This window comes from Peromyscus leucopus, chromosome 12 (assembly GCF_004664715.2).
Source record: "Peromyscus leucopus breed LL Stock chromosome 12, UCI_PerLeu_2.1, whole genome shotgun sequence".
In the NCBI taxonomy this organism is placed as follows: Eukaryota; Metazoa; Chordata; class Mammalia; order Rodentia; family Cricetidae; genus Peromyscus; species Peromyscus leucopus.
Window position 1 is genome coordinate 2,418,486 of NC_051073.1, and position 143,009 is coordinate 2,561,494.

Genomic DNA, 143,009 nt, shown 5'->3' on the forward strand with positions numbered 1-143,009 from the left:
GCCTATCTAGGCATTCTCTCCGTACACACAGCCTAGCTAGCCTATGTCATGAGCACTAAATTATACCTGTGTGCGGACGGATCAGCAGTGTCCAGGACATAAACATTGTTAATTTATTGTTGCTGGCCTCATTCTAAGATCGTTAAACAGGGATGATCAGCTGGTCAAGACTTTCGCTGCCAAGCCTGATGACTTGAGTTTGCTCCCTGGGATCCATGTGGTGGAAGGAGAGAACTGACTCTGAAAATTTACATGCCAGGATTCCACAGATGGATGCAGATAATGTTAAACAACTAGTCAAAAGCAGGATCCTCCGTCGATGTGGTTGCAGCTCAGTGGTAGGGTGGTTCTTTGGCACATTTGAGGCCCTGGGTTTGGTCTCTGGCACCATCCAAAAGCACCCAAGCCCACAGAGGTTGTTATTCAGCTCTGACATGCAAACGCAGACCCATTCTGGACCCAGCTCCCCAATTCCCAAGGTCTTATCCCACCACACTGTGTTTGTTCTGATGCTGTGAGGAACATTTCAAAGACTTGGGAAGAGACATGGGCCGATGCCTGCTGGTGGGAACAAATGGGGACAGAAGCCAGTGACTAGGGAGAGGCGGGAGTTGGAGAGGGAGATTAAATGTGGAAACAATTTGGTGAAGGAGGCAGCAACAAGGAGCTCGAAGGGACAGCTGGTTGGTTAGATTTGACAGGAAAGATGTCGCCACAGTGGGTGGGTGAGGGGCTTCAGGGACAGAGCAGGAGCAGCTGGGGGCCTAACAACTGATCAGGAAGGTTGCAGTGGTGCATCTCTTTAACAAGGCAGATCTTTATGAGTTCAAGGTCAGCCTGAGCCACACTGAGAATTCCAGGCCCATCTAGGGCTATGTAAGTCAGACTGTTTCAAAAACTGTCAGATACTTCCATTGTTTCAAATTCTTCTGCACATCTGTTAAGACATTAACTCCCATTCCCAGGGGATTTATTTATAGAAAAATAGAAATCCGGAGCCTGCATTGACCACAGGGTGCCTGCCTTGGAGAAGGCCTTCGAGGTAGTAGTTGTAGAATGAATAATGATCCAGGTTTTTGGGTACTTGATTTCACCTCCAGGTGCTGATTTGGTTCTGTTTATGGTGTGTCCCACTTCATGGCCCTCAGAACTCGACTGACCTTGTGGGCTCATTGCCAACACCTGCCACGTGAACCTAAATTCAGTTAATAGAGCCAGGCACATTGGTGCATGCCTTTAATCTCAGTACTCTGTGAGTTTGAGGACATCCTGGTCCACATAGCAAGTTCGGGGACAACTAGAGCTACATAGACCAAACAACCAATTAATTTCCATTAGCCTATTACTAGGCCTGGAATTTTTTTTCTTTCTTTCTTTCTCTCTTTCTTTCTCTCTTTCTTTCTTTCTTTCTTTCTTTCTTTCTTTCTTTCTTTCTTTCTTTCTTTCTTTCTTTCTTTCTTTCTTTCTTTCTTCCTTCCTTCCTTCCTTCCTTCCTTCCTTCCTTCCTTCCTTCCTTCCTTCTTTCCTTCCTTCCTTCCTTTCTTTCTTTTTTTTTTTGTTTCTTGAGACAAGGTTTCTCTGTGTAGTCTTGGCTGGACTGGAACTCACTATGTAGACCAGGCTGTCCTTGAACTTGCAGCGATCCACCTGCCTCTGCCTCCCAAGTGCTGGGATTAAAGGCGTGTGCCACTGTTGCCTGGTATCATCTCTATTGCTTACAGACTTCCCTATTTCATTTCTCAGTGTTTCAAAATGTGACTTCTCCTTTGTGGTTTTGAGACAGCCTTGTGAGGGAGTCCAGGCTAGTTAGAAATCAGAAACTCTGTTTTAAAAATTAAATTATTGGTGGTTGGAGAGATGGCTTAGTGGTTAAGAGCACTGGCTGCTCTTCTAGAGGTCCTGAGATCAATTCCCAGCAACCACATGGTGGCTCACAACCATCTGTAATGGGATCAGATTCCTTATTCTGGTGTATATATAAAATACATGAGTAAATAAATCTTAAAAAGAAAATTATCATTGAGTATACACACATTTAGGTGTGCTTATGACATTGTCCATTTACAGAGGTCAGAGGACAACTTTTAGGAGTTGATTCTCTTTCACTGTTGGGTGTGGATCCAGGGCTTGAACTCAGATTGTCACGCTTGCATGGTAAACACTTCTGCCTGCTGAGAATGACTTTGAACTTCTGATCCTCCTGCCTCCATTTCAGGAGTTTGAGTGAGCGTTACCATATCTGGTTTATGCCAGTCCCAGGAACTGAATTCCTGGCCTTGTGCATGCTATGAAGGTACGATACTGACTGAGCCAAGTCCCTGTTTTGGAACTTTTGACTGTCACATGTTAAGTGTTTTGTGTGAGGGATTACAACCTGTAGCAGCATGTCCAGACCTTAACCTACTGTTTTTGTCTTTTGGCGGGGAGGTGGTGGCGGGGTTAGGGAGTTTTAGGGTTGAATTCACACATGCTAGGCAAGTGCTCTGCTACGGAACCTTCATTTCCTGAACACCTCTCACGTGTGGTTGCTGTGGTCAGACGGATTTGCCTTCGCTGGTTTTTTTTTTTTTTTTTTTTTAAGACAGGGTTTCTCTGTGTAGCCTTAGGTGCCCTGAAACCAGGCTGACCTTAAACTCAGCGATCCTCCTGCTTTTTCCTCCCAAGTGCTGGGATGGAAGGCCTGTGCCACCTCCACCTGACAACCTTCGCTGTTTTTTAATTGGGACAAGGGCTCATTTATCCTGTGCTATGTAATCAAGGATGCCCTTGAATTTCTGGTTTTCTGTAGCTACCTTCCGGTTGCTGGGATTATAGGCATATACCACCATATCTGGTTTTATGTATCCCCCTGGATCCTTTGGAGCTAGAATGTCTGGCTTGTCACGTGGGTGCTGGAATCTGAACTCTAGAGGGGCCTCATGATTGCACAGCGAATATTCTTAACTACTGAGCTCTCTCTCTAGCCATAGGGAAATAAAAAATGTGTGTGTGTAATGGAGTGCAGGTCCGAGGACAACTTTCAGGAGCTAGTTTTCTCTTTCCATCTTTATGTGAATCCTGAGGATTGAACTCGGCTGTCAGACTTGGTAGCAATCGCCATTACCCCCTGAGCCATCTCACTGACCCCTTTGGGGAATTATTAAACTCCCTAGGCCTCAGTTTCCTCATTCTTAATATGGGATAACTGACAACATGCTTGCATTTATCACTCGGTCTTGCAAATTTCCCGATCTCATGCTCTGGCTGAGCCACTCCGTGTAGCCTACTCTTCAGACCTGTTTCCCTGTGTGGTAGAGGGAGATTCTGTGGTGCTTGACTCAGTCAGGCTGGTGCTGGCTCCCCTGGGTTTGCATCCCTCGGATGACTGCCCTTGGGTTGTTCTCTAGTTCTCTGGCTCCTGCTGTCTCTATGAAGTTGGCGGATTGGTGCAGCTGATGCAGCTGTTTGGACTCAGGGTGTTGGCCTAGGAAAGGAACGGGCTCCACGCTGTATCTCAAAGTGGAGATGGGTGACAGCACCCCCTTCACGTTACCTGCTGTTGGGATTTTCCAGTTGCTAACCCAGTACCTCTGGATAATTCAGTTCTTCATGTAATCTGTTTGGGGTAATTCCAGTATGGCTTGTAGTCACTTGTGTTAGAAACACACAGTTTTAGTCTTGTTTAGAGATTTCTGTCTGGCAGGTAGAACCACTGTATTACTGCATGATAGTGCATTCCTTCTTCTTCCTTGCAGGCATACTATGAATCATCAGAGTCTCAATATGAGTTGAATGGGGATGATATTCTGCGAAAATTTGTCTGTGTGTGTGTGTGAGGTATGTATGGCTCAGTGGGTGAAGTGGCTTGCTGACAATCTGATTCGCTCTCCAGGACCCAAGGGGAGGACTAACTCCTGTAAACTGTCTTTCTGACAGCTGTCTAATCTGTAATCCCACCAGGGCTGTTTTACCCTTCCTTTTTCAGTAGGTGCTGGAACCAATGCCCAACCCCAGGGCCTCATGCATAAGTGCTCTACCACTGAGTTACATCACAGCCTTCATCTTTCAGGTCCTCATCTCTGATCTCATGTAAGGGTTACTACGCTGCCTGCCCAAGATTGGATTAGCCGGACAATGACCAGCATTTGGGAAAAAAATTATTGTATTATTCCATTTGGGAATATATTTTACTTTGATACTGTTAAAAATGAAATACATAACTTCTTGGTCAATTTAGACATTTAAGGAACAGGAGGGGTGGCTTCGTAGTCAAGAACACTTGATCTTCCTGAGGACCCAAGTTTAGTTCCCAGGACCCACCACAGGGCGGCTCAGAACTGCCTGTAACTCCAGCTCCTGGGAATCTGATGCCCTTTTGGTCTTCTCAGGCATCCACACACACTTTGGCGTTTTCTCTCACACATATACACATAGGGGAAAACAAAAAAACAAAGGCTAAAGCTTCCCTATAATGCTTCCTCCAACCCCATCTTGTCACTTGGGAGCTTTGTATCGTAGTATCCAAAGGAATATCTGAGTCAAAATGTAAATAAAGTGTTCCAAAGTTATGCATCTTTAAAAAATTTTCAATTTGCTGGGCCGTGGTGGCGCACACCTTTAATCCCAGCACTCGGGAGGCAGAGGCAGGCGGATCTCTGTGAGTTTGAGGCCAGCCTGGGCTACAAAGTGAGTTCCATGAAAGGCACAAAACTACACAGAGGAACCCTGTCTCGAGAAACCAAAAGAAAAAAAAAAAACACCTCAATTTATGTGAATGATTGTTTTGCCTGCATGTACATATGTGCACCACGAGAATCATCTGAAAAGGTTGGAAGAGAGCATCAAAGCCCCTGGAACTGGAGTGATGGGTGGTTATAACCCACCATGTGGGTGCTGGGAAACAAACTTAAACTCTTTAACCACCGAGCTGTCTCTTCAGCCCCATCTGTAACAATTTAACTATGGCTTGTAAGCCTTTGCAATGGTGGTGGCAAAAGTGCCACTAGTTACACCCGAGATTCTTTAATTTGGTGCCACACCCAACCTAGTCCCTTCATCCTTAGGGCTACAGTTCCAGGGCATCCTCTTTTTAAAACTCTCTCAGGTTTACTAAGTAATACTTTTCTGCACCTTGGTCTCACATTGCCACCTCTCCTTGACTGGAACTTTCTAGTTATCTCAATTCATTTGCAAACTTTCTGGTTCTGTCTATCAGTCACCCTGGATACTCGGACAAAACTTGTTTTTAAGGATCTCATGTATCCTGGGGCTTCAAATTTGCCATGTAGCTAAGCATGTCCTTGAACTTCTGAACCTCTCACCGCTGCCTGTGCTGGGATTAGTAGGTGTTCAGTTTATGCGGTGCCCGGGATCAAACTTAGGCAAGCCAAAGACGGTGGTGCGACCTCCTCGGCCTGAAACTTTGGCTTTCACGGTCAAATGCATGAAATCCCTGGTAGAGTGAAAACTTGCTTTTTATACCAGTGCCCTAAATCTTATCATTAGAGTTCACATTTCCCCTAAAGGGCACCAAACTGTTCTGATGGGAACACTGGAGCTTATTGTTTCAACATTTTATCTTATCACTTGGTGTTTGTTGAGTGAGCAGTATCCAAACAGGTGTGGGTCATCTTTGTATTTATGTGTACTTTCAGTATTCCATGTAATTCACCAAAGTCAACTCAGATGCTGGAAACGCTATTAGCTCATTAAATCCTCATGCGATGAGGTAGGTGCACTGTTGGCTGCAGTTTACAGGTAAGGCCAATTGAGACGCAGGGGTAAAGTGATTTGCTTAAGATCATACACCTGATGGTTGGAGCCAGTCCAAGGACCAGGCAGTGACTCTTGACTGGGCACGACTAGGACACCTCTTTCAGCCTCCATATGCAGCAGAGGTTATGCTCGCGGGTAGAGAATGGCTGATCAGAATGCCTTAGTCACAAGACAAGATTCCTACAAATGACCTTGATAGGCCTGCGGGATCATCGCAGAGAGGAAGGAAAGAAAGCGCAGCCCCCCAGCACTCCGTGGCTGTCCGGGGAAAGAGACACAGCTAAAGCCCCCTAGACCCTTTATGGATGCAAACCCCACCCTAACCCCACCCTCTAGTCCCCGAGAGACTAGTCCCCCCGAGAGTGTCCGTCCTCCGATATTTTGGAACAAACAGTCCGGTCGGCTGGGGTCAGGCATTAGTCTTTTTTTCTGCTTGCTGCTTAAGAACTCTAACAATGGCCATGTTTAGTTCTGTTCACCCCTCTACGTCAGAGCCCCGTCAGCGCACCCTGGACATGGTGCAACAGATCCGGTTAGGTCAGGAGCCCGGCGTGGTAATTAGGGGAATCGTCTGGCACTCTTCCACCCGTCTCCAGCTTCAGGTCCCGGAAGGATTGACACATGTGGCCCCAGCGCTCTTCCCACGCGTCCCTCCAGTCCCCGGCCAGGTCAGGCCGAACCCGCAGACTCCGTCATCCGCACACGGAATCTTTCCCTCTCCGCGGGTCCCCACGGGGTGCGGGCCGGGCCCGGCCGCCAGGCAGGCGGTGACGCAGTCCCCGCAGCCCGGCGCGCTCCGGGTCCCGCCGTCCTCCCGCACCGCTCCTCCCTAGCCTCGGGGTCCTGAGGCCGGGCCCAGGTGACCGTCGTCCTCCCAGGCCCCGCCCCCGCCGGCCGCCCCGCCCCCTCGGTCTCTCCGCACCGGCTCGGCTCGGCTCGCCTCCTCCGCCGCACAAAGGCCGGCGGCCGCCTCACCGCGCGCAGGGATCCGGGCCACGCGCGCGCGCCTTCCCCGCCCCCGTCCCGCCCCGCTCCCGCTCCGCTCCACCGACGCAGGCCTCGTTTGCGCTTCACGCCCCCGACACGCAGGACGCGGAGGCGGGCCGGGGGTGGGGTCGCCGCCACATCCCCCCCCGCGTCCTGCCACGCCGTGTGCGCGCGCGCGCGCGGTTCCCCGCCGGAGGGACTACTTCGCTCCCCTACCCCCTCGAGCCCCGCGCTACTTCCTGCCGCGGACGCGTCGGGCGCGCGGCGCGCACGGCATGGCGGCGGCGGCGCGGCGCGCGCCTGAGGAGCCGGGGAGGCGGGGGGAGGGACGCCGGTCCGGTCAGGCCTCGGCGCGGCCTACACGCTCCGCTCCGCTCGGCTCCGCTCGCTCCCGCCCGCCCGCCCCGCGCCCCGCCATGGCTGAGCCTCCGCCAGCCCGACGTCCGGTGCCTCTCATCGAGTCGGGTAAGACGCGGCCGCGCGTCCCCCGGCCCGGTCCGGCCCGGCGCCGCGCGGCCGCCCGCTGACCGCCCCTGTCTTCTCTCCCCGCAGAGCTGTACTTCCTCATCGCCCGCTACCTCTCGGCTGGCCCGTGTCGCCGAGCGGCGCAGGTGAGTGCGAGCGGGGAGGGAGGGCGAGCAGACCGGAGGGCAGGAGGGCGGGCGGGCGCAGCAGCAGCAGCAGCCGGCCGGGTCTGACCGTGCGTCTCTGCCGCAGGTGCTGGTGCAGGAGCTGGAGCAGTACCAGGTCGGTCATCCGCCCCCGCGTTCCCGTCCCCGTCCCCGCGTCCCCGTCCCGCCCGGCCTCCCGGCCGCGGTGGTCACTCGGACGCCCTTTCCGTGTCTCTTTCCAGCTGTTGCCGAAGAGGTTGGATTGGGAGGGCAACGAGCACAACAGGAGCTACGAGGAATTGGTGAGCACCGCCCGCCCTCCCGCGTCCCCCGCGCGCTCGCCCGCCCGCCCGCGTCCCCGGCCGGGTCTCCGCTCCCGTGCTGGCGCCGCGGGGCCGCTCCCGGGGGGGTTCACGGTGGCCCGGCAGCTCTGGGCGACTGTCCGACCCCCGTCCCCCACCCCCGAGGGCTCTCGGTGGGGGCTGGGGGCAGATTTGGCAGAAAACGGTCCTGGGGGCGGCGCGGGGCGCGGGCGGGGGCGCCCCTGGCTCGCGGCCCGGCTGGGTCTCCAGGTGCGCCGCCAGCCACTCAGAGGGGCGCTCTCGGCGCCCTGCATGCCGACTTGTAACTCGAGCTCTCATTGGTCTCTCCTCCCCGGCCCCGCCCAGGTCTCCGGACCACTTGTTCCCTAGGAATAGTCATTAGTCTGTGAAGGTGGAGGAACGGTCGGTCCCTGGCTGTGTGTTTCTTTTTTTCCGCTCGTTTTTTCCCTCTGCTGCGTGATAGGCCAGTGTAGTACCTTTGCTTCTCCGAGCCGTGTTTGTTGACCGCCTTAGGAAGTTGGCTCACACGTGATCTTGCTGTATGTGTAGTAGTAATATAGTACAGGCTTTCAGTTGTCATTCTTCCGTCCATCCATTTTTTGAGACTGGGTGTCATGATGTACCTATGGCTAGACTTGAACTCGTTGTGTAGACCAGGTTCGCCTCGAACTCTGATCTGCTTCTTCCTCCAAGAGCTGGGACTAAAGTCCTGGTTTTCTTGAGTGCTAACTTGTGTGTTAACTTGTATTTCCCTTTTCATTCTCCTCCCTACACTTGGTTAGACAGAGGTTATGTGGTGTATGATTGAGTTTTCTCCAGTTAACAGAAGTTGGGGGTTTGGTTTATCGTTAATGGAACAGAAACGTTCCAGGAAAATAGTTTTTACAATTTTAAGTTAAGATGAAAAATTTGTCTTAACTAATTTGATTTGTTAGCCCACACTGAGCAGTGTTGTATACAGAGGACAGTTGAGAACGACCTCCGAGTCTCCACAGCCGACTTTTGGCCTTGACTGGGAGTGCTGCTTCCTCGAGCCCCTCAGTACTGGGCCCGGATTACAGGAGCGCCATCACACTGGCTTCCCCACATACCAGGACTGGAGGCCGTCCTAGAGTAGTCAAGAAGTCAGTCAGGGGATTTGTAGTGTGTGTATAAATGTGAACTTTCAGGGCTAGGAATTGAACCCAGAATGCTCAGTAGTGCTGGGCAGGTGCTCTAGTGGATCCATGCCTGTTGTGTGCTTAGCCAGGTGTTAGCTGTGACACTGGGAGCTGTGAATAAAACGCGGTTGCTGGCTTGTTTAATTTGTCTTTTTAGGATTATTTTTGTATAGCAAATGCTTCAGGCTGGTGAGATGGCTTTTCAGTTAGAAGCACTTTCTGCCAATCCTAACGTGGGTTTAATCTTGGGGACCCGAGTGGAGGAGGGAGAGAACCTACTTTCACAAGTGGATATCTGCCTTCCACTGTCAAGCATATGTGTGCACACATGTACACACAGGTAATACACTTAAAGTGAATAAGTGAATATTTTCAAGAGCTTTCTAAAAAGCTAATGGGCCAAATTTGTTTCCCTAGGTTTGATGTTTTAAGGCTGGTGGGTGTGTGCATGCTGGGGTGTGAATCTAAGGCCTCTTCTGGTGCTGTACCCACAGGCAGGGTTTTACCATAGTCCTTCCTGCCAGACAAGGGCTAGGATTCTGATTTACAGCTCCAGCTGGGCAGAGTTGTACTCTGGAGCCACACCCCTTCCTGGCTAACTCCAGGTGTCTTGTAGTGTGTGTTTGTGTCCATCCGATTCTCTGTGTAGCCCTGGCTGTTCTGGAACTCACTCTGTAGACCAGGCCAAGTGCTAAGACTAAAGGTGTGCATCAGGTGTTTTTTTGAAAGTCTAGGGAACATTTAAGTAGTTTGTCTCATAGTTTTACTCCTGTTAATAAAAAACAAGCCTGTGAAGGGGGGAAAACCCAGAGCTATTGTTGACACTGTAGTCCTGCTGGGGAGAAATGAAGAAACAAATGTAGGGCTTACCTTACCTTGCCTTACTGCAGAAGCCACATTATAAAGTCCAGAGAGGAGTTTGTTTTCTTTTTGTCTTTTTGCTGCTAAGAATTGCTTAAAACCCACTTGAGGTACTGGTATCTGAATTTTCTGTGCCTGAGTGGCTCATGCAGTCTCACTTCTCACCATCTGGTTGATTACTGTCTGGGTGTCCTTTCCCTTACCACTGTACCCCTGGTGGTTGGAAACATGTGCAGGAGTGGGGTCAGGGTACACCTGTGGGAGGGGGCAGTGGGACTCAGGCAAGTGTTACCTGCCGAGCCTCTCACGGCCCCAGGACATGGTTGTTACTGTTTTGTGGAGGATGTATACAGCCTCTAGACTTCTAGATACTCTCCTTTTTTTCTTTAGAATTTAGGTTTGTGCTATTTCAAGTATACACAAAATTAGAATTATTCTGTACATGTTAACAGTTTGCAGTTTACCAGTTTGCTATTTTTATGTTAGTTTCCGTTTGAGGCATTCCATTTTTATTACTGTCAATGAAATCTTTCAACAGATAAATGGAATGGTGACTCTCTCACCAGATACCTGTTACCAATGATTAATCAGAATGCTGTATCTGTTCTCAACTTCATTGAACTACCTGTTAGCCAGTGATTAATTGCACTGCTGTGTCCTCTCACCCCATTGAGTTGCCTTTTAAGCAAGTCTGTAAAGTAACTCTTGTAACTGCTGGAGTTGTGTGTATGATGTCACTGGAGTGTCGTGGCAGGTGTGTGGCGGTCAGAGGACAGCTTTGAGAGCTGGTTCTCCTTCTAGGGTGAGTTCTAGTCCCTTTATTTGCTGCACCATCTCTCCTCCTCCGGTAATTTATTTTGTAAGTTACATTTATTTGGTGTGTGTTGTGGCGGGGAGGCATTTAAGTGGGTGAGTTGCAATTAAGAGAACAATTTGTGGGAGTGTTGTTCCACCATGTGAGTCTTGGGGATTGAACTCAGGTTGTCAGTCTTGGCAGCAAGTGTCTTTACTCACTGAACCATCTTGCCAGTCTCACTGGAATATTTTAGAGCAAATTCTACACATTTATACATTCCTAAATTACTGTTGTATTACTACTGTTGTTTTTTGGTTTATTTGTTTTTCTCTGGAGACAGGGTCTCTCTCTTTGTAGCCCTGGCTGTCCTGGAATTAGCTCTGTAGACCAGGCTGGCCTTGAACTCACTGAGATCGGCCTGCCTCTGCCTCCCAAGTGCAGGGATTAAAGACATTGGGGGGCGGAGCAGCTATTTCTTTTTGAGGGGTACAACCCAGGTTCAGCCTCTAGCACAGTCAAAATGGAATTTTGTGAATGCCTGTATATCACAGGTTGTGTGTTTGGCAGGGTGTAATGTAGTCCAGGCTATCTGGCCTTGATATATAGCTGAGGATGACCTTGATCAAGCACCTGATCTTGTTGGGCTTACAAGTGTGTAACACAAATGCTTGACTTGAATAAAACCTTTAATAGTTTGTTCCCTGTACTGTCATTTTACTCAAGAGACCAAGAGATTGGTTATCCACTTTTATCTGATTGTTTGCTGGAAGTATTTCCCATGTTTCTCTTCCTCGGTGGTTCCAATCCTTTGATAAGAATTATTTGGTTGGGGGCTGGAGAGTGACTCAGTGGTTAAGAGGACCCGGGTTCAATTCCCAGCACCCACATGGCAGCTAACAACTGTCTCTAACCCCAAGATCTGGCACCCTCACACATACATGCAGGCAAAGCACCAATGCAGATTAAAAAAAAATGATTTGGTGGAATTGACATATTCTGTATGTCCACAGTGGCACCCAATCAGTCAAATGTGAATCTACTACGGTGTGTCCGGGCACTAGTAATTTTATAAGCTTCCAGGTGGTTCAAATACAGCTTTACAAAGTTACACCTTACCTTACATTTGTGTCTGTACTGTTAATCTGACCTGTATTTAGGAGCAAGAGTACCCTTGCCTATTAAAAATTGAGACTAAAGCCAGGCAGTAGTGGCATATACCTATGATCCCAGCACTTGGGAGGCAGGCAGGAGGATTTTTGGAGATTGAGGCCATCATGGTTTACAGAGCTAGTTAGTTCCAGGACAGATGGAGCTACATATAGAAATGCTGTCTCAAAGCCAGGCGGTGGTGGCGCACGCCTTTAATCCCAGCACTCGGGAGGCAGAGCCAGGTGGATCTCTGAGTTCGAGGCCAGCCTGGGCTACCAAGTGAGTTCCAGGAAAGGTGCAAAACTACACAGAGAAACCCCATCTCAAAAACAAAAAAAAAAAAAAAAAAAAAAAAAAAGAAATGCTGTCTCAAAAAACAAAGAAAAAGATGCTGAGCAAAGGTACTGGTTGGTCAACCTGGGCTGGGTAGAGAGACTGTCTAGGAACGAAGCAAAGCGGAGCATTAGGAGGTCTCTCCCACCTCGTTGTGCTACAGATTGGGATTGAGTCTTGACTGCATCACAGTAAAAATTTTTCGTTTATTTTGTGTATGTGTGCATGTGCCACAGTGTGCAGATGCAGGTCAGAATTCGGCTTGTTGGAGTCAGTTTTCTTCCACAGTGTATGTTCCAAGAAGCCATCACATGGGTACTTGAGCAACATTTTTATAGGCTAGTGTCTTCCATAACCAGTAAGAGAAATCAGTTCATCCTTACATTGTGCTGTCACTAGAGATTATCTTTGGGATTTTGAATGTTTAAATTCTCTGAGAAGACTGATCCCATTGTGTAGTCCTGACTGACCTGCCAGTGCTGAGATTAAAGGAGTGCGCTGCCATGGTGGTCTCATTGTCATTTTTCTTAGATTTTAAAATAGAAATCTTCTGTTTAGTAATTGCTTCTTTTTGAAAAAAAAAAAATGTATTTATGAGCGATGACTCAGTGGTTAAGAGCACTGGCTGCTCTTTCAGTTAGGACCTGGGTCCCATTTCCAGCACTAAATGACAGTTCACAACTGTCTGACCCTAGTCTTAGGGATCAGTGCTGTCATTTGGCCTCCAAGAGCACAAGACACGTGGTGCACAGAGGTACATGCCGGCAAAACACCCATGCACGTAAGCAAAGTTTTTAAAGATTGTTTTAATATTTAAATTGTGTGTGTGTGTGTGTATGTGTACACACGTGAGCACACATGCGTACAGGGGTGCCCTCAGAGGCCAGAGGTTTTGGATCTCCTGGAGTTGGAGTTTCTGGCAGTTACGAGCCTGTGTGACACGGGTACTAGGAATCGAACTCAGGTCCTCTGCGAGAGTGGCTTATACTCTTAACCGATGAGCTGTCTTTCCAGACCTCTTGAGAGGTTTTTGTGTTCTTTGGCAAATTAATCTCTGTCCAGTCTCTACTTTGCCTTTCCTTTTCTTCCTCGTTCTGTTTTCCTGTCCCGTCTTTTTCCCTCCCTCCAGCACAGGTCTCGTTCTGTAGTCCTGGCTGATCTGGAGTTTGAGACGTAGGCCAGCCTCCTGCTTCTGCTGCTTTAGTGCTGGCCTTTTAGGTGTGTGCCACTTGGCTGGGCTTCTTCCCCAGCTTTTTGTTCTGTAACAGGTCTAATAATTTTCCCAAAAGAAGTGGCTTTAAGATGTGCATGTAGCTGGGCGTGGTGGCAGAGGCAGGCAGATCCTCTGTGAGTTCAAAGCCAGCCTGGTCTACAAAATGAGTTCCAGGACAGCTAGAGCTATTACACAGAGAAAACTGGAAGGGAAAGAAAGGGGAAAACAAAGATGTGTATGTAGGGGCTGGAGTCTGCTCAGTGGAGTCTGCTCAGATTGGGAATACTGCTGCTCTTCCAAAGGATCTAGGTTCAATTCCCAGCACTCACATGGCATCACAATTATCTGTAACTTCAGTTCCAGGGGATCTGACATCCTCACACACACATACATGCAGGCAAAACACTAATGCACATAATATAAATAAATCATAAAAAATACTGTGTTCATGTGGTAACAGTATTTGTTATTTTGTTTGTTTTGAGACACTATGTAGCTTTGGCTGGCCTGGAACTAAGAGATCTGTCTGCCTTTTTACCTCCTGAGTGTTGAGATCAAAGTCATCAGTATCTGTAAGGTTGCAGGTAGAATAGGTGTCGTTTTAATTAGTTTCCATTTGTAGGGTCTTAGGACAACAAATCTTTATGAATGCTATTATCTGAATCAAGAGCAGCTGACAGGTACCTACTTATGGGTCACTAAAGGATAGATAAGCAGCAGGCCACCTTTGTGTTTGGTACTGAAGACTGGGGGTTATGGTGACACCAAGTCATGTGGCCTTGGCTGTGCTGCTTGAGAGACTAATTGCTTTGTGTCCACAGGCTCACCTGATCACTGGGGTTTGCATCTTCAGGGTAAAGTGCCATTGATTTGTTTCTTGGTGTATGGATTTTTGTTTTGTTGTTTTCTACATTAAGTAGGGTTGTGGATTTGTGTCTTTTTGTTGTTGTTGTTGAATTTCTTTAGCTTTTTTTTTATTTCCTAAGTATAAGACACACTAGGCTTTCTTGTCTTCCTGTTGAATTGAGCTAATATTTTTTTTTGTTTAACATTTCTCATATATTTTCATTTTGAAAAACCATGTTTTACAAGGAAAGACACTAGACCACTACCTCTCAAGTTTAAGTTCCATGACCTTAATATCAATACATATGGATATGATTTAAAAAAAAAGAAACAAAAAATGCACACACACAAGCTCTAGGTAGAACTGTAATAAATTCCTTTTATAAACAAAATCTTAACTGAAAAGCCACAGTAGATGGAAAGGAGAAAGGATATTACTTTGTAAAATCCAGTGAACATCTACAATAGTTTTACAGCACATTTAAGCACTCAAGGGTTTTATATCTTTACCTGCCTTCCATTTCTTAGTTGCTCCTTACAAATTTGACAATTATGAAATCAGACTTGACCTCAAACCCCGTCTTGAGTTTGAGTGCCAGGAAAATTGACCTAATATTTTAAAACTCGGAAATGACCCTCATTTAGGTGACACTTAAAACATTAAAATTTACTTTGATGCGTATGAGTGCTTTGCCTGCATGTGTATGTACTGTCACATGTGTGCCTGTTAATCCACGGAGGTCGGAAGAGGACATGGAACTTTGTGGAACTGGAGTAACAGATGGTTGTGAGCCACCATGTGGTTTCCAGGAACTCAACCCAGGTCCTCTGTAAGAGCAAGTACCCTTAATCTTTGAGCCATCTCTTCAGCCCCAAATGGTGTCACCTTGCAGTTGAGTATCTAAGTCTGTTCCCTTTTAACCTCTGAGTCCTGTGCTAGACAAGTGCCCTCCCACTTAGCTACAGCCCCAGCTCATCATTCTGAGTCTAAACCATTGGCCATATGAACAAGATTGTTTTATCAGTTCTTCAGGTGGGCTGGTGTAGATGGAGAAACACAGCTTTCTTGAAAGGAAATAGAAACTTTATCCTATAGCCAAATAGAAGTAACCATGGCCTGGGGACAAAGATTTAAGTTACCCTAAATACCATGTTCCCAATGTGGCAACAATTGCATGAAATTTTTCTAGCAACAGAGTAAAGTCATAAACAAAGGCAGTTTTTTGATACATGTAGAAACTGTTGGTTGAAGTTTCTGTCCCTCCAGTCAGCTCCCAAATAACCACACAGAGACTTATTAATTATAAATGCTCGCCCGATAGCTTAGTCTTGTTACTAACTAGCTCTTTCAACTTAAATTAACCCATATTTTTTACCTACATTCTACCATGAGGTGTTACTTTTTTTAGCATGGTATGTTTATCTTTCTTTTCTCCATGTCTTCTCTAGACTACACCCTTCTTCATTCCCTGGCTTTTTCCCCCCTGTCCGCAAGTCCCTTCTAACCTCTTCTTGCCTGTTGGCCATTAGCTCTTTAAGGAAACAAATGAGAGTAACACATCTTCACACTGTACAAAAAGACTATTCTAAAACAGGAAACATCAAATAGGTGATTGCAACAAGTGGGGAGTCTCTGCTATTTATAGCTTGAGATGTTATCTGATGGTACTCTTAGCTTTTAGAACTGAGGGGACTGGACTGGGCAGTAGTGGCACACCCCTTATAATCCCAGCACTCAGGAGGCAGAGGCAGGTGGATTTCTGAGTTCAAGGCCAATCCAATCTACAAAGCTAGCTTTAGGATGGCCAGGACTGCCGAGAGACCCTGTTTTGATAAATAAAAAACAAAAACAGCAACAATGCTGGGTGGTGGTGTTTTCACGACTTTAATCCCAGTACTGGGAGGCAAAGGCAGGTGAATCTCTTGAGTTTGAGACCAGCCTGGTCAAGGACATCCAGGGCTACACAGAGATACACAACAAAAAAACCCCACAGTAATAAAAAGGTGGGGTCTGTTAGAATATTCCAGAAAGCTCTTAGCCATGAAGATCTTTGGTGAAACACAGGTGGCAGTAATACATGGCTATTTAGGGGCCCAAAGATAGCCCAAGATAATTTGGTTCTGGGTCTTTACCATCCCACCTCTCCAAACACGTTCTCGGTCTGTCTGTCAGCCTTGCACTGCATTGAACATAGTGTGGCTATGTCTGGGCATTTGAGTCTACACTGAACTTTGTTGTATAAAAGAGACAGATGGTCCAGTGAAGTGTTCACCCCAGTAAAGATATGTTTCCTCACAGGCTAGAAGTGTGGTGACTAGGCCTTTGTAGTTTGTAGTTGATGTCCTTGGGCATTGTTGGATGTAGTTGACTTCACGTGCTTTGAGGGTAAGATCAAAACTTCTTCCAAAGAGTTTAGAATTTGGACATTTGTGAATATACATAAGTATGTATGCATATGTTTATTTATTCACTTGGAGACAGGGTCTCATTGTTTAGCTTTGCTGTTCTGGAACTCATGTAGACTAGGCTGGTCTTGAACTCAGAGATTGCCTTCTGTCTTCCAAGTGCTAAGATTAAAGGCATATGCCATCATACCTGGCCTGTATAGGTGCATTTAAACACTTTTTGTGTATACACTCAATTTGTGTATGTGCACATGCTCATGGCTTTTATTAATTAAGGAGTCATTATGATTAAAACATAAGAACATTTTTAGTTGGCTGGGGAGATGACTCAGCAGTTAAGAGCACTGACTGCTCTTCCAGAGGACCTGAGTTCAATTCCCAGCACCCACATGGAAGCTCACAACTATTAACTCCTTAGATCTGACCCTCACACAGACATACATGCAGGCAAAACACCAACGCACATTAAAAAAAAAAAAATTGTTAGATTTACTTATTTTGGAACAAAGTCTTGCTATATAGACTGGGCTGGAACTCTCAGAGATCTTCCTGCCTCAGCCTTGGATTACTGGGATTAAAGGGTGTGTGCCATTATACCCAGTTAGACTCACTTACTGTGTTTTATGTGTGTGGGTGTTTTGTCTAATTGTATTATAGGTGGTTCGTGTCCATAGAGTTAGAAGATGGTGTCAAATGCCCTGGGACTGTAGTTAAGGATGATTGTGAGCCACCAGGGCAGTGGACCTGGGGCCTCTAGGAGAGCAGCCAATGCTCTTGACTGCTGAGTTAAGGTGCTTGGAAAAGTGGTAGCTGGTTGTCAAGAAGTTGAGTGAAGTTGAGTTGACAAGGCCAAACCCAGAGCCCACTGTGTTCAACTCAAAAGATGCTGCTGTAGATGTGAGGTTGTCTGTTTGGAGAGCTGAGGCCTTTCTATTGGTCAGTGTCAGTTGAGACATTGAGTTTTTTGTGCATCTCATGCATTTTCTGGCATGCGCCACCATCTCCCTGATGCCTGTAGAGTTCTTTGCCAGCTGCTGTTGTAGTTTAAGTGTGATAGCTGTCTTATCGTGATTGCTCTTGGTTATTGTCTACTTAATAGCCTTGGTGCTTCTCATCTTCAAGGCTGAAGGTGAAAGTTTTCTTGCTTCCTTTGCAAAGCAACAAATCATTCTTTTATTAGTATTTATTTTTATTTTGTGTCTATAAGTAGTTTGCTTGAATGTATGTCTGAGCAGCATGAACATACCTGGTATCTTTAGAAGTCAGCAGAGTGCGTTAGGTTCTTTGGGACTGGAGTTGCGGACAGTTGAGCATTATGTGTACTGGGAACAGAATCCAGGCCCTCTGCAAGAGCAGTCAGTGCTCTTTCTGCTGCCGACCCGTCTGTCCAACCACCTGCAAAACTTCACCCCTGCTGCCTATTGTGCTGGCATTGGTAGCAGTTTCTGGTCCAAGTGTGCTGTTGATGTTAGAAGTTGCTGTACAGCCCATTTTGAACTCAAAGATGATTGGGTGAACTTGGCTTTTGTTTAACCCCATTCCTGTATTATAAAACAAATATAAAATAGCAAGTAATAAGTCATTAGCAAAAAAGGTACTCATTAAAATCCTGTATAACATACTCACATTTATTAAGAATGTTGTACTCCAGTACAATATGACATTTCCACATTGAAAAACCACTGCTACTATTGTACAGCCACGTATGAAAACCTCTCAGATGTGTATTTGCTGTCTTTATATCCTCAATACAGTGGCTGTGAGAGAAGTAGGAGCTGTGTTTCATTTTCTCAGCTCCTTAATATAGCCAGCTTCTTAGTCACATGTCCGTGCATAGAGGCAGGTGCCTGCAATCTCAGCTCAGACAGCTGAGGCATGAGAATCTTGAGTGGAGGCCAACCCAGGCTTCCATCCATAACTGTCTCAAAAACAAAACTTGCATCATTTCATAGTATTGGTGCAGTGATGGAGTTTGGCTGTAGAGTGCTTCCTGTTCATGTAGGAAGCTCTGGGTTAATCCCCAGAACTACAAAACAACACCCACCCCAAGGAAGCAAACCAGACCTACAGCCTCTGATGCAGACTTACACAAGTCTACTGCACAACTGCTGAGATTAAAAAATCTTTCTGAAATATTTTACTAGAGTCTGTCTAGGTTGTGATTTATTGTTGTTGGGTGGTGTGTGTATGTGTGTTGAGACTGTTCCACTATAGTTCCACTGGCCTCTCAACAAGAGATCTGCCTGCCTCTGCTAAGTCTTAAAGGTTTTTGCCACTATGCACACTTGTGTTAGGTGTTCTTGGTTTTTCTTTTTTCCCCCGAGACAGGGTTTCTCTGTGTAGCTTTGGCTATCTTGGAACATGCTCTGTAGACCAGGCTGGCCTCAAACTGGAAGAGATCTACTTCCCAAATGCTGGGATCAAAGGTGTGTGCCACCACCACTGCCCGGCTGTTAGGAGTTTTTAATTAAGTTTTTGTGTTTTGAGATAATGTCACAGGGAGCCCATCAAGTACTTCAGCCCATAATTTTTCTTAATACTAAATTATTCAAGCCTGTGTAGTAAAGGAGTAAGTTATATTAGTTTTTAGAGTTACATATACTTAAGCATAAAGTGTTCATTAATTAAAAAAACACTTGAAGACTACTTTATATTAGATGTATCTTTTAAGTCTTTTATGGAAATATCTGCCAGGTGGTAGGGAAGATGAGTTGAGAAGTTGAAAGATATTTTCTATAGCTTTTTCTATCACTCTACATAAAGAAAATTCTTATTAAGAACAGAAGTCCATTGTTAACTAATAGTTTTCTGTATCCCAATAATAGGTTTCTCCACTGACTCAGTAAGCCAGATCAGACCTTATTGAAAAAGTAAAAGAATAGGCTTATTGAGCAAAGCAACTCTGGGTGAGTTCTCCAGCTCCAGAGATCGAAGCAGGAGAAGTCATACGCTCAAACTAAAGCCAGGGAGCATATATACCCTGTAGGCCAGGGGGTGATGACGTGTCTACCACAAGCTGGGTTTGTGTCCAAGTATGGTCAAAAGCTAGAATGCTTAGGCGGGGACTTGGGCTGCTGGCAACTTCAGGGGAGGAGCTGCCACAGCTGCCAGAATGCTGAACTGGGCTTTCTGGTACCTTCTCTTTGTTCAGAGATCTCTGAGAGGGTGGGATTTGGAGAGAGAGGAATGGGGCTCTCCAGATCAGGCAGGAGTGAGCTGGAGGTTCCAGCTGAACATTAACCAATAGTTGAGGTCATTGTAGATCTATAATTACACGTGTCAGAGTTTCTCTGGAGGAGTGTGCCCCAGAGTTTGAAAATGTTGATGTCTACAGTGCTGGTGCCTGCTAGTCTGAGTGGGTTCATCTTGCCCAGTGGGATTTATCATTCCAGAAGTGCTGGGCATTCCAATACAGATAGCTAGTGAGAATGAAGTTGAATGTGGTGGCTCATACCTATAATCCCAGCATCCTGGAGGCTAAGGCAGAGAGAGAGAGGATTGGTGCAAGTTCAAGGCCAGCCTGATCTGCTTAACAAGTTTCAGGCTAGCCAGGGAGGGATACAGAGGGAAGCTGTCATAAAAATAAAAATGAGGGGCTGAGAAATGACTCAGCTGTTAAGAGCACTAGCTGTTCTTCCAGAGGACACTAGTTCAATCCCCAGCAACTACATGGTGACTCACAACTGTCTGTAACTCCATTTCCTTGGGATCTGACATTTTCATGCCAATGCACATAAAATAAAGTTAAATAGGGGCTGGAGAGATGGCTCAGGTTAAGAGCACTGGCTGCTCTTCCAGAGGACCTGAATTCAATTCCTAGCAACCACGTGGCTCACAACCATCTGTCATGAGGTCTGGTGCCCTCTTCTAGCCTGTAGGGACACATGCAGGCAGAACACTGTATACATAGTAAATAAATCTTTTTTTTTTAAAGTTAAATTATTTAAAAAAAATAAAGAAACCATAAGCAGGCAACATTTAGTTTTATTTCAGATACAGTCATGTTATTCAACTGTGTGCATCTTCATGAGTTAAACTCCAGTTCTCTTTGTGTTTGCTCTGTGGTTTATCCTTATTGAGGTGTAATTAACTTCTGTCTAATCTTATTTAAAGTGTTGTGTAGCTTGAGTTTTCCTGCCTACCCCACAGGACAAATCTCTGTCACCTGCCAGTCCCACAGCCGCTCAGACCCTGTATGACTGTGGCAGGCTTCTTGCTAACTGTTCTTATATCTTAAATTAACCCATTTTTATAAATCTTGCCACGTGGCTTGTGGCTTACCGGCATCTTTACATTCTACATGTCTTGGCGGCAGCTGGCTGTGACTCTGTCACTCAGCCTTTTATTTCCCAGAATTCTCTCTCCTTGTCCCGCCTATACTTCCTGCCTGGCCACTGGCCAATCAGTGTTTTATTTATACAGAGCGATATCCACAGCAGTGTTGACTTTGATAAAAGCTGAATGTTGTCACCACAGTGAAGACAGTGAAGAGCTCTCCTGGTGCCGTCCTGCATTTCTGAGGTGCTCTGACTGCAGCAGGCGGTCTCTGCCTTCTTAAGCACAGTTGTCTCTGTTGTACCCTCTTTTAGGTTTTTCAAGACAGGGTTTCTCTGTAACAACCCTGACTGTCCTGGAACTAGCCCTGTAGCCCAGGCTGGCCTCAAGCTTACAGAGACCCGCCTCCCAAGTACTGGGATTGAAGGCGTGGGCCACCACAGCCTGTCTGTGTTGTGTCCTCTGTATTACTTGAATTTCTTTGTCCTTTGAGTCTTGAATGTCCCAGCTCCTTAGATTCCCCTCTCCAGCACTGCCCCTTATCACCTTCATCACTTCCTTCCTTCTTTTTAATCTAATTAGTGCTGTCCACATGTGCAGAGGTGTTGGGGCCATCTTTTCCAGTCATCTCTAGCAGGAGGATCTCTGAGTTCGAGGCCAGCCAGGTCAACAGAGTGAGTTCCAGGACAGGCTCCAAAACTACACAGAGAAACCCTGTCTCGAAAAAACATAAAACAAACAAAAAATAGCTCTAACCCTGTAGCCTGGAACTTGATATGTAGACCCTGAGTTGACCTTGAACTTGAGTCCTGCCTACCTCTGCCTTCTAAGTTCTGGGATTATAGGTGTAAGCTACTGTGCTTGGTTTAATAATTTCTTTTTATTGTTACATATTTTACTGGTATTGTGTAGCATATTTACTTATTCATTTGTGACTGGTTATTTGTTTATACCTTAATTGAAAAGAAGCTGTTAACACTCATGTAGGACCTGGAGAGATGACTCAGTGGCTAAGAGTGCTTGATGCTTTTGCAGAGGACTGGGGTTTGATTCCCATTACCTACATGTTGACCTATAGTCGTTAGTTGTTAACTCCAATTCTAGGGAAATTTGACTCCCTCTTTTGAACTGAAGGCACATGCATAGTACACAAGACAGACGTGCAGGCAAAACAGTTATACACAGACATCTTAAAAATACTAAAAATTTAATGTGCCTACTTATGAGCATTTGTTTTAAATACTGTTGTTTTGGAGTGGAGTGGCTGAACTGTTTTTAAAAGTTCTAGTACCTTATATACCCAACAGACATTTCTCCATTTTTGATTTTGCCTTTGCTCGTTGAGATGGGGTGTCATGTAGCTCAAGGTCTTCTTGAACTTGCTTTGTAGCCGAGACTGGCATTGAACTACTGCCTCTGCCTCCCAAGTGCTGGGCTCACAGGTGTCTGGCTAGTTTCTCCATCTGGTCAGTCTTTAATTCTAGCCAGGCTAGTCTAGATAGTAGCAGTGGCTCCTGGAGGCTTGAGTTTGCTTCACTGCTTGGCTCTCTGGGTGTCTTCCTGCCCATTTGCCACCTGGTCACGGTCTATGCTGTCTGCTCAGACCGTCAGGTCAGAATGGATTCTGAGACGAGTGTTTGGATGGCGTGCTGAGTGCTGTGAACGCTGAGCCTGTCTCGTCTGTTGTAGGTGCGAGCTCTGTACTAGGTGGGTGCTTTGCAGTGTTTCTGTCACCGCCGCTCGGTTCCCTCAGCAGTGCTTTTTGAGGAACACCTTTGAAGAAGAGCAGTTTTCTCTGGTTTGTTGTTCCGGTGTCATTAGAAATCTGACCCCCAGATCGATCATAAGAATTTCTTTTTATGTCTCTATAAATGTGACTTATAAAGTGACAATTTTATTATATATGATGGTCATATCTACTGTTTACATTTTTTGTTCTGATAAGTGTTTAGTTTTCATTTATACATGATCAGTGTTGAGATACTCAGCAGGCCCCTGTTCATTCCCAACATGTAAGCACAACAGAAGTATACATTAAAGGTCGATTGTTTTTGAGAAATAGTGTCTGTCCTTGTTCTAGCGCCATTTATTGGGAAAACGTTTTCTCCACTGAACAGCATTTGTCCCTTTGTCAGAAACTGCCAGTTTCTTTCTTCACAGTTCATTCTATGATGTGTCTGTTCTCTGACACCATCCTGTTTATTGATTATACCTCTATAACAAGTCTTGAGACTGAGTATTGTTTGCACCTTTTCAAAGTTAGTTTGGCCTTTTCTATGTCATTTGTATTGAATTTTAGAATAAAATTATCAGTTTCTGTAAAGAAAAATCTTGGAGTTTTGATTAGAGGTTGAGTCTATAGACAGTTTACTGTTTAAGGTGTCTTTTTTTTTTTTTTTTTTTTTTTTTACTACATTTTATAGTTCTCACTGTGATGTTCACATTTTAACAGACTGTTATGAATTAAACATGTTTGAGTACTCCTGTATGCAGTGTTGTTATTAAAACTTAACTCTCCAACCAGGTCTTGTCCAATCAGCATGTGGCTCCTGACCACCTGTTACAAATCTGCCAGCGCCTCGGCCCGATGCTGGATAAAGAAATCCCACCCAGTATTTCAAGAGTCACTTCTTTGCTTGGTGCAGGAAGGCAGTCTTTGCTACGTACAGCAAAAGGTACCTTAATTTGAAGAAGTGTTCTGCTTTGTATTACTAGCTTATGTTCTGATTGTGAAGTTGTGTAAGCGTTGTGAAAGGTAACAATGTAACTAATGCCATGGACTATAAATTCTCTGCAATTAGTGTAGATCTTTGAATTTTATCATGTGTTTAATGGGTCCTTTTGCATTTCAAAATTGATAAAGACACAGATGTTAAGCTAAAAGCTTGAATTTAAGATGTGTTTGAGGTTTTATCAATGTCAGTTCTTAATTTTTCCATTTTTGTAGCTCACTCATAACTTCAATGGCTGTAATTGTATGTGTCTAATAAACTCTTTAAATACTAGAATTATTACTTTTGATATTTAGATTCTGAAAGTCCTTTGTTATGAGGCAAAGTGATTTAAAAACAAAATATGATAGCAGCTTGAAAAAACATGCACCAAAAATGTAAACTTGCATGGTTCCTTTTATTTTTTTACTAACTTTTTTTTTAATTTTTAATTTTTTTTTTGCTAAGTTATGTGCTAGCAAAATGTTTTGAATTGCTATACTTTTTCTGTTAGCTTCGTATAACTGACGTAGACTAAGTACCTGTGTGTGATATGCTCTATGTATACATGTGGCTAAACTGCTAATGGGCAAGTGTGTTGGTTCTGATCTTAGCAGACTTCAATTTCATTGTGATTCTTTTGTTACAAGCTGTTGCTGATGTAATGCTACCTCTTAGATGCTCCACTGGTACAAAGCTTGACTGAGAAAGAGCACCCCACTTGTTTCATGCCAGCCCCGCTTGCCAGCCTTAGTTGTTTCTTGGTGCCCTGTAATCTTGCCGCACTGTGGCTCTCATCAGGAACCTGTCCCCATCCTCCTTTTCAGCATCTTTGTCGTCATTTTCACCGTGAGTTGTTTCCAGCAGTTACAGGGTAGCACATTTCTTTCTCCTGTGTCAAGCTCAAGCTCAGTGTTGTTTTGTGAGGAGGCTTGTGTGAGGACTGGCAGACTTAGAAGAGGTTTCAGCGAGGGTCCTACTTCTGCTCGTGTTTTTGTGCTCGTGCCCGAGGACGCTTTCTGTTCATGTGAAGCACGGCATGCCTGCTGGTGTGGGGTGCCCGAGCTCAGTGGAGGTAATTTAGTACGATGCCTCTCCCTTGTTGGCACTTGTGAGCAGCTTGTTCTAGCTCAGCAGGCGCGGAGCGTGAGCCCGTGTTGGCTTGTGCTCTTCTGTGTGCTCCCTTGGTGTGTCTCCTTTAGACCTGGGCAGTCTGTGTCTTTAGAAGGCTCACACACACACACACACTGTGCATGTGCTCTTCTCTGGAGAGCTGCCTTCTGTCCTAATGTGGGAAGCTATTTAACTTGAACTCACTAATTCTTCCTGATGAGTTCAAGGCAATAGTATTGGCCCAAACCAATTTTAAACTGAATGAGTCAAGTCAAAGATTTTTAGATACATCAGATAAGTTCAAAATATCTTCTTAAAATTCTACCCTGTTGAAAACTGGGGTCAGTTGTGATAAGACTGCTCATTTTAAATGTTGTATGGTATTTTTTATTGAACAATAAACAGTTAACTTGGTATCACAGTCCCTCTTACTAATCATTTACAGTGGATCTCTTTGAAGATCCTGGAACCTTGGAGCCTCAGTTACCTCATTTGTAATTAGTGGGAACACCTACCTCACAGGGTTGTTGTGAGGACTCATGAGCTGATGTATGTGGGAAGCACTGGGTGGACTGTAAAGTGCTGTGTTGTCAGTGTCCCTGCTGCTGTACCTGAGATGTCTCCAAACTAGCTATAATGAACCTCCCCAGGCTTTTCTGTTAAAGTACATTAGCTGGTAAAACTTTGAATAAACAGTTTGTTACAATGTACGTAAGTATTCTATAAGATCTTTCTTTGGGTTAACTGTCAAGATTTTATGTGTGTCTGAACTTCGTTTTAAAGACTGCAGGCACACAGTGTGGAAGGGCTCTGCCTTTGCTGCTCTTCATAGAGGAAGACCGCCTGAAATGCCTGTGAACTATGGCTCCCCACCAAGTCTTGGTGAGTGCGGTTGGCTTGTGAGGCCCCAAAACTGTTCCTTGAATTTCATGAAGACATTATAAATGCCATGGAAGTGCTGGTAGAGTGTTACCGCAGTAGTAATAAGTACCAAATTTTAAATTTCTTGTTGGCTTAAAGTAATTAAAAATAACTGAAAACCCTCATAGTGCTTATTTATAGTACAGTGAAAATTATCATAGTGGTTATGTTATAGTAGAGTAAAATTAGGACAAAGTGTGATTCCTTTGGATTTCTCAAACTCTAGAAACTGTTTTGGCATCTTTTTTATTTTCTACATATTGGCTCCCCCTTAACCATTTCCGTTGTTTTTATTTCCTAGTGGAGATACATCGAGGAAAACAGCTCACAGGGTGTTCTACTTTTAGCACAGCGTTCCCAGGAACTATGTACCAGCATATAAAGATGCACAGGAGGATTCTCGGACATCTGTCTGCTGTGTACTGTGTAGCATTTGATAGGACAGGACATAGAATTTTTACAGTGAGTTAACGTCTTAAACTGATTTGGTACCACCTGGAATGCAGTAGCGTCTTAGAGCCCTAGCACATCTTAAAGAGCATGGAGAGACTGGTACTTCCCAGCCATAGAGATTTTGATCATGGAGATCTGGTGCGGGGTCTAAAATTTTGTTGTTCCAGTAAGTACTTCAAGTGAGGTCTGGGCTGCTTTGAGAGTGGCTGTTCCAAAACATTGAGGAATCTTATGTAACTCCTGGGGAGGTGACAGTGAGTTTGAGGCTTGCTGGGTCTACATGAGACCCTGCTTCAAAATAACTGCAGAGCTGTCTCTGGCTATGTTGGTTTTCAAATAATAGAAAGCACATAAATAAAAGTTTCTCTTCTAGCCCATTTGAGACTTAAGGGATTAAGTTACATTGAGATTAATCTTAAATTTATCAGTAAAAAATTTCCCCTTATCCCAGCAGAATCCCAGATTAGTGATGTCTCATGCTTATATGGATCACTCACTGATTCAATATAAAACAACCTTTCTGTATTCAAGGGATTGTTTGAGAATTTAGAGTATGACCATCCCAGTGTCTTTAGAAGAAAAAAAAATTTTTTTAAGCAGATTGAAAACATACTCAGATGTCTGGTGTCCCAATATTGATTTTTGTAGCTTGGTGAACTAACTTGGTCCTGTAGCTGGTATTGGGGAGTTGGGAACTTAGGGTTGGACCCATTACTTTCTTGTGAGAGACTTTGTGAAAATAGTACATGGGAGAATCTGACCCCGTAGGTTCTATGTCGACTTTGTGCTTTGAAGAAAGTCGCTATCTCTGTGTTGTGGTGATTGTAGTAGTTACAGTATTTGGCTGGAAAGGGAAGGAATAATAGTTAATGTGGGTGGTATCTTCCCTATTTCAGTTTAGTGGCTGCTGTGCTAACATTTGTATTGGGGTGTTGCTTTTTCTTAGGGGTCAGATGATTGTTTGGTAAAGATTTGGTCAACACATAATGGCCGCTTGTTGTCTACGTTAAGAGGCCATTCTGCAGAAATTTCAGACATGGCCGTGAACTACGAGAACACCCTGATTGCGGCAGGCAGCTGTGATAAGATCATCAGGGTGTGGTGCTTGAGGACCTGCGCCCCAGTTGCTGTGCTACAGGGACACACGGGGTCAATTACATCTTTGCAGGTAACCTCTAGCCCAATGACACTGAGACTTCAGTAAATAGTAAGATGATGTGATTATATGGTGCTTTAAAAACTTGAACATTATATTTCTTTCTTAAAATGGATTTTATGTGTATGGGTGTTTGGCTTGCATCTGTGTCTGTGCATCATTGTGTGTGCAGTGCCCTTGGAGGCCAGAAGAGGGTGGCTTGTGAGCTGCCATGTGCATATTGAGTATTGAGCCCAGTCTTCTGTAAGAGCAGTGAATCATGGAGAGCTCCTGACAGCTGAGTAATCTCTAGCTCAGGTGATAATGAATTTCTGCAAATGATGAAGACTGTGTAAGGATGCAGAACTCTCTTTCTTTCTTTCTTTCTTTCTTTCTTTCTTTCTTTCTTTCTTTCTTTCTTTCTTTCTTTCTTTCTTTCTTTCTTTCTTTCTTTCTTTCTTTCTTTCTTTCTTTCTTTCTTTCTTTCTTTCTTTCTTTCTTTCTTTCTTTCTTTCTTTCTTTCTTTCTTTCTTTCTTTCTTTCTTCTTTCTTTCTTCTTTCTTTCCCTTCCTTCCTTCCTTCCTTCCTTCCTTCCTTCCTTCCTTCCTTCCTTCTTCCTTCCTTCTTCCTTTCTCTCTCTTCTCTTTCTCTCTCCCTCCCTCCCTCTCTCCCTCTCTCCCTCCCTCCCCCCCTCCCCCTCTCTCCCTCTCTCTTCTCTTTTTTGGTTTTTTCGAGACAGGGTTTCTCTGTGTAGCTTTGCGCCTGTCCTGGAACTCACTTTGTAGATCAGGCTGGCCTTGAACTCACAGATCCACCTGCTTCTGCCTCCTGAGTGCTGGGACTAAAGGCATGTGCCACCAACCACCCGGCAGGATGCAGAACTTTGAGGGTGAGTTACTGACTGCATTAAAGTCTATGTTTGAATTGGATGAGAGCCTGTTACAAACCAGTAATAGGTTATTTTTCTGTTTAAAACTTGTGGATTTTGATGAATTGATTAAATTTGGTAAAAAATCTTCCTACAATAAGTGGGAAGTAGTTTTCAACATACATGAAGTGTAGAAAAATGTACTGGGTCCCTGTGGCCTGTCAGCTGCTGGCCAACCCTTCCCGACCAATTCAGCTTGTTTCTATAGCAAATTCTGCCCATGTTAGTTCTTCTGTAAATGTTCCAGCTGGTAATTCTAAAACATAGTATTTCCTTTTAAAAACAACCTTCGTAATGTTAAAATTGTTAGTTGTCGTGCAGATGAGTAACTGTATTTAGTTTGAATTAGAAGCAAAGCAAAGCCTGCACACCTTACAGTTGGCCACCGTAGATCAGTGTTCCTCAACCTTCCTAATGCTGCAACCCTCTAATACAGTTAATGTGCAGTGACCCCAACCATAGAGTTACTTTCATAGATGCCTTATAACAGTAGTTTTCTACTGTTATAAATTGTGATGTATATATTTCATGTGGGGCCCCTGTGGGTCACAACCTGCAGGTTGAGAACCACTGCTGTAGGTTGAAAGACTTAAGCCCCAACCCTCCTTGCCTACCCTCCCCCCTTTGTGTAGTTTTGGTGCCTGCCCTGGATCTCGCTCTGTAGACCAGGCTGGCCTCGAACTCACAGAGATCTGCCTGGGGCCTATTTTTTTTTTTTTTTTTTCTTTCTTCTGTTGGAGGGACCTAGGCTGCTCATTTGTAGTCTGTGTTTTGGATGTTGTTGGTGGCATCCTGTGTTGTTTGTATCACCTTGTTTTGTGTTTCTTCTAAGCCAGCTTTCTACCTCAGAACAGTAGTACTTTGGTATTCATGAGTTGACCTGCAGGGCCAGCTTAGATTGCTAAGCTCCGAGCGTGAGGGCTATGTTTTAATATGCTGTGGCAGAGCCTGAGACTCCCTGGTTATAACGAAGTTTCTAACACGGCTGTTGCATGGGAATGTCAGCTCTCCCGTCAGAGCTGCTGCTGTCCTCTGTGTTAGAGCCCATTGACTATCACCTCACAACCATTGGCTCAATGGGAACCTGAAAACGGTGCTATTCTGTGATTGGCCGTCCTGGAACTTAGATATCCACTTGCCTCTGCCTCCTGAGTGCTGGGATCAAAGGTGTGTGCCACTACCCCCAACCTTTGATTATTATTTTTTTTAATCGTGTTTCTTAGGTTGAATTAAATTGTTAGATTTGTGAGGCTTTTAATGGCTTTTGTTGCCTTTGATTTGATTTGATTGAAAGTACAGAGATGGTTCTATTTTCCTATGTAGCTTTGGAATAAAGTTCTGTGATCAAAGGTGACTTGATGCTTCTGCTGAGTATTTTCAGGCATACACTTACAAAGTTGTTCTTGAGCTGGGGAGATGGCTCAGTGGGTAAAGGCAATTGCTGCCAAGTTTAATCCCAGGAAGGAAAGAACTGAGTCCTACGAATTGATCTCTGACCTCTCTACCTGTGTGCCATGATGTATAATAAAGCTATTCATTTTTATATGAAGAAATCTTGAAATTCATGAAAGGTTTTTAGGTGTCCATTATTTCTAGGCAGTAGTTAGATTATTTTTTGGAAAAGGTTACTTATTGTTTTAATTTTTGAGACAGTCTCATATAGCTTGTTTGGCCGTCCACCTGATTGATTTGTTACCAAGAGTGACCTTGAATTTAGTATCCTCAGCCTCCACTTCCAGGGTTCAAGAGCTGGAATTAATTACAGGTGTGTACTACTACACTTACTGAATTACTAAGGATAAAACCACAGAGACTTTGCCAACTGAAATACATTCCCCACCCCAAGAAGTCTTTTAAGCTTAAAAATTAATTAAAACTGACTAGGTGTCAAGTTAATATGATCTGATGAACCTGCAGGAAGTGGAGCAGCAGTGGAGGGAACCTGTGCTTGTTGATAGAACACACGTCGGTAGAACACACGTCGATAACACACGTCGGTAGAACACACGTCGATAACACACGTCGGTAGAACACACGTCGATAACACACATCAGTAGAACACACGTTGATAACACACGTCGGTAGAACAGTTCGAGCCGTGCTGGAGCATGGAGTGGTGCTAGCCTTGCCTGGAACAGTACTGCTGGCCACGGGGCCACACGTGCTCACAGCCTGCTGAGTGGTCCTCAGGACTGACTACCGCCTGCTGCCAGAGCAAGTCTCCTTGAGGTTCTGTGCTCCTTGTCAATGGGTGCATTGAGAAGATTCTTAGAATTCAGTGACAGCATTGTTGAGTTTGTTGAGGTTACGACCAGTATTTAGGGACTCGGTACAGTCCTGGCTGGAATGTACTTAACGAGTCCTGTCTGCTTGTGCTGACATTAAAGGCCATTGTTTATGGTATTGCCTATAGGAAGATTAGATAGAGGATCAGAACACAGAGGTTGAAAAACTTGTCTTATCTAAGAATAATGACAGGTTTTAGCATCAGCCTTTTTAAAAAACTGCATAGCCTATTTTCATTTAATTAATTTACATTTTGAAAAATGTAAAAAGGTGTAGTTACCACCAGAAGCAGAACATTCTATAGGAATGGAATGCTCGCTCAAAGTTTCCTGGACTTGTTTTATTTTAAAGATTTACTTATTTGGCCTGGACAGATGGCTCAGCGGTTAAGAACACTGGCTGTTCTTCTAGAGGTCCTGAGTTCAATTCCCAGCACCCAAACGGTGGCTCACAACCATCTGTAATGAGATCTGGTGCCCTCTTCTGGCCTGCAAGGATACATGCAGACATTACACTGGATAAATAATAAATAAATCTTAAAAAAAAATTATTTTATGTATGAGTATTTTATCTGCATGTATGTCTGCACACCAGTAGAGGACATCAGTTCCTAGAGGATTACAGTTACAGACAGTTGTGAGCTGCCTTGTGGTTGCTTGAAATTGAATCCAGGACCTCTCCAACCCCAAGACTGGACTTACTTTTAAGACTTCTAGAAACACTACACATAGATTAAGAAGCTGAGGCTTTATAATAGGAAATCAATGAAGTTGTTAACATTGTCAATCAGGTTGTCACCAGGCGGTGGTGGCACACGCCTTTCCAGCACTTGGGAGGCAGAGACAGGCAGATCTCTCTGAGTTCAGGCCAGCATGGTTTACAGAGTGAGTTCTTAGGACAGCCACGCCCTCCCCCCCAAAGGATGCCTTGTACTTGGGGTACTTGGGTCTAATTTTGGTTTTTCTGTTTGTCATTATGCCCATGTACTAGTTACACTAAATAGTGTTAGTTACTGAGGCTCAGGTTTGGCATGCTTTAGTGCCCTAAAACTGGGTCTCGACTATATTAAAGTTACTCTTGTTCTCGTTTGCTTGTTGTGAAAATTCATCAGAATCATATGTGAGCTAGTGTGCACTCTTAAGGATTTGTCCCTGTGCTGACATCAGCGTTGTTAGCATGTCAGCTGATGTAAGCTTGGAAACTGCTAAGTGTAACTAAGGAGAGACTCTAGACAGGGACTCATGTGTGTTGTTGACTTTCAGTTTAGCCCAATGGCCAAAGGACCTCAAAGATACATGGTCTCCACTGGTGCTGATGGGACTGTTTGCTTTTGGCAGTGGGATTTAGAGTCCTTGAAATTCAGGTGAGTGACTCATGTGGTAGTTTCTCTTTAATGTGATGGTGACGGTCTAAAAGGAAATTTTTCTCCTGGAGTTAGTTTGTTACTGCATATGCTTTATATCAGCTTCACTATAACAGAAAAGCTTAAAGATTTTTTTCTTTGCTTACTTTTGTAAGCAGAATCAAACAATAGATACTGTTTTACAAAAGATGGAAATGGAGAGTTAGGTGTATAATCAGAAATTTAGACAGTAGCACTGGATTTCAGAACCTCTGCCATTAGAGAGCTACAAAGTTGCTTGTGACTTCAGAGTAGTGTTCTAATGTACTTGAGGAACTAAAATGCTCATTTAAATTTAAAAGCTGATATTTTATTCAGTTTGTGGAGAATGTGTTAAAAAAGTATGAATACATTTAATCCAGCACTCAGAAGGCAGATCTCTGTGAGTCTACTTGGTCTACAGAGCGAGTTCCAGGACAGCCAAGGCTACACAATGAAACTCTGTCTCAAGAAAAGGGGGATTTTTTTATTTTTGTTTTTGTTTTTGTTTTTTTTCCGAGACAGGGTTTCTCTGTGTAGTTTTGGTGCTTGTCCTGGATCTCGATCTGTTAGACAAGGCTGGCCTCAAACTCACAGAGATCCACCTGGCTCTGCCTCCTGAGTGCTGGGACTAAAGGCGTGCGCCACTGCTGCCCAGCAATTTCTTTTTTTTTTTTGTGAGATGGTCTCACTCTGGCTGACCTAAAACTTGCTATGAAGGTCAGGCTTGCCTCTAGCTCACAGGGAAACGCTTGCCCCTGCTACTGAGTGCTGGGAAATATGTATATATATATATATATTTATTTTATTGTTGCCATGTTGGTGTATCTGAATTTACGATATACTTCAGCCCCAACTTTCGTAGTTTTGATGAAAATTAAAGATTCATACTGAGATGTATTTTGTAGTACATATTTACATGAGCTAAAGACTCTAAAAGCCTATCATTGAAGTCGAATCAGCATAGAAGTATGTTGACATGGTACAGTTGGATTTGTCCCATTTATGTGGTGACTAAACCCAAACCTTGTCTAGGCAAGCAAATAGTCCACTAGTTGAGCTATCCCAGCACAAGAAATGTTAGTAATGTTAAATATGCTATGTTGAAAACATTATTTTTGGGCTAGAGATGGTTCTTTGGGTAAAAGCACTTGCTCTGGAAATCTGATGACTTGAGTTATACTCCCAGATCCCCCAGTGTTTACTACTGAAAATTGTCCTCACCTCTGTGAGGGTACCATGGTATGTGTGTATCTGAATGTTCACATATCATGCCACTCAATAATTATAGATAAAACTCTCCAATGCTCTAATTAAATATGTTACCATGTATTCTAAAGGCATATCATCTTCTTTTAAAGTCCACGCCCCCTGAAGTTTACGGAAAAGCCAAGGCCTGGTGTTCAGATGCTGTGTTCTTCATTTAGTGTTGGTAAGATAACATATGATGCTTGCTTTTCTTTAGTTTAAAATAGCATTCATCAAATCACTTGATTATTGTTTGGAGCATCAATCAGAAAAGTAACCCATGACTTCTGTTCTTTATATTAGCTATAATTTATGATGATCATTTAATTATTTCTGGAGTTTACTATGTGATTTTTTTTTTTTTTTGGTTTTTTGAGACAGGGTTTCTCTGCGTAGCTTTGCGCCTTTCCTGGAGCTCACTTGGTAGCCCAGGCTGGCCTTGAACTCACAGAGATCCGCCTGGCTCTGCCTCGCAAGTGCTGGGATTAAAGGCGTGCGCCACCACCGCCTGGCTACTATGTGATTTTTAATGTAGATTTTTAAATACTGGGTTCAGTGGAACAAAGACACCTGAGAACACGAGTGTAGGCTTGTTACAGGAGACGGATAGCTACGAGTGAGGTTCAGCCCACTCTCTCTCTTTGCGATGTCTGACACTTCAGAGTCACTGATATATAAGAGAATTCCCAGCAGGAAGGTTCATTGTGTCCTGGAAGTGGTCCTAGTGGCATGTGGCCATGTGTAGGGCATGATTTTCTGATATCCTGCCTAAACATAGTTTTGTTTAAATTGGACACAGAATTTTGGTGAAATTATTCCCCTTATTCTTTTCTTGTACAGCAGACTTTTATGGCATATTTTATAGACTAGGCCAGTGCATTTCCCTGAGGAAGTGACTCTGTTCCAAGTGAACCCTTTACGTTGAGGGGTTTGTTCAGGAGGCAGTTGTCAGGGACTGATGCTCGGGTGACAGTGCCTTGTTGAACTTCCTGAAGCTTAGATAAGGGACTCTTCCCATTGGATCAGCTTTTTCACCAAAGCTAAGAGTTCAGCTTTATAAGGTTTTTTTTTAATTTATTTTTATTTTTTATTTTTCGAGACAGGGTTTCTCTGTGTATAGCTTTGGGGCCTGTTCTGGAACTCGCTCTATATATAGACCAGGCTGGCCTTGAATTCCTCCTGAGTGCTGGGATCAAAGGTGTGCGCCACCACGGCCCACCTTTTATAAGCTTATTTAAAGAGCTAGAGGATGGATTTATAGTGATAACCTAATTTTGGAGTAAGAGAACTTTCACATGTGTAGAAGTATATTATGTTGGTGTATTTGTTACAAGCTACACATTTAAACTTTTAACATTTTTATTTCAGGTGGTATGTTTTTAGCTACAGGTAGTACTGATCATGTAATCAGAATGTATTTCTTGGGGTTTGAAGCACCTGAAAAAATCGCCGAACTTGAGAGCCATACTGTAAGCATTCATTTTTAAAATTCTGTAAATATATTAATAATTCTTTTACTGTTAAGGCCAATTTTACTAATTTAACTAAGGTTTTTTTTTTTTTTCTTTCTTTTATCTCCCCCTCTCGTTTAACAGATTACTTTTATTTTAAATAACCTTTTTCCCCCTTTACTTTGGGGTTTTTGAGACAGGATCTAGTCTCCCTTTGCAGTTCATGTTACTTTCAACTCTCCATTCTCTTGCTACAGCCAATTCAGTGGCAGGATTATAGGTGTATGCCACTTTGCCCTATTAATTTTTTTCTTTTTAACAGTGGTGTATATACATGTGGGTCTGTTGGGGTGGGGTGATATGCCCCCTTGAGGCAGGTGCCAGAGGAGACCAGAAGGGAGGGCATTGGATCCCTGGATCTGGAGTTGCAGGCAGTTAGGGTGGGTGCTGGGAATTCTATTCAGGTCCTCTCAAAGAACAGTATATGCTCTTTGACTGATAAGCTGTCCTTCTAGACCTGATTAGAGTCTATCTTACCTACCTACCTTCCTACCTATCTGTCTTTATTCTATGAGAATTTTGTACATATTTTGGTAATATTTACCCCCACCACACCTCTTCCAACTCTCCCTACCCACACAGCCAGTTTGTCTGCCTGAATATTCTTGGATGCATGGCCTTCTGCTGGAGCAGGGTCGGCTTTAGGAAGGGAGACCCTATGGGAAAACTGACCTTTCATCCTATCAGCTAACAGTTTGCATAGCTGCTCTGCTGGTGTGGGACTTTGTGATGAATCCCTACTCCATGCTGGGCTTGGGTCTGGTTTGACTTGAACAGACCTTGTGCATGCTGTTGTACCTACTGTGTGTGCATGGTGCAGCTGCCCAGCTGTGTCCGTCATCCATGAGGAGTTAGATTTTTTTTTTTAAGATTTATTTATTTATTACACATACAGTGTTGTGTCTACAAGCCAGAAGAGGGCACCAGATCTCATAGATGGTTGTGAGCCACCATGTGGTTGCTGGGGATTGAACTCAGGACCTCTGGAAGAACAGCCAGTGCTCTTAACCTCTGAGCCACCTCTCCAGTCCCCGGAGTTAGATTTTGTAGGGTGAAGTCACTGTTGAATTTCTGAGACATCATTATTTGTTTTGTTTTATTCTTCTCAGTGCTGGGGATTAAACCCAGGGTAACACACATGCTGGTTAATACTTTACTGCCCCCCCTCCCCCAGTGTGATAGTCTCCTCTGTTTTTACTGACTCACACTAGATATCTAAAATATATTAAAATTCAGGGACTTTGTATGTTTGTAAAAAGCAAAGGTGGTTCATATCTATAATCTTGTCTTTTGGGAGGTGGAGGCAAGAGTATACAGAATGCATGGTTATCCTTAGCTATAGATTGAGCAGTTTGAGGCTAGCCTGAGCTACATGTATCCCATTCCAGTCAGTCTCACTAGTGAGTTTCAGGTTCAGTGAAAGACCCTGATTCAAAATGTAAGATAGACACTCCGTCTCTACTTCTGACCTTCACATACATGTGCATGCGTAAGGACAAATATGGGCATACACATTCACACAAGCTGCAAACAATAAAAAACATTTTTTAACTTGAATTTAAAAATTATTTTTATGCCAGGCAGTGGTGGCACATGCCTTTAATCCCAGCACTTGGAGGCAGAGGCAGGTGGATCTCAGAGTTCAAGGCCAGCCTGGTCTACACAGAGAACCTTGTCTCAAAAAAGAAAAAAGAAAAGGAAAAATTAACTTTTATACATTTAAGTATGTGTGTTAGAGTCACTTGTGTGTCTAGGAGGACTAGAGAGGGTCAGATTCCCTGGAACTGAAACCGCTCACATGGTTGTGAGACACTGTGTATCCTCAAGGACAGTTAGCTTCTGCTCTTAACCACTGAGCCTTCCCTAGTCCTTCATACAGTAGGGTTTTATGGAAACAGTCCATATTCAGAGCATATTTAATGAATAAGTTCAGGTCATGCTAAAAGAGAAGGTTTTGTTTTATACATAAATAAGCAACGTGCTGCATCCTTTTGGCTTCATTAGAGCCCTTTTGATCTCTTTACTTACAATCTAAGTCAAGGTGTAATTTAAGCACAGCTAGTTTTGTATGCCAGTCTTTGTATGAGTATAGTTCTCTTGAAAAGGTCTTAGTACTCCTAGTGAATCTCTGTAGACTTTCCATAGATAGGACACATCTATAATGACTGGCCAAGTCAATTTCTTGCTGTTAAGCCAATGTATTTATTTATTTTTTTGGAGAAAAGGACTCTTTATGTAGCACTGGCTGTTCTGGAGCTTGTAATATGTAGACCAGGCTTGCCTCAAGCTCAACAGAATTCCATATACCTCTGCCTCTTGAGTGCTGAGATTAAAGGCATGTGCTACCACTCCCTCAGTATATTTCTTAGCACACAGACTTGTTCAGTGAATTGATAAGTAACGTAGATAGTAGTTTTCATATTTGCTTTTTTTCTTCTTTAGGATAAAGTTGATAGTATCCAGTTTTGTAACAATGGTGACCGGTAAGTATGTGTTTACATTTGTGTATGTTGTCAGGCAAATGAAATACACTACTTATTGCTCTAGCTGCTAAATATTTTCTCCTTATTATTATCTACAGTTTCATTTTTATTAGTGGGTATAATGACACATCTTGACACTTGGAATGATGGACTCATTCTAATGGTCACACCACCGTATGAGCTTGTTGATGGTGGCCAGCCCTGTGCATGGTAGACGAGTGTTTTCCATTGAGCCATAATGCCATCCCATTGTTTACTTTGTCTGACACTGACGTCTGCTCAGTCAGCCCTCTTGTTAACTGTACTTCTGTGACCTTGTGCAGTGCAGGCACTTGCAATAGATAGAGTGGTTGAATAGAACCTGGTGTGTGAGATTTGAGAGTTGTTATTGCTGCTTCTGGGACCAAGGGTAGTTCTTAACCAGAGGTTGAATCCTGAAAAACATTTTCCAAGAACGATACTTTTTTCTGAGTAGGTTAAGAAAAATCTTAAAGCCCTCACTCACGAACAAGTGTTTATTAACTCATATTAACACCTGCTATCTGGCCTGTATGAAATGGCTGGTTCCTTTCCCAAAGTGCAGTTTTTCCGTTTTTGTTTAAGATTTATCGTGTATACATTGTTCTGTCTGTCTGTCTGCCTGTACGCCAGAAGAGGGTACCAGATTTTGTGAGCCACCATGTGATTGCTGGGAATTGAACTCAGGACCTCTGGACAAACAGCCAGTGCTCTTAACCTCTGGGCCATCTCTCCAGCCCTAGGTTTTTTGTTTGTTTGTTTTTTGTTTTTTTGAGATGGAATTTCTCTGTGTAACAGTCCTGGCTGTCCTGGAACTCTGTAGACCAGGCTGGCCTGGCCTGTAATTCGTAGAGATGCCTTCTGCCTGCCTGGTGCTGGGACTAGAGGCGTGCACCACCTCGCCCAGCCCCAAAGTGTAGTTTTAAATAAATATTATGAGTTAGAATTTAAAACTGACATGCTTGAGATAGAGTTTCTGGAGCTGCTAATCTTCTCACATCTTTTTTTTTTTTTTTTTAACCCTCTCAGGTACATTTTCCCCCTCTTGTATTTTATTTTCTTCCTAAAACTCAATGTATTTGTGAAACAACCGAATTTATAGTGTGTTCTGCTTTGTAGGGCAAGGCAAAGAATAGTAAAAGGGGGTGGATTTCCTCATCTAGCTTTGAATTGAATAATCTGACCTTGAATAACACCTGTAGATCACTATTTGCATTTCACTTAATGTTAATTGTAATCCTTGATAGTTAGCATGTGAGTAGATGATTTTTCTGAATGTTTCAAGGTTCTTAAGTGGAAGCAGAGATGGAACAGCTCGGATTTGGAGGTTTGAACAGTTGGAATGGAGAAGCATCCTATTGGATATGGCTACCAGAATCTCAGGGTAAGTCAACGCAGGTGAACTGTTGGTGAGTTTCTTCCCAGTGTGGTTAATTTTATTGGGAGAGTTTTAACTACCTCCTAAGTGCTATGAATAAAATCCTCAATCTTGTAATTGAATTAATGCAGGAAAGTGCACATGTATATTTATTACTTTGACCAAATTTTCCAGAAAATAGAGTAAAGGAGAAAGGGTTTATTTGGTTCACAGTTTGAGGAGCTTCAATCCATCATGGAACAAGGATATGGCAGAGCACAGCAGTATGTGCTTTGTTGGGTCCGGAGGCCAAGAACAGAGGGACAAGGGAGCAGGCTAGGACAGACTATCTAGGCCCTATGACATGCACCCAGTGATGTACTGCCTTCTACTAGGCCCACTTCCCACCCTTCCCACCTCCAGTAATGCCATCATGGTCATGCCAGAGTCTATTAAATATGACTGGCATATTTAATAGTTAATATGGTAGAAGTGTCCTTCATTCAAGTGGACAGAATTATTCTCCACTTTGTTCTGTTTAGGATTTGCATTGAAAACCTACAATTTTGAGGGGTGAAAAAAAAAAAAAAACCCAACCAAATTATTTCCAGTGTTGTAAATTTACATTCTAAAGATAGATTTTAAGGGCCAGAGGTGGTGGTATATGTCTTTAATCCCAGCACTCTGGAGGCAGAGGCAGGTGGATCTCTGAGCTCAAGGTCAGCCTGGTCTTTAAAATGAGTTTCAGGACAGCCAAGGCTACACACAAACCCTGTCTCCAAAAACAAAACAAGAAAATAACAAAGATTTTAAAAGGAATTTATTTGTTATTTGTGGGTGAGGGGAGAATGTGGTTGTGCATGCCTGTGTAGGCCTGCGATCTCTTGGAGCTCGAGTTACAGGTGGCAGTGTTCTGGGAACAGACCTCAGATGACCCCTCTGTAAGAGAAGCAGGTACTCTTAACTCTTGAGTATCTCTGCAGCTGCTTTAACGCCCCCCCCCCTTCTTTTTTTGGAGGCAGAGTGTCTGGTAGCCCAGGTTGGTTTAGAATTATGTAGCCAAGGCTGGCCTTGAACTCCTCATCCTCTTATCTCCACCTCCCTGGTGCTGGGATTACAGAACGATGTTTACCTCTGCTGCCTGGCTAGAATTTACTATATTTTTGTCCTATCTTCCTTTGTGTTTCTGGATAAAATACCCTGACACAAATCAGCCCAGAGGAAAAAGGGTTTATTTGGCTTATACTTTACAGTCCATTGTGAAAATGATGACAGGACCTCTAACCAGCTATTCACATCCACTATCAAGAGCAGGGGAGAATGAATGAATGAATGAACGCATGCCTGTATCTCTAGCTCAGAACCCCCTCTAAGCTTACAGATCTCAGGGTCCCCTGCCTGGGGAATGGTGCTGCCCACATTGGGCAGATGTTCCAACTTCAATTAAGGTAATAGAGATAATTCCTCTTGTATGCTTTCCTGCTCACCGGATCTAGATAGGCTCGCGTGGAGACTTCACAAGTGCTTCTACATTGTCAAGTAGAAGACAGTCTAATCACAGTACCCAAGGCAGGTCCTTGCTGCTGCTGCTGGCTGCTCCCTCTGGATATATATAAATATGAGTAAAAATAGAAGCTTTCTTGGAGCTAAAACTGGATAACACAATAAGCAAATATACTTTATTACTAAATTAAAAATTTTGGGTCCACTTGGAAACTTTTGCATGATAAAATTGTCAATTATAAAGTGACTTTGAGGCAGGCAGATCTTTGTGAGTTTGAGGCTAGCCTGGTCTATGTAGAGAGTTCCAAGACAGCTTATGGCTACATAGAAGACCTTGTCTCACTTTCCCCTCCAAAGAAAACAAAACAAAAACGGTGAATTTTGAATGGTCTATGTTGTTCTTTGTCTTTTTGTATTTTATTCTCAATAAGGTATCTGTTATAAAGCACTTAACCATGTCTTGGTTTCCTTTGTGTCACTGTGATCAAATACCCTCACAAAAGCAACCATCGAAAGGTTTTATTTGCTACACAGGTCCATTTCCTAGTCTAAGAGGCAGAGACTTGAAGCAGGTGGACAATACCTTCAGAGTTGAGCAGAGAACAGTGGTTTAATGCATGCATGCTAGGGCTCATCTCATTTTGTATACTCTTCCAGTTTAGGTTCTCTGCCTTGTTTTTTTCTGGAGAAACAGTTGATAGAAAGTTAGTAATCAGACCACCAGTGGTGGCACATACCTTTAATCCCAGCAGAGGCAGGAGGATCTCTGAGTTGAGAACAGCCTGGTCTACAGAATGGGTTCTAGAACAGCCAGGGCTATAAAGAGAAACCACGTGTTAACAAACAAACAAATGATTAAAAAAAAAAAAGGTTAACAGTCGATTTGGGGTGAGCAGGATAGTTTTTTAAGTACCAGTGATGTCCTAAAACCTGCCCTGACTGTATTGCTTGTTGTAAGTTATCCTCTGGTTATGTGTTGATAAAATAGACACATGTATTAGATTCTCCCAGTTGTCTTTCTGGTCTCATGTAGCCTAGACTGGACTTTGACCTCATGTAGTTGATGATGACCTTGAGTTTATGCTTTTTCTTCCTCTATTTCCCACCTGCTGGAATGGCAGGCTTCTCACTGCCGTGAGTGTTATGTACGGGGATCAAACCCAGGACTTTACTGTGAGAAGCGTTTTGCCAGCTGAGCTGCTGCTTAGGTTTTCCTTGTTAACATTGTATTAGTGAGGGATTGTACCTTGAGTGCTGTGCTTTCTAAGTGAGTTTACACAGTGTCTTTGCTTTGTTAGAGACACATCTTCTGAAGAAGAGAGGTTTATGAAACCCAAAGTTACAATGATAGCTTGGAATCAGGATGATAGTATTGTTGTCACAGCTGTGAATGACCATGTCCTCAAAGTGTGGAATTCTTACACTGGACAACTGCTTCATAATTTACTGGTAGGTAGTTTTAATATAATAGAATTCAGAAATTTATTTTAGTGATTTTTGTTTTTACTTTTCTAATTATTTATTCATTTATTCGTTTGTTTATTTATTGATTGATTGATTGATTGGAGACCGTTTCTTTGTGTAGATCTGGCTGTCCTGGAACTCACTCTGTAGACCAGGCTGGCCTTGAACTCACAGAGGTTGATCTGCCTCTGCCTCCCATGTGGTTGGATCAAAGATGTTTGCCACCACGCCATACTCAGATTTTTTTTTATTTTTTGAATCAAGTCTGGGTTGGCCTTCAATTTGGTGTATGTCACAGAAAAATCTTTAACTTGTGGTTTTGCTTTTGAGACGTGGTCTCTGTGTAGCCGTGGTTGTCTTGGAACTCCCTATATAAAACAGCCTGGCCTCAGACTCACAGGGTCAGTGACCCTGAACCCCCCGCCCCTATTTCTTTGAAACTGTAACATTGTTAAGAATATAATGTATAAATCATTTTTATTAAGTGATTCAAATAACTGGGAATTTTTATAGACATGTATAAATCATTGTTTTTAATTTCCAACATGTAAGTTGCCAACTGTCCTTAATATTATGACTTTGTTGACTAAAAACATGTAAGTTGCCAACTGTCCTTAATATTATGACTTTGTTGACTAAAGGGGCATGCTGATGAAGTATTTGTTTTGGAGACACATCCCTTTGATTCCAGAATTATGTTGTCTGCAGGACATGATGGCAGCATTTTTATATGGGATATTACAAAAGGCACCAAGATGAAACATTATTTTAATATGGTAAGTGAAGTGAGGTTTTTATTTGTGCTTTTATGCATTATAAGAGTTAGCCAGAAGTTGATTGACATGCCATGGCAACTTTTGTACAAATTAAGGTAATAGAAGCTTATTATTACTAAGTGTCTGATAGCCTCATACACATATGTACATGACATTCTGTAAACTTACAGATATTCGTAAGTTTTACCTAGTTTTTTATTTCTGCATATATGCCTGTCAGTGTGTTTATTTTATATGTGCAGGTGTCTTGCATGTGTATAATGTGTGTGCAGTGCTTACAGAGGCCAGAAGACAGCAGCAAATTCTCTAAAACTAGAGATACAGATGGTTGTGAGTCACAGTGTGACTGCGGGTGGGAATTGGACTCTAGATCCCCTGGAAGAGGAGCCTGTGCTCTTAACTGATGAGCATCTGTGTAGCCCCGTCAGTATGTATCCCTGTATAAAACTGAGTCAGTCGTTAGATTTTAGAACCAAACTAGGATTGTATTATAGACCTTAGGACATACCCATTATATGAGAAAAAGGTGGTGCTTAATCTAGGTCTAGGTTAGTTGTTACAGTGCCTTTCATAGTGGTAGGTTACTGCTTAAATCAGGATCCACTACAGATTGCTATGCACCACATTAAATGGTTGAGCTGTCTCGTTCTCTCTCTCTCTCTCTCTCTCTCTTTTTTTTTTTTTTTGGTTTTTCGAGACAGGGTTTCTCTGTGTAGCTTTGCGCCTTTCCTGGAACTCACTTGGTAGCCCAGGCTGGCCTTGAACTCACAGAGATCCTCCTGCCTCTGCCTCCCGAGTGCTAAAGGCCTGTACCACCACCACTTAGCTCATTTCATGCTACATAAATATATTTTCATCAAACCTCACCAACAAATTCTGATTTTATATTGAGTTTAGGTGTTTGTGAGGTAGATGTGTTCTGTGGGTTAGATGTGTTGGATCCCCACTTGAGCTAGAGTTAGAGGCAGTTGTGAGCATATCTTGTGCTAGGAATTGAACTTGGTACTTGGTAAGAGTAGTCCATGCTCTTAACCTCTGAGCCATTTTGAGTCTGAGTGTAGACTGGCCTCCAGTTTCCTGTGTTGCTGAGGCTCATCTTGACCCTTGAATCTTCTGAAATTATAGATGTGAACTGCCACACCTTGTTTATAGTTTTCCTCTTTGGTTTTTCAAGACAGGGTTTCTCTGTGTAGTTTTGGTGCCTGTCTTGGATCTCGATCTGTAGCCCAGGCTGGCCTCAAACAAACTTACAGAGATCTACCTGCCTCTGCCTCCCGAGTGCTGGGTTTAAAGGCATGTGCCACTACTGCCTGGCCTTGTTTATAGTTTTTATATTACCTTGAAATTATATTCTGAACAGTTTCTTCCTTTTTCTTTATTTTTTGGTTTTTTGAGCCAGGGTTTCTCTTTGTAGCCCTGGCTGGCCTTGAACTCAGAGGTCTGCCTGCCTCTGCCTCTGCTGGGATTATAGGTGTTTACCACCACTGCCAGCAGTCTGAATATGTAAAAACCTTAAGCTGGAGTAATTTATTTATTATCATTAACTGAATTCAAATAACACAACTAAAGTGTAATATTCAGGCATCTGTGAAAACTGTCTCTATTCCAGTTATTGGAAAAAGCACCTAAACCTTTGACACTTTGTATATGGTCTTAAAATTCACAAGTATACCTATCTCTTCAATACTGTGTAAAACTGGCTAGGCTTAGTGGTACACACCTTTAATTCCAGTACTGGGGAGGCAGAGGCAGGTGTATCTCTGTGAGCTTGAGGCCAGCCTAGTCTCCATAGTGAGTTCCAGGACACCTAGTTAAGACTCTTATCTTCATACACAAAAAGGACTAAAACTCAGTAAGGGAGTCTGGTGCATACTGTGTTTGAAGAGAACTCAAGTTCACTTCCCTCTTTTTAGCCACCTCTGTGGTACCGTACTCATCATATATACAACCACATTCTTTTTTTTTTTTTTTTTTGGTTTTTTTGAGACAGGGTTTCTCTGTGTAGCTTTGCGCCTTTCCTGGAGCTCACTTGGTAGCCCAGACTGGCCTCGAACTCACAGAGATCCGCCTGGCTCTGCCTCCCGAGTGCTGGGATTAAAGGCGTGCGCCACCAATGCCCGGCGTCAACCACATTCTTTCATATATGTATAATTACAAACCCTGAAAAAATTTTAAACCATTAAAGATGTTAGCATTTAAGGCAGGCATGGTAGCTCACCTGCAGTCCCATCATTTGGAAGAACAAGGTAGGATTGCCACAAGTTTGAAGTTGGTCTGACTTTAATAGCAGTTCCAGCCCAACCTGGTCTGGGATATGAGTGAGACTCCATCTCCAAACACATGCACATGTGCTCACACATGGATTCCATCTGAAATTACCGTGTCATGAAAAAAATACAACAGTAATGCAATATTTAGGTAGACAACAGCAACTTAGTAAGAATAAGGACATTGTTTATTTTATTTTATTTATTTATTTTTTTGAGACAGTGTCTCACTATGTAGCCCTGGAACTTGCTATGTGGACCTGGCTGGCTTGAAACTCAAAAAGATACTCCTGCCTCTGCCTCATGAGTGTTGTTGAGATTAAAGGTGTATGCCACTGTGGTTGGCTCCAGTATATTGTATTTTGAATTTAAATTGTGAAAACAAAACTATATTAATTCACACTTTCAAGACTATATTTAAATAATCTCTATACATAGAGTAATTGACCTTGTATAATGAGGCCCCCTTACCTCACTGCCTATCTGAGAGGCCTAGGATTTGTTTGATTTTTTTCAAGATATAATTTTATGTCTGCATATGTGCATTTGGATGCCTATGGAGAAGCCAGAGAGTGTCAGATTGCCTGGAGCTGGAGTTACAGGCAGGTGTGGGCAGCTGGACATGGGTGTTGGTACCTGAACTTGGATTCTCTGAAGAGCAGAGTGCTAGGAAGAGCAGCAAAGGCTTTTAACTAGTGTGTCATTTCTCCAACCACAGAGGCTTTGATTTTTGATTCCCTGGTGCTAAACACCACACAGGCTTGTTCCTTAGGTATGGAACAGAACTTCCTAAATATATAATTGACCTTAGGGGTGGGAGGACATTTGACTTAATTAAGGTCTGTGGAAGAGTTGCAGCTTGTATCTCACCAGGAATCACTGTGTAGGACATGTAAACCTCAGGCTTGCTTTGCTGAAATTGGTCTTCTCATTTTGGAAAACTTGTTGCACAGCATGGCCCTGGGATACTTGGGTCATGCTGTGTAGCTTGGCCAGTGTGTGTGATAGGACCCTTTCTATTCTGATGCTCTCCCTTTCTCCACTTCCTTCCAGTTTACTATGATGGGTATTCTAGCCAGGGATATAGAGAATAAGGGGCAGATTGTGCCAGGGGGCTGCTTGAAGGATCTCGGGGTTGTACTGCATTCTGTGTTTTAATAGTAGGATGTTGGGAAGTACGGGGTTATCTGCATATGTTTGTTTATTGTGTATGTATAGGAGCATGCTCTTGACAGTGTCCACATGTAGGTCAGAAGACAACCTCGGAAATTCTCTCCTATCATGTGGGTCCAGGCGTAAAACTCAGGTTGTCGGGCTTGGTAAAAAGGTGGCTTTCCCTGCTAAGCTGTCCTGCTACCCCTTTAATGATTTTATTTCCTGTTTGCTAACCTGTACTGATTAATATGCAGCAGACCAGAAGGGATGCCACTTCCTGCCTTGGCTCACATGGTCATGAAGATGCATTTGTGCTGATAATTAATGGGGTGCATGACTTCTTTTTTTTTTTGAGATAGGATTTCTCTGTGTTGCCTTGTCTGTCTGGAACTCGCTCTGTAGCTCAGGCTGGCCTCAAACCTAGAGATCCACCTGCCTCTGAAAAATGTGGGAGTTTGCAGTGAGGGGAGAGTAGTGAGGTGAGCACAGGTATGGACACCTGTGACCCCCAGTCACATTTGGTCATTAGAATGGTTTAAGTCTAGAAAAGTTTGATTTTCAAATACTAAACTTTGCTACTCTAATTGTTGACTTGTAGGATATTAGCCTTTTATATATCAAACAATTGAATAAACATGCCATTCACCTGTGAGAAGTAAAGAAAGCCTTCCTTCCTTCCTTCCTTCCTTCCTTCCTTCCTTCCTTCCTTCCTTCCTTCCTTCCTTCCTTCCTTCCTTTCCTTCCTTCCTTCATTCCTTCATTCCTTCATTCATTCATGGTTTTTCAAGACAGGGTTTCTCTGTGTAGAAATAGTCCTGGCTGTCCTAGAACTCACTTTGTAGACCAGGCTTACTTCAAACTCAGAGATCTCCACCTGCCTCTGCCTCCCAAGTGCTGGTATTAAAGGTGTATGTTGCCACCACCTGGCACCCTTTTAAAAAATAATTTATTTTATTTTATGTGCATTGGTGTGAGGGGTCAGATCTCCTGAAACAGGAGTTTACGGACAGTTGTGAGTTGTTATGTGGGTGCTGGAAATTGAACTTAGGTCCTCTGGAAGAGCAGCCAGTGCTTTTAACCATTGAGCTATCTTTCTATCCCAAAAACCTTTACTTTGAATTGTTTTTTATGTATTCATTTGATCATTTGGAGTGTTAATGATTCAGTCTTTGAGGACTTTTCTAGTTTAATATCACCTACTATATGGTTAATGTAAAATTGGTTTAAATTTTTTTTACTTAGAAGCCTGTGAGTGGATTTGATAGATAGAATGTTTGCTTGACATTTGCAAAGCCCCGGATGCAAACCCTATGTCTTAAAAAATGTTCAGAAAGAATAATATTTATTGAATATATTGTAGACAGTTATCCACGTTAAAGAAGATTCTGTAGCAAAGTTGTTTGCTCAGGGCTGGAGATGGCTCAGCTGTTGAGAGCTTGATGGTTACTAGAGGACTTGGGTTTTGTTTGCAGCACCCACGAGAAGGCTCATAGCATCAGTTAACTTCAGCTTTAGGGATCTGGTGTCTTCTTCTGACCTCTGACATATCAGGCATGAACTTCAAGCACGTATACATGTGTAGGCCAACCACCCACACATACAAAATAAAGTAAATCTGAAACCTTTTATAGTGCTTGCATGGTGGCTGGAGAAACGGCTCACCCAACACTCTTGCACAAGAACCTGGTTTGGTGTTTCCCAGTACTCAGGCTGTGCTGACAACTTCCTGCGCCTCCTGCCCTAGGTGGTCCTGTGCCCCTTCTGCCTGTGCTGGCCCCCATGAGCATGTAGCATATATTTCAGCACACAGTTCTACGTGTAGAGCTAAAACATACAGCTTGTTAATGTAATGTTCTTTTTCTACTGGGTCTCCTAGATTGAAGGGCAAGGACATGGAGCCGTGTTTGACTGTAAGTTTTCACAGGACGGACAACATTTTGCCTGTACAGATTCTCATGGGCATCTTCTGATATTTGGTTTTGGATGCAGCAAACCATATGAAAAGGTAATTTTTTTTCTTTTCTCCTCTTATTTTATTTTATTTTATTTTACAATACCATTCAGTTCTACATGTCAGCCACGGGTTCCCCTATTCTCCCCCCTCCCACCCCCTCCCTTACCCCCAGCCTACCCCCCATTCCCACCTCCTCCAGGGCAAATCCTCCCCCGAGGACTGCGATCAACCTGGTAGACTCAGTCCAGGCAGGTCCAGTCCCTTCCTCCCAGACTGAGCCAAGTGTCCCTGCATAAGCTCCAGGTTTCAAACAGCCAACTCATGCAATGAGCACAGGACTTGGTCCCACTGCCTAGTTGCCTCCCAAACTGATCAAGCCAATCAACTGTCTCACCTATTCAGAGGGCCTGATCCAGTTTGGGGCCTCTCAGCCTTTGGTTCATAGTTCATGTGTTTCCATTCATTTGGCTATTTTTTTTCAATAATTGAGTAAAACTGAAATTTATTATAAGCCACAGTCGTTCTAGGGACCTCCATACTATATATATAGCCTTTATGGTTCTATGGGCTGTGGTCTGATTGTTCTTTATTTTATATCTAGAATCCACTTATGAGTGAGTACATACCATGACTGTCTTTCTGGGTTTGGGTTACCTCACTCAGGATGATTTTTTCTAGTTTCATCCATTCGCCTGCAAATTTCATGCTTTCATTGTTTTTCTCTGCTGAGTAGTACTCCATTGTGTATATGTACCACATTTTTTCCATCCATTCTTCCATTGATGGGCATCTAGGTTGTTTCCAGGTTCTGGCTATTACAGATAGTGCTGCTATGAACATAGCTGAGCATGTATCTTTATGGTATGAATCAGCATTCCTTGGGTATATGCCCAAGAATGGGATGGCTGGGTCTTGAGGTAGTTCGATTCCTAATTTTCTGAGAAACAGCCATACTGATTTCCACAGTGGTTGTACAAGTTTACATTCCCATCAACAGTGGAGGAGTGTTCCCTTTGCTCCACATCCTCTCCAACATTGGTTGACATTGGTGTTTTTGATCGTAGCCATTCTAACAGGTGTAAGGTGGTATCCCAGAGTCGTTTTGATTTGCATTTCTCTGATGATTAAGGATGTTGAGCATTTCTTTAAATGTCTTTCAGCCATTTGTAGTTCTTGTTTTGTGAATTCTCTGTTTAGCTCTTTAGCCCATTTTTTAATTGGACTGTTCAGTATTTTGATGTCTAGTTTCTTGAGTTCTTTATATACTGTGGAGATAATCCTCTGTCAGATGTGGGGTTGGTGAAGATCAAAAAGGTAATTTTTAATGCTTTCTTGTAGTATATAAAATGAATAGTTGGAGAGGTAGTTTGGAAATAGTTATTTAATTTCCTGTTGCTTCTAGTTTTAAATACTTTTAATATTATTGTCCTTAACAAATAAAAATCTCAATATGTCATTCCATGATCTTTACTTTCATAGATTCCTGATCAAATGTTTTTCCATACTGACTACCGACCACTGATAAGAGATTCCAATAACTATGTCTTAGATGAGCAGACACAACAGGCACCTCATCTCATGCCCCCACCATTCTTGGTGGATGTAGATGGAAACCCTCATCCAACCAAGTACCAGAGATTAGTACCAGGTCGAGAAAACTCAGCAGACGAACATTTGGTTCCACAGCTAGGCTATGTGGCCACAAGTAAGTGCAAATTCCGTCTTTCTGTGTCTGTCTTTCTGGTTTTCCGGTTTATCTCTGGCTTGTCTGTAATTGCCTGTGTAGAGTAGGCAGGACTTGAAATTGGAGCTATCCTCCTGCTTCAGTAGGCGTGCTGAGATTACCTGGGGCTACCCACACTTCCTACCTCTGGTCCCCTTCCACTCCTAGTCTGTCTCCATTCAGAAAGGGGCAGGCCACCCATGGGCTTGAGCAAAGCATGGCACATCAAGTTGAGGCAGGAATGAGCTCCTCTCCTTGCATCAAGACTGGGCAAGGTAATCCAGCATAGGGAACAGACTCACAAAAGCCAGCTAAGCGCCAGGGACAGGTCGTAATATCCCCGCTGGGAGCCCCACAGAGAGACCAAGGTACACAACTGTCATACACATAGAGGGCCTAGGTTGATCCCATAGAGACTCCCCAACTGTTGGTCTAGAGTTCATGAGTTCCTATGATTTCATGTCAGCTGCCCCTGTGGGTTCCCCCATCATTGACCCCACTGGTTCATACAATCCCTCCTTCCTTTCTTCACCAAGACTCCTGGAGCTCAGCCCAGTGCTTGGCTGTGGATCTCTGCATCTGCTTCCATCAGTTACTGGATAGAGTATCTCTGATGACAATTAGGGCAGATTACCAATCTGATTACCTAGAGGGCCAGTTCAAGCACCCTCTCCATTATTATTAGGAGTCTTAGCTGGGGTCATCCTTGTAGCTTACTGGGGTTGCTTTGGTGTTACCTGGTGATTTTTGAGGGTTGGAGAGATGGCTCAGTAGGTAAGGGTACTTGCTGTCCAGCCTGATAAACCTGAGTTTTATACCCGTTGCTTACATGGTGGAAAGAGAAACAACTTAGTTACCCCGATTTCCATAATCACAGCATGGTGTGCTCTCCAGAGGGTCTGATGCCTCTGGCCTCTGTAGGCACCTGTACTTGCTTATGTGCCCATGAACACACAAATATATAAAGGCAGAAAAATTAAGTTTTGGAAAAATTCAAAGAATAATACAAGCACTTCTGATACTTTTTAGGTCTCCAAATGTTAGTGTTTTGCAGGATTAGTGTTTTGTTGTTTGTTGGTTGATTTATTTTTTTGGTTTTTCGAGACAGGGTTTCTCTGTGTAGTTTTGGTGTGCCTATCGTGGAGCTCGCTCTGTAGACCAGGCTGGCCTCAAACTCACAGAGATCTGCCTGGCTCTGCCTTTCCAGTGCTGGGATGGGCATGCGCCACCACCGCCTGGCTGCAGGATGAGTTTTTAAGATTTACCTATTTATGTGTGTGTGTGACTGTTAGATTTAGTGTCATTAGTATGACTGAGATTGGGCTTGTCATATTCCTCCTATTTGTTAGTCTTTTCTGTCCTTTGTGACTTTTTTGACTTTTTCTTTTAGTCTCAGGATTCATTTGAGGTCTTGATTAGGCAGGCAGGCAAGCACTTCAGGTCACAGACTCTGTCTTTTATTTTCTCAGTCTTTGATTTTGAGTCAAGATCTCACCCTCCATGAACTCTTACCTCCACCCTCTGAAAGGCATTGTTTGAAAAACAAAGGTACTTTAAAAACATGGTTGTGAGCTTGATGTAATAATTACTGGTACTAGTTACACTGGAATACCTCAATGATTTGAGCACTGGCCTGGCTAGCCCTCAGAAGACCCTGGGTTTTTAAAAACAGTATCATAAAGAAAAGAAATGCTTCACTCTCCACTACCCACTAAGATACCTCTCAAAACCTCTGGGGCAAATAGAGACTGGTTGTCTTTTGTTGGAGACTAAAAGGCCATCTTTTTTTTCCTTGAGACAGAAGAAATGTCACAGCTTCTAGTTTCTGGGCCACCACCCAGGCAGTTGGCTGTTTAGACCCCAGGTCTGGACAGCAGCTTTCAGTGGAGCACAGTGTGTACAAATAAGGGACACAGTACGCAGCAGTTACAGCAAGTCCACCCGTCACGTGAAGACTTTCTGTGACTTAGTATCTCCAGTCTTTGATTTTAACCCTTCTGTTGAGTCAATCACTCACCTGCTGTGTGTAGGGTATTCTCCTCCTAGGTTATGTTTTGAAAAGAAGTTTATCGTAGTGCTTTCTGTGTTCCTTTGTTCAGGGTGCCTGGAATCAGGGTCTTGTTCAGTGCTGGGTGGTGTTCCACCGCTGAGCTTCCTGCCAGCCCTGTTGATGTGTCTAGTGAAGCTTGTAGTTGTTCTGCTCCGATGCATCATGATGACAGATTAGTGGATGACTTTGCAGGTGACGGAGAGGTGATTGAACAGATCATAAGCCTGCAGACCAACGACAGTGGTGAAGCAAGCCCTGAATCCAGTGTTCTTGATGGGATGATTCGACAGTTGCAGCAGCAGCAAGACCAGAGACTGGGACTGGATCAGGATGTGACTGCAAATGGACTTTCCAATGGGGAAGAAACACCCCGAAGAGGGAGTAAGTACAAGTGGCATCTTTGACGTTAGCACGAGAGTACTGAAATGAAGAGAAGTGGAGTCCTCGCTAGGGACACGCATTGCAGAAACTCACGAGCAACATAGTTCTGCATCTAGTGTTCTAAAATTGCTTTGTTACTCAAAAAATAGAGTGAAAGGCTGTCAGCCCTCTTAGCTATAAAATGGAGTCTGTGTGTTTCGTGAGAGCAAACAGCAATATTTTTAAAGGAAAAGTACTTTCAGCCTTTCTCCTTGTTTTGACATTCACGTCTTTTGGGAAACTTACTTGAGTGGAGACTTAATTTCTTCTTAAATCAGAGTTTAAGGGTAAGCTAGAAGAACGTAGTCCTTCATTCTGTGTGCTGAGAGACCTACCTGGTGACTAGTGCAGAGGGATGCCCCTAGTGGGACTGTTCATTTCACACTGGTTGTTCCTCATCTCAGCAGTTGTCTTCCTTGATGGCTTTTATATTAAAAGCATAGTACCTTTGAAGGAACAAGTCCTGCTGTTTTACACATTGTGTCTCTGTCTGGGTTTGTCTGATTTTTTTTTTTTAGATTTTTTTTTTTTTAAGTCAAACATTGTAAGCAGGAGTACTAAACAGTGTTGATGTGTCTAAGGTTACCATGTGAACAGGCACGAAACATGTTTACATTTTTCTGCACCTTGCCTTTTTAGTTCTATTCTAAGAATCACTGCATACTAATGAGGGTTAGTTCTATTTTTTCTTTTTCCAAGATAGGATTTCTCTGTGCAGTCCTGCCTGTCCTGAAATTCACTCTGTAGACCAGGCTGGCCTCAAACTCACAGAGATTCACCTGGCTCTGCCTCCCGAGTGCTGGGATTAAAGGTGTGTGCCACCAACACGTGACTGCCAGTGATTTTTAATATAAATACTTGTATGTAAGGTGTGTTCTTTAGTGAAGATTAGGCCACACATTGCACTAGACTGCTTTTAGCACGTAGGAGGTTGCCTTGTCTTCTGGTCTCTTAGCTGTCTTTGCCATCACCTACCTGTCAAGTTCCACTCTCCGTGGTCCCAGGCATTGCCCTAGTACTTCATATGTGTAAAATGCATTTTTATTTATTACTTAGGGGTCTGTGTTGAGTGCATGCCATGTCACACTCTTGTGTCTGTGCATGCATGTGTGTACATGTGTGTATTGAGATTATATTGTTATCCATGGAGTCTGCTTAATGACCAGAGGAATTTATTTGGGGATTAACTTACAAGACAGAATAAAGGAATTTGTCGCTGGATCCTGGAAGGGTGAGGCACGGTCCAATACTGCTCTCTGGAGAGCTCTGCCCTGATTGGTTCCAGCATCCAGAACCTTGAGGAGGTAGTGAAGAGAGAGCAACGTATATGCATCCCAGGTCTTAATGGTCCCTAAGTGGCCACGCCCCAGGAACATGTACCTCAAGGTCATAGGCAGGTATAACAGTTACCTGTCACCTTACTAGGGGCAGTGCTTCAGGGCACGGCTCACACAGCTCCTACTACATGTGTGTGTGAATACGTGTGGAGGCCTAAAGTGGGCTGTGGAGGTGCAGGTAGTTCTGAGCTGCCTGATGTGGTGCTGGGATCCGAATTTTAGGTTCTTTATAAGAAGAGTCAGTGCTCTTAACCACTGAGCCATCTCTCCAGCCCAATTTATTTTTATTTGTGTGTGTGTGTGTGTGTGTGTGTGTGTGTGTGTGTGTGTGTGTGTGTATGTGTGTGTATGTGTGTGTTAAGTGAATAATAATTTTGAAATATTTGAAAAATATTTCCTGATAATTTTTCCTAGGTTTTAGAAGACTGAGTTTAGACATTCAGTCTCCTCCAAACATTGGTCTCCGCCGGAGTGGGCAGGTTGAAGGTGTTCGTCAGATGCATCAAAATGCTCCCCGGAGTCAAATTGCCACAGAGCGTGACCTGCAGGCTTGGAAGCGGAGAGTGGTTGTTCCTGAGGCACCACCAGGCATGTTCAGGTCTGTTGAAGGACACCTTCTTCACTGTCAGGAGAATGTTGTAATGTGATTATTTGCAGATAACCTTGTATCCCACTTGATGTAGGAATAACCATTTAGGTACATTTAAGTAATGGATGAGCAGTTTAATTGTGGAGAGAATTCAGAATTTAATTTCCCAGCATTGTTGTGTAGTGAACTCTGTTTCATCTCTGAAGACACCCATTTCCCTTCAGTGTTATTTAGAAATCAGGACCCATAGCGTCATCTCTAGGTAATTAGCATGTGTTCCTAAAAGTCAAGCATTATTTTCTCTTACCATACCTTTAAACATAAGCAGTTCTTCCATATAACCAAAGATTTAGTCAGTATTGAAATTGCCAGCTGTCTCAAATGTACCTTTTTCTTTTTTTTTTGCAAGGATGTTGTAAATTATGTTACAAGGCACATATAACACCTAACCTAGTTTTAGTATGTCAGTACCTATTGATGTTTTGTGGCTAGAGTCAATGATTTAGGTAATAATGTGATCAGGGTCTCTTGTTTACATTTTTAAAGGAGAGGTTCCTTTTTTTTTTTTTTTTTTTTTTTTTTTTTTGGTTTTTCGAGACAGGGTTTCTCTGTGTAGTTTTGGGCCTTTCCTAGAACTCACTCTGTAGCCCAGGCTGGCCTCAAACTCACAGAGATCCACCTGGCTCTGCCTTCCAAGTGCTGGGATTAGAGGCGTGCGCCACCACCGCTTGGCAGGAGAGGTTCACTCTTTTTTTTTTTTTTTTTTTTTTTTTTTGGTTTTTTGACACAGGGTTTCTCTGTGTAGCTTTGCGTCTTTCCTGGAACTCGTTTTGGAGACCAGGCTGGCCTCGAACTCACAGAGATCCACCTGCCTCTGTTTCCCGAGTGCTAGGATTAAAGGCATGCGCCACCAACGCCCGGCGAGGTTCACTCTTAAAATTTTTTTTTTAAAGATTTATTTATTTATTATGTATACAGTATTCTGTCTGCATGTGTCCCTGCAGGCCAGAAGAGGGCATCAGATCATCACAAGTGGTTGTGAGCCACCATGTGGTTGCTTGGGCGCTCTGGAAGAGCAGTCAGTGCTCTTAACCACTGAGCCACCTCTCCAGCCCTCCTCTTAGCATTCTTAATCATGCAGTTGTAACATAGATCTGTGAAAAACTGGACAAATCCTTTTTTTTGATCTTTAAAATAAAAATTTATTTTAATCCCAGCACTCGGGAGGCAGAGGCAGGCAGATCTCTATGAGTTTGAGGCCAGCCGGGTCTACAAAGTGAGTTCCAGGATAGGCTCCAAAGCTACACAGAGAAACCCTGTCTCGAAAAACCAAAAAAAAAAAAAAAAATTTTTTTTCCCCCTTCGGCTTTGTTTTAATTCAAATTTTTAAAAAGAACAGAATCTCAAGCTGGAGTGATGGTTCATTGGTTAAGAGCACTAGCTGCTCTTTTAGAGGACCTGGGTTAGATTCTCAGCACCCTCATGATGGCTTACAGCCACCTGTAGCTCTAGTTCCAGGGTCTCAGATGTGGTGCACATGTATAAGTATAGGCAAGACACTCATACCCAGTAAAAAAAAGCCCTCCCTCCATTGTTTTACTTTTTAAAAAATGTTCCTTTGAAATCTGTTTTTGTCCCTTGCACATTGTTAATAGGCAGCATGGTTAAGACACCAGCCTTTCCTACATCGAGATGTTAAAAACATCCAGCCAGATGTTTCAGTAGTGTTTAAATTAGAATCAAGAGACCTGAGTCTTTTCCACAGAGAATACAAATGCCATTTTTAAACTCATGGTAACAAGCTCTTCGGTTTGAAATTTGTCCTGTTTAAAGCATCTCCTGAGCACTGTTAATTATGTGCACTTACAGGAGTGGAACAGCACTGCTGTTTTTATTTAATGTGAGATACAAAACTGGAGTTGAATAATTTGCATAGAAACATGTTGCTTTTAATTTATTTACAGAAAGGAAGTATGATCTTTGAAAATTATGGCAGAGTCCTGAAATGAGATAGCCTGTTGAAGTGGTCCTAATAGGACCACTCCAAATTAATGAATATTTTTGTTTTGAGTATAAGTAGGTATCACTGAGGTTTGTTTTTAATAATATTCAAAAGTAAAAGTACATAAAATGTCAAGTTCTAGGCAGTTTTTTTTTGGGGTGTGTGTCTCAGGTAGGACCTCAGCTCCACAGCCTGAGTGAGGCTTGGCCTTGAGAGGATGCTCTTCCTCAGCCTCCAAGTGATGGAGGGGCACTGTGCCCAGCTCCATGTTTCTTCTAAGATTAATCGTTTCATGTGTCCTTTCAAGGTTGATAAACTGAATGGTTTTTAAAGCTGTAGTGTAGTGATTTACAGTTTGTCAGTACAGCAGCCTCTGTCACCACACACTTTATTTTGCAGGCGTTTGGAAGATTTTCGCATTGAGAAAGGCGAAGAGGAGAGAAATCTGTATGTAATAGGGAGGAAAAAGAAGTCTTTCCAGCTTTCACAAAAGGTACCTGATTCTCCTTATCACAAAATTAACATTCAGTGTTCTTTATAAAAACTTTAGTAGCTTTCTAAAAGTATAGTATCGATAGCTTGAGGTCTGTGGTCGGGTGTTTAGAGCCACCATAGACGTGTTTATTGTTAGTACGCAGTTCTGTAGCGTTGAAGGATCCTTGTTGATATCGTCTAGTGACCAGTGCATTAGCTCTCTTCCTGTCCTTTCTCAGCTGATGTGTGCTGTCTTTCTGATGGAGCCACTGTCATAGCTTGTGTAGATGCCGTGGAGGTCTGTCCAGCACTCCAGGTCTGTGGGGTACTGGGGGTTGAACCTGACTGAGGCTTGTACTTGGTAGTCACATCCCAGCCTGTGAAACTCTGTTCATGGTGGCTTTATGCCATTAATGGTGACATGGTAACTTACAAGGTAGTTATGAAAAAGGTGAGCTACTATGGTTTTTTAAAGTGCTCTAAGGAACTAAAAGTAAAAAATAACAACTCGGAATAAACAGTATTTGACAAATTTGTTTCAAATCTTTGTCTCCTTCAAAGCCATTTATAGTTAATGCCATACAATGCCCATTTTGTTGATAATGCTCATGTTTCTTTGTTTCAGTCAGAATCAGTGATTTTGGTGCCCCAGTCTAGACAACGGACTTGTAGGCGTAAATACGCAAATTATGGTAGAAGAAATGCTGGCCGGGGTGAATTATCCTCTGGCAATGAATCTTCAGGCTCGGTTAGACATGTGAGTAGAAGGCCTTCATGAAGATTGTATGTCTTACATGGGTTTTCTCACTGTTGCGTATACACATGTACTTGTGTTCTGGGGTTAGGTATTGACCTGGACATGGTAGATGTGGTAGGTCCAGGCATGGCAGTAGCACTTCTAAAACACTTTGATCTTCAGGAGAGTCTTCCAGGCATGGTTTGGCTTGCAGGCCTTTGCCAACAGGTTCTGCTGAGTTTGTCCTAATCTGCTATTTTTTTTCTTTAAACAATTTACATTTATTTTGTGTATAGATGTAGGTATAAGCATGCCATGGTGTGCTTGTGGAAGTCAGATTGTAACTTGTAGCAGGTCATGCTCTGCTTAGAACATGTGGGTTCTGGGGATCCAAGTCAGGTCATCAGGCCTGACAGCAAGCGCACCCTTTGTCCCCTGAAACTTTTCACTGATCTTGAATTAACATATCTCCCCCCTCCTTCCCCCCGGTTCAAGTCAGGGTTTCTCTGTGCAGTCCTGGCTGTCTGGAACTCATAGAAATCCACCTGCCTCTGCGTCTCCAGTGCTGGGATTAAACTGTGAGCACCACTGCCCAGCCTGAGTGAAATTCTTTATTTTGAATGTAATTCACATTTATGTGAAAATGACACATAGATGAAGATGACATTTCCCATGGTTGGTTTGGACCCTTGGTTGGCTGTCAGAGAAAGAAAACATGTTTTGCTCTGCTGTGGAGGCTGCCTGGAGTCCCTGAGCTCAGGCATCTCCCTCCCCGGTGTCTGAGATGACAGGACAGCCTTTGATTTGGCTTTCTGTTCTGTTTCTGTCGGGAAGTTTGAGGTAGGCTCCTGAGGTGTTTCCAGGTTGGCCTTGTCACCCTTGACTTCACCCTTCTGCATTCGAGATGACAAGCACATGCCACCATGCCTGCCTGAGATTCTTTTTTTTTTTTTGTCTTTTTTTTTTTTTTCTTGGTTTTTTAAGACAGGGTTTCTCTGTGTAGCTCTGGCTGTCCTGGAACTCGCTCTGTAGACCAGGCTTTGTCAAACTCAGAGATCTACCTGCCTCTGCCTCCAGAGTGCTGGGGTTAAAGGCCACCATCGCCCTACTGCCTGACTGAGATTTTTAGTTTTATCAAAATCACATACCATATGCACATGTAATATAAGAATATCTAAACATTTTTACCATTAAAGTACCATGTATCCATTTTCTCCAACCTGTACTACATTATCTGTTGTTTTCCTGTTTCTGCATTTGGGTATTCTGGAATCAAACTGATTTTGGTTACTGGTTTTTCTGCTTTTTATCATGTAACATAGTACTTTCATGCCTAAAACATATATTGGTAACATAGTAGTGTATGGCTGTAGACCTTATTTTGTTTCTTTACTTCTCAGCTGATGGATATTTGAGTTGTGTATGCTTTCCAGCTGTTTGTATGTCCATCGTTGACATTCCACCCTTGGTTATGAGCTCACGCGCTGCATCTGTGCATCCTAAACTGCCCACTTCACTTATGCTCTCTAGTGGCTAGAGGGCGGCCTGTTGTGCTTCCTATCTTCATCTGTCTAATCTCTAGAAAGTCAAAGGTCTTTTTCTTCACTTGGAGAGTGTTTTAAATCTTTGGAGAGAATCTAATTTATAGCCTGTTTCAAATTTGTTTTACTGCTATCTGTTATTTACATATTCCAGGAATGTCCTTCATCAGATATATTACTTGAGAATCATTCCTGTATTTGTGGGCAGGGTAGTCTTTACATACCTTTGGTAGTATCGCTGGAACATGAAGGTTTAAAATGTGAGGAAATATGGTGGTTACCTTTTAATCCCAGCACTTGAGAGGCAGAGGCAGGCAGAACTCTGAGTTCAAGGCCAGCCTGGTCTATAGAGTGAGTTCCAGGATAGCCAGGACTACATAGAGAAACGCTGTCTTGAAGAAAAGCCAAATAAATAAATAAATAAATAAATAAAATTTGAATTGTTTACTGATTTCTGTTTTATCCCTTGTTATGGTGCATGTAAGAGGTCTGTCTAATCCTACTGCTTGACTTTTAATGATTACTTAGAGATAGTTGACGTTTTCTTTTCAGAAACTAGCCCCCCTGTCTGTCTGTCTGTCTGTCGTCCTGAATTTGGTGTATAGCCAAGAGGATAGCCTTGACCTCCTGTAGTCCTCCTGCCTCTGTCTCCCAAGTGCTGGGATCTCAGGTCTGTGCCACTGTGCTCACTGTACGTGGTGCTGGGGCTCCAGCTCAAGGCTTCATGCGTGTTCTGAGAGCACTTTACCAGAGCGCCCCTCCCCCCAATTTGAGAAGACTTTCTAAGATTTCCTTTATGTGTGTTTGCCTGTATGTACATGTGCCTTTGTGTACCAAGTACCTGCCTTGGGGAGGTAGAGGAGCTTTGTGTACCAAGTGCCTGCCTTGGGGAGGTAGAGGAGCTTGTGAAAACCAGACTAGGGCACTGGACTTCCTGCACTGCAGTTAGAGTTAGCATACTCATGATGCAGGCATAGAGCACAGTTTCCACATCAGATGTCTTCATCTGTCTGTGCTCCTGCCTGTCTTCATCCTAGCCTGTCTCTAAGTGTTGTGAGAATTTAGTTAATAACTCATTAAAGTAGAGCTTCCTCTGTTGATGTCCGCTGCTATTCTATTGTAACTTTTATCTTGAGTATTTTTTCACTTGTATTTATAGTACTTTGTTCATATTTTTAACCCTTCATGATTTGAGGTCATTTTTGATAAACCTCATCATCCCTTCTGAATAGTATAAAGTATCTATTACGTCTCCAGTTTTTATGTCAGTTAAGTAAGGTAAACTGTGGGTCATAATCATGTCTACCTCATTTAGAATGACTGCCTCTGCCTCCCGAGTGCTGGGATTAAAGGCGTGCACCACCATCGCCCCGACTTAAGTATTTATTTTCATAGATGTCTGTGTGTGAATGTATGTGTGCCACCACTTGGGTCTGGACGTCCCGTGTCGTCCCCCCCGCCAAGACAGAGTCTTTTTGTGTAGCTCTGGCTGTCCTAGAACTCACTCTGTAGACCAGGCTGGCCTCAGACTCATAGAGATTGCCTGCCTCTGCCTCTGCCTCCGATTCTCCTCCACCACCCGCTTCAGGGTACATTTTGAGAGAGGTGATTCTGTTTTTTTTTTCCCCAGTGTGTGTGTGTTGGAGTTTGAAGTAAAGTTGTCAGGTTTGTTGGTAAGTGTTACTAAAGACAGTGCCTACTGTATTCCAGGCTTGTCTCAAACTGTGTCTCTCAGGATGACATTTCATTCCTGGCCCTTTGCTACTAACTCCTCTCCTGGCTTAAGTGATGATGTTGAGGACATTACCCAGGACTCCTGCTGCTAGACAAGCATTCTTCCAACTAAGTTACATCCCTGGCCCCTTGAAAACAGCAGCAGCAAAAGCAATGTTACTCAGTCTTGACTTCAGCTGTGTCCCCTCTGCCTCAGCCTCTTGAGTGCCTGGGACTTAGAGCGTGTACCCCATCTGGGTGTCACAAACACCGTTTCTCTTCTCTGATGAATACCTGTCAGGATATCAGTCAGCCTCACATGTTGTATTGCCTTTCATTTCCGTGGTACTCTTGCGCCTTGTGCAACACACAGTGACACATTCTCTGTCTTCTCTTAGCTTGATAGCTTATTCATTTTTATCGTAGTTCAGCATTCCATTGTTTGAAAGTAACATTTTGGTGTTTGAGTTCTGACAATTATACATGCAGACTGTAAGCATCTGTGTGCAAGTTGTTGGGAACTTTATAAACTGTTACCTCTGGAGCTTCTTTGAAAACCAGGGATTGTGTGATGAGCCTGTTTAGCTTGTGACAAACTGACAGTCTTTCAAAGTGGCTACACTCCTTTGCATTCTCATTAGCAAGAAAGGAGTGTTTCTATTGGTTCACATCTTTGTCAGTATGTTTCTGTCATCATCAGTATGATTCTAGTTAAAATCTCAGCAAGTTACTTTTGTATATATTGGCAAACTGTTTGGAGGAAAGAAAAATCCAAGACAGCTAACATAAAATTGCAGAAGAACATAAATAAATGACTGACCGTGGCTGTCATTATGACTTGTTATAGTTTTCAACACAGTGGTGTTGGGAGAAGAACCAATGAAAGTCAGGGTGTCTGGAATGCGTTACCTTTTATTAATAGGCAAAATCCACGCACAATAATTATAAGACAAATGAAGGATCTGGGCCATGTCACCAGCTGCTCCACTGTTCCCACTGGGGGTCCAGCTATCAGCTGCTGCCCTTTCCCAAGGGGGATGGAAAATCTCTCCAAGCCCACTTTTTTCTGTCTCGCTGCCAGCTCCTCCACTTTCTAAGAGAGTTTTTCGCCTTGCTTGGGTTTTTATTTGGGTATTCTGGTCACGTCCCCTTTATTAAAAACTCCGCTCTCTGGGCCAAGCTGCTCCTTACAATAGGCTGTCTTACCGATGACAGAATTCCTCTAACAATTAGGGAAACAAGGTGATCCCAAACAGATCAGTGGTCTGCTGATGTCCAGCAAAGACAACTCAGTGCTTAAGTGAGTACTCATGTAACAACAGCTGGGCATACACACCCCACAAAACCACTCTGCAACTAATCTTTCACATGCATTCACTCAGTCTGGATCTGGTGGTACATGCCTGTATTGCTGATCCTTGAGGCTGAGACCTTGTCTGTGGGGAGAAGGGAAAAAACAGCTCAAAATGAGTCAGAAACTGAATGTAAATACAAAAAGAGTTTAAAATGTGTAGAAGCTGAAGATAGAATGTAAGTGTCTTCAGAGACTGCAGGGTACTTCACATGCAGTCTTCAAATCGATCACTTTGACTAAGTGGAAATTTCAGAATTGCTCCAGAAAAGGTAAATGTAATGAGATAAAAAGACAAAACCACAAGTGGGAAAAATACTTGAGGAAAAAAAACTTGCATTCAATGTACATAAAGAACTGTTGAAATGGAGTAGTAAGAAAAACAATCCTTTTTTAAATGGGAAAGCACCTGACCGTCACTTGGTTAATAAGGTTGCATAATGGGAAGTTGCAGTGTGGAAAGCTATAGCCGTCCCTTCTCAGGGGTCGAAAGCCAGCAGCACTTAGGTACGCCATGCGCACCTCAGTACGTGGCACTGAGTACTGGAGTCGGAAGCACAAAGCCCAGGTCACAGTCCATTGTTTCTCTGACTGTGGTGGCTGTCAGCCTCACAGATTCTCTTTGGAAAATACCTTGATAAAAATAAAGATTTAGAAGCCAGGCCTGGGGCTGGAGAGATGGCTCAGTGGTTAAGAGCACTGACTGCTCTTCCAGAGGACCCAGATTCAATTTCCAGCAACCGCATGGCAGCTTACAACTGTCTGTGACTCCAGTTCCAGAGGACCTGACACCCTTGGAAAAACACCAATGCACATGAAATAATAAATGGAAGTCATGCCTGGCGATGCCCACCTGTGACCCCAGGAGTGCCAGAAATGCAAAGCCACTCTGCTACACCGTGGGAGGCCAGCCTGAACTACAAAACCTCAAAAAGCCCTTCATTGGTTTAGTGAACATGGCCTGCTTTTTAGTTTTATCTAGTTACGCTTCTGCTAATGATTTGAGTTTTTTAGGTATACTAGTCTTGTTGGGATGATTCATCAGTTTTATGACTCGTAGCCTGTGGGGTCAAATGTGAATTTTCCTCTCACACCTAGGAGACTTCGTGTGATCAGAGTGAAGGCTCTTGTTCTTCAGAAGATGACGAATGGAGAAGTGACAGAAGAAGCGAGAGTGACAGTGAGACGTCAAGGTATCTGTCTCTGTTTCGACCTCCTGAAATCAGTGTGGTCACTGCTGTTCGTAGACCGAGTTTGCCAGAGAATAATCCTGGACTAGCTCTGGACTGTACAGGATGCCCTGGAGTGCCTCACCATGTGTAGTAATGCACACTAAGTACCTGGTACATGATAAAGCGACATTTAAAATGAGTATTTCAAGTCTGTGTGCAATCTTACCTATTTATTATATTTTAAAATGTCTTTAAATAGGATCCAGGTTTCAGTATGATATTAAGCCTCCATTTTTCTCATGTTGTTTTCCTCCACACAAACTCTTTAGCCCTGCCCAGAAGCTTGCCCCTATCCATAGTACACGGATCATCCTGCCGTTGTTGTCTCTTTCTGTGGTACTCTGCCTCGTTTCTTGTCTCCTTTGCTCTGTTGTGACTGGGATCTCAGTAGTATCTTAGAGCACAAGAATGTGCATTATTTTATTCTGTTTTTTAAAGATTTATTTATTTATTATGTATACACTGTTCTGCCTGCATATATGCCTACACACCAGAAGAGGGCACCAGATCTCATTACAGATGGTTGTGACCCGCCATGTGGTTGCTGGGAATTGAACTCAGGACCTCTGGAAGAGCAGCCAGTGTTCTTAACCTCTGAGCCATCTCTCCAGCCCTATTTTATTCTCTTAAGAATTTTCTTTGAATTGTGGAGCATCCATGACATAAAAATATTTTAGCTGGGTGGTGGTAGCACACGCCTTTAATCCCAGTACTTGGGAAGCAGAGCCAGGCAGATCTCTTGAGTTTGAGGCCAGCCTGGTCTACTGAGCGAGATCCAGGACAGCCAGAGCTACCCAGAGAAGCCTGTCTCAGGAAACAAAACTGAGTACGTTGTGAAGCGCTCGAGAGGTGCAGCAAAGCCCTCACCCCTATGTGTGGCGAAGCTTCTCTGAGGGCTGAGAGCCTGTCAGGGTCTATCACTTTGTTTGTTTTTGTGATTCACTTGCTTCCCTTGGTTTCACTTGATGTTTCCTTTGGTGGTTTGTGCTGCAAGGTAGGGTGTATGAATCAGTGTCCACCAGTATCTTGGAGGTGCTGGAGCTCTTAGGGTCCTTTAATGATTTTTAGTAACTCTGCTTTGCATTCTGAGGAAGTTATCACTTCTTCAGCTCTCCTTTAGAGGGTACTTGACAAAAGAAAAGGGCTGGAGATGTAGCTCTGATGGTAAAATAATTGTCTGGCACGCCCAAGGCCATGAGTTCAATCCCCAGGTCCTCGAAAAATAAGAAGCTCCTTCAGGAGTTAGCTTGGGTTGCTGTTAAACAACATTCCATGTGCTTTCCTTCTTCCCATTGTTGGTGAATGAATTGCCCTCCCCTCCCCTCCCCTCCTCTGCCCTCCCCTCCCCTCCCCTCCTCTCCCCTCCCCGGGAGTGTTTTCCCTCAATGTTTGTCTGTGTATTGTGTGCGTGTCTATTCCCTAAGGAGGCCAGATGGCATTAGATCGCCTGGAACCAAAGTTCCTGACATTTGTGAGCCACTATGTAGGTGTTGGGAATTGAACCCTAGTCCTGAAGAGCATCTGGTGGAGCTGGTGAAGATTTCTTTGTCCATCTTTGTTGTCATCTATGATCTGTTGGTCTTTGCTGGTAGTGTGAGCAGGATGGTCAAATTAAACCTAGGCTTTTCATTTTCCTCTCTCCATGCTCTCTCCTTAGTCCCTCGGTCCTACTGTGACCTGTTTGCTTACATTGTGGTCCTGTGCAATTTAAAACCTTGTGTTTTTGCAGTGACTCTTCATCGCGATACTCGGATTGGACAGCCGACACGGGAATCCACTTGCAGCCTCCTTTAAGGATGTCCTGTCGCCGTCGGGTAACCCGATTCTGCAGTAGTTCAGAGGACGAAATGTCTACGGAGAACGTGTCTCCTCCAAAAAGACGGCGGGAAAGAAAGAAAGCAAGCAAGCCTAGAAGGGAGGTAAGAAAAACAAACCTTTAAAGATAATGTGCCTCCACTTTAGGCAGTGGTGTTTCCACATCTGGGTTTGTTTTGTTTCTTTTCTGTTTTTCTGTTTGTTTGCATTTCTTGTCTCTCTTGGTGCTGGGATTGAACCCAGGCCCTCAAACTTCACACAGATAAATTCTCTGCACTGATCTTCAGTGAAGTGTGTGACGGTACACTAAGTACCCTCCCTGACTTTGCAGATTTCACCCTCTACAGAGTCTTGCTTGTTAAACTTTATAATCGTGGAACAGTTCTCCATTGCTACCCTGCTCCAGCCTGGCTCTTGTCTTTAGTTCAACTTTTCTTGTGTTTTATTTTTGTAAACAAATATTTTTAAGGTTTTCCTTTTTTATAATTGTTGATGTTTATCTCTCGAGTGCTGAGATTAAAGGTGTGCACCACCACTGCCTTCTGTCTTCATATTTTCGTATGACTATAGTAATGTTTTATTTCTTTTGTTTGTGCCTGGTAGGTACTGTCTCATGCCAGTGTCATTATTAAAAGATGTTTTTGTTTTCTCTTCCTGTGTAACACATTCCCTGTCATTTAGGTATAAGAATGGGTATTTCTCATTTCTTACTTTGGTGGGTCAGGAATGTAGGTTCTTCCTGAGTCATAGGTCTGTTGGCTGGGTACATCCAGGGCATCTTGGGGCTCCCTCTTTTTCCCAAGCTTGGTCATGTGGGTTTTTGTTTGTTTGTTTTTTCTAGACGGGGTTTCTCTGTGTAGCTTTGGCTGTTCTGGAACTCACTCTGTAGACCAGGCTGGCTTTGAACTCAGAGATCCTCTTGCCTCTGCCTTAAGACTGCTGGTATTAAAGGCATACGCCACCACCGCTCAGCTGGCCGTATGTCTTAACTCTTTGTCCCAGGTGCCTTTCCCTTCAGCCAGCTGCTTCAGTGTTCTTACAGCATGCTGTCTGACTTCCCCAGAAACAGTGTGCAACAGTAAGGCAAGGGACGCACACCTTGACGCCTCTGTGGTCCAAGCTGCATGCAGTTGATTCATTGTACTTAGCAGAGTGAGTCACTGGGTCTCAGCTGAGCTCACGAAGAGGAAGAAGAAGTATGGAGAGCCTGTTTTGTTGAAAAAGCCCCAGGCTTGGAAACCTTACAAGAGGAGATGATCTATAGGGCTGGGGATATTGTTCATTTGGTTTCTTGTTTACCTGGCATGCTTGAATCCCTAGTTGTATCTCTAGCACCACCTAGGGCAGGCATGATGTTAACATGTCTGTAACCCCAGTACTCAGGAGGTGAAGACAGGAAGATGAGAAGTATAAGATCACCCTTAGCTATGTACTGAAGTGGAGGGCAATTTGGGATATAAAAAACCTATCTCAAAATACTAAAACACAAATGAGATTCCTAATTATTATTACAAGGCTGTGTTCAAATTCAGAGTGGAGTTTTGAGTAGAATAGCTTGTGCCTTTAGTGGAATATAAGGGCATGGGGGAGGAGGGAGTCCTAGGCTGGGTTTAGGTAGTTCCATGGTGATTTTAGAAGGTATAGGTAAGTGGAGGATTAGAGCCAGGCACATTTTATAATTTTTAAAAGAGCAATATATTCTGTGTATTGAACCAACAAAAGGACTCTGAATGGTGAAGTATTTGTTTTTCAGTTAAGTAGCATATGATGCCCCCTTTCTACCAAGTTTTATTGTCTTCTCGTGGCAGAGTTTGCGAAGGATGACTCCAGCAGAGCTTGCAAATATAGAACATTTGTATGAGTTTCACCCTCCTGTTTGGATAACTGACACTACACTTCGCAGGTCTCCTTTTGTTCCTCAGATGGGTGATGAGGTGAGAACAGAAACCTTGGAGAGTGTACGTGTGAAAGCGAAGCTCTTGCTGCTCAGTGGCTTACTAGTGAACAAACACTTAATTTGCAGGTGATCTACTTTCGTCAGGGTCATGAAGCTTACATTGAAGCTGTCAGAAGAAATAACATTTATGAACTGAACCCTAATAAGGAGCCATGGAGAAAAATGGATCTCAGGGTAGGTCAATGTTAGAGTCTAGTTCATTGTTACAGTAGAATGTAGAGGAGACAGATAGATGGTTCAGTGGGTGAGATAGTTCATTGCAAGCTTGAGCATCTAAGTTTAGTCCCCAAGTCTCATATGCTGGGATGAGAGAACCTACTCATGTACATACTACTTTGACCTTGACATGGGTGCCACGGCACATGCATGTACACAGACACATAGTAAATGCAAAAAGAAAATGACATTGACGTTGAAAGTACAAATCAAGAAAATGTGAAATTATTAACTGGTTATCCTGTGTCGATCCTCAGCCATGCCAAAATTCCTTAGATTTCTAGTGAGTACACTGACTGCTTCTGTGAGCATGTCTCCCTCCGTGTGAGATATCTGTTCTCTGGAGAGTGTGAAGGATGATTGCAGTCAGTGGCAAATTATACTTACGTTTCTGGAACCTCAGATTCAGTGCTGGCTAGTCTAGCAGCAGTACATTGAGAATTACAGTAGTGCTCAATTGAAGTTTTTTTTTTTTTTTTTTTTTTTTTAAGATTTATTTATTTATTTATTACGTATAGAGTGTTCTGCCTGCATGTGTCCCTTCAGGCCAGAAGAGGGCACCAGATCTCATTACAGATGGTTGTGAGCCACCATGTGGTTGCTGGGAATTGAACTCAGGACCTCTGGAAGAACAGCCAGTGCTCTTAACTGCTGAGCCATCTCTCCAGCCCAGCTCAATTGAAGTTTTAAAAAATAAAAATAAAAAAAATTTCTAAATGTCTATTACAGGATCAAGAATTGGTCAAAATAGTTGGAATAAGATACGAGGTTGGACCACCTACACTCTGTTGCCTCAAATTAGCATTTATAGATCCAGCAACTGGCAGACTTACAGATAAATCTTTCTCCATTAGGTATGTATTTTATTATATTTCTGTGGAATTACTTAGGTGCAGATTTTTACATCTTGCTGATAGTAGGCCTTCCCCTGTAGCTTCATCACGCATCTTAAGCCCTGTGGACAGGTCTGCCAGGAAGCAGTTAGGCAAGGGAGTCTGCTGCTTGGATGGCTTTGACGAGGTCACACAGCAGAGGATTGGTTACATGGAGTATTTGATGTGCAATTCAAGTTGAGTTCAGACTGCACTTGTGCTGTTTGGAGACCGAAAAAGAAGACAGGGTCCTCACTAAACCTGGACCTCACCATTTCGTTAGGCTGGCCAGTCAGGGCCTTTAGGAACCTTTCTGTCTCTGCCTTCCTAGCATTTGGATTATAGGCACCTGACATACCTGGCTTATGTGTGGACACTGGCCATCAGAACTCAGGTCCTTACATTGCCCTGAAAGTACTTTTATAATGGAGCCATCTCTAGTCCCCTTTTATCTTCTATAAATAAGATGGCTGTGCTGGAAAGTCGTGAGTTCCACCATGCTGGGCAGAAAGAGACAGGTGGACACGTTGGTGCTCACTGGTCAGTGAGTCCAGCCTGCTTGGTGAGCTGCAGACCAGTGGCAGCCTGTCAGAAGAGCAGGTGGGGCATTTGGGGATGGTGGCATTCAAGGTTGTCCTCTGCAGTCCACCCTGTGTGCGCGGGGACACAGGAGCTTGAAGTGACAGAATGCCTGTGCCTTTTGAGCATTGTTGCTTTCCACTGAGGTGATTTTTAATTTTCTTTTAGATATCATGATATGCCAGATGTTATCGATTTTCTTGTGTTGCGTCAATTTTATGATGAAGCAAGACAGAGAAACTGGCAGCCTTGTAAGTCTGTCCTTATTGAATTATATATAGTCTTAAAAACCATTGAACTGCTCTTTGTAGCACTTACAATTATGGTTAACAAATAATTCCTAGAAGCATAAGTGACTTTTAAATATTATTGGTCTAGTACTTGTGCTAATTAGTACCTATTCCATGTAGACTTTTTAGCCCTACAATATTGCTTCTGCTTATGGTGTGCATGTTTGGAAATCACGGATTTGTGGATTTTTTGTTGTTGTTTTAAAGATTTATTTATTATGTATATAGTGTTCTGCCTGTACATATGCCTATAGGCCAGAAGAGGGCACCAGATCTCATTACAGATGTGAGCTACCATGTGGTTGCTGGGAATTGAACTCAGGACCTTTGGAAGAACAGCCTGTGTTCTTAACCTCTGAGCCATCTATCCAACCCCACTTCACGATTCTTAACAGTAGCAAAATTACAGTTAAGAAGTAACACCAAAAATAATTTTGTGGTTGGGATTCAACACAACATGAGGAACTGTGTTTTAAAGGGTCACATCATTAGGAAGGTTGAGAACCACTGATTTAAAACAATCTAATGGTTAAAAAATAATTACAGGGCTGGGAATTGGTTGTACACGCTTTCAATCCCATTGCTCTGGAGACAGAGGCAAATAGATTTCTGAGTTCATGGCCAGACTGGTCTCCAGAGTGAGTTCTTCGATGTCCAGACCTACACAGAAAACCTGTCTCAAAAAACATAGGAAAAAAAATGTTGTGTGCCACAGTACTGTTTTACTTCTGAAAACAAAGTAGAGTTAAGTGACACATCTTGAGAAAACTTTAGAAATAGACAGGCTGGAAAGATGGCTCAGCCATTAAGGACACTTATTCCTTTGGAAGAAGGACAGAGTTCAGTTCTAAGCATCCATGTCGGACAGCTCATAACTGCCTGCACTTCCGTTTCCGAGGGATTTGATGCCCTTCTTTCCACTGGGCATGGTGTTGAATGTTGGTGCTCTGCACCCAACCCCTTTAAAAAAAATGTGAAAAACAAGAAATAGAAACATTTGGATGAGTGAGATGTTGAGTGGATCAAGGCGCTCCTCCCTCTGTATTACAGTGTGACAGCTGGAGGCCAGTCCCGGGAGAGCGACTCCTAGAAATCGTCCTCTGACCCCCAACACACACATACACAGTAGTAATGAAAATTTATAAGTCTTCAAAACTTCTCATCCACTATAGACTGATGGCTGTGCAACCTGCACGGGACCAGACTAGGCCCTCTGCATACAAGAGACAGTTGTATAGCTTGGACTGTTTGAGGGGCCCCTGGCAGTGGGATCAGGGTTGATCCCTGGTGCATGAGCTGGCTTTTTGGAACCCATTACCTATGGTCAGACTCCTTGCTCAGCCTTGAGGCAGGGGGAGGGCCTTGGTCCTACCTCAGCTGAATGTACCAGGCTCTGCTGACTCCCCATGGGAGGCCTTAGCCTTTGGGAAGAGGGGATGGTGGGGGAGTGGGAGGAGGAATGGGGGGGATCTGTGGTTGGTATGTAAACTGAATAAAAATTTCTTAAATAAATAATTCTCTGTACATTTTGCTCACTTTTCTGTAAAATTAATAAAATTTATTAAAACAAAAAAAATCTTTCAATACTCATTGCTTATTTTCCTTTGTAATCTAGTGGTTTTGTTTTGCAGTCCATGTGTATAGAGGAAGTTGATTGATCTCATTTTTATACTGTTCCATTATCCTATTATTTATTTTTAAAAGTTATTTTTTGAGACAGGGTCTCACTGTGGCCCTGGCTGGCCTGGAATACTGTAGACCAGGAACTCACAGAAGGGTCAGATAGATGGATGGATGACTTTCTTTGCTGTTGAGAAAATGCTGTATGTACAAAGCATAGATGAAATGACTAGTATCCACTGAAGTCAAGTCAGATTGCACTGTTGTTATACGATACATTTAAATCCTTATAGTCTAGAACCACTACTGCAAGTTAAAATTTTAATATTTAGTAACTGTGTGTGTGGATGAGGGGGTCATGCAAGGCCATAGACCCATTCTACTCTTGGACTGATTTGTAGAGGAGCCCTCTGCAAAAGCCCTTTACAAAGATCTGCTTTTTCCTATTGAATTATTGTAAGACAGTAAGATTGATTAGTGACTATGTAGTTCTTTTAAATAATAAATTTTTAATCCTTTCAAGTGTTTTCAGACCTAACATTTAACTTTTTCTTTTAAACTTATTTATTTTGTCATTTAAGCATGCATGTGTTGGTGAGCATACCATGAGGCTTTGGTGCAGGTCAGAACTTTTGGAAGGCTGTGCTCTTCCTTCTGTCCTAAGGGTCCCTGGAGATTGAACTCAAGCAGGCAATTAGGCATGGTGGCAAGTGCCTTTATTCATTATCCCACTTCACTGGCCCTGTTGCTCATGTGACTTTTAAAGACTTAGACTTTTAAACACACTTTTATGTTGTTATATTTTGTAATGACAACTGTGATCATAAGACTAATCATAGCTGGTATAATTTTACTGCAAATTTTTTGAATATTTCATGCATTTCTCACGAGTATTTTAGTTGCATACAGTAGAGAACTAGTTGCTCCCTTTCCTTACATGTTGGTTGAGTGCAGGGCCTTAGGACCCTCTGTGATATACCCACAGCCCTGAGGATTGTGAATTTCTTAAACTTGGTGCTTGATCTCTGTTCTTTGTATTATGGTATTTCATAGGTAAAAGATATACATGATGTTAGCAAATGCATACCTCAGACTCGATCATTTCTCTTATAGGTGACAGATTTCGATCTATTATTGATGATGCTTGGTGGTTTGGAACTGTATTGAGTCAAGAGCCATATCAACCACAGTATCCTGACAGCCATTTCCAGTGTTATGTTGTTAGGTTTGTATACAGAGAGAAATTGTTTACTGTTTTAGATCACCATGTGACTAACATGATTTAATCCAGTGACCTCTATAATGTCTCTGAGACCTGAAACACACCTGTTGTTTGCTCCTGTCTAATATTCCCGAGTCACAGCTCAGCATTGATACTGTATCATTAGTCTTTAGAAAAACCTTCACCTTCTCCACTAGCTGGCTCTGGGGTGATAGTCTGACAGTCAGACTGTCTGTGTGTTCTCCCCTCATTCTGAGGACAGGTTGCATAGCCGTTCTGATGTTTTCGTAAACCTTACAGTTTCATTTTGTTTTTTTTAAATTTATTTTTTATGTATGTGGGTATTTTGCTGGCGTGCATTATACATATGCCTGGTACCCCCTTGGAGGCCAGCAGAGGGCATCAGATCCTTTGAAATTGGAGTGGCCAATAGTGTTGAGCTGCCATGTGGGAGCTGGGAATTGAACTTTTGTCCTTGAAGAGTAGCCATTGCCTCTAACCACTGAGCAATCCCGTTAGCCCCTTGCATACGCTTTTGCACTTTCATTTTGTTGTTTGTTTTCTTTCTTTTTTTTTTTTCTTCTGTGTTTTGAGAGAGGGTCTGTCTGTGTTGTCCTAGCTATCCTGGAACTTGGTATTAGATCAGACTGGTCCTTGAACTTGAGATCTGCCTGCCTCTGCCTCCTAAGTGCTGGGATTAAATGTGTGTGTGCCACCACTACCTTGCCTTTCTCAATTTTTTAATGTTAATGTTGGAAATGTAATTCCTCCAGTGAGGCTAATTTTCATATTTCTTTTATAATTTATGTCTTGCTATTCTGTATATAGTTTGTTTTTGGGAAAAGTTAACTAGTGCTTCTTGTTCTTCGTTAAACAGGTGGGACAATACTGAAACTGAAAAACTTAGCCCATGGGACATGGAACCAATTCCTGACAATGGTATATATTTATCATAAGTTATGAAAATATTTGTCTTCCCAGGTTTCTCTCTTGCTTACGTGCATAGTAGGGCATATTTGTGTTTGTTCATAAATGTCCTGAAGTTACCACAGTCTCAGAGCTTTGCTAGAACAAAGTAGTTTGATACCTGTTTGTCTTGTTGGAGGTCTTGGAGTCCGTATTTACTGTAGGTGTCTTAGCAGCTCAGCTGTCCCCTGACCCACTTTCCCTCCACACACGTGTCCCTTCTTTGCTCCCCCACAGCAGGGGCAGGTGTGACTGCCTGTCCCTCCCTGCTGTCTGTGTTGTAGTCTGAAACGCCCCCTTCTCTAGCACTGGCGGTTGTGCTGCTGCTTGTGCGAGGACCTGGCGTTACCTGGCACTCTGGTCAGGTTTGCTGATGTTTCCTGTCCTTACGTTTGGCCATCTTGAAGGCTGTATTGAAATGTTCCTTCCCTGCTCTGTGTCAGGAGCAGTGCAGAATAGCTGATGTTGACATTTTTTCACTACTTTATCATTAATAATTGCATAGCTTAAAAAAGATACCTGTCTTTGTAAAACCTCACCATTTTTAATAATGTGAAATCACCAGTAACTGGCTTCCTTTTGCTATTCTTTTGAGTTTAGTAACTTACAGTGGTGTCTACTGGTCAGAAGAGACATTGTGCTGTATGTAAAGTTGGCAAGAAGTAAGCCGTATCTTCTCCAGCTCATCAGTCTCCTGATCAGCTCGGTCCCTCTACCCTGATGGCTTTAGTGTTAACCTTTACAAAGGAGATGATCTCTGTTCAGACTTTATCAGGATCATAATTTGCTCTTACACCTCAATTCAGTTTTGTAGTCTCAGTGGGTAACTTAGAATGCTGGAGAGTGGAGATCCTTTTGTGTTTGTAGAGATAGCATCTTTTTCAGTTGAACTTGTGTATATACAGTATAGGTTAGAAGTTGATCCCCCCCTTTCCTCCTTTAATTTTTTCTAAAATGGAATCCCTAGTTGATCCACCAGAAGAATTGGGAGCAAGTATCTCGGTCACTTCAGATGAGCTAGAGAAACTGCTCTACAAACCACAGGATGGTGAGTGGGGCCAGAAATCACGAGACGAGGAGTGTGAGCGCATCATCAGTGGCATCGATCAGCTTCTAAACCTCGGTGAGTTTCATTTTTAAGTTTCCCATAAAGAACTTCAAATGTATAATTTAGGCTCTGTTCTTCAGTGAGTTCCTCTTGGTTTGTCATGTTAAATGGAGCACTCTCTTAGGAATGATCTTCTAGTTAAGTATCACCTGTAGGTAATAGCTTACCATTTCCAAGCTTACAATTTGGTCTTTTCTTACAGATATAGCTGCAGCTTTTGCAGGCCCGGTGGATCTGTGTACATATCCAAAGTACTGCACAGTGGTGGCGTATCCAACTGATCTGTACACAATTCGAATGAGACTTGTGAATCGGTTTTACAGGTGGGTAGAGCACCCCTTTCAGAACCAGCATAGGTTAGAGGTGCAGGTTGCTGATGGTTGCTACATGAGTTTTGGGTGCTGGAGAACATAACTTCTTGTTTGGTGCTTGTTATATGTCTTTGGGTAGATGTTGGGTAGTCAGGCACGAGGTGACATACCAAGCTCTGTGTGTGTGTGTGTGTGTGTGTGTGTCAGAGAGAGAGAGAGAGAGCGCGCGCAATTACGTTAACTAGATATCGTTTTTTTGTGTGACAAATACTTTTTAAATGCATGAGTTACGGAACTATTTTTTTTTTAAGCTTCATTTTTATTTTATTCATGTGTCTGTGTGTCTATGCCTGCATGTGTGTCCATGTGTGTGCAGGTTTCCTTGGAGGTCAGAAGAGGGAGTTTCATCTCCTGGAGCTGTACTTAAAGGTGGTTGTTTCCAGATATGGATGTTGGAATTGAATTCTAGTCCTCTGCAAGAGCAGCAAGTGCTCTTAACTGTTGAACTTTCTCTCTAGTTCAATTACAACTTCATTAATAATCATGAACTAAAAATTATAAAAGCTTATAAAACAGTATAACTCATTTTTATGATAATGTTGGTAGAGATTTAGGTACATACTGCTGTGTGGTATGAAGGCTGCATTGGAAAAAAAGGAAAGTGATCTTGAATTTTACCCCCTTTTCTCGAAGTTAACTATTAACTGCTACATTTAAAAGTAAATTTCATGAGTTAGTAATTGGATTTGTTCTTCTGAGGAAAGCTTATTTCCCAGGGATATCAACTTTCTGTTGTTGGCTTTTAGATCATTGTTCGTTTTATAATCACTTCTTAGTAATTATTTTTATAGTAATTGATGGTATTTAAGTTTTTATAATCCCGTTGATGAAATTATTGTTGAACATAATTACTATTCCACAATTACAGTCTATATATCTAGTCATACGTGTTTGAACTAGAAACCAATTTGTAATGAACTGACTCAAAGTTGATACACTACACATTTTTTTTAGTGTGTATGGGTCAGTGGTTGGGGGTGAGGTTTGTGCTGTTGCACATGTGGAGAATGTCCAGTCCCTTGATACTCAGTCTCTTATAGATCCAGATAAGCTGACTGCCCAGTGAGCTCTTGGGATCTATATTTACTCCCAGTGCTGGAGTTGAGGGCTCACTTTATTTTCACATGGGTGCTGTAGGCTCTAATCAGGTCTTCATGTTGTACAGCAAGCAAGCAATTGTACCTATGGAACCATTTCCCCAGCCCCGTTGGTTGAGTTGTTAACATCTTCAAAAGGTACTGATAGGCATGGTGGAAAGGAAAGGCTGTGTGTGTGTGTGTGTGTGTGTGTGTGTGTGTGTGTGTGTGTGGTGGGAGGGGAGGGGAGAATGATTTAAGTGGTTTACTTAAATTAGTTTCTGCAATTCATTGTCTATTATAATTGTAATGTCTGGCTGAGTTGAGTTGAGAGCATTAGAAGGTAATTTATTACAATCTTTCACTAGTGTTGACTTGAAGATATGTCTCATTCGTTTAATAAGCTAACTTTACTAGGTTTTGATTATTTTCATTTTTTTTAAGTGCTAAGTTACTTTTCTTTTCAAGGCGGTTGTCTGCACTGATTTGGGAAGTTCGATATATAGAGCATAATGCAAGAACATTTAATGAACCTGAAAGTGTAATTGCAAGATCAGCTAAAAAAATAACCGACCAGCTTCTGAAATTTATTAAGTAAGTGATCTCACGTGTAGTAGAAAAGTGACTTTTCAACACACTGTGTTTTAATAGTCTCATAGCTTCCTGTTTTTATTACCTGAATTCTTCCATCTGATGTTTTACTTAAGGCAACATTTCTTTGCAAGCTTGTGATTATAATTTTAGTAAAGGAACGTGACCAGTTCAGTTTTAGTTTTTAATACTTCGTTAAGTGTATGGGTATCTTGCCTGCTTGTATACATGTACATTTACTTGCGTGCCTGGTGTCCATGGAGGACAGAAGAGGGTGTTGGATCTCCGCGCACTAGAGTCACAGATGATAGTTAGCCTCCATGTGGGTGCTGGGAATATAATCCAGATCCTGGGGAAGAGTAGCCAGTGCTCCTAAGCATGAGCCATCTCTCCACCCCCAACTTTTATATATTTAACAATTTGAAGTAAGTAAAACAGTCTCATGTTATGTGAGTGTTTCATCTGTATGTATATATGTGTATCATGTGTATACCTGGTGTCTGAGGACAACCTTGGATCCCTTGGAGCTGGAGTTAGAGATGGTTGTGAGCCCCTAAGTGGGTGCTGGGAGAGCAGCAGCACCCTGAACTGAGGAGCCATCTCTCCAGCCAATTTGAAGTAGTTGATGCTCCTCTATGCCTGGTGTTGAGCTGCTTGTGTACTTAACTGTGGTGCACTTGTCAAGTGTCAGGATACAAAGTTTGTTTTAGGAGTTTGTACACCAGTGTCCTTGTGTTTCAGGATCAAATCTAGACTCATTGCTGCATTTCAGTGTTTGTTTACTTTGTTGTCTTAATCTCCTAAGTTTGTCTTGACTCATCATTTTTTTGAATGCTGGTCAGTTAATTTTGTAGCCTGTTTGTTTAAGTTTTCCAGACATCTTCTAATGACGAGATTGAATTTTAGTCCATTTTGAATTGTACTCTGTGAAAGTAGACATGTATAAATACTCCGTACATTTCCTTTCCTAGCAAATTTCTTTGGAATTCCATGAAAGCTGATAGGGGAATTGAGATCTAAGTTCCTCCCTCACAGACTTTAGTGTGTGGACAGACAACCCAACTTCAGTCTTTTCATGAGAGACTGAATTTTCTTCCCATGTGTCTGTCTATTGAGAGACTCCGTCTAAGGACATGCCTGGTCTCGTCTGAAAGACTGGTTTGAAGAAGCAGCAGTGCCATAGTTAGCATCTAGCTGAAATGGAGGGATATGGGTTCCTGTCAGCATTCCTAGATCATTTCTGTCCTACGTCCTTAGGATTTAGATGTTGTTAGCCCTCCTCCAGAATCGTTTTTTCTGCCTCAGGAGGTAGCATGCCTATTTTTGTCTTTTTTTGGAGCATCCTGTTAGCAGCTTTTCCTTTGTTTATTCACTGACACTTAGATATTTGGTTTGGTTTGTTTCTTCTCTGTCTTAAATCTCCTCTTTTCTGGGTATTTGCTATATCAGTATTACTGTGATAATGCTAGCAAAAGTCATGTTTGTGTTCAGCCTGGAGAGGCCACTTAAGAGTATCATTATTTCTGTATTATCAACTTGATTTTGAACACACTTAAAAGTTGTCATTCTAAATTAGAATGTTAAAGTCCATTTTTTTCACAGAGGACTGGTTGCAATCTCATGTCATTTTCAAAGTTGGGTGTGCCTAGGCTGGGGAGCTATTTGCATTTTAGTGTGAAATGAATGCTTGTCAGGAGTAACTATTCTTCATATGATTAATTGTGAAAATTTTAACTTTTAGGAATCAAGATTGTACAAATATATCAGAACTATCTAACACATCAGAAAATGATGATCAGAATGCCGATGATTTGGTATGAAGTTTTAACTTTATAATGGCATTAATTTCAAATGGTAATTTCAAAGCGAGAGTAGAAAATGTAGGTCATCTAATACCGTTTTTTGTGGTATATTCCAATTAGCTATGAAAATAGGGTACTTGATGAGAACTTTCATGGTTAAGTGATGTCTCTGGTACACCTTTTGCTCAGATGATATCTGGTGAGAACTCCATAGTAAGGTGCTCTGGTTTATCCTAGGACGATAGTGATCTCCCTAAAACGTCTTCTGGAAGGAGAAGGGTAAGTCGCTCTGCATGGCTACCTGGTTTGTGTGTTCTGTGTTCAAAACCAAATATTCATCTGGATTACAGCTTTTGTCCTTTAAGTTATATGATGATACTGGATATTTATGAGGTGAGTTAGTTTGGTTTATAAGAGAAATGGGAAAAAAAAATCACTAAATTCTGGTTTTGTCAGTAATGTTTAGTTGAGAGTTGCTGTTGGAACTGAATTATTAGTTTAGATGAAGTAAGATGTGGACCTCCCACAAAGAAGGAAGTAGAGCATATGTGTTTGTGGGCCCTTTGGGGTATGGGCCTGACTTGCGTTTGGTTCATGTTTTGGGGAAGTAGAGCATCAAATCCAAGGATTTGCTGTAACTAAGGTTGAGCGGCAGTCACAGCCATAGTGCGTGAATACAGCTTGGAGGATAAAGTGGTCTCTGATGGTTCATTTTAATGTGGATTGAATACTTGACAGGAGTGTTTGTCATATAATTGTATAGCCCAGGCACAGAGATATTTTAAAGGGAAAAGTAGATCAGCTAGGATTTGGTAAGGAGGTTTGTTGAAAAGAGGAACTTTTAGGAGGAAGGGAGAAGATTGAGAACTCAGTGCTTATGTAGTAAGTTAATGAGCAGACTGTTTGTAACAGAATGGGTGAAATACTATAACCCATGTCATTTAAAATTTTACCCAGATGCTCTTTGAGTTTAATGTTTACAAAAAAAAAAAAAAAATCAAGTATCATCTGGTGTGTGGTGGCATGCTCCTTTTAATATGAGCACTCAGGTGGCAGAGGCAGGCAGATCCTGGTTTATATAGTGACTTCCAGGCCAGCCAGGACTACTTAGTAAGACCCTATCTCAAAAAAAACAAAACAAAACAAAAACAAACAGACCCAACAATGCTCAATCTTTTGTACAATGATTGTCTTAATCAGTATTGAAGAGCTAGACCTGCAGTTGTCTTGTCTGGTTTGTCATTTTCATGTTGCTTCATTACCAGCTGAACTGCCAAGTGTTTCCTTACGTCCATTGCTTGGCTGTATCTGCTATTGCAAATGACATACTTGATTCCACAAGTAAGATGTTGCCGTGTGTATAGAGAAGAAGTTTGATAGGCTACCAGTGAAATTAGGGTCACACGCACGTACACGCACGCACGCACCCTCCCTCCCTCCCTCCCTCCCTCTCTCTCCCTCTCTCCCTCTCCCTCTCTCCCACCCCCTCCCCTCCCCCGTCACCTCCCCCTCTCTCCCTCCTCCTGTACGTTCTGTTTCAGTTAATTCAAACCAGACCATAGCTTTTATGTCTCTGACTAACTTGTCTTCTTTGTGGTCACATTGGTCTTTATAAGATACCTTGTCCCATGTGACAGCAGTTCTAGGCTCTATGACATCTTTGGTTGAGGTGTAATGATTTCTACCTCAATTTCAAATGAGTGTGACAGCTGATATTCTGTGAACAGAATACATAGACGAGAGAGAAAATTGGCAGAATCGCTTGTTAGACGTGGTATGCTGTGCTCATTGGAACACTTTTCAGATCTAATCTTAATGTAATTTTTCTCATTACTATTTTCTTAAAGTGTGCTTGATTGTCTTAAAAAATCACTTTAGAAAACTGTTTAGAACATCATAAAACATGATTGGATTTTTGTAGCACTCAGCTTTTTCCAGCTAGATAACAAGTTGAAACCAGTCACAACTTCTATGCAGTACAGAAAGCAGAAGAGCCCGTTTATTTCATTATTTTTTTTTTTTGTAGCCAATATCATATACCGTAATGTGGATGTGCTCTCTTCTTATTTTCCACCCAGGCTGAAATAACCTACAGATGTGTTTTCAGGTCCACAAATGGAACGGAAGGAGCAGCAGAGCCGCCAGCTGTGTTGAGAGCGACTGGAGGAGGCAGTGCAAGGCCCTGCTCCTCCTCATCTTCCAGTGCGAGGACTCGGAGCCCTTCAGGCAGCCTGTGGACTTGGTCGAGTACCCAGTAGGTTTCCTCGCATGGAATGTTGGCCCCTTGTGTGTGTGAGGAAGAGAGTGGGGTTGCAGATGTAGACTGAACCTGAGTCAGATAACAGGCTTCACTCACGTTGACTTGTTTCCTCTCTCCATCCAGGTGTGTAGTAGACATGGCACTCACTTAGACATAGTGGCACAGTGTCGGGTGAAATGGGAGTTTCTACATGGGCATCACTGTCTGTAGGCGCTACATTAAGAAAATTAATGTGCTGGAGAGATGGCTCATAGGTTAGAAGTCTTGGCTGCTCTGAACAGAAGTTTCTGGCACCCACATAGTAGCTCACAACGATCTGTAACTCTAGTCCCAAAGGATCCATTGCCCTCCACAGGCAGCAGACATGCATATGTTGCACATTCTTACATATAGGCATACCCACTTATTTTAAACAGTAAAAATCAGGACAGATGGACAATGATCAGGACCAAGAACCAAAAACACTGCCTGCTAAAGCAAGCTTGGGATTACTGAGGACCATAAAGCAGAAAATTAAAATGCCTTGTCTCAGGACTAATGTGAATTGACATTTGATGATATGTGGGGGATCGGAGAGATAGTTAAGAGTGCTCACACAGGCCTGGAACTTGGTTTTCCACACCATGTGAGGCACTTCCTAACTAACGTGTCACTCCATAGGGGTTTGGAACTTTCTTTTGGCCTCTTTGAGCACTACACTCACATGCTAACACATAAATTAAGATAAAGTAAGCTGGGCAGTGGTGGTGCACACATTTAACCGCACTTGGAAGGCAGAGACAAGCGGTTTCTGTGAGTTCAAAGCCAGCCTGGTCTACAGAGAGAGTTCCAGGACAGCCAGGACACCGAGAAACCCTCTCTTAACCAACATCCCCTCAACCCCTCCGGTGGGGGGGGGGCAGGCAGCGGGGGGGGGGGAAGTGGGGGGGAGAGAGAGAAAGTAAAATCTTCAGTATTTGATACTTTCTACCCTACCTTTCTTTCCTGCCTTTCTGGGTCTACTTTTAAATACTAATCCTTGGTCTTTTCCCCTCTCCTTCCCTTCTGTTACTTTGAATATTGTAGAGATCTAAGTCCAGATGTTTACTTTAAAAAAGTTTGTGTGTTTGGGTATTTTATGTGTGTTCTATTTGCATATGTATTATTGTACCCTGTTCACACTGCCCAGGGAAACCAGAAAAGGTGTTGAATTCCCTGGGTCTGCTCTTAGAGATGGTTGCGTGCGTGCGTGCGGCGTGCGTGCGCGCGTGCGTGTGTGTGTGTGTGTGTGTGTGTGTGTGTGTGTGTGCGCGTGCGCGCGCGCGCTGGAAACTTGGGTCCTCTGAAAGAGCAGTTCACGCACTTAATGCTGAGCTATCTCCCAGCTCCTTGTGTGTTTACATTTTGAGGGCATGAAGTTCACCTGTGAATTGTCATTTTTAAAACAGGATTACCGAGATATTATAGACACTCCAATGGATTTTGGAACAGTTCGGGAAACTCTAGAAGCTGGTAATTATGATAGCCCCGTGGAATTTTGCAAAGACATCCGGTTGATATTTAGCAATGCAAAGGCATATACACCCAACAAAAGATCAAAGGTAATTTTTTTCCATGCTTTATTTTAACAAAGTATGCATGATGTATTTTTCTACTTGCTAGTAGCAGTCAGAACATGTACGATAACTGGATAAACAAGACCTCTGTGTTGGACAAAGCTGCTTCCAAAGTCCACATAAGAACAATTTTTAATCTTAAAAGTACTCTCATGAGTATGACGTTACGTGTGAATATAGTGGTGAAGTTTATAAATTAGACATTGTAAGAGATTACTTGCGTCTACCAGTAAGTAGCACAGTTATAGTGATATAATAAAAGTTACATGAATATTGTTTTAATTGTCAAGAGCTGGCTAATATATACAGTATGGATACTGTGGACATAAAGGTCATTCATGTCCCAAATGGATTGTTGCAGAATGGTATGAGATTACATCGTGCTATTCCAAATGGAGTGAATTTCAGAATTCTAAGTGTAGCTTATTTGTGGAAGTGTCCAATAATATAATTGGATCATGGGTAAGTGAGACCCAGGGTGCTTCTCTGTAATACTGAATAATAAGTAATGCTGAAAATTTAGTCTTTCTTTATTTGGTATTACGTTTGCTTTGGTTGTTGTTAAATGTCCTTTTTATATTTAACCTGTTGTCACTGTTAGCCTCTTGTTATTTTCAGTTCAGATATGTTACTTAATTTCCAGTGAGAAAACATGAAAATATGATGAATGCTCAAGATAATCAAATTTCAGACTTTAAGTGGCTTAGAGAGTCTTGTTAACTTTTGATGACTGATGTTACTATTCAGTTTTAAAAGAAAAGAACAAATTTAGAAAGTACTAGAAATAGCTATTAAGTTTTCCAAAGTCAAAAGCGGCAACAAATTGAATGTTCCTGTGTCTACAGAACAGAAAAACATAGAAAACTGTTAGAGCTCACAGTCTGTACTTTTTTAAGTTTTCTGGGATAGAATTTCCTTTTAATAATCATATATGACTGATACTCTGCTGCATATATCTTATACCATTCTGCAACAGTCCATTTGGGACATGAATGACCTTTATGTTCACAGTATCCATACTGTATACATTAGCCAGCTCTTGACAATTAAAACAATATTCATGTAACTTTTATTATATCACTATAACTGTGCTACTTACTGGTAGACGCAAGTAATCTCTTACCATGTCTAATTTATAAACTTCACTTTAAAAAAAAAAATTTTTTTTTTTTTTTTTTTTTTTTGAGACAGAGTAGCTCGCCAGGAGAGAGAGGGTGCTTGTTAGCAGTTAAGTTCAGCAACCTGAGTTTGATTCCCAGAACCCACATAATGGAAGGAGAGAACCAACTCCTATAGGTTGTCTTCTGATTTTTTTTTAATGTTCAAACATATATAAATGTAAAATAGGATAATAAAAATTTTGAGACAGGAGTCTCTGACTGGCTTATAACTTGCTAAGTAGTAGCGTAGGCTTGCTCGCTATCTAGCCTCAGAGATTCATGTCTGTCTCCCTGGGATTACAAGACAGTTCCACCACGTTGCACTGCACCCCTTTTTAAATGTGCTTATGGGGCTTGAACTCAGATCCTTATGCTTTCAAAGGATGTACTTTGGCTGAGACATTTCAGTTGTGGAGAGCTGACCTGGCACGCATGAAGCCCTGGACTCTGTCCCCATGCTGCATGGGCCAGGGCGTGTTACACACTCAGGCCCAGCGCTTCAGAAGTGATGGCAGGAGGGCTAGGAATGGAAGGTCATCTTTGCCCACATAGTGAGTGGCTGGGCTACATGAAAGTGGAGGATGTATCTCTTGTATGAGATGCAAGACATCCTTCTTTTTATTATTCATATTTAGATTTAGGTGGCATCCCAGTCAAATTGTAAGATGATTGGTGTAAAAATGCTTTTGTTTCTCTGACCCAAATACATACTTAAATACAGTGTTAGAACTAACTTCCAAATTAGGTTAAGGGGAAATGTGCTTTGGCACTGGTTAATACCAATGTTAAAGTTCGGGGGACAGGACCCAAATTTGGTCTCCTGAGAATATCAGGAGAGTGTTCCGAGATGTGGCGTGTGGAGTTGCTCTCTTACACTAGTTGTCTGAAAGGTCAGTGGATGTGGATGTCCCCATAGCCTGCAGATGGCACTGACGTGTGGCAGGGCGAAAGGAAAGAAGGTATTGATTCATTCCACCTGCCACATAAAGGAAAACCTGCAGCAGAGTGACTTCATAATTCTGGTTATGTATTTGCATCCTTCTAGATCTATAGTATGACCTTGAGACTGTCTGCTTTGTTTGAAGAAAAAATGAAGAAAATCTCTTTTGATTTTAAAATTGGTCAAAAATTCAAGGAGAAACTTCGACGAAGCCAAAGATTTAAGCAACGGCAAGGCTGTAATGGAGCTGTTCGGGCTGAGAGGAGCGCGAGGTGCGTGGGCTGGCGGTGCATGCAGTCGACTTCTAGTTTAAGTTATATATTGGCTCTGTATATTTCAGTGTCCAGTTATAAAAGTGTAACTGGTTACTGAGTTATCCTGGTGTCATTGGTTTTTTCCTCCAGCCCAAGGAATTCTTATAAAATGCCTTGTAAAGCAGGCAGGTGAACCAGCAGTATACTTCTCTATTTTTGAGTTCTTGGTGGTGTTTTAATTTTACCTTCGTTATTGAAGGTAATTTTTTAAAATATGTTTTGTGGACTTTATTTTTATTTTATGTATGTGGGTATTTGTCTGCATGTAAGTATGTATATCACAAGTGTGTCTTTTGCCTTTGGAAGCCAGGAAGGCTTCTGATCTCCTGAGACTGGGGTACACAAGGTTGTGAGCTGCCGTATTGGTGCTGAGAATTGAACCTGGGTCCTCTGAAAGAGCAGGCAGTGCTCTGGACCACTGATCTCCTTCGAAGCCCAGAAAAATAATTGAGCTGCACGGTGAATTCTTGTCCTTTCCCCCACATTAGCTGCTGGTCTTGCTGAACAACTTCTCTTATGTGTACATTATTTTCCTTTTGCATCTTTAACCTACCAGCAAGTAGGCTTGGAGTTTGTGAGTTTCTATTACTTGGGTGTTTATCCAGTTCTGTGGGTATGAAGTGTAATTTGCCAAATTTGAAAAGTTTCTAGCCACTGTTTAAGTATTTTTTTCTTTGTTGCTTTTTCCTTTCCTTCTTTGGGACTTCCAAAATCTCTATGTAAAGAATACCCAGATTTGTCACTTAAAAGAATGCATACTTAGGTGTAAATAGTCTGCTTAATGGGATCATTTCATCATTTATCCACAGACCTGTTGAATTTAGAGTAAGGAAATACTTACAATAATAATCTATACTGAATACCATTAATAGTGAATATTTTATTATTTTGTTTATGTGAATTTTCTCAGGTTAAGAACCAGTATGCTTTTATATGGGTATTCTCTGGCAATTTACTTTTATGTTTTATTAATAATTGTTTCTCTTGTTCATACCTTTTACCAGAAGTATCAAACAGAAGCAGTTCAAATCTCAGACAAAAGTAACTCCACAGCTGATGTGTCCTCCTTCCCAGTCTACCTCAAGTAGGGCACTTTTGTCTGCAACCCGCAAGACAAGCACTGGTGTCTCTTCAGGCTTCACTTCTGGGGACTCTTCAGATTCCGCAGAGTCATTAGAAAGAATGAGAAGAAATAGACCTGAGATGCTAAGGAATGGTTCTGAGTTGTCTGGTGAGTTGAACGTTACTTGGCTTTGAGCATCCAAGTGCACAGCAGCGCTACTTACTACTGTGGGTTAGAAACAGCACAGCACACAGCCTCGACACCAAGAACAGACAGAAATTATGTACTTAGGTTTCTGCTAAGATCTGTGCATCACAAAGTGTTTTAAATGAGAAGAGAAGTAAGAGTACAGATAGTCATTGAGAGCAGATAGCTCAGTAGTATGTTGTCGTTGACTCAGGCTGTTGCTGTTTTGGTAATGTCCCTGAACAGATGTGGTCCCTTTATAGCAGTGCTCAGTGAGTCTGCCTCGTTACGTCTGCATTGCACTGAGTTGTTGTGTGATGAGAGTATATTACTTACGGCCATAATTTATGGCTTTCCATGTTTGGGATCTCAAATATTGCATTTAGTGTTACTAATGGTATTGAGAAACACATCCAGTGATTGGGAAGGAAGTGGCCTGTGGAGAAGGTCAAGCCGGCACACTTTACGTGATGTCATTGTCTTAGTTAGGGTTTTTATTGCTGTGAAGAGACACCATGACCACAACAACTCTTACAACAGTAAACATTTAATTGTGGTGGCTTACAGTTTCAAATGTTTAGTCCATTGTCTCTTGGCAGGAAGCAAGGCAGCATGCAGGCAGACGTGGTGCTAAGAAAGGAGCTGAGAGTTCTTACATCTTGACTCACAGGCAACAGGAGTCTGAGACACTAGGTGTGGCTCGAGCGTACATCAGACCCCAAAGCCTGCCTCCACAGTGACACACTTCTCCAACAAGGCCACACCTACTCTAACAAAGCCACACCTCCTAATAGTACCACTCCTTTTGGGGGCCATTTTCTTTCAACCCACCACAGTTAGTGAACACATTTACAGAATAAAGTCACCATGTATGTAAGAACAGGAAGCTGGAATACCCTATCTTAGGATTTCTTTTGCTGTGGTAATGCAGTCCAGTCTGATGGGGGTGTTTTCTCAGGTGAGATTCCCTTTTACCAAATGACTCTAGCTTGCGTTTAGCTAGTACAATTGACTCCTTGTCAATTGGACACACAAACACATCACTGTTCAACTAGAACCTTTTTTTCTCATTTGTCCCAAAGATGGCGTGTTAATATTAATGTCACAGTACAAAACAACCTAACTTGGTTTTTTTTTTTTTTTTGAGACAGGGTTTTCTCTGTGTTGTTTTGGTTCCTGTCCTGGATTTTGCTCTGTAGACCAGACTGGCCTTGAACTCACAGAGAACCACCTGGCTGTGCCTTTTAAGTGCTTGTGTTAAAGGCGTGCGCACCATTGCCCTGACTTTTTAAATCCCAATGGTTTTTAAAAACGGGAAAGTTTAGGCTCTTAACACATCCAAAGTCTTTCTAGAATTCCAAAATCTCTTAACTGTTGGATCCTTTAAAATCAAAAATAAATTACATACCTTCACATTCAGACCAAAGCAAAACCATAATTCCCAGTGCACACATTTAGACCTTTATGCCTGGATCCACTTACTCTCCAGATGGCCTCTGAAGCACGCCTAGCTTGTCTGCCTAGGCTCAGGTCAGCTCCATGCCACAGCTGGGCCACACTTTTCCAGTAGCCTCTTCTGAGCTCTCTTTAGGGACTCAGGCACTACCACATGGTGCCAAGCCTCAACTTCTCTCCTGTGGATTTTTCTTTTTTCTTTTAAAGATTTATTTGCCAGGTGGTGATGGCGCATGCCTTTAATCCCAGCACTCAGGAGGCAGAGCCAGGCGGATCTCTGTGAGTTCAAGGCCAGCCTGGTCTACAGATGGAGATCCAGGACAGGCACCAGAACTACACAGAGAAATCCTGTCTCGAAAAACAAAACAACGAAAAAAACAAAAACAAAACAAAGATTGATTTATGTATATACATTGCTCTGCCTGCATGTATGCCTTCACACCAGAAGAGGGCACCAGATCCTATTACAGATGGTTGCGAGCCACTATGTGGTTGCTGGGAATTGAACTCAGGACCTCTGGAAGAGCAGTCAGTGCTCTTAACCCCTGAGCCATCTCTCCAGTCCAGATCCATGGCTTTTCATTCCTGGGGCTCAGCTGCAATTGAGGTGCATCCTCTCACAGTGCCAAGCCCAGCTGCTCTCCATGTTTCCAAAAGCGGTACCACATGGGAGACTTTTTTTTAAAGGATTTATTTATTTATTTTGTATGCAGTGTTTTGTTTGCACGTACCCCTGCAGGCCAGAAGAGAGAGCCAGATCTCATTACAAATAGTTGTCAGCCACCATGTGGTTCCTGGGAAATTGAACTCAGGACCTCTGGAAGAGCAGTCGGTGCTCTTAACCTCTGAGCCATCTCTCCAGCCCCCATGAGAGACTCTTAAACTTGACCAAGTTCAGCTGCCAGCACAAGGTACCGTCTTAGCTGCCTCTGGACAACAGCCTCAGTGTGGTGACTAGGAAGAAACACTTCCTAGAAGTTTTCATCCAGTGATGCTGTCCTTTACTTAATCACTGCTAATTCTTAGTTCCAGCTGACAGTCATCAATTGTCCCAGTAACAAGAGTAGTTTCTTGTGTATCACAGCTGACTCTTCAGATGCCATAGAGTCTTAACACAAAATACCAACACACTGCTCCCATACTGTCTTTGTTTCCTTCTGGACCTCTACAACCAGGCTTCCAGATTATCCTTCAGGTTTATACAACAATTCACCCAGCTTTGCTAGCCAAAAGTTCCAAAGCACTTCCAACCATCCTCCTCAAAACATAGACACTGATATCGTGGCTGAGTGGTATAAGGCACTGGATTTAGGTTCCAGTGTCTTTGAAGACGTGGGTTTGAATCCCACCTCTGCCAGGCCAGAGTTTTTCTCCAGAGGCACCTTAGTACACTACAGCCTTTATAAAGACCACTTTATTTTTATAGCCAGGTGATGTGATACATGCTTTTACTACCAGCACTCAGGAGTCAGAGACAGGAGAATATCTTGAGTTCTAGGCCAACCTGGTCTGCAGAGTGAGTTCTCAGACAGCAAGGGCTACACAGAGAAACCCTGTCTTGAGAAACCAAAACCAAACATATATATATCCATCCCTTCCCCAAACTAATAACATAGTTATGTTAGCCCTGAATGTTCTGGAATTTACTATGTGGCTCAGGCTGGCCTGGAACTGAAGGATCTCCTACCTTTGCCTCTTAAGGTCTTGGGTTAAAGACCTCTGCCACCACATCTGGTTTTAGTTAGGGTTTCTGTTGCTTTGATTAAAAACATAACCAAAAGCAACTTAGGGGAGGAGAAGGTTTATTTGGCTTAGAACTGGTAAGTAACCCTCCATCACTGAGGGAAGTCAATTTAGGAATTCCAGTCAGGAAGCTGGAGGCAGGAACCAAAGCAGAGGCCGTGGAGGAGTGCTGCTTACTGGCTTGCTCCTCATGACTTTGTTAGTCTTCTTTCTTATAGAATCCAGGACCATGAGCCCAGGGGTTGCACCACCCACAGCCATCTGGGCCTTCCCACATCAGCCATCAATTAAGAAAATTCCCCCACAGTCTTGCTACAGGCCAGTCTGGTGGGAGCGGGAGCATTTTTTCAGTTGAAAGCTCCTCTTCCCAAATGACTATTATGTGTTAAATTGACATAAAACAAGGCTGTACACTGTCTGATGCTCATGTCATACATGTATGGCCATGAAAAGTATTATTTGTTTTGATTAAAGTATTCCTTTCTCTCACTGTTTGGGCCCTTTCTATGTGAGTTTAATTTATGTGTTAAAACTGTATTGTCATGAAGCTGTTGGAGACCTGAAATTCTGAGTTTTGAGATCAAAGGACCCAGAATGATTGTCCCTTCTAGCATGGAAACCTCTTAATGTCACAGAAGACATAATAATTTAGGGGGACTAATTAAGTTTGAAATGGAAGTCTGCCTTTAAATTGTTTTCTGAATCTTGCCCAAGTGTGGTCAGTTTTTGAAAATACAAATGTGACTTAATTTTGAATACTGATGTGTACTTTCTAAATACAAAGTTTTCTTTTTAAGTCACTTTTCTTCAAAGCATTATATGCATGCAAACACTCAAAGCATGTTAAGAGCCTGGTTTTAATTTTTAAAAAAATTTTTTTGTGTTTATTTTCTCTCTATGTATTCATATGCCTGGTGCCCATTGAGGCCAGAAGAGGGCATCTGGTCCCCCGTAACCGGAGTCACAGGCAGTTGCAAGCTGCTGCCACAGGGGTCCTGGGGACTGAACTTAGGTCTTCTGCAAGAGCAGCACATGCTCCTGCCTGTTGAACCGTGTCTCCAGCCCCCTGAGTCTAGTTTTAGTATTGTAAAATATTTGGGTTATGAAACAAATGCTTGCTTATGTGGAGACCATATCTTTCATTTATTTATTTTTTTAGAAAGTGAAATGGAAGATTTCATAGCTACCTCTTCATCCTCTTCAGCTTCAAATAGTTCTGAGGAAAGCAAAGAGAGTTCCAGAGCTCCAGAGTGCTCCTTGCGCAGTGGCTTATTGAGAAGCAGCAATCTCAGGGTGACCAGAACAAGAGCTGCTCAGAGAAAAGCTGGTGAGTGAGAGCAGTCTTGATTGAACTAATCATTGTTGATTGACATATTTGAATTCTTCTAGATGTGATCAAATGTCTCTAAACTCTTAATTTGGAAAGGAAAATCATCAACATGTGGCAATCTTTGTTAGAAACATTTGAAAAATTAGTGTGTCTGGTGTCACCTTAGGAAGTTAAGGCAGGACATTAGGAAAGAGGCCGGCTTGGCCTACATCAGTATGACTGTCCAGAATAAGAAAAAAATTCCCTAATCCTACCTATCACTTTATTTCCAGGTTCTATTTCTTTAGAAAATGGATGTGGCAGAAAAGCCACTCGGAAGAGAGTCTACTTAAGTGATTCTGATAACAATTCAGTGGAAATGGATGAAAATCTGAAAGGCAAGGCTGGAAACAACCGGAAAGTCCTCCGGAAATGTGCTGCTGTTGCTGCCAACAAGATAAAGTTAATGAGTGATGCAGAAGAAGACTCAAGCTCTGAAAGCCCTTGCTCTGGCCGGAAGCTGCCACATCGCAATGCGTCAGCTGCAGCCAGGAAGAAGCTGCTCCACAATTCTGACGACCAGAGCCTTAAGTCAGACACGGAAGAGCTAAAGGACCAGCCCCGAGTGCTGGTGGTGTCTGGACCTCATTCTGCCCAGGACAGTGTCAGTGACTCAGACAGTGACTCTCGAGTAGCCCGGAAGAGTTTCCATACCAATGGCTGCACTTCCCATTCTCCAGCAACATGCAAGACAAAGTTCCTTCCGATAGAGTCTTCAGAGGAAGAGTCCCGATGTCACGAGTCAGACGATGGACGCAGCAGCACTGCTGCCCCTGCAGCAGCATCTGGCCAGAAACTTGGGGCAGAGAGCATCTCTGAGGAAGCTGACTCTGAGCCAGGGAGCAGTACATTGTGCAAGAACGCACATTTGTTTAAGAAAGCAAAGATCCTGAGTGACTCAGAAGACTATGAAGAACAAGGTGGAGAAAGTGGTAGAGGTCACACAGGGGAAGGAACCCCAGTTTCTGAAGCCTTGAAGAGTGACGTTGTTCCTGTACCTCAGTGTCTCTTGGATCGTGGATCTGAGACTGATGTGGATTCTGATGTCGGCACAGTGAAAGATAAATTGCACAGCGATATGAACGGTAATTCTAGACACTCACCTGTTCAGTCACCCTGCCCTCCTTCTTCACTGGGTAATACACTGTCTCCTCTTCTAGGTTTCTTCTTCCAGCTGTTTTCCTGACTGTGTACTAGTCTTTTGTTCATCCTTTCTGTTCTCACGCTCATGCACAATCACTGTTAGTCACTTTGAACATTGGTAATGGGGCATTGTATTAGAGACAGGAACATGGGCACACCATGGTAGTGACTGCTTGCGAAGGAGAAACAGTGGGGTTGGTTCAGTGGTAGTAATGATGGCAGCTGATGAAACAATTTTGTTGAGCCTGTTTACATTGTCACTGGTGGGGATCTGCTCTACTCAGGCAGTGTCAGGGTTGGGAGAGTCACTGGTGGAGGGTCACTCACTGGTCAGGACCAGCCCATTTCCTGCCATTTAACATAACCTCACTCTGTTACAAGTGTACTAAGAATTCAGCATTTAATTATTACTTTAGAAATAGTTACTCATATCAAAGATTTAAAAAAATCTTAATTTTTAGATTCTTAAAAGTTACTCATATCAATGATTAAAAAAATAATCTTAATTTTTAGATTCTCTATCTCGAGAGAATGGACAAAGCAGAAAAGTTTCCAGGAAAAGGGTCTATTCCAGTGACTCGGAAAGCAATCTACAGGTGATGAAGAAGTCACCCAAAGAACAAACCAGTCACTTGAGGATTACTCGAAGTGCTAGCGTGGCTGCTGATAAAATCAAGCTCACAAGTGATGCAGAAAATGTCACCTTAGAAAGTGTGTGTACTCGAAGCAGAAGGAGAAGGAAAAAGCCCATCCGATTTGCTTGTACCACAGCAAAGAAGATGCTGATTGGCGATGAGAAACGTGCACACTGTGAAGCGCCGCAGGCCCAGCGTGCCTGCAGTAGCAAGCCATCTGATTCTGAACTCCAAGGCAGCACCCAAAATGCCAGTCAGTCTGTAAGTGCAGACTTGGATTCTGAAGGAGGTTCCAGTTTTGAACATACAGAAAGCATACGAAACAGGCATACGGGCAGTGTGGGCATAAACACGCCTCCTAAAACTCGAAGCTCCTCTGCTGGACCTTCTCAGGAAGATCCCAAAAGCCACACCCCAGATAGTGAGATCAGCGTGTCTTCTGAGTCAGGTTTGGCCCAAAAAGCAACAACAGAGAATAACTTTGAAGACGACCTGAATTATGGGTTACGAAGGTGGAATGGCAGAAGACTCAGGACATACGGAAAAGCCTCTTTCAGTAGGACAGCCCAAGTGACTCACAGTCCACAGGCATCAGCAGAGGTTGGGGCGAAGAGAAGAGCGCACCCTGAGTTAGACAGTGTGGACTTGCCTGGACAGACAGAGAGTTCAGCGTGGACACCTGGCACCAGTCCCAAATTATCCGATTTGGGGTCAGTAACTGAATCCGATATTGACTGTGCTGACAACACAGAAACCCAAAGGAAGAGAAAAAGGAAAGGAAAAGCAAAAGTGGTTAGAAAAGGTAAAACCTTTACATCTAACCTGTCCAAAACTGCAAGACATCAAAGGCAGAGTAAATGTGCTAGGTTAAATGTGGAGGACAATGACTGGGAGGATCTGGACTATGCAAAAGCTAACAGAGTTGTTCGGCGCTCAAAAATAAAAACGAGGAATCAGGGTAGGAGAACGGTGAGATACCATGACGGGGAGGACGACAGGAGCATAGAGAACGCCCTAGAGCTCAGTGACCGCACCTTATGACCTTGAGAGCCAGCACACGCCAACTGACTGACTGGAATGTATTGTGGAATCTGGCTTACAATTCAGGGAATATATTTATATTTTTCTATGAAAAGTTTGTGAATGTGACTAAATCATGACTGTTATTTTTATTTGCACTTGCTGGTTTTTGAAGCAGCATTCAGCACAGGTGCCAAAATACGCTTCATTTTGGGGGCAGATCTACTTTGACAGTATTGAGTACATACAGCAAGAGTTGGAGACACGCTAAACACTAGACAACTTGGTTACCTAAACCAGTGAGCATTACTTTGTAATAGCAGTGTCACGAAGTTATTTTCTGATTTTGTCCAGAGGTGGTAGTTTCTAAACCCCTGCCATATAGTAGGAGAAAAATCCACGTGACCTATGTTTACAAAATCTTGATAAATATTATGTGCATACTGATATTACAATCATGGCAAGTATAACCATGATTAGTAGGCAAGGCACCTACCACTTTTTTTTTTTTTTTTTTTTTTAAAATCCTTTTCCCTGGAGACTTGAGTAGAATACATTATACCCACATCTGGTCATTTTTATTAACATGGCTTCCACTTTTCTTTTCCAAATGCTTGTTGGGTCTTACTCTTTTCTTTTTAAGGAAAATCTGATGACTTTAATGTTTATAAACTTGAATTTATAAAGTATTGGTAAATTATTTTACGTTTGGAGTGCATATTTTAAAGATCTAAGTCGAGAGCGTAGTTACAGTATTTTCTTTTAGATTGTTCACTGACAAATTGTTACTTGGTTTTGTCCAAGGTTTACTTTCCGTTAGGATTTACCAAATTCTTGCTCTTCCATAATCTTACTCTGAAGTAGAGAAGTTTGTGTGCCTTAGATTTAGGGAAAGTGTTCTTTAATAAGAGAGCACTGGGCTAATGGTATTTCAGTTCTATGTAGATTTTCCTCTGTAAAGACTGTGGAGTTAAGAGTGCAATTGTGAATCTTACCTATGTAGGAAAACAGTCCAATGTTATTTTCCATCCTTGACTTTATTGCTGCCAAGTGCATTGTAAGCATCCTTTGCAATACAACTGAGTTATCTTTGCTAGTGACCTCTAATGCAAGAGATTCATGTTTGGGGCACAGTGGTTTTGAAATCATCTGAAGTGAAACATCACGTCACCCTGGGTACCACAGCACACTTGTTTTTGAGCCGGTTCTTTTCTTTGGTGGGTTGATTCTTTTTGGTCTCCTGTAGGTAGCTCTTCCCAGGGGGTTTCCCCTTGAGTTTCCATGCCCAAAAGGGATGTTGTAGTTTACACTTCAAGTGATTTTTGACCTTAGTTGTGTTTGGTTTCATACATAAGCTACCCCTTTTTCTCGGTTTTTTTCTGAGGTGGCAGATAAGGAAGAGTATCTCATGTTCTTAGTGTCCAATTGACATGGTAGGCAGCACTCCTTGGTTCTCATGCAGGAGATAGGATGGATGTGGACATTTCCCGCGGTGGTTGGTAGGTACTGTTTCTCAGGGTAGAGAACTCTCCCACCACACAATGGGAGGTAAGATGCTTTATAGTGTAGATACAAGGTCACTGCTGTCAGACTATTGACCCGAAATACGTTTGATTCCTGTTATGTCCCCTAGGATTTTAACTCCGTATTTACCATTATCTCCAAAAAGGCACCAAAAGTCCATAAATAAATATGAAATACATTCATTAGTACATAAATTCTTTTAGAGAGTTTGGGTTTTATACACAGAACTGTTCTCAGTTTTAGACTCAATTTTAACTGGTTTTTGATTGGCTAGTCACAGTCCTTTCTAAAACCCCCCCCCCCCTTTGGTCCAATTGTGTAAAGCAGTATTTTGGCTTCATCAGATTAAGTTCCATCAGAGATCAGAAGTGGATCTGGTGACCTTGGGTATGGTTGACAGTGGCTCTCAACTTGTGGAGGCAAGATGAAGGCTTTTGACGAAGTTTTTTTGTGGTCTTTTGCTTTTCTTTTTTTCTTTTTTCTCCCCCCCTCCTTTTTGGTTATGGTGCTATTTCTAACATTAACTTTGAATATGTGACACACTCCTAAGTACCATTAAGGATGATTAATAAATAATAGTTAAAATGTTTACATTGAGCACTCGGTGTTTGAAATGCGCAGGGATTTAATGCACAGATGTACTTTAATGTTTAGGATCAGTCTGTCCTTTTGCGAAGGTTATACGGTGAATGTGAGCTGGTCCAGAGATAAGTGCTCCGGCTTCTGTTGCACTTGAAGTATCCAGTGGTGAATATGTAAAGCAGCCTTTCCCCCACTCCAGTTTTGTGTGTCCAGAGTCCTGTGATTTTATTCATTTATGATTTTTTAAAGGAGTTTGAAGTATTTAGGTTTGATTTTTCCTTCTTTTGAAATATTAATATTACCAAGAATATTAAGAAAGATTTAAAAACATTTCCCCCTATATCTTATTTTAAAAAGGTGTACTGACAATGTGTAGTAATTTATGAATAAAAAGAAAATGTATCCCATTTTCAGGTAATTCCTAGGATGGTCGTTGTTTTATTTTTTAAAGTGGAAAACTTCTGATCAAATAATGCCTGAAGTTAGTGTGATCCTGGAAATGGTGGAACAGCAGTTGTGGTTAGCTCTAAGTCACAACACAATGGTGGTACGGCAGTTGTGGTTAGCTCTAAGTCACAACACAATGAATGGTTGCTTCTGTGTGGTGAGGCTGCACTAAAGGGGACGTTGGTTTTGAGTAAGACATGGTTTTAAACAGTACTCACGGCCTGGGAGAACAACGCAGGAAGTTTATAAACAAGTCCATACAGTGCACCAGAAGGTCCACTGTCCACGGTAAGCTGTGTCACTAACCTTTGCCCTCCCTCGTTGATGGCGTTTTTTAGGGTAGTGATGGGTTCATACTACACTCCCAGTTGCTGTGGTAGCTTTTTCCTAAATCACTGTATTGTATGGTATAAACATTGAATTGGGTCTTCGTCTCTTCTGCCAGTACAAGTTGAATTTGTGTCAACTGAAAAGAGACTGCTGAGGTTTGTAAATCAGTAGAACGCAAACATTAAAGATGCATGAGATTGTTTTTGTTTTCCTTCCCAGGCCATTGTGTTGATTCTGCTAGGAATCATAGGCTCAAAATGGTCTTTTTGCTTTCTCCTTCAATGGTTGAAGTAACCAGCTCCAGATGTCTTAAAATTGTTACCAAATCCTTGAGTTTTTCTCATGGTGCAGAAATCTTAGTCTCTAGTGTGCTGGAGTGTAAAGGAGCCATCTGCTGGTGACTACTGGAGTTAGACCCCCACCTTTGGCTGTGGAGAGCAGGGAATAATAAAGCAAAAACACGAATCACTTTTGATTTGCCAGTGTTCTGTAACATATGGACCAAACCAAATTTGTTAAAGCAAAGGAGAAAAAAATGAGGCGATGTGTGGACACTAATTAGGTTAGTGAGTGTGAATCCCACATGAGGCTCATATTGTCACTAATGAAAGGACTGAAGAGTAAAGGATATAATGCTGGGGGGTGTTGTGTTTTCTTACATAATAACATTTTAAAGTTCTTAGAAGTGTTCCTAAGGACACCTGGGAATTTTCAAAATTAAAAGAATTTTTTTTAACAGTTTCTTGTATAATCTGCAAAGCTTGTGTGTAATATATTGTCACATTGGTAGGAAAATTACCTCCTTGACTGGTGTTGTCTCAAGGCTTACCTTCATGAATTTGTTAATCAGAGTCACAAAGTCTTGGTTTCTACAGTCTCACTGCTTCTACCATTAGTGTGTAAACAGTGTGGCAAGACTTGATAGTCTCCACTGAAATTTTGTAAGTGTGCTTGCTACACTTCCTAAGTATGTGGTAAAGACAAGTTTATTTTTTATTATTAAGGCCTTTAATTTTTATATTTTAAAGTTTCATTTATATGTATGTATTTTGCCTGCATGTATGTCTGCACCATGTGTGTGCACTGCTCACAGAGGCCAGAAGACGGTGGGTATCAGATCCCCAGGAATAGGAGTTACTGCAGATGGTTGTGACCAGCGCTGTGGGTTCTGGGAATGGAGTCCAGGTCTTCTAGAAGAGCAGCCTGTTGAGCCTTTTCTCCAGCCCTTTATTTTTTGAGACACAGTTGTCTCAAGAGAATGTGTAGTGTTGCCTGGCCTAGAACACACAGAAATCCATTTGCCTTTGCCTCCCCAGTGCTGAGATTAAAGGCTTGAGCTACCACATGCAGCTTATTAAAGCCTTTGAATTGGCAAAGAAGTGGTAGTTTCAACTGTCTAGTTTTAAGAGCATCATTTGTAGACTTCATGGACTCTGGTAGCCCCACCTCCATCCCTTAGTCACATAAGTAAGTTTAGACATTTGTCTGTTTTCATCAGTGTTGTAAAAGTTTTTCTAAGTATAAATCGGTCCTTGGATTTTGTGCTATGGCTCATCTACAGTACTCCTACCAGTCATCATAGGGACTTGTTATTTGGTTTAAGTTCCAATGGGCAGATCTTTAAAGTGTCTCCCACATATTAAACAAAAAACCAAAAACAGTACATGGAATGCAGCTCAGGGCCTTGCTCATGGTAGGCTAAAATGAGTTTTGTAAAACATTGTCTCAAGTTAAAATCATGTGAGAAATGTGGCTGCTATACTAAGGGTCTTTAAACACTCGAGGTGCTTCCCTTGCAGCTCACCCCAACCTCGTCAGGGTTCCCACCCTCCAGAAGGCGCTGTGGTCTGCAGTGCTGCTAGTGAGCAAGGGAGCTGAGGTGACTGGGGAGCCTTGTGCTTGACAGCCTTGCTTTTCATAAGTGAGAGTCCTTTATCATTGATACTGATCCTCCAGACAGGTAGTTTGTAATGCTGAGAAGTTTCTGGAGAAAGAACCACCAACTTTTTCGTCTTGATGTTACCAGTTTTCAAAGAATGAGGCACAGCTAATGTAATGATGACCTAGCTTAGACATAGTTGCAAAGAAAAGCCAAGTTGTGTTGGCACCGGCTAGTCACTGGACTGCTGAATGGGCTCACTCAGTTTCAGACCATCTCCATCCTGTTGCAGAAGATACCACTGCACCATTGCAGCTTCCTACAGAACAGGAAGTGGGGCCCTAATCACAGGACACTTCTTTATATCATTATCTAGAGAAATAGCAGTTTACGGGATGTTTCCGGAAGCTCCTGCTTTGGAAGGGTGAAAAGGTGCAGACAAGAGAGTAGTCTCCAGCTGTAACAGGGTTCTGTTTAAAGATTTGATGGAGAGGGAAAAGTTTACAACTGTAGGATCCTCACTGTGGATTCACTGTTTCACAGCCACAGCCACCAATAATACCAGTAATGCACAGGGATATGATAACTTCTGTTTTGGGTTGGACATCTCTTACTTTGTCACATTTGATTTAAATACTTCAATTAAGAGATGCTGGCCAGATGAGCATTTTAAAATGCTTCCACAGTAATGACTTTTACTTTGGACTTAGGAAGAGAAATCAGAATACATTTGGGATGTGAAAATCCTTGAATTGTGGAAATGGAGTAATGCTTTAAGCTAGAACAGCCCTGTCGATATCCATTGTCTCCTTACCATAGACCATTTTAGAATACAGATCTTTGGGTTAGCAGTCATAAGGTAAAGTTATTACTGTAAATGTGAGCTTCAAACTGCTGAAATGTTTTCAGAAAACTAATTATGCCTCATGGCACTGAGATGGCTCTGAATTTTAGTGAATGATGCAAGACCACCAGGGACGGTAGAACTTGCATTAATTAATCAATTGTTACTAATGCACTGATGGAGTGGCAGCCTAACACATTCAGTTTGGTTTTTTGTTTGTTTTTAAAGATTTATTATGTATATAATGTTCTCCCTGCATGTATGCCTGTATGCCAGAAGAGGGCACCAGATTGCATTACAGATGGTTGTGAGGCACCCACCAACCATGTGGTTACTGGGAATTGAACTCAGGACCTCTGGAAGAACAACCAGTGCTCTTTACCTCTTAGCCATCTCTCCAGCACCCCCCCCCCACACACACACATTCAATTTGTAATTTCACATAATTTTATACTTCAAAAGTTTTTATTGTATTGTGTCTACAGTGTATGTGTGGATGCACATGCCAGATGTATGGAGGTCAGGATAGCTTTGTGTTGTGTGTCTGCAGTGTATGTGTGGGTGCATATGCCAGATGTGTGGAGGTCAGAGGATGGTTTGTGTTGTGTGTCTGCAGTGTATATGTGTATGTGTGGGTGTATATTGCCATGATGTGTGGAGGATGGTTTGTGGACCAGGTGCACTCTTCCACTTTTTTTTTTTTTAAGATTTATTTATTTATTATGTATACAGTGTTCTGCCTCCATGTATGTCGACAGGCCAGAAGAGGGCATCAGATCTCATTACAGATGGTTGTGAGCCACCATGTGGTTGCTGGGAATTGAACTCAGGACCTCTGGAAGAGCAGTCAGTGCTCTTAACCTCTGAGCCATCTCTCCAGCCCACACTCTTGCACTTTTGCATGGGCTGCACAGTTGGAACTTAGGTCTAACTCCAGGCTTGTGCAGCAAGCGCCTTTACCCATGAAGCCATCTTGCCGCCCTGCTTCTCTTTAAAATGTTTAGTACTCACCTGTGCACTCAGCAGTGAGTGCTTGAAGAGTTACCCATGCAGCCACTTACCTTCCTCAGGTCTTCTTTGGAATTAAACTTGGGACTTTATCATCTGGAGTTGCTGTAGAAGGAATTCTGGACTTTATCTTACTTAGGGCATAAGTGTTTGAACTTCAAATATACTGTAAGAGAAATTTTAAAATTTTTTTCTGCAGAATATTAGCTTTCCCTTTTTTGGATTGGAAATAAACATTAAAATATCTTTAAGAGTTTGTATTTTCTGTTCACAAAGTGTCCACATAGGTTCTTCCATCACACCTTACAAGAACTAACTGCTGCAACTAAGTCATTTTCTGATGAAGAAATGTTTAGTAGTGATGAGGTTTTATCTATACACATATTACTGGAAATGAATCCTGTCAGACCTATTGAAAGCACTTGTAGTTACATGAGGAAGTTCAAAGTTTCTTTGAAGGAAGTGTCTCCTATTTGCAAGAGATTGTGGATGTTGGAGAAAACAATGCTTTGAGGTCTGTCTTGTAGATAGAACCTTAAGGCTTCTACTTTTCATTCACATGATATAAATGTCCTCTGTGTGTGCGTGTGCACGTGCGCGCGCGTGTGCACACACTGTACTGTGTGTATGCAGTGCCTGTGGAGGCCAGAAAGTGTTTACTTGGGCAAGCAGCCAGGCCAAGCTGGCTTGATACAGTACATGACCAAAAGGCTGTTGTTTTCTGCAACTTAACAAACATTGCCAAGTCCTCTAGATCCCTGCTTGTTATTTCAGTGATTTACAGTTTGTATATCACTCTGCCATCACATTCCCATCCAGGCTAGTTTATAAGAGCCCCAAACCCTAGCTGATAGCAGATGCACCAAAGTGCCACAGCACTTGAAATTTGAAGTGTCTTTAATACTTTTGCAAAAAGATTTGAGCTCCCCTGTCTGGCAGACAACTGCTCTCCAGCCACCCTTGCACACTGCCCAGATCTGCAGAAGGATCTGCCTCTTCAGTGTGCTTTCTGCCTAGCCCAGGTTCTGATAAACCCCTTCACAATATTTATTTAGCTCATCAAAACGCAGAGTCCACAGAGCAGGTGCCAGTGCTTGTGAGCTGTTGAGACAGCCCATACGCAAGGGCGGAAGGACTCCTGCATCTGCCATAAACTAGGTCTTAAGTAGGAGCTTCAGTCTTCCCAACTGGGTGAAATGTTTTCTAATATTGGAAAGAAATTAGGACTAAGGCCATGCTAAACTTCATAGAGTCAATGCAGTTTATTTTTGTTTCCTACTCAGCAATTTGAATACGTGAGCGAAGGAAGCCCTAGTCTTGGAAGTGTACCTGAGCCCTTGAAGTCAGTTGGAATGGTGGTTCTCTTCTAGGGTGGGGAGTTACGTCAGAGGTATTAAATATTTCAAAATGGTTTGAAGGTGGATTTGAAACGAAGCCCTGAAATTGAAACACATGGATTACTCTTTAAATCTAGACGCTTGAAAGTAGTGCTAGGTGAGTAGCTTCATGAGCTGAAGGTTCTCATGTTTGCAGGATGAGTTACTGGAATGACAGTGGTCCTCATACGGAAGCAGACGGAATTCATACCTGTCAAAGCAGCTTTTTAATTGTTCATAATTAAGTTTGAGACTCGTTCAGGACTGTTGTTGAGGAATGTACATAACATAGTACAGTCTTGTGACAAGATTTTTGTATTTACATGAATTTTCACTCATTTTTCAGAGTCTGTTGTTAAAGACAGAGAACCCAATACAAAAGTGAGGCCATGTGTGCATGAGAAGGCTGCAGTGCAGAGGCGCAGTGATGCTCTGAAAGCACAAATGGTCCCCGAGAGAGTTCCCCGCAGATGTGCTGCTGTGGCTGCAAATAAAATAAAGATAATGAGTAATCTAAGAGGAACAGTCTCAGGACCAGAGAATGTCTGGATTAGGAGGAACAGCAGGAGACTGCCCCGTCGACAAGCTGCTGCCCTGGCTAAGAAAAAGTTACTGAGTGTTTATAAAGAGGATGATGCAACCAGACATTCAGAGAATGAAAAGGAGCTAGAAGATAGTAACAAAGTGTTTTATCTTAGGCGGTTCAGATCCTGGAAAGAAAAAGCCCAACCGACACCGAGATAGAAAGGGTACCCGGAAATTCCTGCGCCGCCTCTGGTGCATGCAGCTGCAGTCCACTCCCAGCCCTAAGCCTTCCCTGCACCTTCTGAACAATTTTCTAACAGTCACTACTCTGGGTCAAAGTGTGATGAAGGCTTCCAGTCAGCTCTACACAGCCCAGCCCAGCACAGGGTGTTACAGAGAGGTGGTAGATGTGGACTGAGTAGTCAGAAGGCAGAAGGGCCCGCTTTCTGTGAAGTGTGAAGCAAGGGCTTGACATTGCTTGATTCTTTAGAGAAAACAGGAAGTGTATGGGATATGTGGGGAAAACTGGAAAACTGTCCAAATCTGAACTGGATGCTAATTTTAAGGGTTTACCCTCACAGTTTGAAAATTAGGCCATTTCGAAAGGTGTCAAGTCTATTTGCTGATTAACTGGATCTAATTCCTGTAATGTCCGTCCCTGGGGACCAAACGCAGAAGGGACTGGGGGAATCAATGCTGGGATGTTACTTCTGAAGAGGAGTGTTGGGAAGACATTCATGTCTTATTTATAACATTGGAATTCATACTGAATGATAAACACCTGGTATAATTAATTCAGGGAATATATTTTTCTAAGAAAGCTCTGAAAGTGACTATTACATTTTTATTTCTTCCATGTGGCAGCCAAGATGAGGAGGCTGGACTCCAGACAGTCATCTCTATGTGATGCAGTTAAATCCTATTTCTTAAGTTTCTCTACTGAACCTTAAGAGTTAGAAATTTGAGCCAGGTAGTGGTTGCACATGCCTTTAAACTCAGCTCTTGGAAGGCAGAGGCAGGCAGATTTCTGTGAGTTTGAGATTGGCCTGGTCTACAAAGCAAATTCCAGTACAGTCTAGGCTGTTACACAGAGAAACTGTCTTGAAAAACCAAAAAAGTTAGAAATTTAAACACTGCGAGTTCATTACAGTTTCACCAACAAGCCAATGGCAGGAGGCTGGGCTCCATTGTGGCCTTTGATAGTGTTACAGAATCTGATCACTGAGCTACAAATGCTTTGCCTACAGAGAGTGTGGACTTTAGTTTGTTGTTGACATTAAGGTCACCAGATGGGACCTATGAATGTACTGTCTAGTCTTTTTAACACATTACTAGAGAAACTGGTCTCTGTTTTTCCAATTAAAAATAGCTGTAACCATTAGACATAATTCGCATGTGTAAATCCAAAAAAGGGGGGGCATCTAGGAGTTTGTATTTTTTCGTTAACAGTAATGCACATTTTCTGGTTATTATATGGCCTAAGTGTCTCGATTACTTGAGAAACTTGGTTGCATGTCTGCTTAAAACAAACAAAAAACGTAAGTGAGAGCATTCTAACCTATAGTGTGTGTCCTTTGTTTTTTTGGATCTTAATTGGAAATACTCTTCAGTATGTTGCTGCTAGCACAGGTGAGAAAGGGAATTCCTAATGAACTGCTATTTTTAGGTGCTTGGGTTTGACTTTTTTTTAAAGCTTTAATGAAATGTTTAAATGTCTCGTCACAAATGTCATTCAAATTATTATTGGGTATATTATATCCTTGAGAAATGACATGAGATGAAAATACTTCAGTCTTATGAAGACATGTGAATTTTGAATGTGGATTGAAGGTTTAAATTTACATTTTGCTGTGGTTGGACTAATTTCTGTCACTATCTGATCCTGTTCAGCTTTTCATAATGGAATCTTTCTCTGGTTTAGCATTTAATTGGAACATATTTTTATTTACCCTTTAAAGTGTTTGGTCTCTTTATTGTGACTGCATGGAGTAAGCTTTTTAAAAACTTAACGCTCTTGTAAAATTGCTCTTGGAACTGTGTGCAGAATTTAAAGCTTGGCCAATGAGCCACCACTTCTATATGGCTTACAATCATGTTTCAGATTTCTGCTGACAGTTTCTTCATGATGTGATTGAGAAATCAAATTGAATATCTCACCAGCAAAATAACAGCTTAAAAATACAAAGCGAAAGCCATGATTCACCTTTTCACTTTTTATTCTGTAGCTCACTTATGTCAACTAACCCTGGAGTCTTCTTAAGACACCATAGTGGTAATCTTGTGTGTGTGCTATACATAAAGTGTCCTAGCTGATATTAATCTGCTTTTAATAAGTGCGTTTTTTTTTTTTCTTTAATGTGGGTATGTTAGAATTGACACACTATTTTTTTCTACATTGTGAGAAATTTTAAGCAACTTTCTGAGTATTTTGATTATTTTACAAGGTCCTTCTTGTAGGGCGGTGGTGGCGCACGCCTTTAATCCCAGCACTCAGGAGGCAGAGCCATGGGGATCTCTGTGAGTTCAAGGCCAGCCTGGTCTACCAAGTGAGTTTCAGGACAGGCACCAAAACTACAAGAGAAACCCTGTCTCGGAAAAAAAAAAAAAAAAACAAAAAAAAAAACCAAACCCACAAACAAAACGTCCCTCTGATTTCTAAATATTTACTCAAAGGTTGTGCAATGCAGGCAATTACCCCGCACCCCCCATTTCTTACATGTAAATTTAGAATGTGTTTTTATCTCTCACTGAGGGAAAGTTTCCTTTCCCCTCATGGTTGTCTGCTTTTCTCTGTGGAAACAGTATTCGGTGGAGCTTTTTGTCTTCCAGCACACAAACCAGAATCACACATTCTGCATGTCCATGAAAGGTCATTAAAATAGGAAACACTGTATATGAGTTAAAAATGGCCAAATTTTTAAAAGTTCAGCCTCCCTATTTTCCCTCGTGTTCTCGGGATCCGCTTGGCAGTCATCAGCCCCGTGTTTCTCCGAGCAGGTGGTCCCTGCCACGTGGGCCGTGGGATGCCGAGCGCGCACTGCGTACCGGGGTCACCGGGAACAAGGGGAGCGCACGGGAGGGCCGGGGTCCCGGGCAGGAGGCCGGCACTAACCGGAAGCTCGGGGGCCTAGGGGCGTGGCCTCGCGCGGAAGTGAGGCGGGGGCGTGGCTGGAGGGGGCGTGGCGGCCCGCGGAAGAGGTTCCGGGGGCGTGGCCAGAGGCAGGCGCGCAGGCGCCGTCTGGCGGCGAGGTGCCGAGGCGCCATGGCGGCCACGTTCTTCGGTGAGGTGGTGAAAGCGCCAAGCCGAGCTGGGACGGAGGAGGAGGAAGAGGAGGAAGAGCAGAACAGGCGGGACACGCCGGAGGACCGGGAGGTCCGGCGGCAGCTGGCGCGGAAGAGGTCAGGCTCCGGGAAGGCCTCCCCGCAGGGCGAGTGTCAGGCGCGGCCCCGCGTTCGCGCGGGGACACCGACTCCCCCGTGGCGTCCTTGCCCTCCATCCACCCCACACTTGAGGTTACATCGCGTGTCAGCTGGAAGCTCTGTGTATTCCAGAACTGTTCCCAAACACACAGATCCGAGGTCACGCCGGCCCGGTTCGTTTCCTCTCGCCGCACTCCTGCACAATTCCAGTTTCGGCTTCCCCGCTTCCTCTCCCCAAGCATGCTATTTTTATTCGAATTCACGTATTTTATGTGTGTGTTGGGGGTCAGAGGTTGAAGCTGGGGGTCCTGTGGCACTTTTCCACCTCCCTTTTGAGACGTCTCACTGAATCCAGAGCTCAATGTTCTACACGGGCTGTGCCCCAAGCCTTAGGGATTCACCAGCCGCTCCAGTACCTCCGCTGCCGGCGGCTACTGAGGTGGGTTCAGAGATCAGAACTCGGCCACTTGGCACCTTCCCAACCCTAAGAATGCTAATAACAGATTATCAAATCATGCCAAGCCACAGTCAGATTCACCTAGTTTCTTCAAATATACTATTTTCCAGTGGTTTGTGGCCGCTAGAGACACTCTGGGCCGCTCATTTCGTTTTCAGCAGCCACCTCTGGTTTTTCACTCCTGCGAGCCCGGATTTGTCTGATGGAGTCCCCCTGCAGCCATTTAACTGTACACTCCTCATCTACATTTGCCACAGCTAAATGCTTGAACGTTTGTTTAGTGTCTTGGTCCCATTCAGCATTTTGCTGGCAGGAATGTTTGAAACGCTTTTAGTCTCCTGGGGGCTCTGTCTAGCTCATGGTGGGTGCTGGCATGGGTGTGTCGGGTGGACGGTGTCAGGTTTGTTAGCGGTAGTTTCACCCATTGATTGAGTCTGCTCTTTCTTTAAGATTGTAGTACTTATTTTATAAGAAGAAATGTGTCTTACCCATTTGTAAGGACACTCTTAACACCTATATCCACCCCCCCACCCATCCATCTACCTATATCTTCTATCACCCATCCATCTATCCATCCATCCATGGATATATGTGCATGTAGCACCTGTCTATCACCTGTCCAATCTAAATAAATATCATGACTTCCCCCATCTGTTTCTCATCTGTCTCTGCTCCATCCATCCATTTTGCATCCATCTCTAGTTAGCATCTTCCTATCACTTATCTTTTCATCTATCTGCTTATCATCCTGTCTGTCGCTCATCTCTCACAGTGTGATAGTTGTAGTGATATTTGCTTACTTTAGTGTTATCTCTTGTTGTTAGGGAGGTGCGGCTTCTCCAAAGACAGACAAAAACATCTCTGGAGGTTGCGCTCCTAGAAAAGCACCCCTGCTCCAAGTTTATAATTGCAGTAGGAACTAATGCAACAGGTAAGTGCCAGACCAAGACTAGACATCCTGTTGGAAGACTGGACCAGCAGGGCACTTGTTTCCACATGAATTCCATATGTTGATATTTAAAGAAGGTCACAACAGGTGCTGGGCATGTGGCTCAGGTGGTAGAGTGCTCACCTACCACTCACAGACCCTGGGTTTAATTCCCAGCACCGCAGACATTGGGCATGGTGCAGTCTGAGCACTCAGAAGGCAGAGGCAGTAGACAGGAGCGTGGAGTGTCAAGGCCAGCCTGGGCTCCATGAAGCCCTGTCTTAAAAAGTCACAGGAATTTTATTTCAAGCAAAGTAGGTTGCCTGCTCTTTCCATCTTTGTAAGAAACATAAAAATTGAGATTTAAAGGGTGTATACTTAGCTTCAGGATTATAGTTCAAGGCCCTGTTTTCCAGTCTGTCTGGGTTGTCCAGTGGTCTAGCAACAGCTGCAAGCGTTGTGGAGCGCTTCAGTTCTGAGGTCCTTGAATGCATTTATTGACTCGGTGGGTTCAAGGTAGAGCAATGAGTTTAGTTGTAACAGCGTTGTGTGTCAGTACGTGTGGAGACCTTTATAATTTCAGTGGGTTTGTGAGCTCTGAGGAGACCATTTGGGAACTATAGTTATGAGCCCTTACCCTTGTAAGGTAGCCATAATACTTAAGATTGTGTAAGTAACCAGTAAGTAGCCATTCACTCATTATGTAAAGGTCTGCTGGCCTAAGTTTTTTTTTCCTTATTTATTTACTTATTTTTGGTTTTTTGAGACAGGGTTTCTATGTGTAGCCCTGGCTGTTCTGGAACTTGCTCTGTAGAGCATGCTGGCCTCAAACTCACAGAGATCCACTTGCCTCTGCCTCCTGGGTGCTGGGATTAAAGGTGTGCATCACTACTGCCCAGCTTTTTATTTTTATTTTTTTGTTTTTTTGAGGCTGAATGATTTAGAAGTTACAATGTGAGACTGGTGCACATTCTGTGCACAATGCTGTCTTTCTAGTCCCTACCTGTAATACTGTCTGGTAGTGGGGGCTTTCATTCCTTGGCCTTGTTTTTTTCCCTCCAAAGAGGGCCAATTAGACCATTGGTTCTCAACCTGTGGATCATGCCCCCTTTATCGGTCAAACAACCCTTTCACAGGGTTGCATATCAGATATCCCGTATATCAGACATTTATATTACAATTCATAAGAGTAGCAAAAAAATACAATTATGTAGTAGCAATGACAATAATTTTATGGTTGAGGGTCACCACAACATGAGGAACTGTATTAAAGGGTTGCAGCATTACAAAGGTTGAGAACCACTGAATTAGACAGTCTTTGAATGTTTTTTATGGATTTTTTACAAAGAAAATTATGTGTATATGTCTGTATGTGGGTTTTCTCAAGAGTACAGGCTAGAGGAGGGCATCAGATCCCTAGAGCTAGAATTATAGACTGTTGTGAGTCACCAGGGGTGGGTACTGGGAACCAAACTCTGAGACTTGACAAGAGCAGTACTTAATCTGAACCATCTCTCCAGCCCCCAGTTAGGTAGTTTTGAATGATAGTTTCAGGTCTAAATTCTGGGGTAATGAGTAGAAAATGCAATTTGCATAGCCAGATGCCAGTTTATATGAACGTCTTTTTTTCCCCCCACAGCATTTTTGTCATCGTTTGTTATGAATTCGGGAGTCTGGGAAGAAGTTGGCTGTGCTAAGCTCTGGAATGAATGGTGCAGAACAGCAGACACTGTCCATCTGTCCCCGACAGATGCTTTCTGTGTTTTTTATCAGCTGAAATCAAATCCCTTGGTATGTGGGACTTGACTTAATATTCTTAGAACATAGTCATTTTGGCATGAGTCCTAGATAGTAAACACTGCAGGATCTCACATGCTAGGGTGCTCCTTTGCCACTCACTGTATCCTTTGTCTTGATATTGATTTCTAATGGTCTAACTAAATTTTAGGCCTAACTCTGAGAGTCAGCAAAATGAGTGAACTACTGTGTTATATTTCATTGCTGTAACAAATGCCTAAAATACTCAGCTTTCGAGAGAAAAGGTTGATTTTGGCTTGAGAAATTTGAAGTTCTAGTGAGTGAGTGGGGCAGACCCTTTCCTTTTAGTCTGCTGGGGTGGAGAGGGGTGGTGCTTGTGACAGGATTGTACAGGGCAGTGCAGCTGAGTACAAGGCCAGGAGGCAAAGGAGAGGAAGAGATGAGCGCCACAGCCTCCCTCAAGGACATGCTGCTCGTGACCTGAAGCCTGGGCCCTTTGAGTGGACACAGGGCCTTTGGGGGCTTGGCTGCAGAGCAGTGTCAGGCACTGGTATTTGTGTGGTGCTCATACGATGACAGGGCCAGATGTGTCTACATTTTACCTGAGCACTCTTGAAATCCCCTTTTCAGGTTTTTCTCTGTCAGTGTAGTTGCTACATTGCTGAGGATCAGCAGTTCCAGTGGCTGGAAAAGGTAAGAGGAAGCAAGCCCTGACTTGGCTGTGTGGGCTGTTCTCAGGGGCCTGGGGTCTTGTCGCTTAGACGTTTGCAGTCAAATATTAGACAGGAAAGAATTTATTTGTTTCCCTAAGAAAACATTGTAGGAGTTTGTTACGGAGTGTGTCTTAGAGTTTCTATTGCTGAGATTAAACACCTGACCCAAAACAACATGGGGAGGAAAGGGTTTATTCAGCTTACTGTAACTGAAGGTTTTTCTGTGTCCTGGCTAGCAGGTGGTTGGGACAAATCTGTCTTACCCGCCAGTCCCTCAGCCACTCGGACCCAAGTAAACACACAGAGGCTTAGATTAATTAAAACTGCTCGGCCATTAGCTCAGCTAACTATTGACTAGCTCTTACACTTAAATTAACCCATAATTCTTGTTTATGTTTAGCCACATGGCTTGGAACATTTTCTCAGTTCTGCCTTCACATCTTACTTCCTCTGTGTCTGGCTGGCGACTCCTGACTCAGCCTTCCTCTTCCCAGAATTCTCTTTGTCTGTTTATCCCGCCTATACTTCCTGCCTGGCTATTGGCCAATCAGCATTTTATTTATCAACCAATGGGAGCAACACATTCACAGCATGCAGAGCACCATCACCCATCAGCTTACAATTCCACATTGCTGTTCATCGCTGAAGGAAGTCAGGACAGGAACTCAAACAGGGCTGGAACCTGGAGGCAGGAGCTGATGCAGAGGCCACGGAGGGGTGCTGCTTACTGGCTTGCTTCCCCTGGCTTGCTCAGCCTGCTTTCCTATAGATCTTAGGACCACCAGCCCAGGGATGGCACTAATCACTAATTAAGAAAGTGCATTACAACCGAATCTTACGGAGGCATCTTCTCATTTGAGGTTCCCTCCTTTCAGATAACTCAATTTTGTGTCAAGGTGGCATAAGACCAGCCAGCAGAGTGTGTTTTTTTTTTTTTTTTTTTTTTGTTTTAATTTTTAAAAATCGTGCTCCAAATGACCAGCCTATGTTGGGTGGCTCATGCCTTTAATCCCAGCACTTGAGAGGCAGAGGCAAGCAAATCTCTGTGAGTTCGAGACCAGCCTGTTCAACAGAGTGAATTCCAAGAATGCCAGAGCTACACAGAGAAACCCTGTCTCAAAAAACCAAAAAAAGAAAAGACAAGAGCAGCCTAGCAGGGTAACCAGCATTGTGCTCAGGGTTGTATATCCTTGAGTAAGGCTGCAGTTGACTAGTGCCTTGGAGTGAGTGGCCACCACTCACTGCCACACTCCCAAGTACCATATCTGTATTTCTTAGTATCAGGTGTGGTTACAAGTTCTCATTTTGGAAAACTGAACTCAAGAACTTTATAGAATAACTATAATTTGGGCAGTCATATATTGCATATTGAATATGCCTTCTCAAGAACATTTAAGACTAGAAAGGTTTTATATTTTATAGTTTTTTTAAAATTTTGGAATATTTGCATATACAGAATGACATGTCTCAGGATAAGACTCAAGTTTAAACACAAGTTCATGTTTTATATATAGCTTAAACATTTTATATCATTTTAAGTTTGTGAAGTGAAATTGCATGGTATGAAATTTTCCACTTGGCTTGTCATTAGGCAGGCCAAAGGTTTTGGATTTTGGTTAGGAATATACACCATGTCCATAGTTTACATAGTGCAAATGTTACTACATTGGCATATACTTACTTTTAATAGAAGCAAAATTCTACATTTCATGTGCAGACAGGGTGCAGCAATCAGATGTGTGATTGGCATACTGGGAACCTTCAACAGTTACCGTTTTTGTTCCACCTGTACTGTGAGGAGGATGTTTCTAAAGACATCCTGTGCATTTGAACATAGATACTAAAATTAAACTCATTGGAAATAAGAATTTTGGTTTGTACCAATTTTAAAGCAGTTGGCCTTCAGTGTACTACATTAAATGAAGGTTTGTTTGCAAAGATCTACATGCTGTTCTTTGATTATATATGCATATACTCAGGGTACATGGTGTATTTTTCTGGGGGAGATCAAAACATTAATTTTAAATTTTGCAGGATGCTGGTTATATAAAAATATTACTCTTGTACTGTAGAAAAAATTATATATATATACATATATATATTATCACTTGAAGTGATATAAAATTAGGCACTTTAAAATAAAAATATCTTATGTGTAGAAGTGCTTTGCCTGCACGTATATCTTTGTACTATGCATATGCCTGGTGCCCTTTGAGGTCAAAAGAGGCATCAGATCCCCTGGAACTGTAGTCACTAATGGTTATGAGCTGCCATCTAGGTCCTGGGAACCAAACCCAGGTCCTCTGCAAGAATAAGTACTCTGAGCCTCTGAGCTATCTCTGTAGTCCTTAGATTATACGTTTTTAAAGCAAAGTGTTTCTTTTCTTTTACTTTATTTATTTGCTTTTTTGAGATTCTTGCTCAGTAGCCCAGGCTGGCCTTGAAGTAAAATTCTTCTGCTTCAGCCTCCTCACTACTGAGATTATAGGCATCTGCGACTATTTGAGGGTTAAAGCAAAGCTTTTTAATCAATGTTGTTCTACTTAAGAATATTCTTTGTAAACACTTGCTGTGTTAGTGACAGCCAAATCCTCAAATGACGCATAACCTGACATTGTCAAGTGCTGTGGGTTCAGGCCAGAGCTATTGTAGGAAGGAAGTTAACTTATATTGTGATTTTTCTTTCTTTCTTTTTTTTTTTTTTGGTTTTTCAAGACAGGGTTTCTCTGTGTAGCTTTGCGCCTTTTCCTGGAACTCACTTGGTAGCCCAGGCTGGCTTCGAACTCACAGAGATCCGCCTGGCTCTGCCTTCCGAGTGCTGGGATTAAAGGCGTGCGCCACCACCGGCCGGCAGTGATTTTTCTTTCTTAAATGGCTATGTACAGCAACAGTTTGCAAGAGGCAATGTTTAGTATTTATTTACAAGCTGTGTTGTAGTGAAATTAATTGTGTAAATCTTTATGATACCTGACACAAAACTTTCAGCGTTCTGTAATTGGCACTAGTAGCCATTTTCTCATTTCAAAAGTATTTCAAACAAGTCATACATAATTGCACACACTCGTAGTAGTCACTTTTTTTTTTTGTTGTTGTTGTTGTGAAAAAATGCATCCACAAAAAGCAAAGTGGAGGAGAAAATGTTTACTTTTGCGTACACTTCTGAGGATGAAGTCTTTTCCTGGTAGAAACATGCAGCAGCAGCCAGGGAGGCGTGGTGGCGGAGCCGGAGGCTGACTGGTCACATTTCATCCTCACACAGGAAGTGTACTGAGAACAGGATGTGGGGCCAATCGTAAACCATCCAAGCCTGCCCCAGGGACACACTTCCCTCAATGAGGCTGCACCTCCCGAGTGTTCTGTAGCCTCCCCAAATAGCACTGCCAGCTGAAGACTGAGTGTTCAGATCCATGAGGCCATGGAGTACATTGCTTATTTAAACCACAGCTCCTGGAAACCCAGCACTGGGGAGGCAGTGTAGGAGAGCCATGAGGCAGACAGACAGATAAAAACAGAGGAAACAAACCCCCCCCCCCAAAAAAAAATAATAATTTGGGCAAATATAGTATCTTAGAAATTCCTTCTTTTAAAAACTAGCTGCTTTCACTGTTTGTTTTTTTTGTTGTTGTTGTTTTTCTTCTTGCCGTGAATTTAAGTAAAAGATAGAAGAATCCTTGATGACCTGTCAGATCTGCACACTGAGTGATTGAAACTCGGCTCAGGTGCCCTCAGTGGCAGGGGAGGGTCGGGACGTGGAGCATGCTCGTGACTTTACTCAGGGTGGCAGTCCTAGGCCACTACTTTGTTCCCACCCGTGATCGCTGCGCTGGTCTGCATCACATGGCTCCTGGGCAGTGCCATTCTGTCGGGTCAGAGACAAGACAGTGACTGGGAAGACTGTTAGACCTGAGTCACGGGGCCGCACTCTGCACTCTGCAGTCCCTGATGCTGGGGTGAGCCACTCAGCAGTGTTTCTGGTGAGGAAAGATTAACATAAAATCCATGTTCTCTTAGGTTTTTGGATCCCGACCCAGGAAGAACATGAAGGTAACAGTTCTCACATGCCGACACGTCACAGAGTATAAAACCTCTGAGTCTACCTGCAGCCTTCCTTCTCCTTTTCTGAGAGCCCTAAAAACTCAGAAATTCAAAGATTCTGCCTGCTGCCCCCTGCTGGAACAGCCGAACATTGTGCATGACCTGCCTGCTGCAGGTGGGACTGGAAGTTGCAACCTTGACACTTTGTCACAGGCTTTATGGATGACTGTCGCTTTACTAGTAAACTTTTTTAGTGACTGTGGAAGGCTAGCAGTGCATTGCTGTTGATCCTTTGTGTCTACTTGCATGTGTGGGACACTAGGTTAACTTTTGACTTCCCCACATTGCAGTGTGACAGCAGCTTAAAGTCTTTGCTGTTGCGCTTCCACAGTTCCTGTCTGTTTGGATTCTGCAATCGCAGAGTGGAATCCAGTGTTAGATGCAGACTGTTGGTATGTGAAAATCGGCAATTTTAATTATCAAAGTCCGAAGTCTTGGATGCTGAAGCTTGGTTGTTACTCTTTTTTTTGTTTGTTTGTTTGTTTGTTTGTTTGTTTAGAGATAGGGTTCCTCTGTACAATCCTGGCTGTCCTGAAACTTGCTCTGTGTATGTGGCTGGCCTTGAACTCCTAAGTGCTGGGATTAAAGGCGTGTGCCGCCAGGCCTGGTTTATACTTAACGTTTTTATCATGCCGCTTACATTTGAGTTAGTTCTCTTGTGACAAAATTCCTAATGGAAGTGGTTTATGGAAGGAAGGATTGTTCTGGCTTACAGTTGAAGGGACACACTCCATCACGGTGGGGAGGCATCAGGAGCTGAGGCCCTGCCATGTTGCATCTGCTGTCAGGAAGTGGAACATGAATGCTCATGCTTAGCTTCCTCTCTCCTTTTTCTTAGTCCACACTCTAGCCTTTGGAATTGTGACACCCACATTAACATGGGTCTGCCCCCTCAGTTGACCTAACCTGGACAACCCCTCAGATGTTCCAGAGGCTTGTCTCCTGGGTGATTCTAGACCCTGTCAGGTTGACACAGCCAGCCATCACACCACTGCTCACACATACTGTGACACAATAAATTGTCATTTGTTTTCAGGAGTTCATATTTCATAGTATGTAGGTGTTTTTTGTTAGATGCATTTTTAAGCATAATGCTTTGCCTTTTGTGTTATATTTACTAGTAGAAAAAAGTATCATTAATTCATAGTATGCATTATATATTACTCTTTGCATGTGCCTCCTCAAAGTGGCCAGTATTCTAATATATTAGTTCTTACAATTATGATAGAATGTTCAGGAAATGCAACATAAAGATAATATTTATAAAACATTATTAGGAATTATTATTGGTTTTGAAAGAAGATACCCATAAGTGGGTCAACATGGCAGTTGATGCCTTGATTAAAAGAGGCAGAAAGTTGACCTTTTCAAAACAGCTTTTATTATTTAAAAATGTTTCACTTAAAAATTATGTCATAGAAAATAAGCATTTTTCCTTTGTGTGTTTGTAGTTTTAAGCTACTGCCAAGTGTGGAAAATCCCTGCAGTTCTGTATCTGTGCTACACTGATGTGATGAAGTTGGACCTTGTCACTGTTGAAGCTTTTAAGCCTGTACTTTCTTCCAGTAGCTTGAAATCCTTGGTGAAGGTAAGGCAGCAGTGCTCTGCATTCACAACTGAGTTGTTACCGTGAAATGAACGATGGGAAGTGCTGTGGGGCAATGTAAACCCTAAGCAGCGTGTTGGGAGCGTCTCAGTGAGGCGCTTGGAATTGCTGTGACTCGGTGTTCCAGGTGTTCTGTGATGTGGTGACTGCTTTGGTCCTGGTGTGGATTACTGCACTGCGGTCACATCCGACGTGTCCTTATGGAGAAAGTGGTGTGCTGCTTGAGATGTTCCTGTAACTAAATTGGGAAATTTATAATTGATTTTTTAAAAGATGTATTTATTGTTTTTATTTAAGTGTGTGTGCCTGTAAGAGTTTATGTGTAAGTGCCTGTGTGTGTTGGATCCTGGAGCTGAAGTTACAGATTGTTGTGAGCCACTGATCTGGGTGATGGGAAATGAGCCCAGGTCCTCTGCAAGAGCAGTAAGTCTTATTAAGTTGTTTCAAATTTGGCTTCTCTTTCAGTGGGTTTATATGTCCAGCCAGCTGTCATCTCCCATTTAGTTGAGGGCTGCGTCCCTGAGGGCAGGCAAGGGCTGTTTGTTTCAACTGTGGATGGTATTCGCAGTAAAAATCTAGATTTTTTTGAGATTAAAAATCATTTGTCATATCAACTTGAAATAACCTAGTTTAAATTACATTTTAATGTTTCCTATATCTGCCCTCATGATAACAACTTGTGGCAGGTGGGATGATCACTCTGGAGAATGTTTTCTTTTGTTTGAGTTAGTGTTTGACCATGCTGCCCAGGCTGGCCTCTCCCAAGTGTTGGGATTAGAGGCATGTGCTACCATGCCCCGTTGAGTACTGTTTTGTTATTAGAAGAATAACTAATTTGTGTGTGGAGGGTATGTGTGTGTGTGTGTGTGTGTGTGTGTGTGTGTGCGTGCAGTGTGGCTGGAGAGTCTCTCTCCGGGTCCTGCCAAGCCCCCGTAGTCCTGCAGCCCAGTCACAAAATCATCACTCAGACGCTTACATTATAAACTGAATAGCTATGGCAGGCTTCTTGATATCTGCCCTTATATCTTAAATTAACCCATTTCCATAAATCTGTGGAATCTACCTTGCCATGTGGCTCGTGGCTCACCGGTGTCTTACATCATGCTTCTCCTTGCAGTGGCTGGCCGCGTCTCTCTGACTCCGCCTTCCTGTTCCCCCAATTCTCCTCTCTGTATATATACTTCCTGCCTATACTTCCTGCATGACTACTGGCCAATCAGCATTTTATTTATCAGTCAATCATAGCAACATATATTTACAGCATACAGGACATCCCACAACAGTGCGGTGTTGGTGTTCTTTGAGACCTGGAATTTGTGGATTAGGCCAGGCTGACTAGCCTGTGGGTCCCAGGAGTCCTCCTGTCTCTGCCTCTCAGCACTGGGTTTACAGGTGCTTGTCAGTGTGCCCAGCTTTTACATGAGCTCTGGGGACCTCAACTCAGGTCCTCATGTTCTCGTGACACTTCACCTGAGCCATCTCCTTGGCCTCAGTGCCATTGTCTCAAGGACTAAATACAGTGGGCCTGAGCTAGATAGAGTGTGGCTTATGGAAGTTTTCTTGGGACCTTGCTTCATGGCCCTCACCTGGGGTAGCTCCATAGACAGAGGAGGTGCTGGCTTGCGATGGCAGGCACATGCTGGGAAGGAGTAAGAAGTCACCCTTAGGAAAGGCATCTGAGAGCTTCAGAAGGTGGGCAGAGAGGCAGTGTGCACAATGTGAGGAGAACATGAGCACCCACGTGAGGGTTGTGGAGGCATGTGATAGATGGTGTGCTGAAGGTCAGCAGAGTTGGAGGCTTTGGCCAAGGGAAGGTATGATAAAATATTCTGAACAAGAGCAACTTGGGGAAGAAAGGATTTACTTGGCTTATGCTACTGTCCATCATGGAGGGAAGTCAGGGCAGGAGCTCAAGCAGGAACTGAAGCAGAAACAATGGAGGGATGCCGATTGTTGCCTCACTCACAGGCTTATGCAGCCCAGAGCACCTGTCCAGGGAATGGTGCCACCCATAGTGAGCTGGGCTCTCCTACATCACTTATCCATCAGGACAATCCCCCACAGACATGCCCCCAGGCCAGTCGATCTGGACAAACCTTCAGTTGAAACTCAGCTGACTGAGCTGGGTCAAGCTGGCCAGGCCGGTGGGGCTCTGAACCACTTGACTGTTTACCTTTGAACAAGATGAAAGGCAGCTCATGCTTGGTGCCATTCTCCTCTGTTGAGAATGTGGGGGCTGTTGTGTATTTGGTGACAACCTTTTCTCTCTTTCCAGAACATTCCCGAAAGCACAGAAATACTGAAGAAATTGATGACAACAAATGAGATTCAGAGCAACATTTACACGTGACCCCAAAGGCAGTGAGCCATGACCACGACCTGCCCATTCCAGGGAGCAGCCACTACTGTTTTGTACTTTACTCTGGGATGGGGGTGTTTTGAGGGTGATAAACACAATAAAAAATTAAAAAACATAATTGTAGTTTTATTTTTTTCTTACTGATGACATATCTACAACTGAAATATTAATGAACCAGTCCTTTAGGCCAGCCTGGTCTACAGAGTGAGAGCCAGAAAAGGCTCCAAAGCTACACAGAGAAACCCTGTCTCAAAAAAAAAATTTTTAAAACATTCTTATTTTATGTATGTGAATATTTTGTCTGCATGTATGGCTGTGTATTGTGTGTATTCAGTGTCCACAGAGGCCTGAAGAGAGTGTCAGGTCCATGAAACTGGAGTTACTGATGGTTGTGAGCCACGATGTGGGTGTCAGGAACTGAATCATGGTCTTCTGCACGAGCAGCCAGTGCTTCAACTCTGAGTCTTCTCTCCAGCCAGCCTCTCAACCTCCTTCCCTCCCTCCCTCTCTTCCTTCCTTTAAAAGGCAATACACATTTTTAAAAAGCTCTAGACACCAACGGGCTGTAACAATATTGGAAAGTTATTGTTTGTTTTTTACTCTTTTGGGAGGGCCCACCACCCAACTCCCAAATAAATCTCACATGGAGGCTTATTCTTAGTTATAAATGCTCGGTCTTAGCTTGGCTTGTTTCTTGCCACTTTTCCTTAACTTTAAATTATCTCACCTACCTTTTGCCTCTGGGCTTTTCCTGTTCTCTTCTGTAAAATCTTACTCTTACTCTGTGGTTGGTTGTGTAGCTGGGTGGCTGGCTCCTGGAGTCCTCCTCCCTCTCTGGCTACTACTTCTCCCAGATTTCTCCTATATGTTCTCTCTGCCTACCAGCCCTGCCTATCCTTTCTCCTGCCTTGCTATTGGCTGTTCAGATCTTTATTAGACCATCAGGTGTTTTACACAGGCACAGTAACAGAGCTTCACAGAGCTAAACAAATGCAACATAAGCAAATGTAACACACCTTAAAATAATATTCTACAATAGAAAGTTGCTGTGGATATTGCTCTGTATAAATAAGATGCTGATTGGCCAGTAGCTAGACAGGAAGTATAGGTGGGACAAGCAGAGAAGAGAATTCTGGGAAGTGGAAGGCTGAGGCAGAGGGACTCTGTCAGCCGCCGCCTTGAGAAGATGTTAAGATACTGGTAAGCCACGAGCCATGTGGCAACTTACAGATTAATAGAAATGGGTTAATTTAAGATATAATAACAGTTAGCAAGAAGCCTGCCATGGCCGTATAGTTTGTGAGCAGTGTCTGTGTGTTTGCTTGGTTGGGTCTGAGCGGCTGCAGGACTGGCAGGTGAGAGTTGTCCTGATCGTGGGCCATCCAGGAGGACTCTGGCTACAGAAAGTATAGTTAGGTGTAAAAAATTTAGTAGCTGTAGATGTTGGTTCCTGGATAGGAAAGGTTCTGGGCAGCTGTGATCCTATAGTTTTTGGTTGTTCTGTGGATAAAAATTGGTGCTGAGTTAACAAGGTCTTATACTTGCTCAAAGTGAAAGAGAGAAATGTGTGTCCTCTTCAGTCAGTGCTGACAGATGTGTCCTCTTCAGTCAGTGCAGCTGACAGATGTGTGTCCTCTCTTCAGTCAGTGCTGACAGATGTGTGTCCTCTTCAGTCAGTGCTGACAGATGTGTCCTCTTCAGTCAGTGCAGCTGACAGATGTGTCCTCTTCAGTCAGTGCAGCTGACAGATGTGTCCTCTTCAGTCAGTGCTGACAGATGTGTCCTCTTCAGTCATTGCTGACAGATATGTCCTCTTCAGTCATTGCTGACAGATGTGTCCTCTTCAGTCAGTGCAGCTGACAGATGTGTCCTCTTCAGTCAGTGCTGACAGATGTGTGTCCTCTTCAGTCAGTGCAGCTGACAGATGTGTCCTCTTCAGTCAGTGCAGCTGACAGATGTGTCCTCTCTTCAGTCAGTGCAGCTGACAGATGTGTCCTCTTCAGTCAGTGCAGCTGACAGATGTGTGTCCTCTTCAGTCAGTGCTGACAGATGTGTGTCCTCTTCAGTCAGTGCAGCTGACAGATGTGTCCTCTCTTCAGTCAGTGCTGACAGATGTGTGTCTTCTTCAGTCAGTGCTGACAGATGTGTCCTCTTCAGTCAGTGCAGCTGACAGATGTGTGTCCTCTCTTCAGTCAGTGCTGACAGATGTGTGTCCTCTTCAGTCAGTGCAGCTGACAGATGTGTCCTCTCTTCAGTCAGTGCAGCTGACAGATGTGTCCTCAGATTGCTTTTCAGGTCAGCTTTGCCAGGGCTCCTTGCAAGGTGGCGAGTGTCCCCAACTCCGCAGTACTTGGGGTTGGTACTGAGGTATGAGTCAGAAACCCATGCTGCTTTTCACCAGACACAAGCTGAGTGTCACTGGCGAAGCTTTAAGATGATGTGTGCAGACACGCTGTTTCTCTCCTATCTCCACCTCTTTTCAGGTATGGAATCCTTCTATAGATGTTTACACATTTCAATTATTTCTAGACTCAGTTAATTTACTCTTCATGCTAATGGTTGGAAGTGAGCTAAAGGCATTCTTAGTTTTCCTGCATGTTAGGTTTGGGACTGTCCTGTGTATGCTGCATTTATGAGCATAGACTGCTGGTAGATAGTGAAGTGTTCTCTCCATGGAAGTAGAGTTTTTACCTGTTCAGAATGTGTTTGCAGAACCACAAGCAACTTTGTAAGACCTGGGACCTGGTCTCACTGGAGCTGGAGCCCTGTGTTGGGCTGACTTAACTCTGAGTGTGGCTGCAGCATCAACCTTGAAGTTTGTGGTGCTGTTGCTTGAGGACTGTGGTGAGGTGGTATGTCACAGTGCAGAGTGTGGGTGTCAAGGCCACTGCATGGTTCCTTCTGCACAGCTGTGGCCACTTACAAGTTCCCTACCATTAATTGACAATGAAGAGGAGACCTGGCTTACAGATGGCTCAGTGTGACACAGTTATCTCATCAAAGCAGATACTGTAGCACTACAGCCCCTTTCTGGGACATCTTTGAAGGATGGTGACTGTTCCTGTACAAAGAATCGGGTAAATACCTGATACCAGTTCACAGGCTGCTCCGATTGCTTGACTGGATGGTAAGATGGTAAGAGAATCGGAAGGAATGTGGTTGGAAATGGGTAGTAACCAGAAGTGATCTCTCCTCTTTTTTTTTTTTTTTTTTTTTTTTTTTTTTTTTTTTTTGAGACAGGGTTTCTCTGTGTAGCCTGGCTGTCCTGGAACTCACTCTGTAGACCAGGCGGGTAACCAGAGGTGATCGCAACAGAGACATTGAGTAGTCATGTGGTTTCGGAAGAGGATGCATTTTGGGATAGCAGCCAGTCTCTTGGTCCAGCCACTCCAGTTCATGAACAAAGTGATCACAGTGTCAGGGATAGGAACGATGCGGGGTGGGGGTGGGGAGCGGGAGGGGGGCGAGCGGGGCGCAGGGCAGCACTCTGGTCCTGACTGTAGCTGCTGCTGAGTGCCAAGTCTGCCGGAAGCAGGGACCGACACAGAGTTCCTAATACAGCACTGGTCCCCATGTGGCCAGCCAGTGATCTGACAGGTTGGTTACATCGTCCCAGTGATCCTCACCCTTGTGTCTTCATTGTCCCCTCAGCCACTCATCCGACCAATAGGCTCTGCTAACATTTCCAGTGTGGACATGAAAGAGAGAAGTCCAGGTGATGACAGCTAGAGGGGAGCTGGAGCAGCTGAGGCAGAACATGCAGGCTTGAGATGTCAGCTCTGGGTGGCTGTGCGCAGAGCCCAGGGTGGTAGGAGGCCGCAGCTGGAGGTTAATGACACAGGACATCTGCACAGAGACTGCTTTGTGCAGTGAGCCTGGGTGGTGCCCCAGGCAATGAGTGCAGACAGAACAAAGGACTAGGGAATGGGTTTATGGAGCAAAAGTAGTGTGTCTGGGTTCAGTGTGGCTGAAGTACCAGGGACAGTGAGAACTGATGGTTGCTCTCCACCGAGCACATTGGTTGGTTGAATTTTTTCTTTCTTTTAACTGAGGGTGTCAGGTCAGGTCAGCAATTATTTGAAAGTATAGGATTTGACATAATTTTGCTAGTAAGTTACTAATTTGTTGGTTCCCACCATCACCTCCCCCACCCCCGAATACCACCTTGAAGATAGGGTCTTACTGTAGCCCTGGCTGTTCTGGAACTCACTCTGTAGACCAGGCTGGCCTTGAACTCACAGAGATCCACCTGTGAGATCTCTACCTCTGAGTGCTGGGATTAAAGGTGTGCATTACTATGCCCAGGTGTAAATTACTAATTTGAATGCTGTTGGTTTATGAAGGAGAGATGCAGAATGAGCTTAAATACAGTTCTAGGGTTTGTCCTTCACTGTGGAAATTCAGTTGTTATTGTGATGGTGGTAAGGTGGGTCCTTTTAGAAGTCACTCAGCCCTGAAGGCCCCATCCTTGAGAGTGGGCCTGGTGTGTAAAGTTTGGTCCCCTCTTGCTCCCTCTTGACTCTTCCCTTCTCTGCTGTGTGGCGGGTGGTGGTCCTCCAGTCCGAGTGATGCAGTGTTCAAGGCACCATCTTGGAAGTAGAGACTGAGCCCTCACCAAATGCTAGTGCCGCCAGAGTCATGACCAGGTAAATTTCTGTTGGCTATAAATTACCCAGCCTCAGGTATTTTGTTACAGTAATGTAAACAGACCAAGAGAAGCATTTACATTTAAATTTTGATTCTCTTATGCCAATGGAGACTCATTTCTAAATTATGTTCAAGTCTGATAGCTTTGATTTTGCCTAGAAGAGTAGAAAGAAAAGGGATGTGTAGAAAGATGAAAGGAGAGTGTGAAGAAGACCGTGGATGACTCCTAGGCATTCTGGCTTTGTGGAGAAGGTGTGGGTGTTCAATAGGGATTCGCTTGATCGACCAGGCTTTGAGGATAGATGAGATGAACTGAGTGACGAGCCTTCCATATAGAAGGGACTCATTTGCATGCCACCCCACCTGACTCTGTGTCACCTGTCAGTGTCACCTGGCTTTAGAACGCCTCGGTACTGGGGCTTCACGTTGGGGCCTCTTTCTGTTGTACTAACTATAGTTACCACACATGCTTTGCTTGTGAGACATGGCAGCACCCTCTCTGGTGACCTATTCAAGAACTCTCTGGCATTGCCTAAATAAACAATCACACCTGCAAGTTAAAGCCTTGGCCAGTGTTCTCTACGAGTTGTATTTTGTTTTCAGTGAAATTCCACGGAGATGGCGCCCGACACAGGAGTGGGGAACGTTTTGATTACAGTCATGCATTTCATGAAAGCAGCCTGGAGCCACCTGCAGCTGACCTGTGTGCTGCTTGTGATTCCACAGGTGGTGAGAGGGCAGAAAAAAGGTTGGACGGAGCAGCTCGGTGAAGTTACTTGTGGGAAACCCTGACTTTCAACGCCCCAGGTGTCAGCTTTGGTTAACTGAAGAAGGATTAAATAATGTTCTTCTTCCTGCAACTCCATCATCACTAGTGGAAGCCTCATCCATCATAGAGGGAGCTACTGTGAGGACCAGGGAGAAAGGGAGCTGACGCTTGTCTAACGCCTATGCGGCGGAGTGGGTGTTGTATGTAGGTGCACAGACCTGTCAGATCGCAGGGCAAGCAAAACTGCCTCTCCTTGTAGGACGACTAGCTGGACCTCGAAGTTTTTTTTTTTTTTTTCTTTTTAAAATAGTCTGTCTCTGATGTGTGTGACTGTGTTTATGTGCATGTGAGTGCAGGCATTTAAGTACCATGGTGTGCATGTGGAGGTCAGAGGACAGCCTCCGGCAAGCGTCTCTTGTTCACTGCTGTGTGCCCCAGGCTAGCTGGTCCCCAAGCCGAGGGTTCTCCTGTCTCTGTCTCTCACCTCACAGTAGGAGTGCTGTGACTTTAGGTACTGGGTACTGCATCTGGCTTTATGTGGGCTCTGGGTTTTGAACTCAGCTCTTCAGCCTTGTATGATAAGCACTTTATCCACTGAGGCATCTGCCTAACCCCTGGCCCTAGACATTTAATTGACATCAGAAGGGTCAACAGCCTGGGTGGTGGCGGCACATGCCTTTAATCCCAGCACTCAGGAGGCAGAGGCAGGAGGATCTCTGAGTTTGAAGCCAATCTGGTCTATAGAGCTAGTTCCAGGGTAGCTGGGGCTCTTACATAGAGAAACTCTGTCTTGCCAAACAAACAAAAGAATGGGTGGTGGTGGTGGTACATGTTTTTAAAAAAAAAAGAGAAAAAAGGGTCAACAGGAAGAAAGCATGGATTTTTACTGTAAGAGAGTCGATGTTTGAAGGAACGGCACTCCTAGTGCATCTATACCAGGTCAAGCACAGACAGGAAGGGTCCTAAACCTAGGGGAGGACCTAGTGACGGTGGATGTTCCCTAACAGCCCACAGCGTGCTGAAGGGATAGTCTCAGCTAACAGTGTTATTGGGAGGGGTGGAGCCTAGTATGAGGAAGTTAGGTCACTGGGGAGATGTGCCCTGGAAGGAGATATTGAGACCCCTAGGTCTTTCCTGTCTCTCCTTTTCTTCCTGGCTGCCGTGAGGTTAGCGGCTTCCTGCATTCTTGGCATGACTGGTCTACTCGCCACAGGCCCCAGAGTAACAACAAATGAGCTTTGACTTCCCATCTCTGGTGGCTCAGGAAGGGCACTCTTTGCCCAGTGGTTTCATTTGCTGTTTTTAGGAAGGAAACTTGTGAGAGGATGGGGTGGTGATGGGCAAGGACATCTACCAGAGTGTCACTCATATCTACTGGGTTACAATATACTGTTGCCTCAAAATAACCCTCAAAACAAGTGTCCAGTCCTTCAGGATTTGATTTGATTTTTTTTTTTTTTTTTTTTTTTTGAGATAGGGTTTCTTTGTGTAGCTCTGGCTGTCCTGGGACTAGCTCTGTAGACCAGGCTGGCCTCACACTCTCAGAGATCTACCTGCCTCTGCCACCACCACCATGGATTTTTTTTTTTTGAGACAGGGTCTCACTGTGTATCCTTGGCTAGTCTAGAGTTATGTAGACCATGCTGGCCTCACAGAGATCTGCTTGACTCTGCCTTCCAAATGCTGGGATTAAAGGTGTGTGTGCACATCTTTTTTTTTTTTTTTTTTTTTTGGTTCTCCTTGTAGCAGGCTGGCTCGAACTTACAGAGATCCGCCTGGCTCTGCCTTCCGAGTGCTGGGATTAAAGGCGTGTGCCACCACCGCCCGGCCCTCTATCTTTTAAAAATATTTTTGTCACATTTGTGTATTTGTGTATGCATGTTTATGGGCATGTGTGTACCACAATATCCATGTGGAGGCAGAGGACAACTTTGGGAGTTGGTTCTCTCTTTCTTTCTACCATGTGGTTCTTGGGGCTTGAACTCAGGGCATCAGACTTGGCAGCAAGTATCCAACCACTTAGCTATCTTGCCAGTCCTTGATATCATTCCTGAACCAGGCCTGGAAGTGCCCATTTTCCAAACAAGGAAGCACCAAGACTTATGGAAATTACATCCCAGTGCCATACTACCAGTATGGAACGGGATCAGCCTCACTCTGTGTGGTCACTGCTGCTTTGCCCTGAGTGTGGATCTGGCCGGTAGACATGACTTTGCCAAGGCTTTCCTGACCCTCCAGGGACATGGCAGCAGATGCTGACTCATAGGGACACCTGTGTGCGTACAAAGCCACCCTAGTCGGGATGGCCCATGAATGTCAGAGTTTGGAGGCCTTCAAAGCTGGAATCACCCAGAAAAATGAGAAACTTCCTTGAGGTGGTTGGTTCAGGATCACAGAGAAGAAACTAGCCCAGAAGAGGCCGGTCTCCTGCCTCAGCAGTTCTCTGCAATGTGAGTCATAGCAACTCGGGTCATGGAGCCCAGAACTCAGCAGGACCAGCTTGAAGCTGGCTAATCAAACAATGTTGACTGATGTGGTCTTCAAACTACACCGTGTTCTGTGTGTTTTATGGTCTTTCTGTGCCTGAATTCAGAATTGGTTTTCTGCTGTGCTAACTTCCAGTCTGTGGTGGAAGGCTCTGCAGAGCTAGTTCAAAGTTCCAGCCTCCAGCCTCCCTGGGAAGGAAATCTCAGGTCCTTGGCCCAGAAGCGGGTCAGGTCAGGTGAATGCTCCTGGCAGAGTAAGTGTCCTGAAGAGTAAGACAAGCTCAGAGTCAGGGAGTTGGCTGCAGAATTAGCATGTTGGCGGTAAAATGGTGCTTGAAAGCCTGCCTTTGGGGAGCTCAGCCTGCCTGACAGTCTTAGAGGCTTGGCCAGAAGTTTCTGAAGGGCCACTGAGGCAGGCCCAGGGTATGTAGTATCTACCCTCCATAGCAAGTTAGAATCTAGTGGGTTCCAATTTCTAGGCCTGGTTGACACATTTGACAACATTGTGTGCCTACACAGGCCAGGAAAAACTGTTCTCTGATGGGCTGGCAGCCAGGCTGGTTTCTGGGCTGGCCCTGCAGAGGTTGGATTTCTGTTTTTGGTCCAGAATGCCTCTGGGTTCAGAAGACATGAGCTTGGGCAATGGACCCAGACTGAGCAGGCATCTGATCCATCCTGTCTGCCAGGCACCAGCCCCAGATACTATGCCTGAGTTAGTTCATGGCAGGACCTTGGTCCAGGTGAGGCATGACATACCATGGCACACCTCTGTGTCCTCTCATAAGCTAGGTCATGGTTGGGTGCAGAGTTCCCTTATGGTGGGCTGGCTTGGCAAGTGCTCTGAGTTGCAATGTCTCCATGTAGCCGAATGTGGGGCTTTAATGTTACTAACAAACTACCTGCTTCTCATGTTGCCATGTGGCTGCCAGATGCTGCCCAGGCCTGGAGAACACTCAGGAATTCTGATGCCTTTTCTCCAGTGGTGAGAAGGCCATGTGTAAGCCACATGTCTGTCCAGGCTCTTCATAGTGAAATGTGAGTCTGTTTAAGTATCCATGGCAGTACACAGCGAGACTGATACTGAATGTGCCTGATACCAGAACAGGGGAACTCTTTCAAAGGAGGTGAAGTAACGTATCTGAATGCTGCAAGGATGGCAGCTTTGGCCGAATCTCCATTCTGCCTTCCTGTGCTTCATCAGCCAACACAGTCTCTTTTCCTGTCCTAGAGACCTCTGCCGACCTGCCCTGCTGCCACTGACCTGTCTCTGATTGTCTGTCCTCTAGCATTCCTCAAAGCCCAGACTTCCCAGGTGTAGGGAAGGGTCACACTCCAGCCTTTACTTCCAAAGTTTTTAAATGTTGAGCCTAAATTACTTGTATAATTAGGGGACCTCCTGAGATCAGGCTGTGCCCTACCCTGAGTCTAGATTGTACAAAAGAGTGTTTTTTAGGCTGCCCTGGGAGAATGCAGTTCACAAGCAGCTTGGACTCCATTTTGAGGGACGATGATGAATGCAGCCCCTGGGTGGACCACAGACTGCACCATCTGCAAGGCACTACCTGTACGTGTATCATGGACTGATAAATGACTGGTAAAGGAGTCACCTTTCTATCGGGGTGCATTGGGATGAGTTAAGACTGCAGGGACACGGGGGAGAATATCAGAATCATATCAAGAAAACCAGGCCCAAGAACTTACAGACATGCCAGGCAGAAAAGGAATGTAACTCCCTTGACTGGACCCCACACAAAGATGGACACCTAACAGGAGGATGGCATAACCCCACCAAGCTGATACCCACTGTGTGTCAGGGACAGACAGACAGACGGGAAACTCTTGACTCTCCTTGGAACTCCAGCTTGCTCTGGCCCCAGCTGTTGATGTGGCATGCTTGACTACCCAGAAGTCCACTGTTTGCCTGCCTGGATCTGGACCTGAACTTGCGATTTCCTATTCCCAGACCCATAGCAGCCCCTCCTAGCACTGGTTTCGTTCATTATCTTATCAATACAGCCTTTCAGTCCACTTCTGAAACGTTTCAAGCTCTGCTACAGCCTCTTTAACTGAAACTCATCCTGTAAACCCCATATATGCATATAGAGATATTTACGTGTTTTGCATACTATGCTGACTGGTGCTGTAATAGTTAATATTAGTAAATAAGAGTTGAATAAAAGAACCTGCGTCACCTCGGCCAAGTTACTGGGGTAGGTGGGATATCTGACAATGGGTTTTCTTTTAAATAATTGAAACTACTGAATCTTGTGCATTTCTGTATTTGTTTGGTTTCTGTTGCTGTGACTTTTTTTTTTTTTTTTTGGAGACAGGGTTTCTCTGTGTAGCTTTGGAGCCTTTCCTGGAACTCACTCTGTAGCCCAGGATGGCCTCGAACTCACAGAGATCTGCCTGCCTCTGCCTCTGCCTCCTGAGTGCTGGGATTAAAGGCGTGCGCCACCACCGCCCGGCCTGTTGCTGTGATTAACACCATGAACAAAAGCAACTTGGGAGAAAGAAGGATTTATTGGTCTTACATTTCCAGGTCACAGTCCACTACTGGAGGATACCAAGGTAAGAATTAAAGGCAGGAGTTTGAAGCAGAGGCCATGGAGGAATGTGGCTTATTGCCTCACCCTCCTGGCTTGCTCAGTTACCCTTTTAAAAATTCTTCTCTCATATATAACATCTCAACTGCAATTTCCCCTCCCTCCCTACCCCAGTCTCTCTTCCCCACCTCTCCTCTTTCCCAGATCTACTCCTTCTCCTTCCATCTCCTCTCGGAAAAGAGCAGGTCTTCCAGGGACATCAATCAAACATGGCATAAGAAGACCAGGCACATACATCACATCAAGGCTGAATGAGGCAACCCATTAGGAAGAAAAGGTCCCATAAGTAGGCAAAAGAGTCAGGGACTGCCTCCACTCCCATTGTAGGAATCCCACAAGAACACCAAGCTACACCATATATACAGAGGACCTGGGTCAGACCCCTACAGGCTCCCTGATCTCTGTGAGCCCACATCATTTGATTCTGTGGTATGTGTTCTCTTAGTGTCCCTGACCTCTCTGGTTCCTCTGATCCTTCCTCCCCCTCCTCTGCAGGATTAGCTCTGCCTAGTGTTTAGCTGTAGGACTCTGCATCTGCTCCCATCAGTTGCTGGGTGAAGCCTCTGTGGTCTCTTTGATGAGGATTCTGCTGGGCTCTGGTCCCAGAACACTCTACATGCAGGACAAGCTGTAGGTTGAAGGTTTTGTGGCTGGGTTGGGGTCCCAATCCTTCCACTTGAGGCCTTGCCTGGATACAGAAGATGGCTGGTCAGGCTTGTGTCCCCATTATTAGGAGGAGTCTTTGCTAGGGTTACTCTTGTAGATTTCATGGAGTTTCCCTTGCACTAGGTTTCCATCTCGCCCCTGAAATGCCCCTAATTCCAGTCATTTCTCCCAGTATTCCTCACCTCACCTGACCCCTCCTGTTCCCAACTCCACCTGCCCCCAGTCCACCCACAAAATCTATTCTTTTTCCCCTTCCCAGGGAGATCTGAGTATTTCCCTTGAGCCCTCCTTGTTACTTAGCCTCTCTGGGCCTGTGGACTGTAGCATGATTATCTTTTACTTTACAGCTAATATCCACTTATGAGTGAGAATATACCATGTTTGTCTTTCTGGGTCTGGGTTACCACATTTAGGATGATATTTTTCAAGTTCCATCCATTTGCCTGCAAATTTCATGATGTCATTGTTTTTAACAGCTGAGTAATACTCCGTTGTATAAATGTGCCGCATTTTCTTTATCCGTTCTTCAGTTGAGGGGCATCTCGGTTGTTTCCAGCTTCTAGTTACTATGAACACACACAGCTGAGCAAGTGTCCTTGCGATAGGGATGGAGTCAGTTACCCTTCTTATAAAGCCCAGGCCCACCTGCCCAGGGATGGCACTGTCCACAGTGGACTCGGCCCTCCTGCATTACCTAGCGTTAAGAGAATGCTTCACAGATATGGCCTTCACAGGCCAAACTGATGGAGGCAATTCTTTAGCTGATGTTTCCTCTTCCACAGTGACTCTAGGTTTGTGTCACGTTGATAGCCAAAGCTAATTTGTCAACTTTGATGCACAAACATATCACTTAACTCATAACTGTAGCAAGGATCCCAATTGGTCTTAATAAAAACCTGGAGCCAGGTATCAGGGTAAATGCTAAAAGATCAGAGAAGCCGGACAGCCAGCCACTAGGGATCTTACCTCTACTGAATCAGACTTAAAAGGAGCTGAGCTCCTGTCTCCTCCCACCTTATATTCCTCTCTTCATTCAGCCATATCACTTCCTGTCTCTACCTCCCAAGTGCTGGGATCAAAGCTGTGTGCCATCACTGCCTGGCTCTGTTTCTCTTTTTGACTGGATTAATCTTGTATAGCCCAGGTGGCCTTGAACTCACAGAGATCTGTCTGCCTCTGCCTCTCGAGTGCTAGGATTTAAGGTGTGTGCCACCACTGCCTGGCCCCTGCAGCTAACTAGTGGCTTAGCTCTGCACTCTGATCTTCAGGCAGGCTTTATTTGTTAGATCACAAGCAAAATATCACCACACAAACCTCTCCTTTCTCGTTTTCCCCCAAGATTGCATATAAAACATAATTCAACTTTGAAAGTTTCATTTATTCAATACATTCTGACACTGCAGGAAGACACAAACACATTCACAATTTGTGACACAGTGTACTCACAACACACCTAATCTCAAATGGGATTTGTAAAGATCAACTCTAATTCCTTCTTCAATGTTTATGTTCTAGGTCTCATTTTGACATGTGTATTCAGGCATAATTATCATTTAAAAAATTTCAAAGGTGTTTTTCTGTTTTGTGGTATATGCACATGTTTGTGTGGGTGTGGAGGCCAGTGATGTCTGCTGTTTTCTTCTATGTGCCTCCAAATTTTCAAGATAGGGTCCCTCACTGATTCTGGAGCTCACCAGTTCAGCTAAGCTGCTGGCCAGTGAGCTCCAGGGACTTGCCTGATCTTCCACCCCGCAGTGTTCGGGTGACAGACAGACATCTGGCTTTTTTTTTGGTGCTGGGCATCTCACTTAGGTCTCCATGTTTGTGTCACTGACCCATCTCCCTACTTAAAAAAATTTTTTTTAAAACTTTATTTTATGTGCATTGGTGTGGGGGTGTCAGATCCCCTGGAACTGGAATTACAGACAGTTGTGAGCTGCCATGTGGGTGCTGGGAATTGAACCCAGGTCCTCTGGAAGAGCAGCCAATGCTCTTCACCGCTGGGCCATTTCTCCAGCCCCCCATCTCCCTACTTCTTATTTAGATCAGGTAGATGCTCAGGGGAGAAAGGCAATTCCCGCCAATCCTGAGGACCCACACGATGGAAGGGAAGACTCCCAAAAATTGTTCTCTGATTTCTATACACATGCCTTGGAAATATGTACCACTCTCCACAAATATAAATAAATGTAATAAAAAGACTTAAAAAATTTAAATTTAAATTTATAAAGACCCACACATTAAAGATGTAGTACCAAGCCAAGTCATCATTTCTGTTTATTGTTCAGATGTCCTGGACATGGCAGTAGGCCAGATAGATGCAGTTTCTGGCTGAAGCTGGTGAAGGTCTCAGTCTGTGTCCCTGGGTACGGGGAACACTTGCTGTTTGGGATTCACTAAAGAGTACATGAATTTTTCCATCAACACTGGGCACTTTGTGCTTCTTTGAGTAGACATATGTACAGTGGCAATAAGTTTGATGTTTGATGGGCATGCTTCTAACTGAGAATAAACAAGGCTATACTGCCCTGTGGTTTGTCTCGCTCAGAGAGTGCTGTGTAGTATATGAAGCCACAGCTGGACATAGGGATTCTAATTCCTAATCTGGTCCCTCTTGGTGGGTGGTCCTCTAGTGAGTCTCTTGAACCTTATCATTTTTTTTTTTTTTTTTTTTTTTTTTTGAGGGTTTTCTGTGTAGCTTTGCGCCTTTCCTGGAGCTCACTCTGTAGCCAGGATGGCTCGACTCAAGAGATCTGCTGGCTCTGTGAAGTGCTGCTTAGCGGCTTCATTTCCTTTTATAAAACAAAGGGTAATCTACTGGGTGAGCTGGGATGTAAGATTTTAATCTATGAAGTATTTATATTTGATACATCTGCACACACTTTGCCAGAGACCTGCACAGCTTTGGAACTGAACTGACTGAGGCCATGGAGAACGAAGAAATGTCAGACACAGAAAACCTGGGATGGGGTGGGCTGTGCACCCTGATGGAGAGGTACCAGCTGCCCAGAAACTCAGCACTTTTATTATATACCGCTGAATGAGGAGGTGGGTGAGTTAATTCTGTAAGGGGTGTCTCTGTAGGGGACAGTCTCAGGCTGCAGTTATCCAGGAGGAGGAAGCTGCGGTTGATACCTTGAGTATACACTATTAACATCTGTACTTAGACCAGGGGAAGCCTTGCCATTCCCATGAGTCTGAGTCATTAGAGTCCTTGACATGGTCATGCTCATGTCATGAATGCTCATTTATACAGGGATGCATTAGTGCCCCACACCTCCCCATATTTTATTTCACAATGCTCCCAATGCAGCTTGACTTATAATTCAGAAGCAGGTCTGGGAAATCCCTGGAACCTGGCTAAAAAGAGAAAGAAACAAAGCATTGTGGCCTCTGGCCTGGGTTATTTGGATTATCCTTCTCAAGTACTGGGAAAACTTGAAAACCAATAAGGTCCTTCCTTGCAATGCCTCTCTTGGGGCTGCTTGTAAAGGCCTGGTTGCTAAGGCGAGCTCTCTGCATGTGAGCGGTGTCTTGAGCTGCAGCTTCCGCAGTGGCTTTACCGGTGCAGCCTCGTATGCACCCCCTCAGAATCACTACGAGAAGGATCTCCGCGGGCTCACATATTTGTTTGGTCCTTAGTTGGTAGAACTGTTTTGGGAAGGATTAGAAGGCATGTCCTTCTTAGAGGAAGTGTACCACTGGCTTGGAGGTTTCAAAAGCCCACGACAGGCCCAGTCTCTCCCTCTGCCTCCAGCTCGCAGAGACGATGTAAGCTCTCAGCTACTGCTCTAGCACCTTGCCTCCTTCCTGCTGCCAAGTTTCCTGCCGTGATGGTCATGGACTCACCCTCTGAAACTGTGAGTATGCCCCAACAAACGCTTTCCTCTGTAAGTTTCCTTCATCATGGTGTCTCTTCACAGCAGCAGAACAGTAACTAAGATAAAAGTTGGTACCAGGAGTGGGGTATTGCTGTGACAGGCCTGGCCATGCTGCTTGTTGGAGGAATGTGGACTTTGGGACTGTGGATTAGGAAAGCAGTTGAATGCTGTGAGTAGAGCCTATTGGGCCATCCTAGTAGGAGCTTGGAAGACAGTAGTGCTGAGGGCCTTGTGGACTCCGGAGGACCAGCTCAGGTGGTTTCAGAGGGGAACAATATCAGCAACTGGGTTTGAGACCACTCCTGCGGTGTTTTGGCAAAGAATGTGGCTACTTCCTGTCCTTGTCCAAAAAAAAACAAAAAACAAAAAAAATCTGCCTAAGGCTAAATTGGAGAGTTTTGGATTAATATTATTGGCAAAGGAGATTTTAAGGCAGCCCAGTATTGACTGTGCTATGTGGCTTCTAGTCATCACTCAGTGATCGAGGGAACATGAAGACGCAGAGGAGCATCTTTGCTGTGAAAGGCCCACCCATATTCTGTAGTAGGGGATGCATTTTTGGGGTACTACATCTGCATTTTACAGGCAGCAAGCACAATCCTATTTAGAACTTCCTCTTCCAAGGTTAACTATTGGGGTCATTTTGGATGTATTTTTCTTTTTGAAAATTAATCAAATAATTTTTATTCTTGCCAATTTCATGTATAGAATTTCAGTATATTCTGGTTATCTGGGGCCCCCATTACCCTCTCTAACCCCCCCACTCCTGCTGAACCCCCCTCTTTCTAGCAAGTCCCCTCCTATGGTCATAGACAGGGTTTCCTTTTAATTCCCAGTGATCATGTTCTCATGCATGGATGTTTTGGATCTTAGAAGGACAATCCTTGGGATGTGGCCACTGCACCTGGGTCACAGGTACTAATCTCTGGCCTCGTCCCTTCATTACCAACGAGGCGTTTACTTTTCTAACTCCTCCGTCTTGGGTATTTACTAGAACTGCTGGGTTTTGCAGCCTTGCTGGCCCTACCAAACCGTCTGGGAATCCATTGCAAAACCAAGGGCTGGTGTTCAGCCTCCTGACGACTTCCTTCCAGCAATGGGGACTCTGTAGAGCCCTGCAAGTAGGTGGCGGCCCAAACCCGCCGTCTATTGTGGTGGATAGGTTCACATTCTTAGTTTGAAACTCCTAACCGCCAATGTGACTGGACTTGAAGATAAGGTATAATTAAGGTCAAATGAGGCTGGAAGAGTGGGCCCTTGATGCAGTGGGTCTGAGGTTTTTCCAAGAGTGAGACACTTCCGACCCCTCCACACATAGAGCCAAGGCCACATTAGGACACAGGGTGGCACCACAAGCATCACTAGAAGCCAATCTTGCCTGCATCTGGACCTTGGGTGTCTACCTTCTGAACTGAAAAGGACCGTATCTAAGTAGTCTACCATTGAGACACATAATTAGCACTAGTTGTCTAACTTTTCCAGTGTCTGGTATTCTCTTCAGGCAGCCAGAGCATACCAATACGTCTGATGAAGAGCAAGCTCGGGTACTTTGGAGCTGGCCTCAAGGGCCATTCCTCACCACCACCCAGCCTGTCTCCTTCCTAACAGGACCCAGACATTCCGAGATATAGGATCAGGTGGGACCAATATGGATCAGGTCAAGCCAGTCTATACATTGAACTTTTTGTGTCATGGACATTAGAATATTGGGCCAATCAGAGGGAAGCTGAAGAAGGCTTGTGTTAGTGGTTGAGGAATTGAAGATTCTCTAGGCTCTTCTCCGTGATGATTAATCTTCACCACCAATTAATTGGATCAGATCTTGTGGGAACATATCTTGAGTGTGTCTATGAGGGTGTTTTCAGAATGCTTTAACCAAATAGAGAAGACCTACCCTGAATGTGGCTGGAACTATCCCCCGAATAAAAGGAGAACATAGAGCTTCAGTGCTGTGTGGGTTCCTTTCGTGTCAACTTGACACAGCTTTTGAGAGAAGGAAGCTTCAGTTGAGAAAATGCCTCCATGAGATCAGGCTGCAGCCAAACATGTAGGGCATTTTCTTAATCAGTGATCCATGGGAGAGGGCCTAGACCATGGTGGGCAGTGCCATTCCTGGGATGGTGGTCCTGGATTCTATAGGAAAGCAGGCTGAACAAGCCATGATGGGCAAGCCAGTAAGCAGCACCCCTCCATGGCCTCTGAATCAGCTCCTGCCTCCAGGTTCCTGCCCTGTTTGAGTTCCTGTCCTGGCTTCCTTCAATAATGAACAGTGCTGTGGAGGTGTAAGTCCAATAAACTCTTTCCTCCCCAACTTGTTTTTTGGTCATGGCATTTCATCACAGCAACAGTAATTCCAACTAAGACAAGGGCTTCACTTCTCTCTGCCTTCTGGCTGCAAATGCAACATGACCAGCCACTTCACACTGGTTCTGCTCCAGTTACTTTCCCATCATGATGGACTGGAGCAAGCCATGAGCCCAAATAAACACTTCAGGTATTTCGTCATCAGTGACAGAAAAGTAACTGCTATACTTTCTTCAGGTGTGAGAGAAGATGTCTGGAGCATGGGCCCTAGTGACAGGCATGGCACTGCCGTGGAGCTGCAGGCACCTCAGAGCTGAAGTCTTGGAGGTGGGAGAACCTGCCTAAGCTGCATGTCGCTTTCCCGTTACCTGATGACAAAGCCGATCCATTGTCTTTGGGAATCGTTCTGTTTCCTATGTTCTGTTACTAAAAGCATCCTACCAGGAACTCTCCATGGTTTCCCACACAGCAGTCAGAGCTAGCTTGCCAGAGTACAAAGCTGACTCACCCACTTCACAGGCTTTCTGTTCTGTACATCATTGGACCCGAGGACCTCAGTTCCAAGAGGCTGGCACTGTGAGGAAGTCAGGTGATTTCCCTCAGCAGAAAACAACCACGAACTTTAATTAATTAATTAAAAAAATTTTTTTTTAATGTATGAGTGCTCTGTCTACATGTACGCATGCTTGCCCGAAGAGGACATCGCATCACATTACAGATGGTTGTGAGCCACCCTATGGGTACTGAGGATTGAACTCATGACCTCTGGAAGAGCAGCCAGTGCTCTCAGCCTCTGAGCCACCTCTCCAACTCCCTCACTGCACTTGTTAAAGATAGTCATCTCAAACCATTGGGAAAATGACCAAGGATAAGGTAACAGCTTTGAAGGATGAAGCTATAGTGGTGGATGCACGTGGTGTTTACAAGCATCCTGCTGGGAGGCACATAGGACACTCAAGAAGAAAAACATTCGGTTTTCAACCTGGTTCTTCTTCTTTTTTAAAAAGATTCATTTATTTATGTATTTATGGAGATGGAGCTGGGGTTACAAATGTCTAATCCTGGCTTGTTCTTTCTGATGCTGGACCTCCATCCTGAAGCTTCCCGAGAGACCCTTCAGCAGAAAAAAAAAAAACAAAAACACAAAATAAAACAAAAACAAACAAAATACCCTTAGATAGTTTCAAGGGACTTAAGAGTTTCTGTGTCAAGAACCAGGGTGAGCTAGGCAGTGGTGGCACACGCCTTTAATCCCAGCACTTGGGAGGCAGAGGCAGGAGGAGCTCTGTGAGTTTGAGGCCAGCCTGGTCTACAGAGTGAGATCCAGGACAGGCACCAAAACTACACAGAGAATCCCTGTCTCAAAAAAACAAAGGGGGAAAAAAAAAGAACTAGAGTGAAGGGTTGGGGGATGGCTCAGGGGTTAAGAGCATTAGCCGCTCTTCCAGAGGTTCTGAGTTCAATTCCCAGCAACAACAGGGTGGCTCACAACCATTTATAATGAGATCCAATACCCTCTTCTGGTGTACAGATGTACATGCAGACAGAGACTTGTGGTAGTATTGTGTTCCCCAAAATATTGTGTACCCTAATAAACTTATCTGAGGTCAGAGAACAGAAAAACCACTAGATACTTAGGATAGGCAGTGGTAGCACACGCCTTTAATCCTAGCATTCCAGAGGCAGAAATCCATGTGTTCAAGGATACAGCCAAGCATGGTGACTCATGCCTTTCATCCCAGGAAGCGAGCCTTTAATTCCAGGGAGTGATGGTAGAAAGCAGAAAGGTATATAAGGCATGAGGACCAGAAACTAGAAGCATTTGGCTGGTTAAGCTTTTAGTTTTGAGCAGCACAGTTCAGCTGAGACCCATTCTGGATGAGGACTCAGAGGCCTCCAGTCTGAGGAAACAAGACCAGCTGAGAAAGTTGGCCAGGTGAGGTTAGCTGTGGCTTGTTCTGGTTCTCTTCCAGTGTTCACCCCAATAACTGGCCTCGGGTTTGATTTTATTAATAAGAACTTTTAAGGTTCCTGCTACAGAGACTCATACATAAAATACACAAATCTTAAAAAAGAAAAGTAAACAAACACTCGAGGTGGCCAGAAATATAGGAGTTCTGGACTTGAAGTAGAGTCTGTACCCCTAAGCCTGGGGGGGGGGGGAGCTGTACTAAATACTGGAAGTTAGTCACAGGATTGAACAAATTGTAGGATGCATAGTTGATGTCCACCAAGAAAGGGTGAATTCCTTGGTGTGAGGAAGACATCCTTATGCTGGGTATGAGCAAGGCTTGGGATTTGAAAAGACTGGTATGTTGTCCCATTAAATTCTCCAATCTTATTCATTGAATGAGGACCTGTGACCTTAATAGCTGGACATGGCATGTTGACTTGAGGGGCAACCACAGAACAGTTAGCTCTTTTTTTTTTTTTTAACTTTTCAAATATTTATTTTTTTAATTTATGTGTGCCTGCCATTGTTTATGTGTATGTGTGTGCAGGTGCCCACAGTGGCCAGAAGAGGGCGTTGGATTCCTTGGAGCTAGAGTTCTACGCAGTTGTGACATGGGTTCTGGGACCAAACTTGGGTCCTTTGGAGGAGCAGCAAGTGCTCTCAACTGTGGGGCCATCATCTCTCCAGCAACCCCTCCTGAGCATCTAGTTTAAGGAGAAGCTGTTATAAGCATCTCAAGGTGCACGCAAGTGGTCAGGATCCAGCTTTGAGGACCTCCAATCACCAGGCTCTGCCATAGAACATACTCTGTGGCCACAGGATGGTCAGACCCAACCCCTCCAAATGCAGGTGGCCAAGCTCTGCCCAACAGAGTAAGAAGCCCAAGCTCAGGACCTGAAAATCACCATTCCCCACCCTGGAAATCCCCACCCTGGAAAGCAGCCCCTCCCCAGAAACCCTGTATAAACCCTGTCTTCTGTTCAACTCTCTGCTGCTTCTTGCCTGAGCAGAGGCTGCCACCCTCCTGGTTTTCCCCCTCTCAATAAATCTCTTGTATGAGGTTTGTTTGTGGTGTTCCTTGGCTCCTGACTGCCAGGATACCTTTCCCTCAGAGTTGGACCGCCACTGTGGGAGAGAAAAGCACCAGAGAAGGCCTAGCGGTGGTCTCTGCAGACAGCAGCGGCTCTCTGCCCAGCCTGTGCTGAATGGACTGTTGCCTCCTGCATATCTCGTAAACAGCATACAGCATGACTCCAAAAAATTCAGTCTTTGCCTTTTTAAAACTACGGGTTTGTTTATGTGTCTGTGTGTATACCTGTGGGTGGACGTGTGTACGCAAGTACAGGTGCCCGTGGAGGCCGGAGCAGGGTGCTGTTCCTTGGTTGTTAGCTCCTCCACACCAGTGCTGGGAACTGAACTCAGGTTCTCAGGAAGAGCAGTCTAGGCTCTTTTATTATTTCATTTTATTTTTTTCTGAGACAGAATCTTAGTGTGTATCCCAGCTGGCCTGGGACTCGCTATATGGACCAGACTGGCCAGAAACTGACCGAAATCCATCTGTGAGATCTCAAGTATTAGGATTAGTCCAGCCTCATACATGCCCTTAACCACTGAGTCATCTTTCCAGCCTGGATCTTTACCTTTTAAGTAAGAGATGGGGTCCATTTGTCTTCCGTCACTCAAGTGAGGCTGCATTATGTAAGGCACACTGGGAAAACCTGATGCTCTGTCCTTTACCGAATATGTCTGCAGCCAGTCACCTAAAAAGACAAGGACTACAACCTGCTAATATTTGGAAATCAAAAGTCCAGGGTAGAGATTTTCAATGCCGTTTCCAGGCAATGGCTATGACTCTTCCATTGGCTTTCTGAAGATAAACCCCTGGCTTGAGGCTCTGAGGACTTGAAGGCATTTTTAAGTCAGTCTGCCCTCGGGCATCCCTGTCAGCTTTGGATCCAGGCTGAAAGGCAACCTCAGTCAATGTAAGTTCTCAGAGACCTTGGAGAATCGATTGTCCCTCCCCACTGGACATGCCGCACTGTCTTCTATTAGTGTCTTCTTTTGTTTAGTGCAGTCTCTCAGCACGTGGACGCTTCCACAGAGCCACCTCATAGGATCAAAATACCAACACCAGGCAGTCACACAGCTTATTGAGACTCAATGAGAAAGGGTCTCTACTCTCTTTTTTCGTTTCTCAGAGATGGTGGTCCCAGAACTTTGCTGGGTATTAGAACTTCCTGGGGAACTTTCAAATGCTCAGTGCCATCATACATGCCATATTTGGAGGTGGGATCCTGTATTTCTCCAACCCTCTGGTAATGCCAACATATGGCCAAGTTTGAGAATCAACGTGTTAGAATTCCACGTACTCAAGTCTCAGCTTGGACCCAGGGATTCTCACACCTGCTGGCGTCTCATAAGCTGTGACACCCTCCAGGAGAGTCTGAGGCCACTTTCATGTGCATCGTGTGGGATCTCCATAAATTGAAGATACAAACCGCACATCTGAAGCAGGGCTGAGAAGTCCCAGTGTGACTGTTGCTGCCTGTGTAAGGACCTCAGGTGTGTGGCCAGAGGCTGGAGTCCCAGCCTAACACACGGCATTTACAGGAGATGAATTGCTGTTGGGTTGGGCAATGTATGGTGAATGTGAGGACTCAGGCCAAGAACGACACATCCTCAGCTGAGTTATGTGTCCATTTCCCCCTGTGGACAGTTTTTAGAGTCCCCGCAAATGCTTTGAGGGGCCGTCTCTTGTTACTGCAGCACCAATGCACCAGGTGGGCTTTCCAGGCTGGAAGGAATTTACACTTGAAGTCCCTTGGACATTGCCACGCTCTGGCTCCCGGGGCTGGTGTGAGAGCTGGGATGGAGTGACGCTGTCGTCACGTCTGCTGCCCACGTTTTGTTGAGTGCTACTGTGAACTCTGCGGTGAGTATTTGATGACAGTGTTCTTAAATCACAGTCTTTCCCACTCAGGAATGATATTTCATACAAATGTTCCCTTCAGGCATACAAGAGTGTTAAAAGGTACAAAGTGAACAAGTCATATGTTACTGTAGGCCACCAGGCAGCCCCCCCCCACTAACCTACAGAGAGTGTGAGTGAAGACTGGTCACCAGGGGGCAGTATTGCTCAACAGAGGGTTTCCGAGGGCTTGCCCAACCTGAGGCTATGACCTGACTCCCCAAATGTCTGACTGGATTAATATTCCACAGCTACCCATAAACAATTAAAAACACAGCAAGGCATCTGGATGTACTAGACCTTTAAGAACGTCAGTTAAGGGTGCTTGTCATGAAGCCTGCTGACTTGAGTTTGATCCCAGGAACCCATGTGGTGGGGATGGAGAACGGACTCCAGAAAGTTTTTCTCTGGCACCCATACACATACCCCATAAACAAACAAACAAACAAACAAACAAACAAACAGATAAATAATGTTAAAAAGAATGTTGACTTTGAAAACAGAAAGCTGCCCTCCCCCTTTCTCTCAGTTTTTATGAGGCCCAGGATGGTGGTTTCTCCAGACAGGAGAGTGAGCTTTTCCTGGGAGAAGCCGTGCCCTGTCAGCGCAGCTGGACACGGGGCAGCCTTGGCAAGCAGGAGCATTGCTCTCTGAGCAGCAATTGCTGTGTGGGGGAAATGCAAGGTTGCTGCCTCAGTTTCTCCTGTTACAGGGACTCACAGAAGGCTCTCAGGTCACGCACCCTGGATGGATTTCTGTGTGGTCTCTCTTTAAAGTGTCCAGCCATGGCAGTGCTGGCTTTTCCTTCCTCCACCGAATGTGGTCTGCTGTGGCTTCACAGGAGGCTTCACCTTTGTGTTGATGGCTAAGCTCCCCCAGCCTGCTTCATTGCCAGGTTTCTGCTTCTTCTGCCTGGAAATGGATGTGACCCTGAGCCCTGGGATCCTGTGAGGAGCCCAGCTTCCATGCCTTCTCCATGACAAGCAGTGGCCTGCCTGGCTCTGCATCTCAGGCACTAAGACCTCCCAAGAGTACAGAAGCTCCCCAGGGCTGTCACCCAGGTAGACTTCCTTTACAGCATGCCAGCCATGGGGCCAGGGTTCTCTCTCTCTCTCTCTCTCTCTCTCTCTCTCTCTCTCTCTCTCTCTCTCTCTCTCCAGTGTCCTTTCTTTGGATGGAGGCCATGGGGTTACCGTGGGGATCAGAGAGCTTGATACCAGCAGATTTTGTATATAGTCTTGGTGAAAAGCCAGCTGAAAACTGAGGTAGCCACCAAGCATGGAGGCAGGCCAGAGAGCTTCCTGTTTTCTTGGTATTTCCTTTGAATAAATGTGGGGAAAATTCTTGAGAGGTTCTCTGATGCCCCACAGAGGTCTAGGCGGCCCCTGCTCTGCATTCTGGGACCCACATGACCATAACTAACCTTGTTTGGATTTGGTAGGAGAAGGCTGGACCCGGAGAGAAATGAGTCCTACGTGGCCTCAGGTTCATAGGGAGATGCAGAACTCTGGCCTCTTGGACTTTGTTCCTGCTGCATCAGATCCACCTGGTTCCTAATCCACAAAAGTCTGTCCAAGGCTACGAGGCAGTGGGTGTGAGGTGACCAGGTGGCTGTTCCCTAGACCTCTAGCATGAGAGGGACTTGGGTAAGTGGAGGAAAATACAGGAGCGTATCTGAAGGCCAGGTCAATACAAATACATTTTTTTAATGGCAAGGAACATAATGAACTGGTCGGGAGTGGAGACCTCTGCCCTGTTGGTGTGGGAGCAGGAGAGTGTTTAGAAATATGGGGCTAGAGAAGAGATTCAGGGGTCAGTGTTGGGAGGCTAGTCAGTAAGATTACTTGCCACTGAGTGGTTTGGAGGGGGGGACATCACTGGGGTATTCAGATAACTGAAGATGTGACTGGCACTTGGGCATCAGGGAGTAGGTAGAATTTTAAATAAAGTACTTATGCTGTCTCATGAGAGTGTCAGACATCGTCGGTTGTCCTTGTTCCATCTTCCACAGTCACTGAAACCTTAGTTCTGGATTGCTTATGGCCTGCCTCTCCTAGCATCCCTTGCAGCTAGGCACAGTGTAGACAGGCACACAGGCATGGTGGGATAGCATTCAGAAATCTTGACTTTTTTTTTTTTTTTTGTCATACTTGTGGTCAGCATGCTTTTCGTGGGAGCCCAGCTGGGAGACTCTTGAGGAGAGAGGGATAAGAGATATTAGATAGAAGGATAGAGGGGAGAGAAACAGATAGAAACACAGGATAGCCTTGGGAGGGCCTAGATCATTAACCACCAGCCCTCTTGTCTCTCTTTTTTTTTTTTTTGGTTTTTCGAGACAGGGTTTCTCTGTGTAGCTTTGCGCCTTTCCTGGGACTCACTTGGTAGCCCAGGCTGGCCTCGAACTCACAGAGATCCGCCTGGCTCTGCCTCCCAGGTGCTGGGATTAAAGGCGTGCACCACCACCGCCCGGCCCTCTTGTCTCTTCTAAAGGGCCTTTTATAGGAATGCCAAGAGGCGGAGCAAAAGACCTCCCCCTAGCTCAGCCAAGTGCAGACCCTTTCCAATCACCTAGAAACCACACACGTGGTCAAGCCATCCTTTAATGAAGCTCTGCTGGGTAAAGCAAGCTCAGATCTCACTAGGAAACCTTTGTGGGCCTCCACACTTGTGTCTCAGGGAAGACACACACACACACACACACACACACACACACACACACACACACACAGAGAGAGAGAGAGAGAGAGAGAGAGAGAAGTCAGTTTTGGGCTTTGGTTGGGGCAGTGGTTGAGCACAGACCCCTGTCTGGGGAGGAGGGTATCAGGGACATCAAGGGAGTGAGGTCACCTCAGAGGGTTTGACTTAGGGGCTTCTCAGTTCTCTTCTCTCCTTCCAGAACGAAGAACCTGCAGGTCCTCTGGAGCTCGCTTGCTACTCAGGCCAAAGTGGGGACTCAGGGTTGACAGAACACCTCTCTCTTCCCCTTAAAAAAGTCACTGATCGGCAAAATGGTGAACACTTGCTCTCGAGCCAGTCAGCAGAAAGACTTTATATAAACTACCCTGGTGGTGAAGAGACCGGCCTAAGAAACGGGCTGCACAGGCTCAAGAGTGTGTTGTTTTAGGAGACAGGACTCAGCAGGGCGAGGCTCCTGGCGGCCGTGGGAAGAAGCGGTGGAGGAGTCAGCAGGATTCCGTTTTGTGCACACCACGTTTACTCAGAGGTTTATGTCCACTACAGGTGTGAACGAGTGTCAGTGCCAGCCTGGGTAAAGCACGGGGTGTGGCAGATTCCAGAGAACTTGCCAGGTGTCCCTTCTTCTGGTGGCCATGTTTAAAGTCTCAATGCTGGTCATTTGATGAATCCTAGAGGAAGAGGCTGTCATCACAGACATGGAAATAAAACATGGAGGCCTCTACAGTGCTGGTTGTGGTTTCCAAAGTGACATTTGCCAACAGCCCCCCACTTGGCACAGTGCTCTGCTCGGAGTGTGGATTGTCTTGACTGTGTGCTGAAGGAAGAGGGTGGTGTGCGTATCGTTGGGATTTCCCAATGATTTTGCCTGTGTGTGTGTGTGTGTGTGTGCGTGGTGAGGCGGCTGTAAGTGAATGGATATTGTTGGCACAATCATAGCTTTCTATTTAAAAGAAAACAGATGGTCAGCATCAGAGTGACCCGGAGTTAACACCTGAGATCACAAAAGGACTTCTCTGAGTCAAGAAAGCGGTTAGAACCGGAATGCAGTGCATTGGGCACACATGGATGGTGCTGACGCGGCACCAAAACGCAGCTTCCTGTGAAGTTTTATTGCTTATCTTAGGGCCGTGCGGCGAGTTGCATAGTAGAGGGTGAAATAATTTGCTGAAATCTCACTTCTTCCTCTTAAAAAGTCACTGATTAGCAAAATTGTGAACAAATTACTTTCAAGCCCAGTCAGCAGCAACATAGTTTATATAAACAAATTACCCTGGTGGTGAAGAAGCTTTCTAAAAGATGGGGCACGTGGCCGTGATAATATGGTTATCGTAGGAGGCAACAAGGACGACATATTAGCCCATCTAGGATGGGAAGCTCTTTCGTGCCACACTCTAAATTATGACAACATAACAAAATAAGAAGCTAAAGGGAAATATTGATAAACTTGACACAAATTAAAAGCTTCTATATGTCAAGGATACTATAAGCAAATTTTAAAAGCCAACCATGCAATAACCCATTAAATTAAAATACAAAGTCAATCTTCAGTTTAGTAGCTTCCCACTGCTAAAGAAAATATTCCCAGCATCCTGCAGTGGCAGCTGAAGACCAGCTTTCCTTGCAACCCCCCCCCCCCCCCCCAGTTTTCCGAGACAGGGTTTCTCTGTGTAGTTTTGGTGCCTGTCCTGGATCTTACTCTGTAGACCAGGCTGGCCTTGAACTCACAGAGATCTGCCTGGCTCTGCCTCCCGAGTGCTGGGATTAAAGGCGTGCACCACCACTACCCGGCTGCAATCCTTCATTCTTAATTGTGATGGATCTCTAAGGGGTCTGAGGTGGACCCCCTGTGGCCCTGTAAGCTCCACCTCTTCACGCCCTCCCCGGTTCTCTCCTCTCCTCGAGTGTTTGTACGTGGTGGACTTGCTTGTACCCTGTGGCATCTAGGCAAGGTGGGACGTGCAGAGGGACCCCCCCTCACTTGACTGAGATGTGTGTTATACCTTGGGGTGACTGTGGCTCTCACAAACTGAAAGTCTAAGGCTGATATTGCCATGACCAAGTCTCTTGGCGCTGTTTACACAAGAGCATATGTTCCCTTCAAACCTCTGAGTCACATGTCAAGGGTTTTCACGACGTTTTTTAACTTTTCCATTTAGCCTTGTAACGGATATGGTGTCTGTAATGCCTTTTTGTTGGTGTGGTGCTGGAGACGGAGTCAGGACCTTATGTGTTTTAATCAAACACTCTACCCCTGAGTTCCCCTCCC

The 143,009-nt window shown here is 43.7% G+C and overlaps 2 protein-coding genes across 7 annotated transcripts; both read left to right on the forward strand.

Annotated features, from left to right (window-relative positions):
• The first annotated feature begins 7,097 nt into the window (after positions 1-7,097).
• Positions 7,098-101,478, forward strand: Brwd1 (bromodomain and WD repeat domain containing 1). 6 transcript variants are annotated; one of them, XM_028879935.2, is made up of 42 exons: positions 7,098-7,206; positions 7,294-7,352; positions 7,459-7,488; positions 7,595-7,654; positions 23,239-23,389; positions 25,322-25,420; positions 25,761-25,921; positions 26,859-27,080; positions 31,524-31,624; positions 33,004-33,074; positions 34,259-34,359; positions 36,844-36,884; positions 38,188-38,286; positions 41,061-41,211; positions 41,868-42,002; positions 47,301-47,429; positions 48,858-49,083; positions 51,344-51,532; positions 53,323-53,506; positions 55,899-55,992; positions 56,599-56,730; positions 62,413-62,507; positions 64,276-64,465; positions 66,170-66,295; positions 66,385-66,492; positions 67,264-67,388; positions 68,154-68,236; positions 71,009-71,120; positions 71,995-72,056; positions 73,051-73,206; positions 73,394-73,514; positions 75,107-75,232; positions 76,971-77,043; positions 77,269-77,310; positions 79,139-79,285; positions 80,719-80,871; positions 83,092-83,258; positions 84,305-84,531; positions 88,907-89,074; positions 89,350-90,201; positions 90,773-91,696; positions 100,251-101,478. In XM_028879935.2, the coding sequence occupies exons 1-42, from the start codon at positions 7,158-7,160 to the stop codon at positions 100,646-100,648; spliced, it is 6,939 nt and encodes a 2,312-aa protein (XP_028735768.2). In that variant the 5' UTR covers positions 7,098-7,157; the 3' UTR covers positions 100,649-101,478. The 6 variants fall into 6 exon arrangements, with proteins under 6 accessions (XP_028735768.2, XP_037065507.1, XP_037065509.1 ...); XM_037209612.1 differs by lacking the exon at positions 100,251-101,478 and having other exon boundaries at positions 7,099-7,206; positions 90,773-94,438; XM_037209614.1 differs by lacking the exon at positions 100,251-101,478 and having other exon boundaries at positions 7,099-7,206; positions 88,952-89,074; positions 90,773-94,438.
• A 2,148-nt stretch (positions 101,479-103,626) lies between these two features.
• On the forward strand, positions 103,627-115,883 carry Psmg1 (proteasome assembly chaperone 1). Its single transcript, XM_028879939.2, has 7 exons — positions 103,627-103,828; positions 105,131-105,237; positions 106,874-107,025; positions 107,623-107,685; positions 111,717-111,915; positions 113,252-113,388; positions 115,682-115,883. The coding sequence occupies exons 1-7, from the start codon at positions 103,692-103,694 to the stop codon at positions 115,754-115,756; spliced, it is 870 nt and encodes a 289-aa protein (XP_028735772.1). The 5' UTR covers positions 103,627-103,691; the 3' UTR covers positions 115,757-115,883.
• Positions 115,884-143,009: the final 27,126 nt, after the last annotated feature.

What these genes read in the sequence shown, in the direction of transcription:
- Brwd1 (XM_028879935.2), top strand. Translation starts at nt 7,158, where the DNA reads ATGGCTGAGCCTCCGCCAGCCCGACGTCCGGTGCCTCTCATCGAGTCG. An exon ending in TGGCTCCCCACCAAGTCTTG is followed by an intron (nt 25,421 to 25,760) that starts GTGAGTGCGGTT and finishes TTTATTTCCTAG; the next exon opens with TGGAGATACATCGAGGAAAA. An exon ending in CACCCAACAAAAGATCAAAG is followed by an intron (nt 80,872 to 83,091) that starts GTAATTTTTTTC and finishes GCATCCTTCTAG; the next exon opens with ATCTATAGTATGACCTTGAG.
- Psmg1 (XM_028879939.2), top strand. Translation starts at nt 103,692, where the DNA reads ATGGCGGCCACGTTCTTCGGTGAGGTGGTGAAAGCGCCAAGCCGAGCT. An exon ending in CGGCAGCTGGCGCGGAAGAG is followed by an intron (nt 103,829 to 105,130) that starts GTCAGGCTCCGG and finishes TCTTGTTGTTAG; the next exon opens with GGAGGTGCGGCTTCTCCAAA. An exon ending in GCATGACCTGCCTGCTGCAG is followed by an intron (nt 111,916 to 113,251) that starts GTGGGACTGGAA and finishes GTGTGTTTGTAG; the next exon opens with TTTTAAGCTACTGCCAAGTG.